Below are 142,153 nucleotides of genomic sequence, written 5' to 3'. Positions count from 1 at the left end.
TTACACAGCTGGTAAGAATTGAAACCAGGCTCTGACACCCCATCTTCTCTCTTTTTTTCTTACTGACTTGGTATGTTGGAAAGAAGAGCAGGTTTGAAGTCAAAAATAACACCCAATTTTCTGTGGCTTTGGGCAAGTATAAAGGGCCCCTGCAATTTCCATAATCCTGTTGAACTGAGCCTTCTCTCACTAGGCTTTTGGGAATTATAGTCTCTCTGTTTGTATAGGTGAGAGTCACTGGGAAAGGAGACAACGACACTCCTGAGGGATGGAGGGGGAGAGGCAGCAGTGGCTGATGCTTCAACTCAGGTTCCCTCAGCTCCTGGGTGAAAGAGGCAGAGAGAGGATGATGTGGGCACAGGCTATGTGGGACTGTTGATGGTCAGGGCTGCAGCAGTAATAGCAGCAGAGTCAAGCTGAAAAGAAATTGGACAGAGCAGAGCTTTGGAGAATACCTTCTTGGCACAGAGAAAGAGTCATTCATTCATTCACCCATTCAGTCAGTCGGCCAGCCAGGCAGCCTTTGCTGAGTCCACATTCTGTGCCAAGCACTTGGTGGAGAACTAACATTAGCAATAACAGGGTGGATCCCTGCCCTTCTGCAGTTTAACAGGGGATGAGGACACAGGCTTGGGCCTCCTGGCTCTGCCAGTTTCTTGAGCAAGCTCTTTAACCATTCTATCTTGGTTTCCCTATCTATCAAGTTGGAATACTAATAGTACCCATGTTAAAGGGACACTCAGAGCATTAAATGATATAATTTAAAAAAAAGCACTTAGAAGGATGCCTGACTATAAACAGAATTATATAAATGTTAGCTATTGTCATTGCTATTAAATGGTGATGAGGCAGATATGTGGCTCAGTGGCTCAGTGGTAAAGAATCCTCCTGCAAAGCTGGAGCTGCAGGAAACATGGGTTCAACCCCTGGGTTGGAAAGATCTCCTGAAGGAGGGCATGGCAACTCACTCCTGTATCCTCTCCTGGAGAATCCCATGGACAGAGGAGCCTGGCAGGCTACAGTTTATGGGATTGCAAAGAGTCAGATATGACTGAAGTGACTTAGCATGCACACATGCACAAGACATATATGTATAATTATCAGCTGTTCATGGAGTTCTGGTAGGTGATGGGGTTCACAGAAGGAAGATGGAGTGGTAAGGTGGGAAACAGAGGAGAAAAGAAGAAAAAGAAATGACTATGGCTGTTGTTGTTGTTGTTTTTTCTCTTTTAACTTCTGCCTGGGCAGAGGAACAAATATGCAGACAAGTCTCCATAAGAGGAGATCTCAGACACAACTACACTGCAATGAGTGCTTACCCACAACCCAGCAGGATACCTCATGATCTCCTGGTCTTAGAACAAGCCTACAAGTTAGGTATCACCAGCTGGGTTAACTTCCTGGGGCTGCCATGGAGAGGACCACACAGCGGATGGCTTACTTTCTCACAGTCTGGAGGTTGGAAGTCCAGATCAAGATGCTAGAAGGGGGAGTCTCTCCCAAGGCCTCTCTCTTTGACTTGGAGATGGTGGCCCTCTTTCTGGGTCCTCACGTGGTCCTCCTTCTGTGCATGTGTGAGTCTTTGGTGTCCTTTTATTATAAGGACATAATAAAAGGACACCAGTCCTACTGGATTGGGTTTCCTGGGGGCTCAGTGTGGTAAAGAATCCGCCTGCAGAGCAGGAGCTGCAGGAGATGTGGATTTGATCCCTGGGTCTGGAAGATCCCCTGGAGGAGGGTATGGCAGTCTACTCCAGTATTCTTGCCTGGAGAATCCTGTGGACAAAGGAGCCTGGTGGGCTACTGTCCATGGGGTCTCAAAGAGTCAGCAGACATGACTCAAGTGACTGAGCATGCAGGCCTACTGAATTAGGACCCCATTCTAACAGCCTCTTTTTAACTCAGCCACCTCTTTAAAAACCTAACTTCCAAATATGGTTATATTCTGAGTTCCTGGGGTTGAGACTTGAACACATGAATTTTGAGGGGATACAGTTCAGCCCATAACAGCAGGGTGTGCTCCCTGGGGAACCCTGGGAGAGAATCTACTCCTTGACTTTTTCAGATTCTAGTGGCTGCCCCCATCCCTTGACGTGTGGCTGCATCACTTGCATCTTTGCCTCCATGGTCACATTGCTCCCTCCTTTTGTGTCTGTGAAATTACCCTCTACATCCCTCTCCTAAGGACCCTTGTGATGGGATTTAGGACCCACCTGGAAGATCCAGGATAATTTCCTCATTTTCAGGTCCTTAATCACATCTGCAAAGACCTTTTTCCAAATGAAGTAATATTTGCAAGTTCCAGGGTGGATGTGGATGTGAATACCATTTGGGGGGTAATTTTTCAGCCTACAATTTCACTCCACTGTGCAGATGGGAAAACTGAGGCCCTGCAAGGTAAGGCAACTTGCCCAATATTCTAGAGAGAACAGGGGCAGAGGCAGGCTTCCAAACACAGGGGTCTGAACTCAGCCCATTGCTTTTTCCAGGCCAGTGAGCTGTGCCTCAGATGAAAGCAGGATGAGAGAAGAGCCCTGCCAAGGGGGACGCCCTCACCAGGAGGTCCCCCTTCATACAGACCTTGCAGAACAGATCAACCAGGCCTGTGTGGTAGGAGAACCCCACTATCGTCTGCTTGGGGTGAGACCAGAGATTCTCCTTAGGGTCAGGAAAATTCCTAGAAGCAAGGAATGCAACATGAGCTTCAGATCCAGAGAAACTGAATTTATCTTGGAAAATGCCTCAGATACAAAAGGCCAAGGCTGCTGGAAGAACTCTGGTGACTCCGCTCGGCAGGCCGAGGTTGGAGAGGTGTTTATTCTCTTCGGGAATGAAGCAGTGGACAAGGAAGGACTTGCTGGGCCTTGTTCAAAGAGACACTGGAAGGCAACCAGGCCCTGTGAGGGTGGCGGCCTGCACTGTGGTTTGAACCTGGGCATGGGAGGGGAGAATGGGGTTGCGGCTCTGGCAGGAGCTACAAGCACAAAGGAGAAGATAAGGTGACCGACTCAGCCCCGTTTGTCTGGGGCTCTCCTCATTTGAGAGTTCAACCTCTACAATATCCCTCATTCCTGGGCAAACAGAGACAGCTGGTCGCCCAAGTTCCAGCAGTCATTTGAGTAGAAGGAATGCATCTAAATGTATTTCAAATGGCTGTAGCCATTCACCCCAAGGCTACCCCAAGGACTAGGGCTCTGCAACTGCCCCCAAAGAGGCAATACAAAAAGAGGTGCATTTGCTGGACTTGACCTTAGCTACCCTAGCAGAAACTCTAAGCAGCAGTGGCTTCAACATAACAGACGCTTCTTCCATTTAACAGCCTGGGCTCACATAGTTCAGAGCCAGTGCGCTTCACGGAGCAGTGGACACAATGCTTTCTATTTGCTGCTCTACCATCGCTAGAATGTCACCCTTACTCACATGGGCTACACGGTCACATCCCTGCCTGGTTCCTCAGCTCTCTCTCAACCCCTGGGTAAACAATTCCTTATGTTAAATTCCCTCTAGCTAAGTGTTTAGAGAGGTTTCGGTTTTCTTGATTGGATACCATCTGTGACTTGATAATGATAACTACAGAGAGGGGGATGGGCAAGAGAATGCCACAAACATACTGCAGACACGTTTCTAGAAGGCAGACAGGACAGAGGGGTGTGGGCATTCAGTGCCTAGAGCTGAGATGGAGAAAATGTCTTGTGTGTATTGTCCATGAATAGTTCATTTGAGCTGGGTGAAGCAGTAGAGTTTCAGTCTGGGACGCTGTACCAGTGGGTTCCTGAGTGGAAAATCCAAAGATGGGTATGGATTCAAAGGGGATGAGCTAGGGTGAGGAGGACAGGTGGTCCTCAGTAGGCTGCCTGCAGAAAGCAGGAGTCAATGCCAAGAAGGCTCATCCTGGGTGCAGGCATAGCCAGTATTTTATAATAACTATAAATGGAACATAACTTTTAAAAATTGGGAATCACTTTATTGTACACCTGAAACTGACATAATATTGTACATCAGCAATACCTCAATTTTAAAAAAAAAAGAAGGTACAAGCTGTCAGGAAACCCAGGCTGGATGTCCAGGACGTTGGAAAGAGGCAGAGAGGGCAGCAGTCCATGAAGAGAGGGACTAGAGACTCTTGTATGGTATGGTAGATTGGTATGGGTCATTAGTTAAGGTAAGAATAACATATCAGGTATTCAGCCTGATATGGGCTGAACTATATCCTCCAAATTCATGTGTTGAAGTCAGAACCCCCAGTACCCAGAATGTGACTCCATTTGGAGAGAGTCTTGAAAGAGGTAGTTAAGGTCAAATGAGGGCTTCCTTGATGGTTCAGACAGTAGGGAATCTGCCTGCAATGCAGGCGTCCAGAGTTTGATCCCTGGGTCAGGAAAATCCCCTGGAGAAGGAAACAGCAACCCACTCCAGTATTCTTGCTTGAGAAATCCCATGGACAGAAGAGCCTGATGGACTACAATCCATGGAGTCGCAAAGAGTCAGACACGACTGAGCAACTAACATGCAAGGTAAAATGAGGTCATTAGAGTGAACCCTAATTCTAACTGCCTGGTATCATTAAAAGAAGAAGAGAACTCAGGCATGCATCGAGTGAAGGCCATATGGAGACACATGAGAAGGCAGTCATCTTCAAGCCATCTCTCAAGGAGAGAGACCTCAGAGGAAACCAAACCTGCCAGCACTTTGATTTTAGACCTCCAGCCTCGAGGACTGTGTGTGAGAAACCTAATTTCTGTTGTGTAAGTCACCTGGTATGTGGCTATTTTATTATGGCAGTCCCTTACTTAACAAAGAAGTTTCAATCCTTCCCAGCAACCTTATCTGGGAGCATTTTGCCCGATCAAATATTTTTTTTTTCCTCTCTGTTTTTCCTTTTAAATTTTAGAAGAATTTTAAAAATACATAATAGCCTGAAGATTACTAAATATGCATGCTCTCATTATGCAGAATTAGCAACCATAAAAGTATTTTCCTGTTTATTTCAAGGGTTTTTGATAAAATAATGAAAACATTACAAATACAGTTAAAGATCTTTTGACCACAACCTTTTCCTTTCCTCTCCCTCCTCAGAGGCAATCACTATTAATGTGATGTGAATTCTTTCAATCCATGTGTCCATAAAAAACATTTGGAATTGGTTTGTGTGGGTTTTTCATCTTTTGCAATCACGCTACATGTCTGGTGAACCTTGGCTCCACCTCTTTCTATCATGTGCAGGGCACCTAATACCACTGAATGGAACAGTGACAAAATTATGCCTTGTAGATAAGATCAAAGAGAAGTCGGTGGGTGGGGCTAAAGCTTTAACACTGGCTAATTTCCTTTTTTGAACAAAGAAAAAATATGGGCTCTAAGTTTTCAGCAGGCAAAATATCAGGTGAAATTCTCAAACCATCATCATTTTCCATAAATTTATTTTTATGATTGCCTTCTATTTAACGCGAGTGTTATCTGGTCTTTCACTTATGACACCAGAATAAAGTTAGCCCATAAAATAAAGTGTAAAGATGCAGACAGATTTAAATAAAATTGTTATGCCAAAACAGTACGGATGGCTTGTATATACTGAAAATTAGTGAAGACTGTTCATGAAGAGGGTTTGGGGAAAAGTCAGATAGGTCCACAGGCACACTGATATTTCCACTTTAGGTGCAATGGCCATGTCTGGCATGATGGAATGCATTTTCTACAGTAACTGTTGCAGTCCTACAACAAACCTGAAGAAGGGGTGATAAGCTCCCTTTGCAAATTAGGAAACTAAGACCCAGAGGGATGAAGTTGAACTGACACCAACACTCATGTTAAGCTCTGTCTACTACCTTAGAGTCTTGTCTTGGCTAAAATGGGGCTTAAAGACACTGAATCTGATGAATGCAAAGGGCTATTGAAAGGTTGGAATACAGGCAAGGACGTGAATGTGTTTTGGAACCTATGAAAGGCTGTCCAGGTGTTTCTTGGACTTGTGGCTGGTGCAGAAGGACCCACACTTGGTTTGAGACTTTGCTGCTGTCTTCTGGAGATTCCTAACACTTTTATCTTGGGAACGAAGGCCAGTGGGACAGCACAGCAGGCACAGGAGGCCTGGAGCCTCTGCTCACACGGGGTTAGCCTCCCCGCCTCCCTTGGGTGAGAGGGACTGTCTCCCTTTCTCCAAGTCCTGGCTCTGGGGCCCTTCTAGCCTCCCCACCCTACCCTCACCCCTGCGTGTGGGATGGCCAAGCTCCGCTGTTGATCCACGCTGGCCTGGGTACCGGCGCAGGGGCAGTCAGAGTCTGGCAAGCCTGTGCCCACGGGCTCTCACATGTGGGGAGGGGTGGTGGCCCTCCCTGGTTTGTGATGCCTCGATCTGTTCAGTGCACACCTGACCATGGGCTTCTTGCCCACCCTGCCTTCATAACCCAGGGTACCCTGATGCCAAGGTCAAAATCTCTGGGACAGCTGGCCCAAAGGAAGGGGAGATAGACATCCCCACTCCCTGCCAGGACCCATTCTTCATTTTCCTCTGGGTCCCACAAATTAAATAGCCAGCCTTGAGTACTGAATAAGGACAAGGGAGTACACACATGTGAGTGTGTGCCCATGCAGAAAAGTAAAACCCAAGAAGAAAATCTAGGAGGGAGAAATAGTGTTTGGGAAGCCTCAAGGGCAGGTGAGGAGGGCGTGGCAACCAGTATTCTTGCCTGGAGAATCCCCAGGGACAGAGGAGTCTGGCAGGCTGCAGTCCATGGGGTCGCAAAGAGTTGGACACGACTGAGTGGCAAATAGATGGTGAAACAGTGGAAACAGTGGCTGACTTTATTTTTTTGGGCTCCAAAATCACTGCAGATGGTGATTGTAGCCATGAAATTAAAAGACGCTTACTCCTTGGAAGGAAAGTTATGACCAACTTAGACAGCATATTAAAAAGCAGAGACATTACTTTGTCAACAAAGGTCCATCTAGTCAAGGCAATGGTTTTTCCAGTGATCATGTATGGATGTGAGAGTTGGACTATAAAGAAAGCTGAGCACCAAAGAACTGATGCTTTTGAACCGTGTTGTTGGAGAAGACTCTTGGGAGTCCCTTGGACTGCAAGGAGATCCAACCAGTCCATCCTAAAGGAGATCAGTCCTGGGTGTTCACTGGAAGGACTGATGTTGAAGCTGAAACTCCAATACTTTGGCTACCTGATGTGAAGAGCTGACTCATTGGAAAAGACCCTGATGCTGAGAAAGATTGAGGGCAGGAGGAGAAGGGGACGACAGAGGATGAGATGGTTGGATGGCATCACTGACTCAATGGACGTGGGTTTGGGTGGACTCCAGGAGTTGGTGATGGACAGGGAGGCCTGGCGTGCTGTGGTCCATGGGGTCGCAAAGAATAGGACACGACTGAACGACTGAACTGAACTGAGTGACTGAGCCTGGCGTGGCAAGGGGCAGGTGAGTCCACACAGATGCGGCAGAGCAGAGACAAGAGGGGCCCCAAACCCGACTCCTGTCTCATAGGCATTAACTCACGAGGGCCCTCTGTGTATGCGTCTGTAAAATGAGGAGGCTGGACTGGGAGCGGGGCCTGAGCCATCATCCCATCTCTGAGGATAGTGCGGAAATCTATGGACTCTCTCCCCAGAGAAGTGCCCAGACCCTGGACATTTTGCATGAAACTTCAGAGCATCACAGCTTCCTAAGGACCCTGTGGATGGCCCACAAGGACTCTGGGTTAGGAATTTCTGAACTGAATGTTCTCTGAGGCTTCCTCCAGCCTCCAAACTAGGCAGTAAGGAGCTCATCACCTAAGATCTTAAGGCTTCTCAGGTGGCGGCACAAGTGGTAAAGAACCCGCCTGCCAATGCAGCAGACATGAGACGCAGGTTCGATCCCTGGGTTGGGAGGATCCCCTGGAGGAGGGCATGGCAATCCACTCCAGTATTCTTGCCTGGAAAATCTGATGCACAGTGGAGCCTGATGGGCTACAGTCCATAGGATCGCACAGAGTCGGAAATGAATGAAGTGACTTAGCACGCACAAGGGTGTGGGCAGCTGGCTGAAATGTTAGAGTTCCAAATGAGACTGAGAAGGAAAACTTTAAAAAGGGGCAAGAGAGAGCTGTTAAAGGGCAGAGTGGAGAAGATGGCAGTGTGTGGAGGCCATAAACGCTTCGTGGGAAATCACGCAGTGAGTTCTTTAAATTAAAAAAAAAATAAAATAAAAGGAAAGAAAACAAAGAACGTTCATACTCTTGGAGTAGAAATTGATGGCTTAGCAGATAAAGACAGGGACCAGGCTCCGGGGAACCGGCAGGAAATGGGAGCATTCCGTGCAGCACAGCTGACTCATGAACTGTGTGCACTAACAGGTCTCTGGGGATCTTACCTAAATTCCATGGTGGGAGTGACAGCTGCTAGCCTGGTCTCTGATGGGCCACTGATTGATTTCTGGGGCCAGCTGGCCAAAGCTGTGGAAAGAAAGAGTGGGTAGGCACTGCCTCCAAAGAAAGCAAGTCCAGGGCCTTGGGGAAAAGTAAAGAGGGAGGAGGGGGGCAGACATTTGAAGTGAGACAGCAAAGGGCATCATGGCAAAATGCTTCAGTTTGAAAGGAAGACCAGCGTCAGGGGAGACATGCAGAGAAGTGACGCATACAGTGGGGAGGAGGGCAGCCACAGGAAGGGGAAAAATGAAAACAGGCATTTCTGATGTTCAGGAGAGATGTGATAAACGGATGGTTTTCTGTGTGGGAGAAGACGGGAGTGCCCGAGTTACACATTTCATCATTTAATTGAGTTACACATTTCATCATTTAATTGCACAATTTGTAACAAATTAACAACCCGCACAAAACAAGACCAAATGTTACCCAACAACACCTGGACTGCAAAAGAAGGCTCTCTGAGGAATCCACCAGGCTGAACACGTGGTGGAATGATTTTTCCAGAGCATAAGTCCCCTGGAAGCAAGGACCCCAGGTCAGAAGGAGCCTTGAGAGTCAGCTCTGGGTTTACATCTGTCCTCTGCCATCTCAGCTCTGTGATTGCAGTTATTGAAGGGGTTTAAATTGCAGTTTCGTCAAAGGAGAAAGTATTCTTTGTCATGCCTGTGCCCAAGGTGGTTAACAGGCTCTATGGAAAAAATGTGTGCGTAATAGCCTTGTACACTGTAAATCACTTCAAATGTAAGACAGCATTCTCTGCTCATTTATTTGTTTATTACCAATCCAAGTCCTCCCATTATCCCAGCTAAACAGAAAGCGTTTGCACAAAGTTAAAGTCAAAATACTATAACAATCCAGCCCACTTTGTCCCTCCTTTTACGACCATTATCAGTGAAGCGTGGGCAGGAATGTGGCTTCTTCAGTCATTCTTTGAGCTTATTCTTTTACTGACCCCATCATTCATTCTACTCACAGTGGGTGAGACCCTGCTGAGGGCCGGACATCTCGGAGATCCCCAGAGGATGGAACAGGATGCTTCTGTCTGGGGGCAGCTCACTGATTAGCAGGACTTTTATGTCCCCACAACAGAAAGAGAAGAAACTCTCCCCATCTGCTTTTACCTCCACTGAGGTGGAGCCCACTGCAGTTCAATTTTTGTCAAGCCAAAGCAGGTTCCAGAGATTAACTTGACTTCTGTCTGGGCCACAGCTGGCTTTCCTCATTTTTTTTTCTTTTTCATTTTCCTGAGACGCATCTCAGTTTTCAGCTTAGTGTGTAAATTAACCCCATCTTTGAAAAGCCCCCTGCTTTTTTCCCCAATTTGTCACGGCTGTAAAATATGACACTCTCTCCTCAAGCTGCAAAGTCCTTAAGGACAAAAGCTTCTTTCTCCTAACTTAACTTTCACCCTAAATCCCAAGGCTCAAAATACGTTGAAGCCCTGGCCAGAGGAGTTTATCGTGACTCTGGGGGAACACAGAACAGCAAACTCTCTCCTTAATTCCACCCCTTGCTCTGGGCGACTTCCAAAGCCAGAGCTGGGAACACGAGGAGCCAAGTTAGAACCCTGGTTGTGTCCTCTGGAGGTAGATCACAGGCAGATGGGGAGGGACGGGAAGTCCTGCAAGGTAGGACAGCATCGGTCCATGTGAGACAGGTGCTGTCCTGTGGGAGCTGCCACGGGCTTCTTCCAGCCTGGGGGCTATTTGCTTAAAAAGAAGCATCTCTTGGTAACATCCTCCATGCCAGCTCCTCCCCACGTCAACCTTATGCCTCTCAGCTCTTCACTGCTCCCTAACGTGGTCCTTCCACCTCTTGAACCCCTTCCATTATACCAGCTTGAGGTTTTGATTTTTCTTCTTTTCTAAGTAAAAACTCTCCTGTGTCGGGTACCCTTTCCCAAGCATGCCCAGGTTCATCTCCACTACAGCTAACCCCAAACAAACATCTCAGAGGCGCTTCTCCTAAAGACCAAACTTGCTCTCCTAAGAGGGAAGGACTGCTAGCTAGCTTATGGCTCCTCTGTGTTCTCAATTCTGTGTTATGATTCAGCTGCCACCAACGAAACGCCTTTTCTGAGTTGTTGTTTATTGTGGTAAAATACATATAACACAAAACTCACCATTTTGGGGGCTTCCCTGGTGGCCCAGTGGTTAAAAATCCACCTGCCAATTCAGGAGACATGGGTTCAATCCCTGGCCCAGGAAGATCCCACATGCCGCAGAGAAACGAAGTCCCCGTACCACAGCTACTTGAACCCATGCTCTAGAGCCTATGCTCTGCAACGAGAGGCCGCCGCAATGAGAAGCCTGCGCACTGCAACTAGAGAGTAGCTCTTGCTCGCCACAACTAGAGAAAAGCCCACACAGCAAAGACTAGCATAGTTGAAAATAAAAATAAAGATTTTTAAATAAAAAAGAATTAACCATTTTGCCGACTTCTTTCCTTTATTAATGGAGGAATAACTGACTTATAATATTACATTATTTTCAGCTGTATATCAATGATTCAATATTTTTATATATTAAGAAATGCTCACAACAGTAAGTCTGGTTAACATCTGTCACCATCATAGTTACAAAAATTGTTTTTTTTTTTCCTATGATGAAAGAGAGCTTCCAAGATCTCTGTCTATTTTTAATTGAGTTGTTTTTGTTGAGTTGCTGAGGTTCTTTAAAAAAAGTAGAGAACAATCCCTTACCAGATATGGTGATTTGCAAATATTTTCTCCCATTCTGTGGGTTGCCCTTTCACTCTCTGGATGCACAAAAGGTTTTAATTTTGATGAAATCCAATTTATCTAGTTATTCTTTTGTTTTCCGTGTTTTTAGTGTCATATCCAAGAAACCACCACCAAATCCAGTGTTATGTAGATTTCCCCCTATATTTTCTTCTAAGAGATTTACAGGTTTAGCTATTACTCTTAGATCTTTTATTCATTTTGAGTTAATTTTTGTATATGGTGTAAAGTCAGGATCCCACTTCATTCTTTTACATGTGGATGTCCAGTTTCCCCAGCAGCATTTGTTGAAAAGACTATTCTTTCCTCCTTGAATGATCTTAGAACACGTGTTGAAAACCAACTGCCCATATTAAATACCTCTTCTCTTGAAGCAGGTCTCATCCACCTTTCCCACCTTGGCACCCTCATCACATCCCAGCATCAATCCAGTGCATGCCCCCCACTTCTGTTAGAAGACTCTTCCTGTTTTGCAACTGTTCACTTCAGAGGCCATTGCTGATGCAGACCACTGCCAATCACCTCCAGTCGTGCCTTCCAATACGAAATGTGGCCCCTGAAGATCTCAGACAATAAGTTTCAGCAGCCTTTAAAGTTGGGTTAGCAGCTTGCTCACACACCTAAAATCACAGAGGCCTTAAGCAGGAGACCGACAGGGTGGGACTGGGACTGAGACTCTCCGCCCGCAGCCCACAGACCTAATGGAGGTACCCTTTCTAATCATGGCTGTCGTGTGATACCACGTGGGTAATTTCTCAGTTTGCCCCATCCTGAACCCTCCCCCAATCCCAAGCAAGGGACAAACATATTAGAGAGTAAGACTTGCATCTTCTTGTCATGTCTTTATTGCACAAGAAGTTGTAGAAAAGGCATGTGGGCTTCTGGGGTCCTGAGCAGGTCAGCTTTTAAGACTTATGGCTTTAGGCTTATTCTCAAAAGCAAAACCAAACAAATTGTTCATTCCTTAGGGCTAAATTGCCAAAAGCAAACATTTTCTCTACCCAACATCTCCATGACATCCATATCGATGATCCATCTATTATTTTGATCTATGACAGCACCCCAGGGGGCACAGTGGTAAAGAATCCGCCTGCCAATGACGGAGATGCAGGAGACATGGGTTTGATCCCTGGGTTGGGAAGATCCTCTGGAGTAGGAAACGGCAACTCATTCCAGTATTCTTGCCTGGAAAATTCCATGGATAGAAGAGCCTGGCGGGCTACAGTCCATGGGGTCGCAAAGATTTGGACACAACTGAGTGACTGAGCATACACACATACACACATGCATGACACATGCATGATAGAGTGGTTTGTTAGAAGCAGGCAGTGGGCTTCGGCTCATTCTCTGTAATCTTCACCAATACTTCCCCCAAATCTGAGAAAACATGGCTTTCTTTGGAAACACACCTACAGGATACATCCACAAAATCCATTTCCCATCAGACTGCCCCCACCCTCCTGTCCCAGCATTCTGGAGCCTGGGCTGCCTGGATGGCAAAGCCACTCCTCCTTCATCTCCTTAAACCCATAACTCTGCCCCACTGTCACTGACCAGGCAGCTGCTCCAGCTCTGGCCATGCTCTGCTTACACGCTCTTTACCTTCCTGCTTCCCTCCATCTGCTGATTCAACCGTTAATAATCCTTGGGATCTGTCCCAAAACAAAGCAGCCCCAGGCAGGGGTGGGGCTGTCATTCTGGCACTGAAATTCACCAGCTGGGCCAGGTCGTCCAAGTCACTTCCCCTCTCTGTTCCTCTCAGTTCCTCCATCAGTTGAATGAGGGCAGAGCCAACCAATCCTTTCCCATTTCCGGTTCTTCAGGCCCCTGGAGGCTTTTCCTCCTGCATCCCTGCATCATGTCTAGATGTTGCCACAATCAGCCCATCTCTGGAGCTCCAGCACTAGGTCGATTTTCATCCCCCTTGTTTTTTCCTGTGCCCTTTTCTGTCTGTGCTTGCCATAGTTCATCCTGACCATCTGCGTTCCCTGTTCTCATCTCTCAGATGGTGAAGTGTTTCTGGAATCTGATTGGGTCTCAAGTTGTCTTTCATAAGAGCATTAATGGAGTCACATCTTTTAATCTGAACTGACTCTTACTGTTGCTGAGAACTCCCTTTATGTATCTCCGAAGAACCGCTACCATGCGCCCCATCTGTTGTCTATCCCCAACATTTTTCCTTACCCCTAGTTCCCGTCTCTAGCAGATGTTCTTGGTTTCGCATCTTCTCAGCTGGCATCCTTTGCAGACGTTCTTCCAACTGCCTGCACCTGGCTGCCAGGGCCTGCAGTGCCCTCTCTGCCGGGATGTGAAACACTGTCCACTCGTGTGTCAGCCCAAAAGCAGTGACTGATGGGAGCTGGGAGACAAATTCCCTGGCTCCCTCACCTCTCTTGCAGGATAACTCTGTTCTCTGCTGATTTCCAGTCTTCTCCGCTGGATGAAGCGCCCACCGAGGTCACCACCCTGAGCATGCACACCCACTCCTGGTTACCTTCCCGTCTCTGTGTCACTTACCTGCTCCCTTTCTGCTGCTTCCTGGAAATCAACTACTAAATGGACTATTTCTCTCAAATCCCTGTCTCAGAGTTTGCTTCTGGGGATACCCAAACCAAAACACCATCTCTTGGGACTTCCTTGGTGGTCCAGTGGCTAGGAATCCACTTGCCAATGTGAGGGACATGGGTTCCATCCCTGGTCCAGGAGGATTCCACATGCCATGGGGCAACTGAGCCTGTGCATCACAACTCCTGACCTCATGTGCCACAATTCCTGACCTCATGTGCCATAAGTACTGAAGCTGCGCACCTGGAGCCCCTGCTTAGCAACAAGAGACGACACCACAGCGCGATGCCCTCACGCTGCAATGAAGAGTGGCCCCTGCTCGCCACAACTAGAGAAAGTCCAAGTGCAGCTATGAAGACCCAGCACAACCCCCACCTGCCAAAAAACCCCATCTCCCTTCATTTCTCTCCCTCACAGCTGATGACCTTATCTCCTATTGTGTGCAGAATGTTTGAGACCAGCTGAGTTTCTGAGGACTGATGCTGAAGCTGAAGCTCCAATACTTTGGCCACCCGATACGAAGAACTGACTCACTGGAAAAGACCCTGATGCTGGGAAAGATTGGAGGCGGGAGGAGAAGGGGACGGCAGAGGATGAGATGGTTGGATGGCATCATTGACTCCATGGACATGAGTTTGAGCAAGTTCTGGGAGTTGGTGATGGACAGGGAAGCCTGGTGTGCTGCAGCCCATGGGACTGCAAAGAGTCGGACATGACTGAGCGACTGAACTGAACTGAATTGAGTTTCTGTGAAGAGCTCTGTAACCTCATTTCCTCACCTCTGTATCCAAACCTTTAAACTGACAAATATATCCACATAGCTTAACTTGGGAGGGAAGGGTGAGGAAAAGTTGGCAACTCCTGTCTACTATTTTTATTTTTAATCTTTACTTGATTGCACCTGGTCTTAGTCGCAGCATGTGGCATCTGCTTCCCTGACCAGTGATCGAACCCAGGCTGTCTGCACTGGGAGTGTGGCGTCTTAGCCACTTGACCACCAGGGAAGTTCCCCGTCTACCTTTTCTTGGGAGTCCTTTCTACCTTGTAGTAGTCCTTCCATCACTCTGCCCCTTCTTCTAGCACCTTTCTTCCTTCTCTCTGTTAACCTCTTCCTTTCTGTCTTTAACCTGTTTGAAAAAAAACAAACAGAAAGACACAGCTTTCCTTGAATCTGTCCCATAACCTATCGACCTAGGCTTTACTCAGAAGATTCTCACTAGAACTGTAATACTCTTCATCTTCACTTAGCACTAGCTACCCCCTTCTCCCTCCTTTGTGACCTGGCTTCCAGCTAGGTACTCTGGGAGCACTATGGCAGGGTTATCCATGGTGCCTTGTTATCCAAATCCATTGATCTTTGCTTGTTCTTATCATATTTTTCTTGACTGCTCATCTTTTCTGGACTTTAATCTGTTTGCCATACTTGGCTCCAGGTAATATTCTCCTGCTAAAAATTCTTTAAAAGGATAAATGGGTAAAAACAGTTTTCTAATCCTTGCATTTCAAGTCCTCCACAACTAGCCTCCAGTTTTCCATCTAATCTTGCAGTTTATCCACTATAGGCAACTGGTGTAATTAGATTCAAAACGCGTCCATTTTTGTCCATTCTTGGCTTCTGGAATTCCCTCAGTCCAAGATGCATTGATTTCCTCTTCTTTTTCATGTTAGCCATTCCTCAAGTCCTCATCAGGGCCCTCTCATCTTCATTATAAAATCTTTCCTATTTTCTTTCAGCCCTGCTGCCTCCTCTAAACTCTTCTTTCCTTCCTTCTCTCCTTCCATCTTTCTCTCTCTCTCTCTCTTTCTTTCTTTCTCCTTGTTTCTCCAATGAGGCAAGGACTGTGCATAACCCTGGAGCCTGATGTACGGTATTCGTGTGTGTTTGTTGATGTTGACAGAGATGAACTAGAACATCTGTTAGTCCTGATGAAGTTGTGTGCTTGCCAGGCTGCACTTCCCTCTCTGACAGATGGCAGGATGGAGACCCCTTCCCTGCACAAGGATGGAGTTGTTTATCTTCAGAGTCTCTCCCGTCTTCACTCCTTGGGCATCACCCCAGGCTCCCATCCTAGGTCTACGCCAACAGAGTCTGGTCTAAGCTTATTTTCTGTTACATTCCTCTGGAGACTCCTAGGAAGTATGAACCTTACAGTATCTTTTGACAGATGAGGGCATGAAGGCTTCAAGAGGGAAGGCAATCTGTCCTGGGCCACGGTGCTGGTAATGGACAGAGTCAGGATGAGAAGTCACGTCCCCAACACACCCCTCCCCCAGCTCGCCACAGAGAGCTAAGTGTGCTCTTGCAGGCCTGGGTGGAAATTCAACTTCAATCCACATGGGAGGAGATGGGAGACTTCATAGTAACCAGGAAAAGACCACAGCTTCGGAGACACCTGGGTCTGCTGCTTACTAACTCTTTCACTTTGGGCAAAACATGTAATTTTTTGGAGCATCAGTTTCTTCCTGTATAAAAACAGGCATAATAGCTTCTCCCTCAAAGAGGTGCTTCGAGAATTAGATGAGATGATGTGTGCATGCTAAGTCACTTCAGTCGTATCCGACCCTCTGCAATCCTATAGACTGTAGCCCGCCCGGCTCCTCTGTCCATGAAGACTCTCCAGACAAGAATCCTGGAGTGGGTTGCCGTCTAGCGTATCATATTGGGAGGCGATACAGCAGTGTGGGGAGAGCACAGACTTGATTTCGAATCCCTACTCTGCCATTTCTTGGCAACATAACCTAGGGGAGTTTCTTGACCTCTGAGCTAAAGACCTTGACTTCCCCATGTGAAAATGAGGATGATCACCATACTCTTTTCATAGGATTAAATGAGAATAAACTTATGCGGATCTCAGCATGGGACAGGTACACGGTGAGCCTCCTGCTGTCACAGGCAATCCCACCACGTCCGGCACACCAGACATCCAAGGAACTTTCCTTTCCTTCTTCCCTTCACAAGCAAACACTATAAACATGATAATGGGAACCACATTTTAACTATTAGAGAGAGAGAGGCAAAAATGTTTTCTGGGGCTTCAAGACATTTTAGGCAACTACTGTTACTAATTATGAGTCGTGTCCTGTTATTCGTGTTTGTATCTCTCTCCTGCGCTAATCTGCGAGCAGCCCCAGGGTGGGGTCCTGTCTGTTCCTCCTTGTTTTCCCCGCACAGGGGACAGAATTCAGTACACAGCAGAGGATCAAAAATGTTTGCAGAATCATTGTCATAAATTCAGTCTTAAGGTAGAAAACACTTGAAGCAGTGCATGAAAAAGGTAATACCAAGTAAGATGAGTATTTACGTGGTGGATAAATATAAAATAATAAAATCCTAGAGTGTGTTTTTTATTTTACTTATTCACTTTTTTCTGCGCTGGGTCTTCATTGTTACAGACAGGCTTTCTCTAGTTGCAGAGAACGGGGACTACTCTCTAGCTGCAGTACACGGGCTTCTCATCGCGGTAATTTCTCTTGTTATGGAGCACAGGCTATAGGGGCTCAGGCTTCAGAAGTTGCAGTGCATGGCTCATGGGCTTAGCTGCTCCCCAGCATGTGGAATCTTGCCTGACCAGGGATTGAACCCATGTCCCCTGCATTGGCAGGTGGATCCTTAATCACTGGACCTCCAGGGAAGTCCTAGAGTATGTTCCTTGTGTCCAGTTCTAATTCTGAGTGCCTGATGAGGTGTTTGGTGTTTGCCACAGACCCCCATGAGATAAGTACTGTTATTATGCCCATTTTACAGAGGAAAAGACTGAGGTACAAAGAGGTTAAGAAACTTGCTGGAGGTTCTGTAACTGGAGCAAAAGAAGCCAAAGGAGAATCCAGGCAGCCTGACTATAGAGCCTGGTCTTCTAGCAGCTATATTATTCTTCCTGTCCCTCATGAAGTACATCACGGAGTGAGGAGGATGAAACACGAAACCCCACCTCACCCCACACAGCTGATGCCCAATTAGCTCCTAACAAAAATGTCCCACCTACTCGCATAGCTCAGGCCATCAGAGATCTGTACTTGGCAAGCTAGTAAGGCAAGAGAGATTACTTCTGTCTAAGTGTTTGCAATAAGAAAAGAATTTCCTTTAAGGAAGAAAAAAAAAAGGCATTTTTGCTGACTAATAAGCTGAACTCTCCTTGCACCTTATATTTCTATCTCTGTGCCCTGTGACCATGTGGAGCAGCGGCACCGTTCTTTGCATCCGTATCTGCCTCCCTGACTGGTCCGATGACCTACTTGGGAAAAGAGACCCGATCTTCCTTTAATAATCTTTCCATTTCCTGCCGTGCCTAGTACAGTGCTTGGCACAGAATAAGCGTTCCATAAATAGTTGTGAAATTTTTGAACTAAATTAAATCTTCACAGTGGAAAAAGAAGAATGAAATAGTCCATGAAAAAGCAGAAAGTAATCTTTAAACCAGAGTGCCAATGGTTTAGAAGATTGTATGCCTCCTTTTCTCTAGGCAAATAATACATGTTCATGGTGGAAAAATGAGACAGTGTAGATAGGCAAAGAGAAAAATGTTGAAATCACCTGTGATTCTGTTAACATAACTCATTTCCTTCCTACTTTGTCTCTGCCTCTGCTGATATTACATACAGACAATGTGCGTGGCAGTAAGTGCATGTGACCTATTTTCTGGCCTTTTTTTCTAACTCAATTTTATACGGATTTTATTTGCATTCTCCTGATTAGTAGAGCATCTTTGCTATTAACATTCATTGTAGAAAACTTGGAAAATCAAAAGCTGGAAACAAAAAAAAAGAGGAATAAAACAATGCCAGTACCAAGAATTAATGTCTGGGTTTTCTCTCTCATAAATACACACACACAAATACATATAATATGATTGAAATTACATACATAGTTTTATATCTATATTTTCAAGTGTTCTTCAAAAGTATCGATTGCCATGGTTGTTATTGCATTCAATGGATGTTACCGTGTATATTTTGTGGGCTCTTTAGTGACAGATAAACTGTTCAAGGTCAAAGGATGATTCCCTTGTGAGCTAAGATTTTTTCTTTTTTAAGCAACCTTATTGAAGTAGGATTTACATACCATTATGTTCACGCCCTAGTAAATTCCATGACTTTTAGTAAATCTATACAGTTAATGCAGCCTTCACCAAAATCCAGCTTTCAAATATTTCCCATCTTCATAATGGGAAATTTTGAGCGCTTAAGACAGGCTTAAGAGGAGACGAGTCCGAGGACTGGAGTTGCCTTTCTGCAGATCTGAGCCTCACACAGATACCTCTTGTCCCCGACAAGGTCAAGTACCAGGTACTGAGATCCGGAGTCAGGAGACCTGAGTTGCTGGTGCCCTTAGAAGGGGCCCTACCATCTTTCTGTCCCCACTGATGGGGACCCATGCCCTCATTTATCAGACAGCTTTTTTCCCCCTTTTGTCCACATTGTGTGACTTGTGGGATCTTAGTTCCTGACCCAGGATTGAACCTGGGCCACTGCAGTGAAAGCACCAAGTCCTAATCACTGGATCACTAGAGAACTCCACAACCAGATAGCGTTAATTTTGCATCTGGCAACCATTTCCTTCCCTCTGTTTCTCTCCCCTGCCCACCGAGGCTGAGACAGGCTGCAACAGCTCACAGCTCAGGCATCTCTGAGGAGCTTGTCATTTAGACATCAGCTCTGTGTTTTCCACTCTAGCCTCCCTGTGAGTAGGGGGATTCTGGCCCAAACCTAATCAGAGCTGATCACTTTCTGACTCAAAACCCTCCCACGGCTCCCCCATCTCACTTGGAATAAAAGGCAGATTCGCTGGTGTGGACTTGAGGATGCCTGCTTTGTTCTCCAGCCTCTTCTGTGCTCGCTCTTAGCCACACGGGTCTTCTTGCTGGTCCTAGGATGTGCCACACTTGTTTCTACCCCAGGACCTTTGTGCTTGCTGCCCTGTTTTCCTCTTCCTCCTTTCACTTGGCCTCTGTGCAAATGTCACCTCCTTGGAGAGACCTTCCCTGACTGCTGTGTCTCAAAATAGCCCTGCCCGCCTCCCCCCATCACTACCTTTGCTTTTACCTTGCTTGCTGTGTTTACTTCATATAGCTTGACTTGCAGTTATATTTTAAACACAAACATTCATTGAGTGAATGAGTGATTAACCAATACATAGTTTGCTTTGACTTACGGAGATCTACTCATGAAAGGTATGAGCTCGAACAGGGGTTCCCAACCCCAACGCCACGGAGCAGTACCAGTCCATGGCCTGTTAGGAACTGGGCATCACAGCTAGAGGGTTAGAGTGGTGGGCAAGTGAGCAAAGCTTCATTTGTATTTACAGCTGCTCTGGTTGCAGGAAAACAAGCTCAGGGCTCCCACTGATTCTGCATTATGGTGAGTTGTATAATTATTTCAGTATATATCATAATGTAATAATAATAGAAATCAAGCACACAGTAAATGTAATGTACTGGAATCATTCTGAAATTAACCCCCCAACATCCATGAAAAAAATTGTCTTCCACAAAACCAGTCCCTGGTTGGGGACCACTGATCTAGAGGACTTGACTATGTGATGGGGTGTGTAAGAAAAGTGTGAGTCTTTGTTGGGGGAAGGTGACCTCTGATGTCTCAGTCTGGCTTCAAATCCACTACATATTAGCTATTTTCACCTGTAATTAGGGACTGTTTATAATGCCAACCTCTGAGGCCTTTGAAGACTAACAGCCATAATGCATGTAAAATACTTGCTATTTGTAGCATGCATTTTAGGAAGTTAGCCACTATCTGATACATCCCTGTGATTATCACTGTCATCCTCCTCACTCTACTTGTCAAATCAGGGAATTCGAATATTGCCAGTGCCTCCTGAGAAGCTGCTTTGGCATCATGTAAAGAATTACATGGGCTAGTGGTCATCTTCCTATAGAGTAGGGCTCACTCAGTCATGTCTGACTCTTTGTGACCCCATGGACTGTTGCCCACCAGGCTCCTCTGTCCATGGGATTCTTCAGGCAAGAATTCTGCAGTGGGTTGCCATTCTCTTCTCCAGGGAATCTTCCCCACCCAGGGGTTGAACCCAGGTCTCCTGTGTTGTAGGCAGATTCTTTACCATCTGAACCACCAGGGAAGCCCATAGAGTAGAGCAGTGGTTCTCAGGGTATGTTCCCTGGATCAGGGTATGTTCCCCGCAGCAACATCACCCGGGAGCCTATTAGAAAGGCAGTTCCTCAGGCCCCAGTCCAGACTTAACAGCATTGGAAACTCTGGGGGTGGGGCCTGGTAACCCACGTTTTAACAAGCTCCTGGGGTAATTCTGATGCAGGCTTAAGTTTGAGAACCATTTGGATGTGGCAGATAACTGGTACCCACAGGCTGAGTCAGACTGGCAGATGATTAAGCTTGGCCTGTAATGATGGCTGAAAAATCTGGAATTAGGTGTCAGTGTTTAAAATTAAGTGTCAGTGTTTTAAATCTCAGATTTGGAAGAGCAGCTGCCCCTCGAGACAGTCAGGGGTTCTCCTATTTGACCCATCCCATTGCTCCCTGTTGTAGGGTGCCCAGCTTCAATCACTCCCCTTACCTGTCTCGACCCTGGGTAACACCTGTAACAGAAGTTTTTTTCTATAAAGAGTGTTAGAGGTCATTCGACAGGAGCCCCACCTCACACAGATGACGAAGCAGAGCCCCCAGAGGGGAGGTGGCATGGGTGGCCATCAGGACTAAGTTCAAAGTGAGTGCAAAGTGAGAGACCTCTCAAGTGTGCCCTCTTGAGGAAACCGAAGCGAGGGGATCAGCTGTCAGAACTAGCGCCTCCCAGAGCCCCTGGTCCTGCCTGTCCAGTCTGGGACCCCAACATTGATCCACTGGAATGCTTTCAAGGATGAGATTCTGGATGATCAAGGCCATTTCCCTTGGCCTTGACATTTGGGCAAGCTGGGAGAGTGGGTCTGTTAATTTTCTCTGCTCTCAACCTGACAGATACCCTCGGTGGAAAAGAGGGATGGGAGAGGGGGCTGTGCTAAAGAGACTCTTGGACATCTGCAGGGGCCCAGCCTGGACGGCAGGCTTTTTCATGCAAGCTGGGCATCCCACAGCACTAGCAGACCCAGAGCTGGAATGAACAAAGCCAATGGGCGGGGGGTGGGGGGGGTGCTAAAATCCTGACGGCTGCAGCTAAGTTGACTTAACCCTGAACAAGCTGGGTTATTTATTACTTCACTTGACAGAGGGGGGAGGGGAGAAGAAGAGGGAGGAGGGAGAGGAGGAGTGGAAAGCGGGGGGGGGGGGGGGGGGGGGGGAGGATTCCCCCCACCCCCGGCAAGGCCCGAGGTGGTCTCCAGGTCTCTCTGGAAACCCCTTCCTGCTGGTGGGCCTTGCACACTCGGCCTCTGCCCACCCCGAGACACAGCCTTCCTCTGCTGCACACAGGACTTCCCTTCTCCAGCTCCTCCTTGACTCCCGTTTCAGGGATTCCCCTTCCAGGTATTCTTTCCAGGACTTTCTTTCCTCTTCAGCCTCCCTTCAGGTTAAGCCCACTCCCCCCTCAGGAATGTCTTTCCCTCAGAAGTGACCCAGACCCAGACCTTTACTACCCTCCATCAACTGAACCCAAAGCCTGCTTCCCAGGGTGTCCTTCCCTAAGCCAAACCTCCTGACTGCCTTCGCCCCCTCCCAGGACCGCTGATATCTGGGGACAACACTGCGGCCTTCCACATGTCCATGTCTGGTACCCAGAGCACTTTTCTGGTGTCTGACAGCGGAGGAAGGAGACCACTTAGGGGGGACAGGGGTGGAGAGAAAGAGCAGGTCTCTGGGATCCCAAGGAGGAAGGGAAGGGAAAGGAAGGGATGAATATGTGTGTGAGGAAGAGGGTAAGTGGTATGTGCCTGGGGGTCAGAAGGAGCAAGAGTGTTGAAAAGTGGGAAAGGTAAAATTATGAGCAATAGTGATTTAACCTAAAACAGTGGTTTCAAATTTTCTTGACCATGACCCACAATGAGAGAAAAATTTTACATTGCAACATGGTATACACAGATGCACACACACAATTGAACCCCTAGTTCAACAGAATACTTACCCTTACTGCATGTGATACACTAGTATTTTATTTTATTAATAATAAAATAATAATAATAATAGATGATATTCTATTATCTGTCTCCTTTTTTGTTACATACCTGTGTTTTGGCATATAGCTATAATATTTATTTTAAATGCATAATTTAATACCTATTAAAGTGATTTCACTTAGATGGTAAAGAATCTGCTTGCAATGTGGGAGACCTGGGTTCTATTTCTGGGTTGGGAAGAAGGTGACAGCTACCCACTCCAGTATTCTGCCTGGAAAATTCCATGGACAGAGAAACCTGGCAGGCTACAGTCCATGGGGCTGCAAAGAGTTGGACATGACTGAGCAACATTCACTTTCAGTGGTTTATAACCCATACATTGCAAAGAAATGACCTGGAGAGTCCAGAGGTTAGGATTCCACACTTCCACTAACAAGGGCCTAGGTTTGATCAATGATTGAGAACTAGGATCCTGCAAGCCAAAGCAATGACCTGGAGGCAGGCAGTTGAAGGTGAAGTGAATGTATTATCCATTTCTAAATCTATGAAGGGTGATAAAAAATAATGATAGCTAACAAGCAGTGTTCTACACACTTTCACAGGCACTATCTTATTCAGCCTTACAAATGGATGGAGCACTATTATTATTCCTATTTACAGATGAGGAATCTGACACATTGAGTTTACATGACTTTGTTCACGCTGGTCATCTGCAGAGCCAGGATTCAACCCCAGCAGCCTGACACCAGAGCCCTGCTCCTATTTTCTGCTTCTCCTGCACAGGGTGGCCGTAAATATGCAAGTCATTTGTTCACAGCTTTGAGGTTGTTGCTCCAGGGTTACCAGTGATGCGACTCAGCTCCTGTCACTTCTCAGGGGGCTGCCAGAGGTAACCAGGGACTTGAAACAGAGAAGTAACCAATACAACAGGACAGGAGGAGGCAGAGATCAACAAGGCCAGAGTTTCCCTCCACCATGGGGAATAGAGGCCCTGGGATTCACAGAGCTGGAGGCAAAGCTTGGTGGGAACCCAAGACCTCTGAGCAACTAAATCTGCTTGCTTTGTTCAATGGCTTTCCACGAGGTTTTAAGGAGTCAGGACAAGGGGACAAATATCTGTTGCTGATTCTTGTAAACAACATCATGAGTTCCTGGAGAAGGGTCATGTGTCCATATCTGTTCTGCTGCCCCCAGTGCCTAGCACCAAGCTGGGCATACTGTATACCTACTCTAGATATCACCTAAGGCATCTATTTCCTATTCATTGTAAGCTTCTCTGTCATTTCTTGCATTTGTCATTTACATCTTATATGTTAGCAAATTTTCATGCATTTTATACTCCCTCAACCAACTAGAATTGTAAGCATCTTAAGAATGTGGAATGCATCTGTTTAATTTACTGACATGCACTGAATTACCAAGGACAATGCCTATCTCATAAGTAGACATTGAATAAAAGAGTTAATAGCCATTGGGGGTCCCAGCTTCAAGAAAGGAACCATATCCTCCTCTTTCTAAACAAAGCACTTCTCTTTGATTCTTAGTTTAAGGATGCTCACAAATGTGCTCATATCTGTTGTCTGAGCAGCAAGCAGTGACTACTTGCTCGAGGATTGATCATGAGAGTGAGCTAGGTCAAGGACTTCAGAGAATGACCTGATTGAGACTTGGGACTTCATTTCAGCCTGCAGATGTGAAAGGAAAATAAAAATGGAGTTGGTATTGCTAAGAGAGCTCTCTAAAAATGGAGCTGGGAAGTCATTAAGGAAGTGTGACTTTCACACATCTCAGCCTGGATGAAATCTGACCTTTTGATCTTATAAAATCATCCAGAACATCTGCCAGAAACTCATGACAGCCTGTCTACTTATCAGGCCTTTACTCTAAAACAACTGTGATTCTTTAAGGACAAATATTTTCTAATCCATGTTAGAGTCAGTCACAATTCTCACCAGGCAACTCTTTAACATTTTCAACAATTCTTGCCAGGCCAGGGAACTCATGGCTCCTCTCTCATTTTTGATTCATTCTGTTTCCCAAAACACTCTCTTGGGATTACCCGAATTTGTGTCTCTTGAATTGCAATGCTTAAAACTCCAAATAAACACTTTTCTTAATTGCAACCTCCTGCATTATTTTTTGGTTGACATTATATGGTGTCAGAAGTGGGATACAGAACAGCCTACCCACTCTCCAGCAATGCCTTGGATTTGTGTAAGGTAAGAGACAACTGAGGCTTCCCAGGTAAAGAACACACCCACCAATGTGGGTAGATGTAAGAGACACAGGTTCAATCCCTGGAACAGGAAGATTCTCTGGAAGATGGCACAGCAACATACTTCAGTGTCCTTGCCTGGAGAATACCATGGACAGAGGAGCCTGGTAGGCTGCAGTCCATAGGGTTGCAGAGTCAGACACGACTGAAGTGACTTAGCAGGCACGCATCCACACAAGAGACAACTGGACGCTATCATTTTCTCAGTGTTCCCAGACTGTGGTGGTGGAGGCTTCCTTCCACCTTGGTAGAGGTTCTAGCTTATTTGGCTGCCCTCTGGGACCAGCTTCTGTCCTTTTTGCTTCTCATTTTGCTTGTTTCGGTTTCCCTGGTTGCTCAGATGGTAAACAATCTGCCTGCAATGCAGGAGACCTGGGTTCGATCCCTGGGTTGGAAAGATCCCCTGGAGAAGGGAATGACTACCCACTCCAGTATTCTTGCCTGGAGAATTCCATGGACAGAGGAGCCTGGCAGGCTATATAGTCCATGGGGTTTCAAAGAGTCAGACACAGTTGAGTGACTAACACTTTAACTTTTTCACTTTTGTTTGTTTTACATATAGGGCCTCCAGGATTTTGCTTCCTGTTTTGTTTGAGTGACCTTTAGGATTTCACTCCCCATTTTGTGTTTGTTTGTTTTGTTTAAGTGAACTCTGGTATTTTACTCTTGTTTTGTTTAAGTGACCCTTGCGATTTCACTTCCTATTTTGTTTGTTTTGTTTGAATGGCCTTCAGGATTTTGCTTCCCATGTTGTTTGGGTTGCCAGCTTCTGTTCTCAGGATTTCATCCCCTGTTTTTGTTCTGCTGTGTAATTGCTCTTATAGTACGGGGAGTTCACTTTTTAAGGGCAAGACTTCAGAGCAGCCTCCTTCTGGAACTTCTGCTGTTTTTGTGTATAAGAATTATGGGCCCTAGTCCTACAAGTATTTGCCTTGCTGAACTATGATTACCCAGGATGTTTGCAATTAAATTGACCAACCTGGACTCCTTCGAAATTCTGAAATTAGTTTGTCTGTATGGTCAATTAGAAAAAGGAATGTAAGACAAGAATGGAAGCATATTTCAATTGGTATGTTGAGACCTCCAAAAACATAATAAGGTATACACTGTTGCTTCCCGTAGAGAAACTGACAATTATCTCAAAGGATTTCCAAATTGGAAAAATCCTCTGGGGCTTCTGAAAGCTCACTCTCTCTCCCTCTGGATCCCTCTGCTCCTTCATGTACCTCAGAATGTCTACCACCATGCTCTCCTCCTTGCTATCCATTTCTCTCTGAACTTCTGTTTTATGATGGTGAGCTTGAGCTCCTGCAGAAGGCAATTACGCATCCAATGGCCTAAGAAAAATGTCTATCATTATTATGGCAATTTGGAAAACACATTTTTTTTTTTTTAAAGTTTTGACCTTAAAGGAACAAAAGCCCTTCTTAGAGAAATTGCTTTTCTCTCCCTGTGCCTTTGAAATGTAAATATTCTACCTGGTAATCTCAGGGAACTATCTTGATCGTCTCTAATTTTTATGACTGAACAACAGAGAAAAAAAGAAGAAGAAAAGAGGCTTTTTAAAATTCAAACTGTAAAAAGGACTCTCTTGCCCAGTCTCCTTAACATTGCTTGTCAAGGGCAAATACAGATTTAAAAATTCTTCTCTGCAAAAAAAATGAAAGACTTAGGCCATTTGAGTGAGTAGACTTAATTTATTCTAGTTGTTATTTATAAACTACTTGATTCATGATTGAAGTTTTAAAATGAAAACTCCAAGACCTCTGTCTGTGTCTATCTGTATGTATGTGTGTCTATGTATATACATTACAGATATGGCATCTATCTATATCTATAGTGTCTATTTCTATAGATACAGTAGGTGGTATTGCCAAAATTAATTTGTAAAGGAGTTTTATTTAATTGGATTAAAGAAAACAAGCACTTATATAAATTTGCAGAAATATAATAGAAACTAATCCAAATGAATTGAAGTTTTACAGAATCTGGGAAATATTTGGTATTAAGCTAATATTCACTGTTAAAGCTAGTTTAAGATTTTGGTTTAATTAATACAGACATGTCTTTAGAGTCATCAGCATTAAGTAGAATATTTTCATTGTACCTAGGTTTACTAAAAGTCAAATAAGTTCATGTGTTATCTTTGTTACAGAATTTGTCATCAAGAAAAATAAACTGATATGATATTTTCCTAAGTATCAATCATGTAAATGGGATAAGAGTTTTTAGGTGAACTCTTTAAGAATAATTATGTTTTATGATATGTCTACTTAAAACAGTTTCCTTAAATCTTTTTGGTAACTTGAAACTTTAGACTTTTGCTAGGTTAAGTTAAATGATGGAAAGTTATTAAATACCTAGATCATTCCCCAATAAAATAAGATGCTGAAACATTAATGACTAAAGATATTTGGGACTATTAGTAAATGCATTTAGTGCCATACTGAGAAATTTTCTATAAAAAAAAGCACAGGCTTTTAGAGATTATAAAAGATATTTATAAGTTTGCCAATCTATAGAATGCTAATATAAAAGGCAGTTCATAATTGCTTCTATTCAAAAGAAATTAAGGTTTCTAAGGGTTCAAAATTCTAATTAATATATGTAATTAAAACTACTAAAATTAACAAGAAAAGCATCTTTGCTATAAAGAAATTTTTAAGAAAAGATGTAAGAAGTGAAAATGCATTTTGTTAAGGGAAGAGGGAGTGATTTTCTCCTAAAGCTGGTTGTTTCTAAATGGGAACCAAAGAAAAGGACAGACTAAAATGGATATAGAAAGTTGTAGAAGGTTTGTGGAGGTAAAAATAAAAAAGGAATCTTTGGAAAGGAATTTTATGTGTGGTCAGGACTGGCTAAGATTGAAATGAATTTAATTAAGTAAATGAGTTTTAATATTAAAAGTAAGCTGGTACAAAATCAAACTTTGGTTTTTCCCTCTGTTAAAACAACAAAGTTTTCTTGGATTATTGATCTAATCTTAATGAGAAGTGATCAAAGTTTTCTTTATCTTTAATGTAATCTGACTAGACAAGCAAAGATTTCATATTTTATAGCGAAGGCTTTTTATGGGCTTCCCTGGTAGCTCAGCTAGTAAAGAATCCACTTGCAATGAGGGAGACCTGGGTTCGATCCCTGGGTTGGGAAGATCCCCTGGAGGAGGGCATGGCAACCCACTCCAGTATTCTTGCCTGGAGAATCCCCATGGACAGAGGAGCCTGGTGGGCTACAATCCATGAGGTCACAAAGAGTCGGACAGGACTGAGCGACTAAGCACAGCACAAGGTTTTTTATAAGTACACAACTTTTTATATTTGCCCATGAAGCCTTTAATACATTAAAAAAAATAATTTTATGTTTCGATCTAATAATTTTTGGCAGGGCTGGATCTTCATTGCTGCTCAGGCTTTTCTCTAGTTGCAACGAGTTGGGTCTGCTCTGTCGTTGTGAGGCATGGGCTTCTCATTGCTCGGGCTTCTCCTCGTGGTGGAGCACCGGCTCCAGGGCGTGTGGGCTGCAGAGGTTGCGGCTCCCACGTTCTTGAGCACAGGTTCATAGTTGTTGTACATAGGCCTAGTTGCCCTGTGGCACGTGGGATTTTCCAGGATCAGGGATCGAACCTGTGTCTCCTGCATTGGCAGGAGGATTATTTACCTCTGAACCACCAGGGAAATCTGCCCATGAAGTCTTTAATAGTTATTTTGGTTAAATAGGTAATTAAGCATTGTTTCACAATGACCTATGATTCTATTTGACCAAATTTTTTTTTAAAACTTTTGATACTTTTGACAAATTTTTCCAAATCAAATTCTAAGTGAAGTTTTATTTTATTTTTTTAATTTAGAACTCATCTGAGGTATGACATGCTTCCGAGGGCCCCCAAACTATCTCAGGACTTCCCTGGTGGCTCAGATGGTAAAGCGTCTGCCTACAGTGTGAGAGACCTGGGTTCAATCCCTGGGTCAGGAAGAGCTCCTAGAGAAGCAAATGGCAACCCCCTCCAGTATTCTTGCCTGGAAAATCCAAAGATTTATTTTCTCTTTATAAAACGAGAGTTAAACTAATTAGGCTTAGATGTTAAATTACATGGGATGGATTGTTGAGTAAGTAACACGAAACCTTCTTTACATTGTGTCTGTATATGTAAGTGTTCCAGTAACTATGTGAAATTTCTGGATATCTGATATGTCCTAGAATAATGTTGGAGAAGGAAATGGCAACCCACTCCAGTGTTCTTGCCTGAAGAATCCCAGGGACGGCGGAGCCTGGGTGGGCTGCCGTCTATGGGGTCGCACAGAGTCGGACACGACTGAAGCGACTTAGCAGCAGTATAATGTTATCAGTCATAATTCTAGTTATTATCTTCAATTGTTTTGTGTCACAAAAATAACCAAGTTTTCCTTTTCAATTCCATTATAATGAACTCTCAGATCTTCAAAAGTGTGTGTTCTTAGGCTGTCTGTCATTTATAGACAGTTACTGTTTTACCGGGCTTCCTTGGTGGCTTAGTGTAAAGAATTGGCCTGACAGTGCAGAAGATGCAGGTTCCATCCCTGGGTCGGGATGAGCCCCTGGAGAAGGAAATGGCAACTCATTCTTGCCTGGGAAATCCCATGGACAGAGGAGCCTGGCAGGCTGCAGTCCAAGGGGTCACAAAAGAGATGGACACAACCGAGTGACTAACAACAACAATATTGTCTTACTCTTCATGCTTTTGCAAACATGTTTCATCTTCAGAGAGATTCATGGAAAGGACATCAACACTCTAGAGGAGAGGCTTCTGAAAGACTTTCAGATCTTACCACTGAACTGGGTAAGAATTTATATAACACTAACAAAGAAACCGATGGCTTCATATAATTGCTAATAAAAGATCAGATCAAGAATTAATTCCATGGGACTGAATGAAGGGATGGGGATAATTATAATTTGTGTGACATTTTGTTTTAAACATTGTTGATTCTTTTATGTTTTGCTTTTTCAGATTTAAGGAAACCTTTTCTCCCAAGCTATCTTTGACTTGCAGCAGTTTGATAAAGCATATCCTTGTCAACAAAGAAAAAACATTTATCATTTTTCTGATTCCTCTGTTTCTGTTCCCTCCAGAATTTGGAAACTCCTAGTGAGTATTCTTATGTTGATGGTAACATAGTTATTTGTATAAGTTCAATAAGAATCTGTTCTCCTTATAACAGAATACAATTGGGAACTTTGGTTATGTTATCAAGATTTTGACTAAAATGTTATATTTGAGAGAAACATGCATAGACTCAGATATTTAAGACCAGACAGCTTTAAAAGCTAAGACTGATTTTATGGAGCCAATAAAGACCCATGGAAAAACAGCCTGATACCTTACTTACAAAGTAACCAGCAGCCTTACCAGGGAGTAAGGAAGGGCCTTTCCTTTCCAGTGCAGGAACTTCAAGATATTTTGGGGACATCAAGAAAAGAAGAATTCACATAAATCTATAGGTATTGCTCTCCTAGCCCCAAGTGGCCTTTAAATGTTCAATCTTAGATTCTTATGAAAAGTTCCAGCAAAGAAATTTAAAAGAGCCTTTAAAAAAATAAAAAAATAAATAAAAATAAAAGAGCCTTTAATGAACTTCCCTGGTGGTCCAGTGGTTAAGACACCACACTTCCAAAGCACAGGGGAAGGAGATCTTACAAGCCCTGGCACAGTCAGATAAATATTTAATTAATTTAAAATAATAAAGAAAAGAGCCTATAAGATCAATTGCTATGGTTTTTTAAGACAAAAATACTTTTATTTATTTACTTTTGGCTTCACTGGGTCTTAGTGGCTACAGGTGGACTTTTCTCTAGTTGTTGCGAGCAGGGGCTACCCTCTAGTTGCAGTGTGTGGGCTTCTCATTGTCGTGGCTTCTTTTATTGCAGAGCTAAGGCTCTAGGTCACTCGGACTTCAGTAATTGCAGCTCTCGGACTTCAGGCTCAGGGCTCAGTGGTTATAGCACAGGGGATTTGTTGCTCTGCGGCATATGAGATCATCCTGGACCAGGGATCAAACCTGTGTCCCTGCATTGGCAGGCAGAATCTTTACCTCTTGACCACCAGCCAGGGAAGTCCAGATCAACAGTATTCTTGTTATATTTATGTAATCAGGCCACATTATTGACACCATACTTATTTTGCAAACAAATTAGTATCATTTTGACTATATTTGATGGGAATAATGGTGATTTTAGAGAGAAAAAGTACATTTCAATATCATACCTTCATGGATATTAGGTTCTAAGCGCTATTAATTTTCTTTGGGGTTTCGGTATTTATCTGTAAACTGGATTAGCTCCTGGGGCTTCCTAGCTGGTGCTAGTGATAAAGAACCCTTCTGCCAATGCAGGAGACTTGAGACTCGAGTTCCATCCCTGGCTTGGGAAAATCCCCTCGAGAAGGAAATGGCAACCCACTGCAGTATTCTTGCCTCGAGAATCCCATGGGCAGGGGAAACTGGCAGGCTACATTCCGTAGGGTCACACAGAGTTGGACATGACTGAGGTGACTTAGCACTAGATTAGATCCTGAATTCTCACTCCTCCAGTATCTATGGCTCTCCAAATATTTCCAGTTTTTCTCCAATCCTTGGAATCCTTGACAACTAAAACTGCCTTTACCTAAACAACTGATGATGTCATCAGAGACATCTCAAACTCCAAAAAATGCTTCAACCTTGACATCTAGAAGTCTTCTTCAGCTGACTCCCCTCTGGTCTTGGTAGCTTAGTGCAATCTGAACTGCAACCAGTTTTACTAATCATTGTTCTAATAGTTCTCTCCTTGTTGTTTTTAAACTGTTTGGATTTTGTGTTTCTCGACGCTGTGGTTGCTCAGTTGCTCATTCGAGTCTGATTCTTTGCAGCCCCATAGACTGCAGCACGCCAGGCTTCCCTGTCTTTCACTACTTCCCGGAATTTGCTCAAACTCATGTCCATTGAATCGGTGATACCATCCAACCATCTCATCCTCTGTCGTCCCCTTCTCTTCCTGCCCTCAATCTTTCCCAGCATCAGGGTCTTTTCTGATGAGTCAGCTCTTTGAATCAGGTGGCCAAATTATTGGAGCTTCAGCTTCAGCAACAGTCCTTCCAATGAATATTGAGGGTGGATTTTCTTTAGGATTGATGGGTTTGATTTCCTTGCTGTCCAAGGGACTCTCAAGAGTTTTCTCCAGCTTCACAGTTGGAAGGCATCAGTTCAGAAATAATGATAGATTGACATCTGGAGGTGATTGCTCACTCCTATAAGATTTCTCCTGATAAAGATCCATGCCCATTTGGAACACTGCCTCAGACTCTTACTGGACGGCCCCTTGTTGCTCAAATACGGTTATAAACTCTCTATAAACAGACCTCTCCCAGAAACCACCCAGCTCCCCTCTCTGTGGGACACAACTCTCCAGGAATGAGCCTTCCCAGTCCTGATGGAGTTCATACTGATGCCCAAAACCCAAGTGATTGATCACTGATGCTTTTTAAAGGAAGAAATCAATCAAAAGGGAGAAATGTGAAAAGAAAATCAAAGCGAACTTGGTATTGCTAAGAGAGCTCTCATTTTAGAGACATTAAGGAAGTGTGACTTATGCATGTCTCAGCCTGGATGGAATCTGACCTTTTGCCCTGATGTTAAGTCATCCCAAACATCTGCCAGATGTTAGCCTGTCTATAGTTATCGGACCCTTACCCTAAAACAACTCATGAATCCTTAAGGACAAATATTTTCTGACTTGAGTCAGAATCAATCACAGTTCTTGCCAGGCAACTCTTAAGGTGTGTACTTAGTCACTTAGTCATGTCCAACTCTTTGTGAGCTGTTAGACTGTAGTCCGCCAGGGTCCTCTGTCCATGGGATTTTTCAGGCAAGAATACTGGAGTGGGTTGCCATTTCCTTCTCCAGAGGATCTTCCTGACCCAGGGACCTCATGGCTTTTTGTCGTTATAAGCCCCTGACTCTTTCTCTTCTCTAGAACACCCTTTTGCAGTTACCCCTGATTTGTATTTTCCAGACTGCAATCTTAAAACCACAAATAAGTTCTTTTCTTATTTGTGGCTTCTTGCATCATCATCATGTCATTATTATTATTATTTTGGTTGATACAGATAAAATAAAATTGTGGTCACTGGGTGGCCTTCCTGGGTCATGTAAAGCAATTGCATCTTTATATCTTTATATCTTTCCCTGCACTTGCATTTCTGAGACTCCTCTGCCCTTGGGCTTCTAGGAACGTTGGTTGGTGGGAGGGATGAACTGGGGGTCACTGGAGAGGAGAAGCAGCACCATTTTCCCTCCTTTCCCTGGACTTCCTGTCTTTCTCCACCCCCTGCAGCAGCAGCTGGGTCTCTGTGGCTCCAGCTTCATGTGGGAAGCCCCCTGGCATCCTCTTAGCTCTTGCTGTGCGTAGCGTGGCCAGATTTAGCAAATAAGACACAGGGCACTGGTTAAATTTGAACTTCAGATAAACAAAAGAAAATGTTATATTCAATTTTTATGATGGTAAAATGTGCATAGCATAGAATTCACCATTTTAAATCATTTTTAAAAGTACAATTCTGTGGCGTTTGTGGCATTTAATACATTATATACTAAAATATTTTTAAACAAAAGTTCTTTTAGTAAGAATACTTTCTTTCTCTGAAATTTAACCAGTGTCTGGTGTTCTACGTGGGAACTCAGAGAATTCTTGCTCCTTCAACTCCTCTGTGCTCCCTCTAGCCCAAGGAAACTTTCTGTCACCTCTGTAACCAATTCCCTGCTTTAAAGACTGAATAAAAGACCTAGAGTGTCCCCCCCCCCCCACCATCCCCCGCTACTGATGCACTGTTAACCTCTCCCCAATCACTAAGGGATCAAAAATAAGGTCTCAGAGTTCGATGCGCAGTTCCTAGAGGGTCCCCCCACCCCACCCAGCCCTGCTCTGTCATCGGCCCCATTTTTCTCAGCAGCTCTTAATCCTCCTGTTTCCAGAAACTGCCAGGTGTTTTTCAATCCTCAGGTGCACCCCCACCCCGTGGCCCCGGGGAATTAGTTCCACGTGTCTCTCCGCCTTTGTCACCCGGCCCCTCCCCCTGCCCGGCGCCCGCTCCCCCACCCCCATCCGCCCACCTGCCTTCCTTCCTCTCAGGCCTCATCTCCGAGCCCTTCCTGTTGCACGTCTGGCACGTCCCCTGCGTCTGCAGGCTCTCCTGTTCCCTCCCTGCCCCTTTTCAGGACAGGACAAAGGAAAGAAAAGGGTGGCCCTGGCTGCATTCACTACTTTTATTAATGAATGCGGGAGCAAAAACAGCTGGCCCTTGCAAACATTTCTGCTGAGCTGGGGGGTTGCAAAAGGAGGCCGAATCCCAGCGTTTTGGTTTTGGAAGGGCCCTTTGGAGCTAACGCATCTCACCCCTGGACAATAACCGGGCACCCTGCCCTAAGTTGCCCGAACCGGGGACGCGGGGCGGGAGGCGCTGGCGCATCCTGAGTACTGGAGTGCGCCACTGGAGTGAGGTGAACAGTTCAGCCTTTGGAATATATACAAGTGTTTGTTTTCTTTTCCCCAGCGCCCAGCTCATGCCGTCCCATCCTCGGTAGCTGAGCGAGGATACAGTGGGTGGATTAGCGTTTCTCAGTCCCCGTGGCTCTGGGCTGCTCTGCACCCTGACATGATAGGTGGAGAAACTGAAGCATCCAGAAACATTCAGAGCAATTTGCCAGTTGCCCACGGCATCCAAGCGCATGAACCTTTTTCTGTTAATTCATCTATTACTGTATTTTGCAAGAGTCAGGTCCTTGAGGGATTGGGGGAAAACTGGTCTTCCATCAGAGGTAACTGGAGAAGCACTGTTTAAGAGCAGACGCTGAAGAGTCTGGGCTGGGAAAGAGGCTACAGATATTCGGGTGTGTGACTTAACCTCTCCACCGGGACTTGGGTTTCTCCTCTGCAAAGTGGGATAATAATGTTGGGAGCATTCAGATTCTCCACATTCAGCAGAGGAGCACCAGGACTGCTGGGCACAGGGTGAGGGGCATGTGTGCCACCCGAGGCTCCTTGATTTGAGTTGATTGAACCTCCAGGATCATTCTCCACTGACTCTCTGGAGCTCTCTGAGGACATAACTCTATTTCCACTCTTTGCTGTTTCAGTAAGTACTGATTCCGGTTCTCTCCCTAGACTCCCCACTTGCTGCCTTAAGTTACAAGACCACATGATGACACCTGCGTCATGGGGTCAGCCCAGAGCAGTGGGTTCACGACTAGGACAGTCAGGGAGGTCAGGGGTAGACCAGAAGAGGAGAGCCAGGGGCAGGCACTGGGGTCTGAAGAGAAGATGTCTAGAGGGAGGGATGGGGGTGAGGGTCACTGGACCTGAGTCACAGGATAGGAAGTGAAATAGGGACTCCACAAAGACAGTGGAGGATGGCCCCAGGAGACAAGGATGGGAGATGGTGGCAGAATTCCAACAGGCAGTCCAGCCCACTCGCAGCTGCCTTTCAGATGCTGAGCATGTACCTTGCTGCTTGAGCTTCTAGATCTTGAAGATATTCTTGGTGTCTGACAATCCCTGTTGACAGCGTGACAGATCTCACTCATCCTAGGAAGGAATGTCTCTGCAGATCCTGACGCTTGGGGGGGATGAGACATTACCACGCCTGATCTCTCCTTCTCCAAATGGCATTTGGTCAGGAAGCTGTCAGGTCTCCAGGACCCTGAGCCGCTCCTTTCATCCTGGTTGCACTTGTGTGCCCGGTCCAGAGTCTCCCTCTCCTTGAGGGACTCAGTTGTTGGATGGAGAGGACAGTAGAGCACTCACATTGCCAATCCTAGGCTGGTGTCCAACTTGGAGGCAGGTTGGGGCGCTTTGTACAATGTTCTTCTTTTCTTTTCCAAATTTTCAAGTAGTTACCAGCATTTTCAGGTCAGGAGAATTCAGGCATATGTCTGGAGAATGATTTTGCTTTGAACATCAGCCAGTTTGATTACCTTGAACCCTCTTTCTTGAAAGGCTGCTGTCACTAGGACTGAGCAGTAACTGACTCATCCGATGACACGTGGACTCTCCATTTGCCGCAGTCCCCACCACTCCTGACTGTCTGGCCTTTTGCCTGGTGAACTTGTGTTCACTTTCTGGCACACAGAAACATTTGACTTTGCAAACTTTTGTCCAAACTTACTTTCTCCCAAAGTCCCTAATGAAATTCTCTTCATTATTCATGGGGACCTGCTGTTTTTCATTTCTACTCTATACTCCATCACCTACTTCATTCCTCTCCCCTAATCTAACCTCAGTTGACATTAGCATCTGTAGAGTATTTTAAAGATATTTAGACCCTACGTAGAGGGTCCCAGAGCTTCCAGACCTTTCTCATCTTGGATCCCCCGCCTACTTGGATAAATATTAAAACTTATAATAATGTACATAAAGCTTTTCAGAGTGGCCAGCATGTAGAAAGAACTCAGAATTGAAAAGTGTGGGTTATTGCTTTTATTATACCCTAGTTGTTCTAAGTATAGATTTCTAAACCCTCCTTGAACCCCTCCCCCCATGCCTCTCCTATAACTCAATACTATGCTCTTGTCTCTTATCTGGGGACATGGCCACAGCTTTCTAACTGGCTTCTCTCCTCTCCTTGGTCCCCTTCAGTTCAGTTCAGTCGCTCAGTCGAGTCCGACTCTTTTCCACCCCATGGACTACAGCATGCCAGGCTTCCCTGTCTTTCACGATTTCCCAAAATTTGCTCAGACTCATGTCCACTGAGTCAGTGATGCCATCCAACCATCTCATCCTCATCTCATCCAACCATCTCAACCATGTCATCCTCTTCTCCTCCTGCCTTCAATCTTTCCCAGCATCAAGGTCTTTTCCAATGAGTCAGTTCTTTGCATCAGGTGGCCAAAGTATTAGAGCTTCAGTTTCAGCATCAGTCCTTCCAGTGAATATCCGGGACTGATTTCCTTTAGGATGGACTGGTTTGATCTCCTTACAGTCCAAGGGACTCTCAAGAGTCTTCTCTAACACCATAGTTCAAAAGCATCAATTCTTTGGCGCTCAACTTTCTTTATGGTCCAATTCTCACATCCATACATGACTATTGGAAAAACTATACCTTTGACTATGTGGACCTTTGTTGGCAAAGTTATGTGTCTGCTTTTTAATATACTGTCTAGGTTTGTCATAGCTTTTCTAACAAGAAGGAAGCGTCTTTTAATTTCATTGCTGCAATCACCATCTGCAGTGATTTTGGAGCCCCCCCCCAAATTAAGTCTGTCACTGTTTCCATTGTTTCCTCATCTATTTGCCATGATGTGATGGGACCAGATGCCATGGTCTTAGTTTTTTGAATTGTTGAGTTTTAAGCCAACTTTTTCACTCTCCTTTTTCACCTTCATCAAGAGGCTCTTTAGTACCTCTTTGCTTTCTGCCATGAGGGTGGTGTCATCTGCATATCTGAAGTTATTGCTGTTTCTCCCAGCAATCTTGATTCCAGCTTGTGCTTCATCCAACCCAACATTTCACATGATGTACTCTGCATATAAGTTAAATAAGCAGGGTGACAATATACAGCCTTGATGTACTCCTTTCCCAGTTTGGAACCAGTCCTTTGTTCAATGTCTGGTTCTAACTGTTGCTTCTTGACCTGCATACAAATTTCTCAGGAGGCAGGTAAGGTGGTCTGGTATTCCCATCTCTTGAAGAATTTTCCACAGTTTTTGTGATCCACATAGTCAAAGCCTTTGGCCTAGTCAATGAAGCAGATGTTTTTCTGGAATTCTGTTGCTTTTTCTATGATCCAGTGGATGTTGGCAATTTGATCTCTGGTTCCTCTGCCTTTTCTAAATCCAGCTTGAACATCTGTAAGTCCTCGGTTCAAGTACTGTTGAAGCCTCGCTTGGAGAATTTTGAGCATTACTTTGCTAGCGTGTGAGATAAGTGTAATTGTGTGTTAGTTTGAACATTCTTTGGCATGGCCTTTCTTGGTCCCCCTACAAATCTTTTATCCCCCTATTAGGAGCCACCTAAAATGCAGTTTTATCCGTGTTATTCTCCTGCTTAAAGTGCTCGATGCTCCTCCTTTGCTTGGACATGAACGTTTTCACAATTCTTCACGGGACTTAAAAGTTGCTCTAAGACCTGTCTCCTCCCTCCTGCTCCAGCTCCCTTCCTCCCATTCTCAGTCTTACCCTTAACTTCCCAGCAATACAAACCTCCAGCAGTTCCCACCACAGCCCAGGCTCTGCCTACCGCCGTACTTTGTGCCATTCCAATGGCTTGGCAAGCCCTTTGCAACCCAACCCAACCCCTTATCTGTCTCTAGACCCTTCCTGAGCCTTATCATCTCCAAGAGGCCCTTCCTGTGCTGAGGTAGCTGCCTGCCCCATTGCCTCCACCCCTTGTTCCACCCAGCCTGCCCGCTCTGTTCATTTGGCAGGACTCTGAGTTCATGGTCTTTTATTTTTATATCCCTAAAGCACAGGAGGGCTTCTTGGCTCAGTGCTAAAGATTCCACCTGCCAGTACAGGAGATGTGAGTTTGATCCTTGGGTCAGGAAGATCCCCTGGAGAAGGAAATGGCAACCCACTCCAGTATTCTTGCCTGGGAAATCCCATGAGTAGAGGAACCTGGCGGGCTTCAGTCCATGGGGTCTCAAAAGAGTCAGACATGACTCTGAGACCGAACAACAGCAAAAGCACAGTAGGGGCTTAATCAATGCATGTTAACTCAATGAATAAGCGAAGGGATGCCTCTTATTTCTCCAATTAAAAGGTAGCTTTTGCAGCCCAGGCCTGTGCTTTTCCAATGAAAGGGGAGTAGGTGCTAAGCAACAGAGCTCTTGGGTGTGCAACTCCAAGCTTCATGAGGCTGGAGGGTTTCTGCTCAGCATTTTTATAGAGATGGATTTGGCTAGTGACTCATTTCACCCTGTTATTTCTCCAGGATTTCGCATTGCAGTGGAATGTTTTCCATCACAGGTGCTGTGACCATATGACCTAGACTGTGGGTGGTCAGACATTCTGTCTTTGTCCTTAAATATGCACCTATACTCTGAGACCACAGATCCAGGTTGGAGGTTGAAGTGTCATGGGCACCCTGCCCTCAGCTCTTAACCCCCATGCCTGTTCACTTTTTAGGAAAGGGAGGTTTGCACCCCTCAGATGAGAAGGTCATTAGAGGTACGGGGTGCAGGGAATGGTCATTCATTCAGCAGACTGTGTTGGACCAGGTCCTGGCTAAGTTCTAGGCACACAGTGGTGAGTACAACGGTCAGTCCTGTGTGGAGCTTACCTTCACGTGGTCAGACCGTAAGGAACTTACAGTCCAGTGTGGGGGACAGTCATCAGCTACGTGCCTAACTCAGGGTGAAGCCATATGGCTGGGAAGTGCCACAGAGAGTTCTAGGGTGCCTGGGGAGTCTGTAAGGAGGGTTTGACCAATGGGAGGGAAGGCCTTCCAGAAGGTTTAGATGATGGAGGAGATGGTTGAAGAAGATGCTGGCTGGTAAAAAGGGAAGGGACTTGAAGCGCCAGTTAGAGAAGGGAGGTGCTCGGTGTGCAGAGAGGCTCGAGATGGATGGGGACCCCACGTAGGCCCTTGATGGCAGATCTGAGGCTTTGAGTCTTTATCCTAAGAGCAAAGGGAGACCACTTTTTGAGCAGGAATCTGAGTTGCTTGTAGTTGTGTTTGTAACAGAATCCTCTCTGGTTGCAGCGTGGAGAGCAGGTGGGAGCTGGGTCGAGCTTTCTTAAAAGGAAGCTCATGAGGAGAAACCCCCTTACCTGTCTGCCAGTCATGTCTGTTCTCCCCACCACCCCCGAGTCCCCTAACCTCCTCCCACATAAGCTCCCTCAGGAAAGGGAGCATTGTCCACTTTTGTTCACCCATTTATCCCAAACAAAGAAAACTACTCCTGGTACATAGCAGTTGCCCCAAATTCCTGAAGGTCTCCAAACTTTGCAAGTGCTTCAGGGAGGGTTATGGCAATCTCAGATCCAGGGGTGGCTAAGACAGGCATGGGTCATCTTGACTCATTTGAATAATTTGTCCTGGAGCCTAGCATGGGCTCAGGCCAAGGATTCAAAGGATCCCATTGTCTCAAAGGGAGAAAGAAGAATAATCAAGGAAATGACTAAGACAGGATAATAAGGGCCTGTCTTCAGTACAGAATGATGAGTTCTGCAAAAATGAATCTTTGGGAGTTTGCTTGATCTAGGTCAGCAAAATCTCATTTGGTGCCTGCTTTCTGCAAGCTGTATGCCTTGGATAGGTCACTTTAACTTCTCGGGGTCTCACTTTCCTTATCTGAAAAATGGGGATGATAAGAACTGCTTTATGGGGTTGTTCTGAGAATTAAGTAACTCAATGAGATTATTTTTCTAAGTCTTTTTGCTAAGAGACTGGTACAGAGCAGACCACTCAGCCATCCCACTGCTCTCTTCTCCCTCCCCCCCTCCCCCTTTCTTCCTCCTTCTTTCTCCTTTCCCTTCCTGTTCTTCCTTCTCTCCTGTTGCTGTTGCTATTACTATTATTCACTAGCTAGCTTCCCTGGTGTCTCTCCAGAAAGCCATGTGTGCATGTGTGCTGAGTTGCTTCAGTCCTGTCTGACTCTTTGCGACGCTATGGACTGTAGCCCACCAGGCTCCCCTGTCGATGGGATTCTCCAGGCAAGAATACTGGAGTGGGTTGCCAGGCCCTCCTTCAGAGGATCTTCCTGACCTGGCGATCGAACTGACATCTCTTATGTCTTCTGCATTGGCAGGCAAGTTCTTTACCACTAGTGCCACCTGGGAAGCCCCCCCAGAAAGCCATGAACCATGGTTAATTCATAATTCCTGCTTCTACTACCTTATAATTATATAGAGTTGCCCACCTGAGAAACAGCTCAGTTGCAACCTTGCATGTCCTCATGCCTATTACTCTGGGGCTTTACTTGAAACCACACTTGCTTTCTCTGCTCTCAACGGCTTAATATATGTAGTATGTCTTTCCTAAATCAGATGTCATTCCAGCCTCCCATGGCATCTCCTGTGTAGCTGCAGAAGAGAATGGCTGCCCACCCCACCCTCAGGGGAATGCCCTCCCCTGCAGGCCACTTCAAAGGGAATTTTGCTTAGCCCTCACAACCTATATTTTAAGTCAAATCCTTTGAAATAAGCTCTCTAGTCTGGGTGGAAAAGTCTCACCAGGCATTTTTATGTGAAGTGGAAACAGAAAATCTCATTTTTATAGAAAGGACCAGTCTGGGGCTTCATCATCTAGTGGAGAAGGTTGGGGTCGACCTGGGATGTGTTAACAGAAAAGGCCTAGATGCATAGGAGTCCAGACTGCCAGCTTCCTGGAGAGCTTCCCCGATGGCTCAGCGGGTAAAGAAGCCGCCTGCAACGCAGGAGACATGAGACTCGGGTTCAATTCCTGGAAGGTCACATTAAATTCCTGTCCAGCTTCTGTCAGGGCAGGCTGGGAGCACACGTCCAGGATCTGAAGACTGAACTCAGCCCTTCCTCCTCATTGGATGAGATAGTTTGGGTGAGGAATGGGACCCCCTGTGGGTGAAATGTGCCCTTACCTCCCACTGTGGCCCAGAAGGAACTGGAATCAAATGGGATGTGGACAGAATCATAAACAACTGCCCTGCTATGGGACACGGTGCTTATCTTCACAAATATTGACTTTGGAGGATCAAACAAGTGGCCAAAAAAACAATAATATTTTCTGCAGAGGGAAGGACCTGTTCCAGATGGCTCGGACCGGGCAGAGCGGACAGGCAGTGTCAGGTGGCATCTTACAGGGTGAAGGTCTCCAGGGGAAGTCGTGCCGGTGGGTGGAAGCTTCAGCATCGCTCCAGCCTGGAGGGAAGGTGGGATGAGGCTCAGGTGCCCACGGGTGGCCTTGAAGGATACCAGACACCCCATGTCCTGGGCCAAAGTTTTCACAGACAGGGGATTGACTGTTCTGAGAAGCCAGATCCTCACAGTAAGAGCCCCCTTGGGTTCAGCAGACAGTAGGTTGAACCTGCTCTTCGGAATAAACATCCTGCCAGAAGCTGTCATGGATGATTCCACTCAATCCTTACAGAAGCCCTGTGAGCTACGTGTTCTTACCCCTATTTGGCAGATGGTTAAACTGAGGCTCCAAGCTGTTTGGTGACTTATAAAGTCATCTTGGGCAGAATCGGCACTGGGACCCCACAGAGCCGCCTCTAAAGTATGTGGGCTTGTCCTGGGTGTTTCAAGCTATGAACTCCTTAGCGTTACAACTCAAATGCCCCTTCACACACTGAGGGTCCAGAGATCAGGATTCTGGACCAAAAGCAGAAACTGAGGTCATTTGGCTGAGCTTCTGGGTTGTAGCTATTTCGTAAAGACGCGGATGGAAATAACTATCGATTCTTCATTCTGACCGTGGGCAGGAGGCACAGTTTGGAAAGTATTGGCAAAACGCCCAATGCAGCGCTGTGTGTGTGTGTGTTGTGTGTAATGGTGTTAGGGGATTCAGTGTGACTCTGAACCTTCCCTTCTGCCCAGATCCCAGAGGACAATACCTTAGAGTCCCATAGCCACTGATAATCATTACAATAGAGCAGAGTCCCTGGGACTTTTCTCTATAGAAGGAAAGCACGGGGTATAGAAAGAGGCCTGGAGTTGGGGGTCAGCGTGGGATGAAAGGGATATGAAAAGGATATCATTAAAGAAGATAACTAGGATGGAGAAAGGAGGCTGAGAACACAGAGAAAAAGACCAAGATAAGCTACAGAGTAGCAGAGAGAGGCACCAGCAGAGGAGATAGAAATAGTTGCACCCTGACAGTTGCAAAGAAGAGAAACACTACAGAAAATGAGGAAGACAAGTTTCCCTGGAGGCAGCAATCAGAGAGATTTCCAGTGGGAAGAACGTGCACTCGGGAGGCTGTGGGTGAGGGGGTGCGTGGGGGGCTGTGGAGAAGCAGCAGAGGGTGCTGAGCGCCGGGTGACACCCCAGAAACGCAGCACTGCTGCCTTTAGCAGCCCCAATGTCCTGCCAACCACCACCAGCCTCCAGAAAAGTCGATTCCAACACGCACCCGCTGTCCGCGGCAGAAGCCCAAGGGGGTTGTGGAGCTGAGATGTGGGGAAGGGATAAAGGATGCCACCCTCACAACCAGAGCTCTGATTTCTGACACCACCTCCAGGAAGCCTTCCCAGGCCACTGTTTAGGCTGTGGGGCTCCCCCCGAGTAGCCCAATGCCTCATCATCCCCTTGCTTCACATTCGTGGCTCAAGAGATTCTAATCAGGGTCAGAAATCTCTATAGGTTCTTTTATTTGTGTTTTTCATGTGGGAGTGTATTGTTTCTTTTAATAGCCTGTACATTTCTCTCCTATTTCTGTTAGATCTCCTTCGCAGGATCTGTGCAGGGCTCCTGTTCTTTTGAGTACGTACAGCATTCTCTACTCCTTCCTCTTTTAGCAACTTATACTTTTCACAGTTCCCATGCTTATTAAATTTTGGGACATTCTCCTGGCTATGGTTTCTGTTAAAAATCCCCTTTCTACTTGATAACTCTGTATAGCGCCCGCTGTCCTTTGTGGGGTATTGACACTCTCAAGAAGGCGGAGTAAGGTACTTTTATTCCCATTTTATGGATGAGAGGACTGAATTTCAGAGACTTCCTTGAAATACTTCATCTGGCCCAAAGGTTAAAATATCTTCTATACTGTGTACTGGAGTGTGGTACACAAGGTGATTTTAGGTGTATTTTGAAGAACATCTTTTAAGTTATGTTTTTTTTTTTCATGTGTAAAGGAAACATAATATATGAAACCTGTTTTCAGAAATATTACTACTGCAGTATTTTATTTAAATAAAATATGTGAGTTGATTTAAAGGTAAATATTAAAGAAATAATTGAAGTCACTCAGGCTAGGTCCCCAAAGGACTGATGTTTGGGAAACACTTCTAGGCATCTGCTCTGTCAGCAACGGCCCAGTCAGTGCGGTTTATGGCCTGCCCACGGCCAAGATAAGGGGACAGGAGTGCCAAATGGAGTGACCATTGCTTCAGGAGTGAAACCGCAGATTGGCCCCCTGACCTTGAACCAGGAGGAGCTTGTTCTTCCTCAGGCCGCAGTTCTTCCATCTGTGCAAAGAGGACTCACTGAGCCTGCCCACGTGTTAGCACCTAGGCAGGGTGGGATAATCTCCATCTACTGTGGGCAAAGCCAGGCAGAAGAGGTGTGTACACTGCCAGTGCATGGGGAGATGGGTGGAAAACACAAAAACACAAAGTAACATAAACTCGGATCTTAGAATAGCTGCCACAGAGCTCCAGTCCTGAATGCCAGTGTTCAGGTGTTCGGCCCAATGGGCAGCATCACATGGGGCTGGCCTCGTCCCCGCCCAAGGTGCTCTACAAGGAGTGGAGCAAGAATGCTATTAGAAGAGAGTCTTCACAGCTCCCTGCCTGCCTCCCAGGAAACTTCCCTCATCTTCACACTGGCCTGTTTAGAGTCTCTAAATTGGGGGGGGGGTCCTCCTCTTCCCCGAGGAAATGACTGTTTGCTACCTCCGACCCCCTCAATGACTGAGCTTCCAGACTGGCTGGCTGATTTCATCATTTCCTTCTCTGCTCAAATCTCCCTCCCTTCCCCCTCAACCTCCGCTGAGCAGTGGCCCTCTCACCAGCGGGCTTCTGATCGGAGGGGAGAGGCTGGGCTGTAATTGCAGAGCAAAGGAGTGCGTGTGGGATCACTGTGTGTCCTCCACGCAGTCCTCCCCCAGGTGGGAAAGGGGGATGGGAGGGCAGAAGGACACGTTCAAACCCATGTGTCACCAGCAACTCTGTAAGAGCCCAGACGTGCCCACAGCGACCTCACGCCTTCCCTGACTCTCAGCGGAGGCAACAGATTTCCTGGAAAGGGGAGTCAGGGCGATGAAGTGTGTGCCACCGTGGGGGAAGCCAGAGACGACGGAGGTGGGGGGAAGGGTGTGTGTGTGCAGGGGTCTGTGTGCACAGCTGGACACACAGATCCCCCGGCCTGCATTGCAACAGGCTTTTGTGGTGGACTTGGGTTTCAGCTGTAGGAGGAGCTCAGGGTGTGTGTGTGTGTGTGTGTGTGTGTGTGTGTGTGTGTGTGTGTGTGTGTGCTTTTGTGGTGGACTTGGGTTTCAGCTGTAGGAGGAGCTCAGGGTGTGTGTGTGTGTGTGTGTGTGTGTGTGTGTGTGTGTGTGTGTGTGTGTGTGTGTGTGCTTTTGTGGTGGACTTGGGTTTCAGCTGTAGGAGGAGCTCAGGGTGTGTGTGTGTGTGTGTGTGTGTGTGTGTGTGTGTGTGTGAATGTGGACTGCTGGTGGCCTTTCAGCTGTAGGAGGAGCTCAGGGTGTGTGTGTGTGTGTGTGTGTGTGTGTGTGTGTGTGTGTGAATGTGGACTGCTGGTGGCCTTGCCGAGCAGAAGGCAAGCTGAACCGAGCCTGTGAGCCTGCAATTCCACACGGCCAGGGCCTTGGAAAAGCTGGCTGCTTCCCTCCTCCCATCCTTTATTTGTTTAGCTTTGCCGGCTTCTCAGTGGCCCCAAGGGGGTGAGGGTGGGGGTAATGGGAAGATGAGATAATTGTGGGGCCCTGAGCAAGTTTGCTTAGACAGTATTGTGTGACTGCGATTCACTGAACAAGCCAGCAAGGGCGAGAGACCCCCTGGGAAGAGTGGGGGAGGGAGCAAAAAAAAACCCCAAGTACGACAATACTAAAAGTAAACTGGAAGAAACACTCAAAGCCAAGAATCTGTTCCCATCGAGAGGGGCCAAAGGTGGTGAGGGTGAGCAGCCTTTCCCCCAGTGGAGGGCTGGGAGTGGGGGCGGTGGGGATTTGCCCGGAGGGGAGTTGGTGGGGCGGGGGCGTGCGGACAGATTTAGGATTAAGAAGTCTGGTGCGTTTCAGGAGCTCCCCCATCGGAATAAGATGGGCTGTTGTTTGCCAGGGCCTGAAAGGTTTATTTAACGATTCCAGATAGAGTATCGCCAAACAGATGTAGTCTTGTTCCTCGAAAGAAAAGCTGCAGCCTGGAGGAGGGGGGCAGGCCCATCTAATGGGAGCAGTGGCCCTGCTCAAATTTTTCACAGATGCTGCACCCCGCTCAAAACCTTTTCAGGGAAGCCAGTGCTGTCTCACTGGGTCCATGGCATCTGCCTTGCCTCCTGGTGCCGCCTGTCCTGCCTTCTTCCTTCATGAAGTCTCAGGGAGTATCCTATTGAACTCTGAGTCTTGTCTTATATGACTGGGGTTGGGTGGTGGGGGTAGGAGTGGGGGTCCCCCTGGGCCTGGCCAGATGCTGGATTGAGATTGTCTTCTGGTGACACTGGGGATCTAGACAGCTCACTGTGGGATTCTGGGAAGGAGAGAGGATCCCTGGAGAGGGGACAGAGCTGGTCTTTCCAACAGGCATCCTGTTGCTCCCTTGCGGTTGCATGTAGGTACGTTCTAATGGGCGGTCAGTTGGATGCAGGCTGGGGAATAGCACTCCAGGGTCTATATTATCTCCTGGGTTTGACCGTCTTTGAAAGCCTGCTCTCTAGCATCAAGGAGGCCCTAGTGTAGAGGTCAGCATCCTGTTGTCCCTGGGCAAATTCTGGCCATCATCTGTTCTCATAAATGAAACATAATTGGAACATGGCTACTCTCCTTTGTTTGACTATAATCCTTGGCTGCTTTGGGGCTGGGATGACAGAGATGAGCAGATGTGACAGAGACCATATGAGGCCCGCAATGCCTAAAATACTTACTGAAGGGTTTTTTGTTTGGTTGGTTTTTTAAAACTAAAAATGTCTTCTGGACCCTGATATGAAGGCTGGGGGATGCTCTGCTCAATGCCTCTCTTTCATAGGCAATGGGTACTCTGGTAGTTGGTGATGGACATGGAGGCCTGGTGTGCTGCAGTCTGTGGGGTCGCAACGAGTCAGACTTGACCGAGCGACTGAATTGAACCGAACCGAACCAAGGTCCCAAACCTGTCAGGAATTTCCACAACACGTTGACCTCAACAACCTCCCGAAAAAGGAGGGAAAATATGTGACTTGTTTAATGGGTAGCACCTCTTTTCTGCCGTGTGGAACTCCGCTCTGCTAGGTGTAAGACAGTGAGCCCTGGAGGCTGGGAGGGAGAAAACCCAGTGCAAGGAAAAGTACTGATTCATTTAATCACCTGGCTCAACTACTGGCCAGGACAGTGTTCTTGGATGCTTGGCTTGGTTAGGCTGACCCAGGTCCCAGACTCCATCTACTATAGCCACATGGAGGAACCCATGTGACGATGACCCAGCAGAGCCTGACCAATCCATAGAACCATGACTGATGATACACGTGTTTGTTTTAAGACTTAAGCTTTGGGATGATGGGTCCACAGTGAGAAATAACCAGACCAGGAAACAGGCAGTGGGGGCCATGAGGAGCAGGGGGGACGACTAGGGTCATACACCTTGAAGTCAGCAGCTAACTCTGAACTGAGTGCTGGTGTCTTGGCTTCTCTGGGATTGTAGAAAGGTAATACTATTTGGGTGACCACAGATAGGTCACTGAACCTCCCTGGGCCTCTGAGGATATTCATGAGAAATGAAGTAATTCTTGTGAAAGTATTTGCATGGAATTACTGCCCCTAGTTTTGTTCTTTTCTTCCTGTCATCACTGCATTTCATTGCCTGTTGCTTTGGCCGTGTAGGTCCGCTGGACCTTCTATTACAGGAGGGAGAAGGTTCTGAATCTGTGCTTTCTGCCAGGCCTCTGAGGCATCTATGCTCTGGTGTCTTTTTCTTCCTTGTCTCTCTTGCACTTGTACATGCAGTTATCCCCGCCCTACCTCTCTAGAGACTAGGGAGCCACTCCCCCTTCCCCGTCAAGCTCGGTGAATTCCTCCCCCTGCAGACATTTCACCAGCTGTGTTAGAGGAAGGGATGTGAGACTTTCCTGACCCCACACTGAGGAACTCTCAGTCTCCCGAGCATCAGGTAATAATAACATCACGGCTGTCTGTTGTTGAGGGCTGTGTGCCAGGTAGAGTGTGAAGGACTCACTTTGATCATTTCATTCACTCCTTGCAGCAACTCTCTCAAATGGGTACCATTATTATCACCTCCTTATGACAGATGAGGAAACTGAGGCTCAGAGAAGGGAAGTTAACTTGTCCCAAATGACAGAGCCAGGGCGGGGAGGAGCTGGACACGAATCCAGGCAGTCCGGCTGCAGAGCCTTCTCTGAACTCTTCCACCAGCCTCTGGTGCTCACGTTGTCATCCGATTCTTTCCCTTTGTGTCCTCTCCTTTTGGTCACGTTAGAGTCATCCAGCTCGATTCAGTAACTTCTAAGGGAAAGGGTTGCACAAAGGCCCAAGCCAGCATCTGGGGAGAGGTATCTGGTAAAGATGTTCTGAAGACAAAGATGACGATGGTGATCCGATCACGCTGTTGCCCTGGTACCCGATGCTCATTTGGGAAACCCCCACAGAGCACGCAGCCTTGGCCTCTGAGAGCACATTCTTCAGTTTTCATGTTGGTTGGTGGGGTTTCCAACCACTGGATCAGAAGGTCCTCTTGCCTGTCCATTTTGTTTCAGGACGCATCAAAGAGGAGGTGGATAGCTGGTTTGCAGCAAGGGCTTCCCTGGTGGCTCAGACGGTAAAGCATCTGCCTGCAATGCGGGAGACGTGGGTTCGATCCCTGGGCAGGGAAGATCCCCTGGAGAAGAAAATGGCAGCCTACTCCAGTACTCTTGCCTGGAAAATTCTGTGGATGGAGGAGCGTGGTAGGCAATCCCAGGGATTGCAAAGAGTCGGACATGACTGAGCAACTTCACTGGATGAATAGAGAGTAGAAGACACTTTCTCTGCCCAAGCAATAGTCTTAACCTTTTCTCTTTTCCCTTCCTCCTGAAACAACTACAATTAAAACCCCATAATAAAAAAGGTGGCAACTCCTACAGGCAAGATGATTTTAGGTGCTACTCAAGATGTATAATCATGATACATGGACATGACATTACATCACATTATATGACACAATTCCCTTTGAAAATTCCTCCTATTCTATCATTAGAAAGGTGCTCAGCTTCTTCAGTCATCAGGGAACTCCAAAATAAAACCATAATTAGATACAACTACGTATTACCAGAATGGATACATTGAGAAATGACGGAAAATGCCAAGTGTTGGTAAGGATGGGGAGAAAGTGGAACCCTTATAAAACTGTTGATAGGAGGATAGATTCATACATTTATTTGGCATGGATTTCTGGCTAGATCTCTGAGAGCTGAGCATCGGTACACGTCACGATCCAGAAATTTCACATCCAGGTAGGGAGGCCACGGAAATGTGTGCCTAAGAGGAGACGGGACGAACAACTACACGCAAGATTATGGACAGATCTCACGAGTGTAGGGCTGAGCAGGGGAAGTCAGAGACAAAAAGACTACATGTTGTACGGTTTCATTTATATGAAATGTAAAAATGGGCAAAACTCATCCACACTAGTAGAGGTCAGGATAATGGTTTCCCTTGGTGGGGACGTAACACCAGAAGGCAGCAGGCAGGGGTCTTCTGTTGCTGTTAATGATCTTTCTTCATCAGGTTATATGGGATTCCTCAAACAGTCCTCGAGTTTATGATACATGTACTTTTTTGCATGTATGTTACATTTCAATAAAATGTTTTAAAAAATATTCCTCTCCTTCTGATGACTTAATGGAGAAAAATTTCAGCTTGGGTCAGGCTTGCCTTTACTACTGCTCTTTAGACTTGGCTCATCTTTTGTTAACCAGAGGAGTATGCCAGCCTCAGAGGCTGCAGCAAGCAAGAGGTAAGCAACTTGAACTGAGTAACATTGTTTTGTTTTTGTTGTGTTTATTTTTATGGTTGCTATCTATATATGGCCATCCATCAATACTGCTCTTCCATTTATGGTAGTGATATAAAGTTGCATTAAAAAAAGCTTTAAGTAAAAAAGGAAAAAAAAAAAGGGGGATTGACTTTCATTAAGAAAATATTATGTAAATAATAGTACAGGTGGTACTTAGTTACGGTAAACCCTGTGAGGGTGGGGTTTGTGAAGCACTTTTCAAATGGAAAAAAGGCAGGGATTAGGGGGAGTAAACCAGTTGCAGCCTGTCTCCTTCTCTCAAGGAGTCCTCACTGCCTCATCCTCAGCACAGACAGGCTCTCAGGACAGGCCTAAGGACATCACAGAGGAACTCATGAGAAATGTAAAGACAGATATGCTCTAGCAGGCTAGGAGCTGAGTACCTGAGTTCACTCAGGATTTATCCAGTCTGTGTGTACCAGGCGCTGTTCTAGGCCCTGGGACTGCAGTGATGAACAAAATGGAGGAGTCCCAGGCCAGCTAGTAACCTGCACAGGGTCTTGGTCAAGCCCTTGCTCCTCTTCTTGAGACTTTAGTCCACTGAGGATGTTCTGTGATTGAAGCCTCAGCAGAAGGTGGACTTTCTGGAGTAGGACTGTAGACTTCAGGGTGGTTAGGAAAGGACTTAAAAAAGATGGGGCTGCTGGTAGCGACCGAATGTGCATACAGAGGGAGGAGGATTACTCTTAATCAGGGAACAAAGAGAATTGGTGGAGGATCTTCAGACTCATCAGAAAGAAAATTTTCATTGAGCACTTGGCATGTGTCAAATTAGTCTTACTTTGCCCGCTCATCTCCATGGTTCTTGGCTAAGAGATCAAGAACTTTAAAGGAGATGGAAGAAGAATGCGTCTGAAAAGATAAGTGAAGAGCTGAATGAATGAATGAATGCCTCAACTATCCTCTCAACAGCCTCATGATTGAGCCTTACCTTTCGTCTCTAGCTACTGGGCACTGCAATGGCAACTGATTATCAGGGCCCTGAGAGGAGTATTTCCAGAGACCATACTTTTCATTCATTCAGCACATTTATTGAGTGCCTACAAGGCTAGTTCAAATTGAAATGTGCTATAAGCAGAAAATTGGCACTTCCCAGGTGGCTTAGTGGTAACAAATCTGCCTGCAATGCAAGAGATGTGGATTCGATCCCTCGACCAAGAAGATCCCCCGGAGAAGGGAATGGCAATCCACTCCAGTGTTCTTGCCTGGGAAATCCCATGGACAGGGGCGCCTGGCAGGCTACAGTCCTTGTAGCTGTAGCCCAAGCCTACAGTCTTGGGTTGCCAAGAGTCGGACACAACTGAGCACACACAGACACATACGCATAAGATACACCTCAGAGTTTGAGGATTTAGTATGAAAAAAGGAGTGTTAAATCTCTAATAACTTTTAATATAGACTACACCTTGAAATGATATTTTGAAGAAACTAAATAAAGTATATACTAGAATGGGTTTCATTTATTTCTTTTTACTATATTTTAGCATGACTACTAGAAAATTGAAAATTGCACATGTGGTTCACGTTTGTGGTTTGCAATAGATTTTATTGGACAGCATCATGCCAGAGTGTGTCTACTCTGAAGATGTTCAGACTCTAGCGGATGAGACCAATAGAAACAAATGTTACAAGGTTGGCACAGGATGCTAGGGTCACCGAAGGGAAGGGTGACCAGCAGCTTCCCATGCCTGTCTCTTCTTAGTTCCATCAGGTCTGCACTAGATACAGCTCTGTGATTTCCAGAAGTCCAGTTCTATTTCACTCCTCTGCCCAAACACGGACGCTGCACCTCCCTGCCCATTATATGAAGCCAACCCTCCACCCAAGTCAACTGGATTTCCTGCCAGTCCTCCCCCTGCCTCCAAGCCTTTCTCCATCCTTGCTTTCCTATTTTCAGGTCTTTGCTTTAGCTGGTCCCTCTGCTCAGGACGCCCTTGCTATGTCTGTATGTCCCCTGGTAGAATTCCAAGCTTCAATTTAAATTCTGATCCACCCCTGCAATCCCCATCACCTTGCCATTTAAACATTTCTCCTCCTCAAAGCCTCTGACAACCAGTTATTTGTTCATCTCACTAAACTCACCCTCGTAACATTGTTGGTTCCTTAAGATCAGGCACTTGCCTTCCTGGGGCATGGCGCGGACTTTCAAGGCCAGGTGGCCACGTGGAAGGGTGGCATGGAAGTATTGAGAAATCAGACCCAGGCTGGAGGCAGTTCAATGATCCTATCCCTTCCAAGAGAATCTGAAAAGAATCTTTGTTAGGGTCACAAGAGATGCGTGATAATTCAAGACTGGACTGTGGGGTCCAGTCTGGAATTTCTGTGAGTTGGGGACAGCTTGGATGGATGAGTCAGTAAATCAAGCTGAACAATGAAGGGAGGCCATTCTTGTCCACCTGCATTTAATGGAGTGAGCTCTAAATGACCTTACTGCAGGGCATTCTCCCACACCTGGAACACGGCTCTGACCTAAGACCCCTGAAGCAGGGTGTTCTGTCCTGCTTGTCCAGGGTGATCTGCAGTGGGTGCGGTGGGGCAGGTCCCCAAGGGATTCTCTGCGGAGGGAGGGGGTGTGGAGCTGAGTAAGCCCGGAAGAGGGGAGATTTCTTAGTGTCCAGAAATTGTATTTCAGGTACTTACACGTTACCAGATGCCTGCAGGGTTGGGAAACTGCAATAGTCCCTAAGAGGGGCAGTTCGGGGGTAGGCTGATCTAGAGGACGTGAACAGCCTCCCGACTCCGAAGTCACTGTCCCAAACGGCACGTCAGCAGTGGGGGAAAACCCGAGGATGGAGGGAACTGCTGGGAGTAGACTGAAATCTACTTGAAGGTCATGCCTGACGTCCTCTGCATTCCCTCCAGCAGTGAGCCCAGCGCCGGCCACATGGGAAGCGCACAAACGAAGTCCTTCCGAATTGAACCGAAAACAGGAGACAAAAGCACCCACTCCTGCCCTCTCCCGCGCCGATCTTAACCCAAACCCCCAAGTTATTCTCATCTTCCTGGAGTCAGGGAGCCCGGGGTGGAAGTGCGTGAAGGGACGGAGGCCAGAGGGTGTAGGGGACCCACGCTGCAGGCGAGGAGGTGGGGGTGGGCGAGTGGGCGTGCGCGCACGCAGAGGCCCGCGCGCGGGAGTGTCGGGGGAAGGGGGTGGTCTCCAAAAGGGGGAGGGGAGAAGGCAAGGGGGCGGGGAGAAGCAGGGCCCTTTAGGACCCGGCTGCGGCGGCGGGGGTGGAGAAAGAAGCGGAGGAGGCGGCTCCCGCGCTCGCAGGGCCGTGCCACCTGCCCGCTCGCTCGCCGCCGTCGCGCTCACCGCCGCCGACATGCAGCCGAGACTGGGCGGCCCCGCGCTGCCGCTGCTGCTGCCGCCGCTGCTGCTGCTGCTGCTGCTGGGCGCGGGCGGCGGCGACTGCGGGGCGCGCGCCGAGGTGCTGTTCCGCTGCCCGCCCTGCACGCCCGAGAGCCTGGCCGCCTGCAAGCCCCCGCCCGGCGCCGCGGCCGAGCCGGCCGGCGACGCCCGCGTGCCCTGCGAGCTGGTCCGCGAGCCGGGCTGCGGCTGCTGCTCCGTGTGCGCCCGGCTGGAGGGCGAGCGGTGCGGCGTGTACACCCCGCGCTGCGGCCAGGGGCTGCGCTGCTATCCCAACCCGGGCTCCGAGCTGCCCCTGCGGGCGCTGGTCCACGGCGAGGGCACTTGCGAGAAGCACGGTGATGCCGAGTATAGCGCCAGCCCCGAGCAGGTTGCAGGTAACGCGGGGCTGGGACAACTAGTTGGGAGAAACTTAGAGGGCGGGGGTGGGGGGTGGGGAGCCCGGCTAGCGGCCCTTCTGGAGGGAAGGAGTGTAAGGCGGGACCTCAGAGACCGTTTTAACGGAGGAAGAGCAGGGTCCTGGGCCGGCTCTGGGTGGGGGTGGGGGCGTTGTTGGGAGGGGGGAAGACCCGAAAGTCAGGCCCGGGGAGAGGAACTGGAGCTGGAGAGGGCGGAAGATCCCCGGCTACTAATTTGGTGGGGAATAATACGGAGAGAGAAGGCATCCCTGTTACCATAGGCTTCCCTACTGGAAGGTACCCGACTTCTGTTTTGGAGGGGGGATTTGCTGGGGAGGAGGGTGCTGGTCAGATCGGTGGGAGTAGGAGCTTGAGGCTTATCTGGGGCACCATTTGAGCTGGTGGTCGCCGGCCAAAGGTTCCCGGAGAGGTCCTGGTGGAGGACGCTGCCCGGGGTGGGGGTGGGGGGTGCGGGGGCGGAGGCTGGCGGGTACCGGTGACACCAGGGACCTCTAGTGAGAAGGGGGCGCTAGGAGAAGGCAGCGGCTCATTGAGGTCCCTTCCTTCTGGGATTGTGAGGTGAGAAGAAAAGACTTGTGCATACTTTTTGTAGGGTGGGCTGCCTAGGAGGAGTAAAAAAAAAAAAAAAAGGAACGCTGCTATTTTACAGAGAGGACGAAGAAGGCGCTCGCTTTTGTGTTGGGTGGAATGATAAAAGAGGAGCATTTGGGAGGCGAGAAGGAGACCCCAACCGTTGAGTCACTGTAACTCAAGCCAGGTCGTCGGCTGCATGCAGTCTGGGGCGCGGGCAGCCTTGCCGCTCATTTTAGCATCTGGGCCCCCGGGCGTCCGGGCGGGAGGATGCCCCAGCCGGGACGCAACTACCCTTAACAGAGCGAGGTGTCGCCCCCCGCCGTCCTATGCTAATTGACGGAGCTCTTCCTGTCCCATAGAATGGGGGCTCCGAGATTCTTTGTAAGGAGCTCTAAGCCCCCGCCCCCTTCCCCCCAACAAGTTTTTTTTTTTTTGGACACAACCAGACTATAAATATCTCACGTGTTTTTTTTTTTTTTTTGGTTGTTGTTGTGTTTTTTTCTTTTTCTTTTTTTAATTACAAAAGCCTCCTGCTTCAGTGGTCTGGAGGAAGCTGTAATTATTTTCTTTCCTCTTGGAGACAGTGGTGAAATGTGTTCACTGCTTGCTGCCGTTGTTTAAAAAGCAAGCGAGTCTGACCAAGTTTCTCAAACTTAGAGACATTTACAAAAAGAAGGAAGGAAGAAAAGAAAAAGTGAAAAATTCTTGCTCCCGTCTTAGTGTTGACCCCCTTCCCCCTGCTCACCCCCCATCGCCCCCCCCCCCCCCCACCCCGTTCCTTCAGCCTGCTATTGTTTTTTGTCTGTTCTTGAGAAGACAAGAAGGGGTCAGAGTTGAAATTTTTTACGGTCGCATTTTGACCTTGAGTGCACAGCAAGTTAGGGCTTCCTCCAGCGGAACCCCTCAGTCCCTTTCTTCTGGCTGGGGCTTGCCTCCCTCCCCAGCCTGCCTGGAGGTTAACCCTTCCAGCTTCTCTTAGAAAGCGCTAATGCCAGGGAAAAGAATCTGCAAAGTCCTTTTACTGCGGGCGCCCATCCCCCCAGCCCTGCGTCCGCTCCCCCCGCCCCCCCACCGTGGTCCACCGGGGGGTACTGTGGTTTTCTGACAAACTAAACCCAGCAGGGTGAACTTTTGTTCAAAAGGCCTCCAAGTTCATAGAATCCTTTGGATTTTGACTGTTGTAACCAAGTGCGATAGTACACGTCCTTCCTAAACGTTTTAGTTTTTTTTTTTTTTTTTCCGTTCTTCGTTCTCACTTTCTGCCTGAAAAACCAGCTCCCCTGCCTCCCAACCCCCGAGGCAGGTCAGGGTTCTTCAGAAGGGACCAGATGTGGGGAATTCTCCCCGTGCACTCCTCCCTGGAGTCGTTAGGGGAACTCGGGGACAATGGGGTGAGTTCACGGGAAGAATGTCACAGGATTTTCTGCCTGGTTATGGGACTCCTTTCCGCCAGCTAGCCCCAGCTGCCTCCTCTGCCTGCTCCCAATGGCCAGACAGCCTCCTTCCGCATTTTTCTCTTGTGTTGCACGTTGGGAAGAGGGGACACCAGGGTGGGGGGGGGGGGAGCGGGGAATGTGGGGTGGAAGCTGAGTGGGTGCCCTGGAAAGAAGTGTCAAGAGCAGGGTGTCTGCAGTGTGAGGAGGGCTGGGGGGAAGGGGACACTGTTGGGAGAAGCCTGGGCTTGCAGGGGTGGGGAGGGGTGGGGGGGTGCAGGGAAGAGAGAGGGGCGAGTTTGGAGGTTCCTGTGTAGGAGAGGGTCCTGGGCTGGGGCAGGGATTGGGATGCTGAATGAAGAATGCGGAAGTCCGAGTTGGGTGGGGTGGCCCAGATGAGACCTTAGCACTGAACGCCACTGCCTCCACTCCATCACCCATCTCTTCTCCCCCACTCTGAAGAATAACACCCCCCTCCCCATCCCAGCCTGCCTTCCTCTGTGAGCAGGTTGCTTTTTGAGCATTTTAAACACACCCTTCTTATTTCGAGGCAGCAAACCCCAGCAGTTCCGGCTTTGCTGTTGGCTCTTTTGTCTTTGTTCCCAGGACTCAGGGGCTGTGCTGCTGGCTTCCTGGGGATGGCTGGGATGCTGGGGGTGGGGCTGGGCACACCAGCGGCTGCTGAGCCTGCATCCCATGGTGGTGATGGGCTGGGACCCACTGGTTTCAAAGAAACCCAGAAGTCACACGGAGGCGAGGCGGGGCGGCGCTGGGAGGGGGGTTGGAGTAGGTGGGCCTGGAAGAAAAATAGCAGGGGGACCCTGAGACCTGCTTGAAGTCTGGACCTAAGAAATGTGTGGGTGTGTTCGGTAGCGGAATGTGCAGAAGTACCTAGAAATGTTGGGGAAAGAAAAGGAAGCAGGCCTGGGCCGGTCCGGGCCCTTTCAGAATTCAGGGCTTCGGCCGGGCGGACTGGCTCCCTCCAGCATCTCCCCAGCCTCCTTCCCCGCCGCTTACAATGCCGGGGATTATGCCGAGGGGCGGAGCCGCCCAAGTGGCCGTCTGGCCCGCTGCACTTATAAAGGTGCTATAGAAATGTGCAGTCATTCAAAGTCCCAGGGCAGGCAGGCCGGCGGGCGGGCCAGGGGAGGCTTTGCCTCTGCAGTTGCTGGGGCAGCATAAAGGGGGGCAGAGGCGAGGGCTGATTTACAGTGGTTCAGTGCAGCTTCAAAGAAGGGGGAGAAAAGCAACGGGACTTCTGGCTCGGAGCACTGCTTTGCATCTTGTCTTGCATAAATTTGCATACTGAGTTCAAAGTCGTAAAATAGTCTCGGGGAATGAGTGGGACCCACTGTCAGTGATTGCTAGCATCACTACCTTCCGGCCCCCTCACCCCCACCCCCTTCTGGACGGAACACCCAGAACTAGCTCTGCTAAGCCGCTCTGCCTGAGTATGTTGGAAGGGGAGATGGGGGACTAGAGGGCTGCTGCTCCTGGGTTCTTCTGGGGAGGCCTGAGACTTATAGTTCCTGGACTACAGGATCAAGCTGGGTGTGGCTCCGGGCGGCGCTATGGCCTTGGAGGCAGGACTGGTCTGGAGGGCGTGACTCCCCAGGTTCCGAACCAGCCTGGCCAGAGGCAGGCAGTGTTGGAGTCTTTGCCTGCAGGCTCCCTGTTCACCTTCCACTCCTGCCTAGAGTTCACTGAGCTCGTTCCCTTTGTGTAGAAATAATGACCCATGGTTGGATGGCATCACTGACTCAGTGGACGTGAGTTTGAGCAAATTCTGGGAGATGGTGAAGGACAGGGAAGCCTGGTGTGCTGCGGTCCATGGGGTTGCAAAGAGTTGGATATGACTGAGTGACTAAATAACAATGACCCCATCTATTCCTTTAATGAGGTATTCAAGTGAGCTTTGAGGGAAAAAAAAGTCCCATATAACAGTGTCAGAGAACTTAGAGAAAAAAAACCAGAGGTAAGGAGCCTCTGAATTAGGATAGGTGGTGGAGTCTAGGGGGAAAGAAGAACTTGTCTGTGGTGGACATGTGTGTCTTTCTATGCAGTGGTTCTTGACCTGATTGGGTCATTGAGTTTCCCGGCAGGCAGAGGGAAAAGGGAGGCTTAGATTTTGTCACTGTTAGCTTACCTTAGCACTCAGCTTTAAAATAAGCTTTTCAGGTACACAGTTTCTTTGGGGGAAATTATTCCTATAGAAATGCCTACAGGGTTTCTGACAGTAACGGCTGTTACTCAGCTAGAGTCATCAGCTGTCAGACAGGATGACTTTGAGAGCATCTCTGTTCTCTAGCCCATTGATCAGGTTAGCTTCTAGTCGTTTCTCAGATTAGCTATTCTCTGCTATAGGAAATGGAGAAGGCAATGGTGATCCACTGCAGTACTCTTGCCTGGAAAATCCCACGGATGGAGGAGCCTGGTAGGCTGCAGTCCATGGGGTCGCAAAGAGTCGGATACGACTGAGCGACTTCACTTTCACTTTTCACTTTCATGCATTGGAGAAGGAAATGGCAATCCACTCCAGTGTTGCCTGAAGAATCCCAGGGATGGCGGAGCCTGGTGGGCTGCTGTCTATGGGGTCGCACAGAGTCGGACATGACTGAAGTGACTTAGCAGCAGCAGCCATAGAAAATGGGACACACAATTGCTAAGTTTTGATATGAGCAAGTTCCAAAAATTCTTGGTTTAATGAAATGCAGGATTGGGGGGGCGTTGGGCAGGAGGGGAGGGCAGGGCAGGAAGTGCTAAAGCGAATGAGAGAGAAGCAGAAAATGAACAGGCTTGGGCCCACGTTTGGTTTTGTTGTTGGTCCTCCTCACATACTACAAAACTACGGGAAAAAAAAATGTTTCGTCATCATTATTATTGTTTTTAAGGAGACTGCTTATCCAGGAACTGCATTTAGTTTTAGTCTTTCTTTTCTCTGTCCACCTCTGCCTTCTCCAGCCTGTGAACCATTCTCTTCTCCCATGCTTCTCCTCTTGTGACTCTAGAACACCTTGCTGGATGCTAAGCAGGTGGACATGGCTTGAAAAAAAATGATGTGGGAAATAGATTGGCTCAGCCATCCTCAGAGATTCAGAAGTAGATGGAGACCACATAGATAATTGGGGATTGGCATGTTTGAATGAAACCTGACTCTTAAATGAGAAGGGCGGTTAGCTGGCGTTGCAGGAGCTGGGCTTGGTGGGGCTTGGAGGGGGGAAGCCTTATCCTCCCAGGGGGTTCCTGCTCAGGCTGCTTCTGCCACAGCCAAGACACAGATCAGTGAGTTTATACTTCTAATGCCCCAGGACGCTGGTGGTCTGGTTGGCAGATGTTCAGAGCCCCTCTACTTCTCCTTGTGATCTCTGGCCAGTTTGCTGAGATGGCAGGCAGGCTCCCATCTGTCCTCGTCCTGGTCGCAACCAACTTCTTTGCCTGCTTCATCTCCTGTCTTAACAGCAACCCTTCGAGGAAGGCCTTTTACCTCCATTTCACAGGTGTGGACTCTGGGGCTCAGCGGAGGGGTCCCCTTAGCAGGTAAGTAGTGAGGTGAGAAGCTAACCTGGCTCCCTTTCTTCTGAATCCCTCTGCCTCCATGGCCAAGCAGGGGAATGGGGGCCTTTGGCAGCAAAAGCCTGTGACCCCATCAACCAGAAGGTTTGTTCCTGGACACCTGCCACTTGCAGGTGATGCTTGGCCCACTGTTCAGTAGTTTGCATGCCCTCAACTCTTTTGAGAGGCACAAGTCCTGGAGCTTGGGGATTTCAGAAATGGAAGTGGCCAGTGTGCAGCAGCCAGGAGGGACAGAAGGGCCCCAGCACAGGCCTCTGGAGAGGAGCTGGTGGGCAGGGAATGTTGGTGAAAGCAGCCTGGCCTTGGCTGGTGGAATGACCTGGGTTCCAATGCAAGCCTGTCTTTCAGAACCTGAGTGATGTGAGTCTTGTCTTATGTATTTCTCAAATGGGGTGTGTGTGAGATCAGCTATGATAATGCAGAATGCCTGGCACATAGTAGGTTCTCTTAGCTGCCTTAATCTTGGCAAGCGACTTCTCCTCTCTGATGCTTAGTCAGCCAGCCTTTAAAACAAAGGTCAAACTGGCTGTGTCAGGCAGGCCACTTGTCTCCGCAGGTTGTACCTGGCGTTGCGGGGCCTCATCCTGGTATGAAGTGGCTTTGGTTCAAACCCCAGTTTCCGCCACATACTTGCCACCCAAGGCAAGAGATATATTTTCTCTGAGCCTCCGTTTCCTTATCTGTAAAGGAAGAGTTGATAGCATCAACTGCATAGGGTCATGTCTGCACACGTGTATGCGAGTGTGTAAAGATGAAGAGTACATATAAAGCCTAAGCACTTGGGTGTAGTTTCTTTTTGGAATGATTCACTTGATTTCCACCTCTCTGTCTATACATTGGAAGCATCCACATCAGATCCACTTTCACAGACTGTAGTGGGGCTGTTGGGAGAAAAGGTAATGAAACTGTGCTTTCTTTGTGGCATAAACCCAGTTGACAGTAAACAGAAGACTGAGGTCCAAGACTTAGATGTTTTATGGATGAGTTAGTGAAAATCGCTCAGTCGTGCCCAGCTGTTTCCAACCCCATGGACTATACAGTCCATGGAATTTTTCCAGGCCAGAATGCTGGAGTGGGTAGCCTTTCTCTTCTCCAGGGGATCGTCCCAACCCAGGGATTGAACCCAGGTCTCCCGCATTGCAGGCAGATTCTTTCCCAACTGAGCTATCAGGGAAGCCCATGGATGAGTTAGGCGTGCTCTTTAGGGCTTGTGCACCACGGTCTGGGGCTGACCCTCCTTCCTCTGGCAGCTTCACTCTTGTTGTTGTTCAGTCTCTCAGTTGTGTCCAACTCTGTGACTCCATGGACTACAGCACGCCAGGCCTCCCTGTCCATCACCATCTCCCGGAGTTTGCTCAAACTCATGTCTGTTGAGTTGGTGATGCCATACAACCATCTCATCCTCTGTTGTTCCCTTCTCCTCCTGCCTTCATTCTTTCCCAGCATCAGGGTCTTTTCTAATGAGACTGTAGTGTCCAGGATGTGGGTGGAGTGGCTGTGGGGGCAGAGGGGGCCCCAGAGTTTGACCCTGGACACTTGTGCTGCTCAGAAACGGGATGGGTACAGTCAGACATTATTAGGAACTTACCCCAGTGCCCAGAAGCAGAGTCCTGCCTTCATCTGCCAACTGAACTCTAGGACCCAGCCCTCCAGTTGCTGGCGTTCAGAGGACTGGGGAGTCCTTGAGGCCACGTTTCGGGGCTGGGCAGCACTGTCCTCCACGGATGGCCTCCACAGGACACCTGCCAGGACCCAGCTTCAGCAGACGAGGATCAGAAGCAGCGTGTGCTAACACGCTTGGTTCATTGGGTGTATGCAGGATGAGCTGTTGTGTTGTCCACGCAGCCAGGGAAGACCCCATGGCGCCATTTCCCCGCTTCAGGAACATGGGTTTTCAGGTTCATCCTGTCTGAGCCTCGGGTGCCAGAATGTTGAACATGATCCTGGCAAAGAAACCAGATGTTCTGTCCAAAAAAGTGATGTTTCCTTACTCCGCTCTCTCCAGCATTGACCTCACTTCTGAGTGGAGTGGGGACTGAAGCGTCCTTAACAGATGTGGGGGCTTGTTTTCTGGGCGTTGGGGTTCTTCCTAATGTCCGATTCCACCCGAGGTCCCGGAAAACCCTCTGAATGGCGTGTGTGGCCAGTGACATGACAGCGACTCAGTGTCAAGCCTCTGATGGAGCTGAGACCCCAGGAAGCAGAGAAAGCTGGGTGCTTGAGTCTTCAGGGGGCAACAGATAACTTGTGAAACCCACGCCAGTAGGGACAAGGCACAGAATTTGCCCCGGGGAATCTGGGGTGGAGGGTCTTCTTAGACACCTTGGTGTTGGTGGTGGGGGAGAGGATACGCCCTCCGTACAGATGGGGTGGTGGGTCTAGGGAAGTGAAATGTGTTGGCTTTCAGATTCCAGAGTAACTGCCCCCTCCCTCACCCTCACCCCCACTGTGAATAGAGTGCATGGGCCATAGGACATTTTTTTTTTCCCCTATTGGAAAATGGACCATCTCTGTCTGCCCCTCCCCCATCTTGGCTCCTGAGCCCTCCCCTCCCCCCTCCTCCTGGGCCACTCCTGATCCTTAACAAAGCCAGGGAAGATCTGGGCTGGCTCTGCTCCTGGGTGTCAGTCAGGACGCAGAGGGAGACCTTGCTCAGAAAGCCGGCTCCCCCGGAAAGAAATACAGAGTCGACTGTAGTCAAGAATTGTTTCCTTTCCCCTTCCCCCCGCTTTTTTTTTTTTGCAGGGGGGAGGGGGGCATTTGGCAGCCCTTGGGGCCCCTTCTGGCTGCCAGCCCCTCGTCTCTTCCTGACTGTTGGGAGGCAGGGCAAGAGTGAAGGTTGGGGAGAAAGGGGGGCAGGGGCTGGCAGGCCTCCAGCTGCCGGGCTGGGGACTTGGCCCACAGGCTCTGCTTCAGTTGGCCCCGAGCGGAGCCTGGGGAGGTTTCTAATTAGTGAACGGTATAGGTGTGTCAGCCTGTGTTCATTCAAGGAACTGAGCTCTGGGAGCGAGGAAGCCCTGAGAGGAGGGGCCCTGAGCCCAGGAAGGCCTTGGTAAGTTGGGGAGAGGAGGGTGGGGAGCAGGGGAAGGCTCAGGGATTCCCTCCTGATAGGGGTTGGGGAGATCGGTGCTTTCCAGTGGCAGTGACCCCAAGTTGTAGGACTGCAGGGAGTGAAGGGTCTACCTCACGGGGTAAATGGCAAAAGAATCATATTAAATTGCTTTTGTTTCTAGACTTTGTTCACTGCTACTTAAATGCCAGTAAGGTTCCCCGCCCCCCCACCCCCCCCCACCCCAGCCACTAACTGTTTTAGCCTCAGGATTCTCCCCACTTGACAGGTGAAGAAATCAAGGCTGCATTCAGGTTCCAAAGCCAAGGCAAGTACAGACCAGGATGGAGTCTGGGGCTCCAGCTTCTCATTCCAGAGCTCCATCCCGTCAGACTCACACATGCAGAGAAGCAGTGAATTATATACTGCTGCTCGGAAAAGCTCCTTTTCCCTGGGAGGTAGTAATTAAGGCATAACTTCTCAAAAATGTTCTTTATGCAACTCCCCAGGGAGTTTCTTTTAGGTCTATTGTCTTGACTTCTGGATAGAGGTGCCAAGATGCCTGTAGATGGAGGACTTACTTTCTAAAGTGCCTGAGGCCATGATAAAATGAAAATGGCAATTTCCCTGGGCCCTGCCCTTGCATTTGCCTGATAACACTGGGTGGTTTCTATGGCAACAATGGCAAGAGGTGTGTCAGGCGAGATAAAGGAAGGTGGGGAGGGATGTATGTTAGTTGGTTCCCATTCCCTTCTCCAGGGGATCTTCTCCACCCAGGGATTGAACCCGGCTCTCCTGCATTGCAGGCAGATTACCACCTCAGCCAAGTGTTCTTTAGGAGGGATTGGCTTACTGGATCCTAAATGCTTTAGAGTTTGGGTAGGGGGCCACTTATGACTGATGGCTTCCTTCTCTGGGAAGACAAGAAAGGGTCCCGTGGAGGTGGGAAGGGACAAAGTGATGGGGAAGAAAGGAAGAAGAAAGCAAGCCTTGAGGTTACACGGTCTCTGTCAAGAGTCTTCCATGATGCCAGTGAGCAAGTGCCATTCTGGCTGGTTAAGAGCTGTGGAGGTAAACCCCTGGGCTTTGGTTTTGGCTCTGCTGTTGCTATGTGATTTTGTGCCATGGGCCCCACATCCTGTGGCTTCTTAGTCAAGTGTGAGAGGAGACAAATTATCAATCTCACATGATTGCTTGATGATAAAACGGAGTTCTATACACAAACTACTTAGCACAGGATTAGAAACTCAGAAGAAGCACTTGAGAATCTCAGGGAGGTGTTTCTGCTTCTGAAAGGAGGGAAGGGCACAAACTTTAAAAGAATGACATAACCCGAGGACATGACAGAAACTGATTATAACCAAATAAGCCCAAGATGGTGGATGAGTTGGCTTCCATTAGACCTTGAGCATCAGTATATCTTAATACATCAGCATGCTAAATGATACACCCACCCGTGCTATGATAGTTCTGAGGCCAATCATTAAAGGCCAGAAAGTGGGCAGTGGCCCAGTTCCTGGAAAATCCCCATCCCTTCCCCTTATAGTTGGAATAATCCTCCCACTCATTGGAAGAAAGTGAAAGTTGCTGTCTGACTTTTTGTGACCCCACAGACTGTAGCCTGCCAGGCTCCTCTGTCCATGGAATTCTCCAGGCAAGAATGCTGAAGTAGCCATTCCCTTCTCCAGGGGATCTTCCCAACCCAGGGATCGAACCCAGGTCTCCCCCATTGCAGGGGGATTCTTTACCGTCTGAGCCACCAAGGAAGCCCAGCCCCAGAAATTACCAGGCCATAAAACTAAGCATGCCATATTTCAAGGCCGCTTTTGCCTTCTGAGGTGGACCACACTGTGTCTGTGGAGTGTGTTTCTCTCTAAATAAATCCGCTTCTTACCCATCACTTTGTCTCTCACTGAATTCTTTCTGTGATGAGACGTCAAGAACCTGAGCTTCATTAAGTCCTGAGACCAGGTGTGTGATCTCAGTTAAAAGACCGTGGGTTCAGGTCTCAGTTTGAGCTGCACAGTTAACTTCCACAGGGTGTGGCTTACCTGGACCGCTGCCCTTTGCTTTGGAAAGTCCAGAATGGAGTCCGTGGTGGATGATGTTCCAGAGGGCAGTCTCAGTCTTTGGTGCCATTGTTCCACCTTGTGTTTCCACCAGGGCACCTTTGTTCCCCAGAAGGGAGGGTTTTTACCTGAGGCCCTGCTAGTTATCTCCAGTTCCTTTGTTGCCTCTAAACCAAGGAAGACCATTGATGTGCTGCAGGATTATATCAGACAAAATTAGTGAACTTTTAGTTGAAGGAAAAGAAAGCATGGTGACCTATTTAAAGATACTTATTTATATTCAAGACGCTTCTTGTGCTGGTTTGAGAGTGTGGCCGGCAATCCTGGACATCTCCGCAGGTTTTTACTTTCTTTTTGCATCCCCTGGGTTCAGTTTGTCAGGCCCCGGGGGTATCTGGGAGTGGCCCAGGGATGGAGAAGAGGTGGCAGAAGGGGAGGGTGGGAGGAGAGAAGTGGGTGGAAGCCAGTGTTTATGGCTCCCTGGGAGGTGGTCTGTGTGGTGGCATCGGAGCTGAGTGTAGGGACAGCTGTTTGAATGTGGGTCCCAGTTGAGGGAAGTGGCTTCTTCCTCCAGCTCATGCTTCAGTTTGCTCATGCCTTTCTTTTCTCCTAACCACTCTTGTTGCTCTGGGGCTTAGATGGTGAGGCAGAGGCCAGAAAGATGAGAAGAAGAAGTAATATAACAAACAGGATGCTCTAGGCCAGAGTGGTGGGATGTTTTTCAGACAGTACGTTTTCCTAATGTTTAAACACTGATTAAACACGTGTACAAGCTATGAGACTGACTCTGCAGATATAGTCATACCACCTATAACACATGCTTTCTGAAATTTTTTATTTTATGTTGGAGTATAGTTGATTAACAATGTCATGTTAGTTTCAGGTGGACTGCAAAATGATTCAGTTGTACATATGTGTGTGCATGCTCAGTTGCTTTAGTCTTGTTTGACTCTTTGCTACCCTACGGACTGGATCCCGCCAGGCTCCTGTGTCCATGGGATTCTCCAGGCAAGATTACTGGAGTGGGTTGCCATTCCCTCCTCCAGGGGATCTTCCCAACCCAGGGACTGAACCCATGTCTCCTTTGTCTCCTCCATTGCAGGCAGATTCTTTACCGCTGAGCCACTGGGGAAGCCCTGCTTATACATATATATGTATCTGTTCTTTTCCAAGTTTTTTTTTCCCATTTAGGTTACTGTAGAGTATTGAGAAGAGTTCCCTGTGCTATACGGTAGGTGCTTGTTGATTATCTGTTTTTAAATATAGCAGTGTGTACTTGTCAATCCCAAACTCCCAATCTATCCCTCCCCAATGACACATGCTTTTGGATCGTAGAGGGGAGCAACACAGGCATTAGAAAAAGTTGATTCTTATCCAAGAAGAAATCAAGTCAGTAGAGATGTATTTAAATCTCATGCAAGTGGCTCTTTTAGCCTTTTGACCAAGGCTCTTGGGAATATCTTGACGTGAAATAATGGGGCTCTTTTCTGGTGGATGAAGTCTCAGAAGGAAGGGTATCTCCAGTCTTAGGAAAGAAGGGACAACCTTTTTCTTCCAAAAAATGGAGCACACAATATGTCTTTCTTCCTGCCCTCTTTTCGTGATAAGTACCTTTTTTTTAAAAACAACAACAACAAAAAAAGCCCTGTGGAAGTTAGGTCCAAGTTTTTGTCTTCAAGAAGCTCCCTCCTTTGGGGGAGGAAGGAAAAGCATGGACCCAGGGCTTTGTGCCAGCACGCTCAGGCTCCAGGGCTGTGCAGGAAGCTGAGTCCAATTACAAGGGTGCTTGGCCCAGGAATGCGCGTCATCCACTCAGTCAAGTGGCTGTTGGACACTTGGAGGGCATTGTCCTTCCTCCTGAATGATGATGTGTAATTTCATTACAGAAGATGTGTAATTTTTTTCCGCCTGCAGTTTGTCCCTTGTTTTCGTTCTTCCTGTGAAACTCTTGGGTGGCTTCTAAGCTGGATCTCTCCCGTTTTAGGTTAAGGCTGCTACCTCTCTGCTTCTCAAGAAGCCAGAACAGTCATCTCTTCATTGGGCGTGAGTGGCCCTTGAGTGGCGATTCCTGCATCTTCCCCTCCTTGACCCTGTGGCCCTCTTCTGTTCTCTTCAAGCTTTTCTGGATTCATTTCCCAGTTTTTCATGCAGCAGAGACCTCGCCAGGAGCCTGTGGTCAGTCTCACCCCTGCTGGTTCCAGGTGTCTCTGGTGACACTGCCCTCTGAGAGTGGGGCTGAAGTTGGCCATGTCACTGGTGCAGCCCTCTTTCAGCCATTGGGGTTCACGGAGCACCTTGTAATTACTGATGCCCCTGCTTGACAAGGAGGGTGAGGAGTGGATGGAGTGAGTTTCTTTTACAAGAAAATTTTAAAAATGCAGTAAGTACTAAGAATGACATAATAATGCCAGTCTACCACCCATAGCTGGGAATGGTTGATATCTGTTGTCATATTTACTTCCATCTTTTTTTTTAAAGCTTCCCCTCTCCACCAACCACCCCCTGTTCCCTGCCCCTGCTCTCTAGACAACCACTTAGCATTATTCACTGCTTCTCTTCCTTAACTAAACAGATTTGCTAATTGGTCATTTCAGAGTTGTTCTCTGAGAATAAATGGGAAAATGTACATAAAAGGTTTCTTTCGGCAACTTTTCCCCCCATCCACTTTAGGTTTTTGAGATCTACCCATGTTGATAGACACAGGTCAGAGCTATTCTTTTTAACTGCTCTGATTATTTCATTGTATTGCTTTATTGGTTTATCTATCCATTCATCTGTTGAAAGGCTTTTGGATCCAGTTGCTAAATAGTTTTCACAAGTACAGTGATGCTGTAATGAAAGTTTTTGTGCACAAGTCAGAGAGAAGCAGAATTACTGGGTCAGGCACATTCTTCTCTTTTTTGTTAGCCTCTGGTCCAAGTTTGCACCAAAGCACATTCTCTGCTCACTTGGACCTTCAGCAGGTAGGTCCCCTTGCCAGGTTCTCAGATGACTTTCATTGAACCAGATGAGAAATGCTTGGGACCCCCAGGAAAGGGGGAAAGCTCGTAGGGCTGTTGACAATCTTGATATCAATTTCTCTGGTTCTTCAAGGACAGCCTGGCTTGCAGAGCCCCAGAGGACCGTGCTGAATTTCAGCATGTTTTTGTTTTCTCAAACTGTCTGCCTCAGCCCTGACCCTCCCCAGGCCTTGGCGATTCCAGGAATGACCCTGGTGTTTATGAAGCAGCCCTTTGGAGATCGCAGAGGCAGAGAGGCCCAGCGCTGTGTTTCTGCTCACTTAGGTTGGCAGGGAGGGGGTGAGATGAGAGCTGCTCTAGAAACCTCCACGGTGCCTGGCCAAGGACGGCCCCTCTGTGTTCATCCAAGCGTAGACTCATGTCTGTTTATGAACCTGCCTGTCAGCAGGTGCAAAGAGCTCATGAGGCTTCGTCTTTGCAAGGTGTACATGTGAAGCCAGATCTCTTGAGCAGAAGCCTTTTCTTCCACCACCAAGAAATTCTTCAGGAAACCGAGGCAGGAATGGGGCCCTGAACTAGAAGGGGGCAGTTAAAAGTATAGAGTCTCTGACCCCCACCCAGGTCTTGCTGTCTCCAAAGCTTTAGGGCTGGAGTATTGTTTAGTCGCTGTTTCTGACTCTTGTGACTCCATGGGCTGTAGCCCGCCAAGCTCCTCTGTCCATGGGATTTTCCAGACAATAATACTGGAGTGGGCTGCCATTTCTTTCCCTGGGGAATCTTCCTGACCCAGGGATTGGACCTGTGTCTCCTGTATCGGCAGGCAGGTTCTTTACCGCTGAGCCATCAGGGGACCCCTGGGGCTGGAGTATAGGATTCTGTTTTTCACAAGCTCTTCAGATGCTATCTGATGAATAGCTATGATTAGGAGACATTTGCCTGGTCTCACTCCCTGAATTTACAGCTGAGCACCGGGGGGCCTGCACATCTGAGACACCCAGCTGGCATCACCCAGAACTCCAGGCCTGGAGGTGATGTCAAGATCAGAACCTGGGGACTTTAGCTTCCCAGCCGGCACTGCCCTTCCCACCGCACTGGAACCGGTTGGCCAAGGCTTTGAGCCCAAGAGCCCTTGTTCCAAAGGACATCCTACAAGGGCTCAGAATGGCTTGGCAGGTGGTTGTCCTCTGCCCTCCTGTTGTCCACTGTCGCTGTCTCCAGTGGTGGTTCCTTCCCAGCATGAGGATGGGGCTGGGTGCCCACTGGCCATCCCCCTCCACAGACTTCACCCAGCTTTACAACTGGATGGTGGGCCCTGGTAGCTGTGGGGGTGCAGGGGCACGGTCCTCAGGTGAGGAGGGTCAGTACCTGCACCTGTATGATGTGACCACCTGGGTTGAATTCAGCATGGTTCTCTGGGGCCCTGCGAGCCAGGCTGTCCTTGAAGAGCCAGAGAAATGGATATCAAGATGGTCAACAGCCTTCCTAGCTTTCCCTCCTTCCTGTGAGTCTAGAACATCAGAAGAGGCTGCTCATTTGCAGCCATTTCCTTACGTAGAGCGTGGTCAGAAACCTCTTTTGTTTGAAACTTGCTTTGTTTGCAGACCATACAGAGGAGCGACTGGTCTGGTGGTATCTGAGAGATGTCAGATTTGCTTAGCGGTCGCCCTTGCAGGGAGCAGGGGCTCAGAGTGGGGGAAAGAGCGGGAAGGGAGTTTGGAATGAATCTGGGTATGAGCAGGGGGTAGATGGCCTGATAGGAGAGTTGTTAACTGAGCTGGAACGTCGCCACTGCTGACATCCATGCATGCACGCACTGCTCAAGATTCCCATGTGAGAGGTCACTGTTGCCAGCCGCCTGTGACCATCTAAAAAAAAGTAGAGGATGACATGTGATGTCTCTCACCCAGAGAGACTAGGGACCTCAGGTTTAACTTTAGCTGAAGAATAACAAATAGGCCCTCTTTGTACCCTGTGTGGGTGTGTTAGTTGCTCAATCATGTCTAACTCTTTTGTGACCCCATGAACTGTATAGCCTGCCAGGCTCCTCTGTCCATGGGATTCTCCAGGCAAGAATACTGGAGTGGGTTGCCATGCCCTTCTCCAGGGGATCTTCCCCACCCAGGGATCGAACCCAGGTCTTCTGCATTGAAGATAGATTCTTTACCATCTGAGCCACCAGGGAAGCCCTTTTCTACCCCACGCATTTCTAACTTCTGCCCCTATCTTCCCCACCTTCCCCATCTCCCAGCATAGCCTGAATTACCCACCCCAGCCTCTGGGTGGCTTGTTTTACTGAACACAGTGGCCACAGGCTGGGCGAGTCTGGTAAGCACAGTCAGCCATACAAAGGGAGGGATTGGCTTCAGATTCTCTCCAACAAAAGTGGAAAACTTGTTGGCAGGTTTACCTGGGAGCCCTGCCTCACCTGTGCGTGCACGGCGGCATGAGACTTATCTTTCCTCCCTCCCTTTCTCCCTTCTTTCTTCCCCTCATCCTCCCATCCTTCCTCCCCTTAGTTTCTGTAAGCAAAGTTAAAGTAATTTCGGCAAATCCACCCTTGCCCAAGGACTTCATCAGATGGCAAGAGCTTCGATGTTTGCAACATAATATGTATATAATCAACAGAATCGTTTCAGAAGAAATACCTGAGTAGATGGTTTTGCACAACTCTCTTTTCACTAGTCCCCACCCCACCCCCACCTCCACCCAACTCCATGCATTTGGCTATTCTGCAGGTCTGATATCACCCTCCATTCCCCTCTGCCTGACAAATGCACCTTTCATTTACTCATTCCAGAACTAGATGATCCGCATGTTTCTTCCAAGGCCTGGTTGCCCACATTGGGAGTCTACAAATGCTGTGGACTATTTAAGTAGCAGCCTTCACTTTTGTTGTTAAGTTGCTAAGTTATATCTGACTCTGTGACCCCATGGACTGCAGCACACCAGGCTCCTCTGTCCTCCACCATCTTCCAGAGTCTGCTCAAATTCACATCCATTAAGCCGGTGATGCCATCTAACCATCTCATACTCTGCCACCCTGTTCTTTGGCCTTCAGTCTTTCCCAGCATCAGAGTCTTTTCCAGTGAGTCGACTCTTCACATCAAATGGCCAAAGTATTGGAGCTTCAGCTTCAGCCTTCACTTAAGTACAATGATTATTCTTTTCTTTTTTTTTTTTTTTCAGCTTTGAGAAATTAGAGCTCAGAAAGGTTAAAGGGTTTGGCCAAAATCACAGGTGACCTGTCAGTGGCAAAGCCAGGATTGGGATTCAGGGCTCTTGATTCCTGCCCATTCGAGTTTGTGAATGAATTGTCCACGGCCATGGATATTAATGGAGAAGTTATCTGAGAGAGAGGAGAAAAATGGTAGTTAGTATTTATTTTTTTGCCCAACATATATGTCAAGCTTAAGTGCATTCTGGGGGAAATCAACAAAGACCCATGTGACTTCTGTACCCAGCTGGGATGGAACCAGGGAAGGAGCCAACATTCCCCTGGCCTGTTACTTGCAATGTATACTCGCAGGGCCTGGGGATGCTAGTACCTGTTGAAGGAAGTGAGTTCACTGAGAGAGTGATGGATGTAGGGTTGGGTTAGATCATCTCTATGGTGCCCTCAGCCCTTAAATTTCTGAATAATTGTGAGACAGAAGGTTGGAAAATGGCTAGGGTTTCTTTAGAATAAAAAAGGAGATGTGTTAATGTACGATGATGATGTGTGATGGTTTTTGGGAAAGGTCTTCTTTTCTCATCAGCCCTGCATAAGCAGGAAGGGGTAGGGGGTTTCTGTTAGAGTCTTAAGGCTTGTTTTCCTCAGAGTGTGCTAAGGTTTCTTATAAATCAGAAATTGTTGTTGTTCAGTCTCGAAGTCATGTCCGACTCTCTGCAATAGCATGGACTGCAGCACACTAGACTTGCCTGTCCTTCACTATTTCCTGCAGTTTGCTCAAACTCATGTCCGTTGAGTCGATGATAACATCCAACCATCTCATCTTCTATTGCCCCCTTCCCCTCCTGCTCTCAATCTTTCCCGGCATCAAGGTCTTTTCCAATGAGTTGGTTCTTCACATCAGGTGGCCAAAGTGTTGGAGCTTTAGCTTCAGCATCAGTCCTTCCAATGAATATTCAGGGTTGATTTCCTTTAAGATTGATTGATTTAATCTCCTCACTGTCCAAGGGACTCTCAGGAGTCTTTTCCAACACCACAGTTCAAAAGCATCAATTCTTCAGCACCCAGCCTTCTTTTTGGTCCGACTCTCACATCTATATACATGACTACTGGAAAAACCATAGCTTTGACTATACAAACATAGTGTCTCTGCTTTTTAATATGCTGTCTAGGTTTGTCATAGCTTTTCTTCAAGGAGCAAGCATCTCTTAATTTCATGGCTGCAGTCACTGTCCACAATGATTTTGGAGCCCAAGAAAATCAAATCTGCCAACTGTCAAATGGAGCAGAGGTCAGAGCATCGCAGGACGAGAAAGTAACATTTCATGAGAGGAAGGGTCTGTTGGACACAAAGGTCTTCGTTAAATAAGGTTGTCAGTGCTACAGTCAAACAGGAAGACACTGAGGGGGGAAGGGCTGTGCCCAAAATTAAGTTTTAGTATTTATGCATAGAAGTAGGCAGCTGGACTATCACCCTCCTTGGGTAGGTTAGGAAGGCTGGGTCACAGAGCAGGGTGGAGACCCCAGGCCAATTATGGAACACTTCTGACAATAGCAGAGAGGTTGTGTGTGCTCCTGGAGACCCAGGTACTGGTCCTTCTGGGCCTCTAGTTTGCTGTCTGTAAAATGGGACACCTCATCCATTTCCTCTCTTCCTTCTTCCTTTCTCACTCAACTTGCCTCCGGGTGTGTAAGAGGTGAAGTTGGGATAGTGTCCCTACTGCGTGACCAGCCTTCTCCCTGCCCTACAAGCCTCCCACAGGTGCGACTTGACTCTCCTGTCATCTTCCCCACTTGGAAAAGCTTGACCTTCTGTGTATCATTAGGAAACTGCCTGCTACAGCACTGACCCATTTCCTGGGTCGCTAGGCAGAGGAGAACAGCTACTGCTTGCTAGTCCTTAGGCAGTATCTCTTCAGGGGTCTTGGAGTTCCCTGTCCGTCATCTCCAAGCCTTCAAGCTCTTCCAGTTCAATGATTCGGGTTGCTCAGAACCGTTTCTTAGAGTGACCTTTGCACTGCAGCCCACGGAGCTGCATACATAAGTGGTTGCTTAATAAATATTATTCTGAACCAAACTCTCCTAGGCAGGAAAAAAAAAAATGCAACTTGGTATTTTTGTTCCTGAGGGCAAATTCCATCTCTAGCTGGAGTTCTTCCTGTGGAATGTTTTCCTGCGGACTGCCCTGCCACCTATCAGAGGACGGATGGGCAGAGCTTGGTAACATGTGATGATGTCCTTGTCCTGCAGAGGGTGGGGGTGCCCTGTGGGTTCGTCCCCGAGGGAGGGCCAGCCCTGTGTGCTTGGCACTGTGTATGCATGCAGCCCTTGGGATCCTGCCTGCCGCCCATGGCGGGTGGATCCTGTTTGTGCCCATTTTACAGATGAGCAGTGAAGGCACAGAGCATTTAGGTAACTTGTCCAGAGTGGCACGGCTCGGTGGTGAAGCTGGGATTCAGCCAAGCTGATGAGGCTTTGTAGGCTGAGTGCTTGAACCTCTTTGGCTGGTAATAGGAGCAGTCAAGGAATCAAGGCTCTTCTTAGCCTACAGGCCTTTCTCATCTCCATCCCGGGAAACAATTGCATTTTCCTGGCCCTGGGCTTCCACTTCAAGGTGGGGGGTGTCAGCACCTGCGTCAGCGAACCAGGCCCATGGATTTCCTCATCTTATTAGCGCTTCCATCGGCAATGATGAAATCAATAAAGGAGTGGGTTCCAGGAACATACCCGAACCCAGTCGGCCTCCGTGAGGGTAGACAAACTGACCTTCAGCTCAGAGCAGTCAGGGACATCTCGGGACAGGAAACCACCTCTGTACTCCTGGGATAAGACTGCTCACTGGAGCTCTGTCCTCTGGGACCCAGCATAGGGCTATTTTATGACTTGGGGCCCCTAGACATGTTTACCTCCATGGGCCCCTTCCCCACAAAAAATGTTTTAAAATCATATTTTTATAACTGGACACGTATCAGTGTTATATGAGGATGTTTGCTGTGACCTAAAAGTTTATTATTTTTTCTTCTGTTTTTAAAAAAAAATGAAAACATTTCCTGGGGCTCTGGGTACTGTGCCCACCGCGGTGCGTAATGAACAGGCCAGCCCTGCCAGGAGCCAGAGGCCCTGAATGAGCATTCTTCTCTGTGCCCTTCGCCTCCACCCAGTGTTTCCAGACCTTTCCGAGGGCCTGGTTCTGAGTGTCAACTGGGGGCTCACCTCTAGGCACAGTGATATGAGTGCCGGGAGAGTTGGGAAAGAGGGGTCAGCAGGCTGCCAGTTCTCTGCGGTCCCCACCACCATCGCCAAGAAGGTGGGCTCAGAGACCAGAGGCGTGCCTGGGGTTGGAGCCGTGGTGGAGGGGGTCTTAGCTGAGGTGGGGCAGGGGGTACAGTGTAGCTCGGAGCTGCTTTTTGAAGGGCCGGGGGTCTTGAGCACTGAGCCATGGAGAGCATCAGGCCTCTGGATAAAGCCTAACTCCTGAATGGTGGTTTTCACCTGGGGGCATTTTCGCCTCCCAGGAGCCACCTGGTAATGTTCAAAGGCATTTTCGATTATTGCAACTTGGGGAGGGCGCTGCTGGCTTTTGGAGAGTGGAAGTCCGGGATGGTGCTGGGCAGCTCCCAGCAAAGAATCTTCTGGTTCCAAGGCCAGCAGTGCTGAGGTCAGGAGACCCCAACCTCAAGAATGTTCCAGACATTGGTTCCTGCGAGTAGGCCCTTTCCAGAAGCTCCTCGAGAGGACGCAGGCTGACCTGCCCTCCTCCAACCTGAGGCGGTGTGATTACAGCCACAGTGGAGACGGGCTGTGTTCATCTAAGCCTTGGAGTGGCTTCCCGTGAAAAGAGAGGAGCCAGCTGAGCTTCTGAGAGTCACAGCTTCAGACGGCAGAGCAGATGGTTCCAGAAATGGTGGGAGATTCCCAGAGCCCTTGTCTAGTTCCCTGGTCTGCAGAATGCATGGTCTGGAATGCTGCAAGTGGTGTTGAGGTCTCCAGAAATTCTGCCACGGTGGGGCAGGAAGCTGGCTGGGCAGGGTATGGTAAGGTTGGGGTCGTGCCCAGGGTGAACTGGGGCTGGGTGAGGGCGATCCGCAGGTTCCTGTATTGTCTTTTCCACGGGGTCCTGCGTGGTTCCTGCGTGGAAGCAGGACTTTTGTAATCATCTTGCTCTTTTCCTCCTGTGTTCCCTGGGCCGTGCCAGCAGAGATGGGGACAGAGAGCCTGAAATTGTCCCATGGGTCCAGGGGTAAAGAAGCCTGTAGAAACGGAAATGGCAGAACTGGCGGTGAGGGTGGGGTTGAGTCCTTCTCTCCACTTGTGCCAACATCTGCCTCATCCGTCAAGGTTAACGTGAAGGAGATGGAGGGTTACCTGAATCAGACCATCTTGTTTATTTACCAGGTTTATCTCAGACTCTCTCAAGCCTTCCCTGCAGCCTGCTACCCTCTACCTCTGATACCTGAGCAGGGAGGGGGGTATCTTATCTTCTTTGTGGTTGGCCTCAGCTGCCTGAACACTCCCAGAGGAAAGCTGTAGCCAGCCCCCCATTCAGGTGAACATGGCCGGTACCTGAGCTGGGGGACCAGGAGCGCCTTCTCTTAGGGCCTCTGGGTTTCTGCTGTTTGGGCCTCAGAGACAAAAAGGGGAGGTGGGCAGGGTGAGGAGCGTCTGGGGCAGGTTGATGTAGAATGTGGTGGATCCGGACTCCCACCCAACCTGGTGTCAGATGCTTCAGACCCGCGTTCCCCTGCGGGTGGTGCTGGGGTTTCTGGAATAGGAAATCACCTGCACTTGGTTATTTATGATAAAATCTGGGCTACCCGGAGCCTCTGGGGAAATAGCCATTCTGGAGAAACATTTTCTGGGTTTCAGAAGGCTTACTCATTTAAATACTTCGATTTTTAGTTTCCTAAAGTTTAACAATTTTGGATAGAAATTTTTTTAAAAAAATACTGAATACTTGACATGTTTATCCTTTCCCTTTTTGCATGCCTCGAAGGCATGGCAACCTGCTCCAGTATTCTTGCCTGGAGAATTCCACGGACAGAGGAGTCTGGCAGGCTATACAGTCCATAGGGTCACAGAGAGTCAGACTCGACTGAGCAACTAACACACACACAAGGTCATATTATCAACATGAGTCTTATTTTGGGCCACACAACGTGGACGTTTTCAGGGGTCCGGTCATCAGTGGCTGTGGTGTTGTTTGTGGGGCACTGAACATCCCCAGAGTTCTTCTGTTTTTTTTAAACTGTCCTCTATCCTCTGCCATTTGATACTTCTTGCACCAACAACATGCCTTCCTTCTTATTCCTTTTAATTTTGTTGATTTTATTCTGTGGTGGCCTTGGAAACCAGACATGCAGAAACCAGGCTTATTGGAGCAGTACTGCTGTGAACCATCAGGGTTCTTCATGCATTGACTTTCTCTGTCTTGTGGGGAAAGCATCACTGCTTTACAACGCTCGGGCGTGGTGACCGCTGTCCTGATGCTCGTGAAACTTACCTTCCTCTGCTGCTTGTTTCTGGGTCAGGTTCCACATGGCCAGCGTAGCAGATCACTGAGGCAGGTATCATCAGCATCCCTTCATCACTATTACCATTTTCGTCATCATCAAAGTAATCACCACCAACAGGACATAGTTTCGGCGTCCACCCGTTTCTCAACAGCTTTCCCTTTAACATACACTCGACTGTTCTGTGAAGTAGGAACTATTATTATCCAACAATTTGCAGTTAAGGAAACAGAGGCACAGAGTGAGTATATGTGCAGGAGAAATACAGGCTGGTATAAAAGATGGTAGAGCTGGGATTTAGCCCGAGTCCGCCCTCCTAACCAGTGCTCACCAGTCTGGAAATAACGTATTGGGTTCTAAAGGGATCCTCTCCTCTGGCTAGTGAGAGCTGACATACAGGCAGCAGGGCCCGTGTGAAGGGAAAGGATGGGCGCCAGCCTTTGTTGAACTCCTGGGTTTGCGGGGACCCTGCTGGCCTGATCCCCTGGAGTCTGCTGGAAGGAGATGCTCTGAGAATGTAGGGACTGGCTCCCGGAGGCATGGAGGAGGGTCCCACCCCTTAGCTGATGAGGGAGTGAACACCAAAGCTCACAACAACCCAGAGAGGTTATCACGGCCCTCCTTTTACAGGTAAGGGTCAGCGTCTTTCCTCCACACAGCACTACCTGGGACAGCCCTCCACGCTGTGCCTAAATTCTGAAGGGACTGCCGAGTACTAAGCACCTTGCCTGAAATTCTTGTGTAGAAGTATTTGTTGTAAAACGTTTGGGTATGTTACCCAGACTGTAAGTTTTTGGAGGTGCACTCAAGGGGAAGAGAAAATGTGCACGGTTTGTCTGGAGATAGCCCTGAGTGTTCCCTGGGCCTGCAGGGGGCTGCAGTGCTGTCTCAGGCCCCGAGGCCCCTGCTGTGTCTGTTAGGGGCTCCTGGCCTACCTGGAGCTCTTCGGAAATGGTCTCCCAGGTCAGGATCCTTCCAGACCGTTCACTGTTCCCTGGCTGGACACACCTAAGCCTACGTGAGACGGTGGGGGTGTGGGGCATGCCACATGAACAGTAGGAGCTGTTCCCTGTGGCTGACTGGCTGGGGGTCTAAGAAAGTTCAAAAACTGAATGGGTGGACCTTGGCGAGTCATTTGGATATGAAGCTACACGCCCTGCAATAAGATGAAACCACAGCGTGGTCCTTGTTCTGTTCTGGGAGCTCTCAATGTCATGGGTTAAAGTGGTAGTCGCTCAGTTGTGTCTGACCCTTTGTGACCCCATGGTCACACTATAGCCTGCCAAGCTCCTCTGTCCATGGGATTCTCCAGGCAAGAATGCTGCCATTCCCTTCTCCAGGGGATCTTCCTGACCCAGGGATCGAACCCCGGGTCCCCTGCATTGCAGGCAGATTCTTTATCATCTGAGCCGCCAGGGAAGCCCTGTTATGGGGGGCGGGGCAGCATGCATAGGCAGACCAGGAGACAAGTCAGGGTCCCTGGGTCGCGCTGTAGGAGGGGAGTGTCCATGCCGGCAGCACAGGAAGGGGGCAGGCGGGCTGATGAAGAGTGACGGCGGAGGGGGTGTTGGGCCTTGCGTTCTGGTGGCGACCTGACTCTCCGCCTCACTAACCACCAGACACCAGTGCTCTCTGTGGCTTGAATTTCACAAACTCGTCCAATCCGTGCCTTTTCAGACCATAAATGATGAAGACTTTAAACAGGGGAGGTTAGTGGTGGGTGAATCTGAGAGGTCTTTCTAGGGAACAGTTGATGGCCTTAATCCCATTCCCTGGTGAGGGCCTTGCCCACTCGATCCCTCAACCCTGCCTGGCCTCCTGGGATATGGACAGAGCAGAGTAGGTAACCCAGGCTCTTTTCTGGAGTGAGAGTCTGCGTTCACATCCTGGACTGTGATCTTAGCCAAGAAGCTGACCTCCGTGAGCCTCAGCTTCTCTGTCTGTAGAAGTTGGGGGAAGTTGGTACTCCTAGTGGATGTGAAACTGAAATTGATCATCCATGTATCTTGCTTAGCGCTGTTACTTAGACATCCGTCATCCCCTTTCTTGTCATTGTCAGGGGTTCAGCCGGTCCCTGGAGGGCCCACATCTGGGGAAACTAGACCCGCAGCTCTCAGTCTCTTCCTCTCTCTCTGCAGACAATGGCGAGGAGCACTCCGAGGGAGGCCTGGTTGAGAACCACGTGGATGGGAACGTGAACTTGTTGGGAGGTGGAGGTGGTGCCGGTCGGAAGCCCCTCAAATCTGGCATGAAGGAGCTGGCCGTGTTCCGGGAGAAGGTCACGGAGCAGCACCGGCAGATGGGCAAGGGTGGCAAACATCACCTCGGCCTGGAGGAGCCCAAGAAGCTTCGGCCACCACCTGCCAGGGTCAGAGAGGGTCGGGTCTGGCTGGAGGGGTGGGAGGACAGTCAAAGGGAGTGTCCCGTGAGATCCATGTCCTCTGTGCCTGCAGGCAAAGTACTTTCTGATTCCGCTGCTAACATTCAATGTTTCTTCAGGCACATCAGTATTTCTTTGAGGTCCTCAGCATCTTTGGCTGTCAAATGGGCTGGACATATGGGTTCTTGAAGTCCCTCCCTTCTAAAGCCTCCACATTTCTGCTCAGCTTCATTGTTGTTGTTTAGTTGCTAAGATGTGTCTGACTCTTTTGTGATCCCATGGACCTTAGCCCGCCACGCTCTTCTGTCCATGGGATTCTCCAGGCAAGAATACTGGAGTGGGTTTCCGTTTCCTACTCCAGGGGGTCTTCCTGACCAGGAAGTGACCTGCATCTCCTGCATTGGCAGGCAGATTCTTTACTGCTGAGCTACTGGGGAAGCTCTGCTTGGCTTTGAGATACAGGCCAAAAAAAAAAAGCCAGAGATGAAGATGGATCCCTGGAGCTGGCGGGCTGTAGTCCCTGGGGTCGGAAGAGTCAGACACAACTTAGCAACTACATCATCACCACCACCACTTGAACTTGCCCACTCTTGTTGCAATACACTACCCTCACTCAGCTACCCCTCTTCCATTTTTCCAGCTCAGCTCTGCTGTCTTGGCCCTTGGATGGGTTTATGGAAGGGAATGATGGTTGGGCCACTGGATGGGGTAGAGATACTTGAATTCAGTGTTTGCAAGTAGATCCCATTTTGGCCCCTGAAAGGATGGAGGAGAAGAGGGAAGACTCACCTGCAGGCTGACTTTCTCTTGGAGTGGGGCGGGGCCTGGTGGTAAGGCAGTGAGCTTGCTGAGCTGGGTGTCCGAAGTTCCTGGTTTTCCACCAGCTCTCTGTGTGGCCTTCTGCACACGGGCTCCTTTCTGAAGCGTGCCGGGGCTGGCGTTGTGTGAGCCCGTTCTAAGTGTCCTGTCTGTGTGCCTGTGCCCGCAGACCCCCTGCCAGCAGGAATTGGACCAGGTCCTGGAGCGGATCTCCACCATGCGCCTTCCAGATGAGCGGGGCCCCCTGGAGCATCTCTACTCCCTACACATCCCCAACTGTGACAAGCATGGCCTGTACAACCTCAAACAGGTGAGTGAGGGTGTCCTCGGCCCGGGTGTGCCTTGTTTCTGCCCCCCCACGCCACCAGTAAGCCCCTGAGGTCTCAGCGCTGAGCCCAAGACCAGTCTTCTGCAAGGAGGGGTGGGGACGCCAGCTGCCAGGCCAGGGAGGGTGGGGACGGGGCTTGTTGGCTTCAGTCCCTTCCGAGGCTGACTTCGCTTCCCCGGGTACCTGCCAGCAGCGGTTAGCATGGGAGGGAGCCTCTTGGAGAAGAGATAGGGCCTTCTAACAGTGCCTCTTGACTTCTACTGAGCATTAGAATCACCTGCAGGTGATTCTGGGGACCCGGCCGCAGCAGATTGCCATTCAGAAGGTCGAGGGGGGTCCCAGAGTTTGCATGTCTAACCAGCTCTCAGAGATGGTGATGATCCCTGGGCCCCACTTCCAGAATCACTGACTTAATCCATTCAAAACCAGGTAGCCTCTCTGGTTTTCCAATATCTCAAGGAATGGAGAAACACCATTTGAAATATTACTAAAACAGGTAATAGAAGAGGGCTTCCATTGGTGGCTCAGCAGTGAAGAATCTGCCTGCCAGTGCAGGACACTCGGGTTTGATTCCTGGGTTGGGAAAATCCCCTGGAGAAGGAAATGGCAAGCCACTCTGGTATTCTTGCCTGGGAAATCTTACGGACAGAGGAGCCTAATGGTCTAGAGTCCTATGGGGTCAAAAGGGTCAGACATGACTTAACGACTAAACAGTGAACAACAACATGAGTACATTAGAGAAAATTAAGAAAGTTTAAGTTTTTAAAAGAAAAGAACCCTTTTTCCTTCCCCTTCCACTCTGCTCATATGCCTTTTAATGATCTATGTGTATATGTGTATTTACCTAACCACATAGAGTTTATAGTGGTGATTGTTATCAGTTGTTTAATCCTGGTGGGTTGTCCTTTAACCTAGCCCACTGCTCACTTTCTCAAGCTCATCCCTTGTGTAGGGAGAAAAGGTCCGTGTGCATTTCACGTAAGGCAGGATTGAGAGAGTGTGGGGTCCACCAGCCATTCTGTTTTCCAGTGGAGGATCTGAGCCCAAGTGCATACTGGGCTTCTCTTGGGAGCTTTAAACAATACGAATGCCTGGGCCCCAACCCCAGACATCCATATTTTGTGAGTCTGGGGTGCTTTCTGGGCACTGGCTTTCAAAGGCTCCCCTGGTGATCCTAGTGGGTATTGGAGCTGACTTAAAAGCTGGGTATGTGGGAACTTGCCTGGTGGTTCAGTGGCTAAGACTGCGCTCCCAATGCAGGGGGCCCAGGTTCAATCCCTGATCAGGGAACTGGATCCCACATGCTGCAGCTAAGACTTGGCACACCAAATAAAAAACTAAAAATGTGGGTGTGTGGAGCCAGAAGATGGGGTATGGGGCTCTGCTGACCCCCCAGGGGAATCTCACTTCCCCATCTTCTTAGCCCAGGCATCTTGTCCCTTGAAATATCAGTCTAGCATTAAAAGCTATTAGTTCACACACCTGTCCTACTAAATGTAAGCCAGCTACTTTGGAGTGCCAAAGAAGCAATAGCAACCTTTTCTTCTGAACCTTATGGATAAATGGGATTTTCGAGAGGAACTGGCTCATGGGTAAGAGCCGGCACCCTGGGAGGGAAATGCCTGGGTTGGTATACCAGCTGTGGCTCTCATTAGGGGAATGCCTGGGTTGGTGTACCAGCTGTGGCTCTCACTAGCTCTGTGACACTGGCCAAGTCTGTGCTTCCTTCTGACCATCTGTAAAGTGGTAAAACATTGGTACCTAATTCGCAAGGTGATTGTGGGGATTAAATGAATGTATGTTAGATAGGAACTGTAAGCAAGCAGCAGAGATTGCTTACACCACGCCCAGCATAGAGCAGGACCTTTTAACCATTACCGTGCATTCCCAGCCTCCCGTTAGAAGTGTACATCCACCCATCCCGTACACTGGGTCATCTGCTGGATGGGACCTCCCCACGTGTGGGGGCCAAGCCTTTCTGTTGAGGCCACCCCCAGCAGCCTTGGTAATAACCAGAGCACAGTTCCTGGGCCAGCATCACCAGCATCCCACTGGAGCTTAAATGCCCACGCGGAATTGGCAGACACACCCAGACCTCGGAACAGGAGTCTGCATTTCAGTGAGACCCCCCTTGTTTTTATCGGGGTGTCCTTTATGTTCTCCTCTCTCCTCAGTGCAAGATGTCTCTGAACGGGCAGCGTGGGGAGTGCTGGTGTGTGAACCCCAACACCGGGAAGCTGATCCAGGGAGCCCCCACCATCCGGGGGGACCCCGAGTGTCATCTCTTCTACAACGAGCAGCAGGGGGCTCGAGGGGTGCATACCCCGCGGATGCAGTGAACCACAGCCAGCCGGTGCCTGGCACCCCCACCCCCACCCCTCTTCGGAGCGGGCAGAGCATGGAGGGCGCATGCGTGATGGGTGGGGGCGGAGCTTCCAGGAGTTCTGACATGTGTATTTATATTTGGAAAGAGCCCGGCACCAGCTCGGCACACCCCACCCCGCCTTCCCCCTCCCCAGCTGGAGATGCCTGCACCCTCCCTGCTCGAGGCCCTGCTGGGCAGGAAGGGGATGGTTGCAGTGGCGGAGCTGGGGTAAATGTTTGGGAGAGGGAAAAAAAGAAATTTTTATTTTTGAACCCCTGTGTCTCTTTTGCTTAAGATTAAAGGAAGGAAAAATAAAGCGTGTGTGTCTTTTGCCTGAGTCTTTGCTCGCCCCCTCCCCTGAAAGAGGTTCTGAGGCTTGCCAGTCTCCTTCCTTCCAGCTTTACCCCAACTGCGTGGGGAAGCCGGGCAGGCCAGCCTCGGGTTCCCATTCATAACAGAAATGAGATGGATGGGGCGGGAGGAAGTCCGGAATCCAGGTGGAGACCCCCAGCACAGCGCTAGGAGTCTGACCAACCTCCCCTGCCCCTGGGTGGGCTCTGGGGGAGGAGGGGGTGGAGCCCAGTGTCTCTTCGTCCATCTCACATTGAGATGACACTGCAGAGGAAGAAAGAGATCCCAGAAACTGGAATTGGGGTCCTCTGGCCCCCCAAATCAAGGCGAGTTCTCTTACCCCGCAGGAGACATACAATCACCCCCAGGGGAAGTGAGTGGGGCTGTTCTGTTTCCGAGTCTCAGACCTGCTTGCTGAGGGGCCCAAGGAGCTATCTGGCTCCAGAACAGCACCTCTTGGCCAAGGCCGAGGGACCAGGGAAAGGGCACAGACACGGCCCTATCTCTGAAGCAGAATTCTGCCCGCTCTGTTCTGTTGGCATCTCCAGCCCCGGCCAATTCTGGGGGGCTCCCCACTTGGCTGACTTCCCTAGTGGCTCAGTGGTGAAGAATCTGCTTGCCAACGCAGGCGATGCAGGTTTGATCCCTGGGTTGGGGAGAATGCCTGGGAAAGGAAATGGCAACCCCACTCCAGTGCTCTTGCTTTGGAGAATCCCATGGACAGGGGAGCCTGGCGGGCTACAGTCCACAGGACCTCAAAGAGATGGGCACAACTTAGCGGCTAAACAACAACTCCGCTTTGCAGGAGGTCACAGGGGAAGTGGTGCCGGGTGCTTTCAGGCCCACTGTTCACACATGGCCTCACTTTCCACAGCGCCCCTTCTGTGACATCGTACCCCTTACTGCGTGGAGGAGGGGACCAGAGGCAGGCATGCCCGAGCCGCCACCCTCCTGATCAGCCACCTAGCAACTCAGGAAGGAGAGGCAGAAGGACGCCAGGGGCCAGGCCTGGAGAAGAAAAAAAAGCAGGTCCCCCAAAGCAGGCAGATCCCTAGCCAGAGGCTCTGGGCTGTACTGGCTAGTGGCTGGCTGCCCCGGAAGTACATTAAAGCTCAGTTAGTCCTCAGGAATCCACAAATAAGGTGCTATTGTTAGCCCCGCTTCACAGATAAGGAAAAAGGCCCCCAGAGATGCCGAACCTGCACTGCCTGGCGCCGGGGCCCCGACTCCTAGGCCGGCTTGCCGCTCAGCCCTGAGTTACACTGCCCTCTGCGGGCGGAAGCAGGGAGGTTCTCCCGGAGAGTCTAGAGGGCTTTGGGCGCTGGTTGGATCTGTGCCCTGTGGGTCACCGGTCCCTCCACGAGGGTGCTCCCCCTACCCTTCTCCGATCCCCTCAGTGGTCGTCGGCAGCCGGTGGCTGCTGCCCTAGCTGGGGCAGCAGTTTTCAACTTGATTAATATTTGAATCGACTGAGGCACTAAAAAATTTCTCATCCTGAGACTGTGTGCCCTGCCATCAAAAATTCTGATCTGACTGGTCTAGAGTGGACCCCAGGCAAGGTGTTTTAATTAATTAAATTAAATTAATTGAAGTTCTAGTGCTTTCCAGCCGAAATTGAGACACCTGGGTTTGAATTCTGTCCCACCACTTACCTATTCATTTGCCCAGAGCTACATTACTCACCTTCTCTGAGCCTCAGTTTTCCACACCTGTCGAATGGGGATGGATTCAGCCTCAACAGGGTTGATACCTAATGTCACCCAATTGATAACAGGGTGGTATCAATGTGAGACAACAGATGAGGTTGTGCTCGGAAAGCTATATGAGTGTACCCAATGACAGGGGTTAGGATGCGGCCATTGCTGGGGTCAGTGCTCGCGCCAGACCTTGGGGAACCCAAGGTGGCTAACTCGCTTGGGTCCTTTCTGTAATGTTTTTTGCAGAGTTCTCCTGAGGATGCCACAGTCCCTTTGTCCATTTTCATGTCACTTGCCCACAGCCCCCTTGTACTCTAGACCCTCTGAAGAGGTGGATTTTTACTGGTGCGTTAGCATGTGTGGCTCTCGCTACAGGAAACACACTGACTGATGTATAGTGTGACCTAGAAACCTTTTCAGAGGGAAAGCTGAATTGCACCCATGGGGGAAGATGGTTGGCTGGGCAGTAATCTCTGCTGATCAGAGATGTCAAGCTGATCGCTCACCTTCTGGGACTACCTACCTCTTCCAATTTTAGTTTTAAGATGGGAAGTTGATGAACACTGGGGTTATACTGCCACTGTGTGGCAATATAGGGAATTGCATCTGAGTTTATATAGTCTCAAAGAGTCATTTGCTTAAGGGTTGGTCCCAGGAGTCCACGTTGAGTCAGATGGGGGTGCTTGTTAAACTTGCGATCTATGGAATCTATTCTGGACTGCCTGTTCTTGTACCCTCTGAATTTGGAGAATCACCGCTGTAGTGACTACATCTATCTGTCAGATGTGTCTGGAATACTAGCTCCATGTGATGGGGTAGTTGGAGCATGAGCTTAGAGATAAGGCAGTCTTGGAATTGGGACTGTACTACTTATAGTGTATGTGATTTTTTTTTTTTTCTGTGCTATGTAACTTGTGTGATCTAGTTTCCTGAGCAGGGGTTGAACCCAGGCCTTTGGCAGTGAAAGTGCAGTCCTGACCACTGGAGTGCCAGGGAACTCCCTGACTTAGGTGACTTTGGACACATTTCTAACCTCTGAACCTCATTTGTTTCATCTTTAAATATTGAGATAATTTCTCTCAAAGAATTGCTTTGAGAATATAAAGTCATTTCTGTCATATTATAAGTGCTGCCTACTTGCAGTTGTAGGCTTCCCTGGTAGCTCAGATGGTAAAGAATCTTCCTACAATGTAGGAGACGCGGGTTCAATCCCTGGGTCAGGAGAAACCCCTAGAGGAGGGAATGGCAACCCACTCCAGTATTCTTACCTGGAGAATCCCATGGACAGACCATGGGGTTGCAAAGAGTTGGACACAACTGAACGACTAACACACTCACATGCAGTTGTATTGCATCCTGGGTTCCATGTTAGGGTTTTACAATATAAAGAAGAAAAAGATTATGATCCCTGTCCAGGAGGGGCTGACATTCTAGTGGAGGGAAACAGCCACCAACAGAAGTGTGCCTGGTGAAATTAAGACGGACATCTGTGTCTTGGGGGAGGCAAAGAGGCGTAAGGAGGAAGTAGGCATTTGGAGAAAGGAGTGGTGTGTGTATGTTAGTGTGTGCAAGTGTGTATGGTGGAGTTCACACAGAGGGACCAGCGTGAGCTACACAGTGACTGTGGAGGCCTGCCTGAGGTTGAGGCTGCCTGTGGAATGGGAGGTTTAAGGTGAGGGGGGCCCACCAGGAAGGACCTGGGAGTCTTGCTGAAGGGTTTTGGACTGAAAGCTCTCAAGAGTCAAGGAATTTGGGCAGAGGATAATGTGACTGGCTGTTGTTCAGTTGCTAAGTCATGTCCTACTCTGTGACCCCATGGATTGCAGCACACCAGGCTTCCCTGTCCTTCACTATCTCCCGGAATTTGCTCAAAGTCATGTCCATCGAGTCAGTGATGCCATCCAACCATCTCATCCTCTGTCATCCCCTTCTTCTCCTGCCCTCAATCTTCCCCAGCATTAGGGTCTTCTCCAGTGAGTCTGCTCTTTGCCTCAGGTGGCCAAAGTATTGAAGCTTCAGCTTCAGCATCAGTCTTTTTAGTGAACACTCAGGGTTGATTTCCTTTAGGATTGATTGGTTTGATCTCTTTGCAGTCCAAGGGACTCTCAAGGGTCTTCTCCAACACCACAATTCAGAAGCATCAGTTCTTTGGTGCTCAGCTTTCTTTATGGTCCAACTCTCACGTCCATACATGACTACTGGAAAAACCATAGCTTTGACTAGATGGATCTTTGTCGACAAAGGGATGTCTCTCCTTTTTAATATCCTGTGTAGGTTTGTCATGATCTCTGTGTTAGAAAGTGAACTCCGAGTGTGGTGTTCAGCATGCAGGACACGAGTGGGAAGGGAAGGTCCCAAGCAGGAAGAAACTGCAATGACCCAGGTGGGAAGAGAGCATGGTCTGAAGCGGGCAGGGGAGGTGATAAGAACAGTCAGACTGGAGAGCTGTCAACGAGGTGGCTTATTCCTGGGATCTGGGAACTTACCAGGTGTCAGCGGTTAAGGAGAGTCAGGCCGAGGCAGCTGGGTGGATGGTGATTCCATTCTCTAAGAGCAGAGATGGGGAGGAGGAGAAGAAAGGAGATGAAGAGCGAACAGTTCAGGAAGGGGGGATGACGAGTCCAAATTTTGTTCGTGGTTTTGAACTTTGTGCTTCTGAGGTATAAAATCAGACGGGCAATGTACATGAGCTTATGGTATGAGTTCAGTTTTGGACACTTTGAACTTGAGTTGTCTGGGGGACTTTGGGTGGAGAAAATATCCTTGACCCTCCCGTCATTCTCATCCTAATATCTGGTTCAGGAGCAACTCCCATCGGCCTGTCTGTCCCCTTCTCTGCCTCTCTGTCGCCAGTGCAGCAGGAGAGGGGATGGCTGGTGGAGGGGATGGGTAGAGAGAGAACAGGAAGGGGACTGTCACTTGGAAACAGGAGGAGTGATGTCAAGGGTGTGAGAGAATGTGAGAGTGGTTTAGTGGCTGACTCCATTGGGGGTGGGAAGGGGAGGTAGGACATACTCAAAGGTGGGTCTTGGTTTTCTCTGGCAGCAAGACGGCAGTGTGAGGCGGAGCATGGAGGTGTGTAGTAGATGAGGAGAGGGGGGACTCCCCAGGCAGGCTTTGGAGCTTGGTGACCCCTTGGTGGTGTCAGCCCACACGACGCTGGGACTTTCTCCAGCAGGGCCAGTGGGGCTGTGGAGGAGTGACAAGGGGAGGTCCCCCAGGGCCGAGGGGCCACAGGGCAGGGACACTAGATGAGCAGATGCTAACGGGGGAGCCCCGTGGGCTCCAGGCTCCTGGGGGAAGGAAGCCGAGCCAGGGGAGGGTTGCTGAATCGAGAAACAGAATGAGGGAGGCCAAAACCTCTCGTTCTCCATGGAGTAAAATGTTGACACTGCAGCCCTCTCACCTCATTTCTCTCACTGGGCTTGGAATGGGAAAGTAGCATCTTCAGATTTTCCGTGTGGAAGCCCTGAGAGAACCCAGGATCAGAGAGTGGCTGCAGAGGATGGAGGACCTTGGAGTTGAGAACATTTCTAATAGAGTGTGGAACAGAGTGTGGCTTCTCTCATGACAAAGAAACCACCTGCAATACAAGAGACCCAGGTTTGATCCTTGGGTTGGGAAGGTCCCCTGAAGAAGGGAATGACAACCCACTCTAGTAGTCTTGCCTGGAGAATTTCATGGACAGAGGAGCCTGGCAGGCTACAGTCCATGGGGTCTCAAAGAGTTGGACACGATGGAGGGACTACCACTTTCACTTTCGCTAACAGAGTGTGGTCTCCGATCAGCCCCCACACCTAAGGGTGAATGTGGGACGGAGCAGACCCCAAGCCCCTGCCGGGTCCAGATCACAAGGCCTCCAGATGAATGAATGGTCAGCAAGGCACTGTGGGTCTCAGTGATGAACTGTGCAAGGAGGAGCAGGCTGAAGGGCAGAGCAGCCTGGAGCCAGATCTCCTGATGACGTGGGGAGGTGAACAGGGTGTTGGTTGGTGAGGGTTGTAGGGGCAGGGGGCATGGTGGAGTGGGTCCGGGGTTGGGACAAGCCTTGAAGGAGGAACAACGGGGCCAAGAATCCTAGCTCACTGCCCCCCACCCCAAGGGAACATGTGGGTGAGCAGCTGCCAATGGAGGGGCCAGGAGACAGGCCCCGGGCTGGTGGTGCGCTGTGGCCGGACTTGGACCAGCATCGCCTTCCCGCACGCTGCTGGTTCTGCCCCCACCCCTGCTCATCAGCACCCCTGCAGAGGAAAGTGGGACCTCCAGCACCGCTGTCCCACTGTCCAACTCTCCCGTCACTGCTGGGTGCTGGCTGAACGGCTGTAGGTTTGCAAAGTTGTGCATGGGCTTGGGCAGTCTCAGGGGAGAGAGCTTCATCTGTGCTTCGGGAGCCCGTGTGCCCGGCGACAGGCCAGCCCCTCGCCAGGCAGGGACACCACCAATGACGCTGCTTGCCACGTGACTCGGACGGGGCAGGGTAGTGGAGATGCCTGCAGCTTCATTCCCCAACTGTGCCTACAGACGGAGACCCTTGTTGGGGGCAGTCAGGGGAGTACATGAAGGGCAGTGCCTACTCTGGCCTCACAGATGAAGGGGGGACATGGAGATGGGGAGAAGAGCCTGAGCGGAGAAGGGGCCAGAGGAGGGGAGGGCCAGAAGTCGGAACTGTGCACTTTATGTCGATGGAGGGTTAGCCATTTCATAACGTTCCTCTTCACCGGGTGGAAATGGCAGCGGGGAGCTGGGCAGAAGCCGGAGGTAGGATTCACCTCGACCAGAGGTTCCCAGGAGTTAAGATCTTGCGAGGAACATTCTAGCAATGACTTCCTTAAAGTCCTACCTGAGAGTCAATTAAGATCACTTTTCTTTAGGGACCTCCCTGGCAGTCCAGTGGTTAAAAATCTATCTTTCGATGCAGGGTTCTGGGGTTTGATCCCTGGTCTGGAAACTAAGATCCCATGTGGCAGAGGGCCACCATTAGAGAAACCTTGAGAAAGCCTTCGCGCTGTAACAAACACCCAGCGAAGCCAATAAATAAATAATAAGATGACTTTCTTTAGCAGCAGGAGCGAAGCTTAAATGGTAATGATGGTAATAGTCCTAGTGGTAATAGCAGCTGGCTCTGCAGGACCACTGGCCCTCTTAAGTGCTATGTATCCTCACCGAAAAGGTTTTGAAGAGCTAGAGAAGGGGGCACCAGAGTGCCGGGTGGGAGGGTGGGTCACGGGGGTCCCTCTGGAGGGCCCAGGCCCTAGTCCAGCCTCCACTGGTCCCTTCTTCCCCTTGTTCTGTCTCCCTTCGCCTACCTTCCCTGGGCCCGAGGAGGAAGCTGAGGCAGGCTAACTGAATGCATAACTTTATTAAATAAATGCTTTGTCACGATAAAAGACAAAGATCAAGGAGTAACATAAATTATAAGTTGAATAAATAGTATACAGCAATCTTCACTTCTTTTAATAAAACGTGAGATCCTCAGGGGTTTTTTGTTTTGTTTTATTTCCTTAGGTACAAAACACAAAACAGGAGGCGAGCTCTTCCACATTCAGGCGATTTTTTTCCCCCCGCTTTTTCGTTTTTTTTTTTTCCCACAAACAGGTTTTGTTTGCTGGTTAATTTTTTCATCCTTTTCACCAGTAAAGATTATGAGCATTTATTTAAAAACAGGAAAGTCAAAACAAAAAAAGAGGAGAGAATAACACTATGGTATGTATGTATGTCAAACTATAAAGAACTACAGTAATATGTGCTGTGATTATTGCTGTCTAAAAAAAAAAAAAAAAAACAAACCGGTAGGCAACTCGGAATCTGAAGGAATCTTGTCTGACAACTGTCTATCCTTGTGGGCTACTGTGTGATGATGGTGATGGTGGTGGTGGACGGTCCGGGACTCAGTCTGGTGGCCGGGGACCAGAGAGGTGGGGTGAATGGGTGCAGAGTGGCTGACCACCCCCCCCACCTCCCCTTTCCTCCATCCAAAAAAAGTTAGAGAGAGGAGGCCAGAGTCTGTGGAAATAGCTAAACTACATACTCCATTAGGGAACCAAGAAAGGATGCTTAAAAAAGACACCAAAAACCTATGAGAAAAAAAAAGTAGAGAAAAGTGCAAAATAAGTCTTGCACTTTAGTGGTTTTAAAAAACAAAGACAATACAACGCCCAGTACAACCACCTCTCAAAATACAGCCTCCTCAATCTTGGAAGCCAACTGTGTCTTCTCCAAGACCGGGGCGTTGCTTCTCCTTGGCCCGCTCCTCTCTGCAATTCTCATCTGAGCTGGAGCCCCTGTGGGGGCTGAGCGGATGCAGGTAGGGCACTGCCCCACATAGAGAGGGGGGCTTGGTGGCCGCATGATGGGAGAGCGGTGGTCCAGGCCCGCTTCCCTCCGGGAGGCTGGCCCCACTGGGTTACCATGGAGACCACAGAGGTGGTGATGGGAAAATGGGTGAGGGGACAGGAGGTGGGACCACGCAGGGCCTCCTGTCGTCCCCCGAGTTGGGGCTGAATGTCTCCAGGCCTGTCTCTCCAGGCCTGGCTGTCTGAGAAACTTCCAAGTCTCTTCTGTCCCAGACCGCCGGCTTTCCCCGGGTTGAGGTGGGGCAGGGGCTCAGTCCTGGCTTGGACCCCCTCAGTCACCTGGCAGTTGTGGTGGAGACAGGTCTCCTCTGCTAGAGTGAGGCCTGAGTCAAAGGGAGATGGGATGAGACCTCCTGTTGGTGCTGCGGGTCAATGTCTAGATTTGAGGCCACGGAAAACCTGGAGCCTGAGGCCTCTGGGTGAGCAGACAGTGGGCAACAGGCAGCCTGGGGTCAAGAAGGTCCCTGCTTGGAACTTCAGAGCTGGCAGCTTGCCATACCTGCCTGCTCACCACCCTGCCCAGAGAGGCCTCACTTTCCTCAATGATTCCCTCCCCCTGGACTCCCACCCTGGGCTCTGTCTGAAGGTCCAGCATCCTCTAGGGAGTGGCCAGCCGACCAGAGTCTCCCCGCCCCCTCTGCAAGCACTAGAGAGAGACTCACAGATTTGGGGTTGTCAGCGTGAGCCCTGGAGATCTGAAGACAGGGGTGGCGTTAAAGCAGGCCCTAACCCCCCACCTTGTGGCTGACTGCAAAGAGCCCATGGAAGGAGGCGAGGCCCCTTCAAAGTCCAGTAAACAGCGGGAGGAAAAGACGGCCCCCTTTCAGGAACCAGGAACCGGGTCCAGGCCTTGGGGGGAGGTGGTGGGGTGGGGTCTGCAAATTCCTGGCTCAGTCTTTTCTTAGGGGGAATGGCACCCCAGTATCCACGTGGCAATCCCAGTTCAGACGACTGCTCAAGATCCAGAGAAAGAATGGGCGGAGAGAAGGGTGAAGTGGGAAAGGCTGACGATACTGGCCTAAGACGCTGAAGTGTGGGTCGGGGGTTTGGGGACAGTGGCGCAGGGAGGGGCCACGTGGACACACAGCAGGTCAAGGAAGTCCTCACAGCTGCCATCCCCATCAGGCCCTTTGTCCAATGAAGATCGATGCCTCTCCCATCCCAGCCGACCGTCCACTCCGAGGGAGCCGGGGACACTCCCCTAGCGAATCCCAGAGCTGCAGGCTTGCCACCAGCTGAAGTGTGTCTGCTCCTTAGCTGCCCCTCTGCACTGTCCCCGAGTTCGATGCTGGAGTAGTCTCCACGGTGTCATGTCGTCGGGAAGAGTGGTGTGAGCTGCATTCACAGCGAGAGAGGCTCTCCTTTGCTGTGTCCAAGCCCGTCTCCTGGCCAGAGTTCTCCATCCTCAGAGCTGCCCGTTTGTTGCGGGGGTGGGGGGAGTCAGCGGAGGGTGGGAGTTTTCTTGGGTCAGAATCTTGGCTGCCCCAAAGCATCCATTCACTGCTTGTCCTGCGCCTTTCTGCCATCTCCCACCCCAGGAAGGAAGCTGGAATGGGCCAGGGTGGAGCAAGGGCTTGAAAGCCTCTCTAGCCTCCGTCCCTTACTGCAGGGTGAAGGCGGGCAGGTGAGCTCGTAGACTTTTTCCCTTCCAAACCACAGTCGGCCTCTGCTTATCCTTGTTCTTGTCCAGCTCCTACGATCTAGAACCCACCAAAAGTTCCTCACCTTCTCTGGCTCACAGGCCTGGGTTAAACTCATTTCTCTCTTACAACCTGTTTCCTTTTCTTCTTCTTAAACCTCTCTCCTTCTTCTTAAACCCCAGAGGGCTTATCAGATGGGGACCCTGGGAAGAGTCTCCTGGCTTTGTCCCCTCTCCTTTTTGCTTTGCTCCAAAGCTGGGATGGGGCCGTCAGCCCTCTGTCTCTCCAGCTCTCTGCCCTTCACTCCATCTACGCTGGCTTGAACAATCACTTTTATGGTTCCCCCGTATTTACACTTTTCACCTCCATCTCCCTCTTTTGCCATCTCTCGTGTCAGTCTCTCTCCTGCTCTGCCAGCATGAAGGCTGAGGGAGGCTTTCCAAATGCAGGCTTTGTCCAGATGAAATGAAAATGCTGGGCAGGACCAGGGGGTTGAACTTGGACCAATTGAGTTCTCTGGGTGTAGGGTCCAGAGACAGTAAATTCCCAAGGGTCTAAAGGTGAATGTGACGTCCTGGGGAGCTTGGTGGGTACACTATTGGCTGTGCTCACCGACCTGGCTTGGTGGTACATGAACGCACGTGCACATGGGAAATCATGAAAAAAAAATCCAACACCGTGTCCCACAGAGGGCTGAGTTTGCTGCTGCTCATGGGAGGCAGGCAAAACTGGTTTTATGGGTTATGTTAGAAGAATATGGGTTTTCTTGGTTTCCCCAGAATAAGGACTCTCTTCAATGCCCCCAGAGGAACTACTTGGAAAAGTTAATGCAAACCTTGACAGAAAGGAAGGAAGAAAGGGGTAAAAAAAAAAAAGAAAGAAAATAGACTTATATGCCTATATATGACTATATGGAGCCTTGTAGATAAATACAAGCCCACTTTTTTTTCAGCCTATCCTCCCCCACGAAGGCTGTGCTAGCTGTGAATTGGATGCAATGAAGGACTGAAACCACAGGCTTCACTCGGTGCTGAATTTTAGCCACCCAGGAAGCACATGTCTTCCCACTATCGGGGTGTGGACTGATTTCTCAGAGTCTGCATGGGGAGTGAAATATGCACACACACTTCATGTTCATGGATCCGCTTTAGGAACACCTACCATCGAGTATCACTCAGTTATGAATCTGCCTTATGTTGAGAAGGATGGAATGCATTTTCATCTTTGTAAATTGGAGGGAGAGAGAACACAGTGCCGGGGTGGGAGGAGAGGAAGGACAGGGTTTGAGCCGTGCGAGCTGCTGGCTGCAGGAGGAGATTGATCCAGGAGAGGCACTGACCCCTGTTGTCTTTTTCTTTCTCCCCCTGCGACCCATCCAAACTGGGCAAATTCCAAGTGTGGCATCAAAGGCCAAACCGAGGGCTGCCGCTGCTCCTGCCCCAATGGCTGCCCACTGCGGGCCAGGGCTGGACATAAAGATGGATGCTTCTGGCCCATGCTCTGCTTCTCCTCCTTGTGACTACTCATCCTCCTCTCTCTTACCCATGTCTGCTTTCCTCCCTTCTCTTTCTCTTGTTCTTCCTCTCTTGCCCTCCTTGTTCATTCAACTTGCCTCAAAAAGAAAACCTTTTTTTTAAAAGGGGGGGGTGGTCTCCTTAGCTTTTCACATCTCTGTTGTTGCCATTTTCAAAGTTGTGACCTTGCCAGAGATTCCGAGGTCCTCAGTTTCCTCAAATAGATAGATATATGTATTTTTTTTTTCCCTTACATGAGATGAAATGAGTGGCGTCCTGGGGTGGAGGGAGGCGCTGGCTGGAGTCGGGGCTGGGGGTGGGATGGGGTGAGGGAAAGACGGGGAGGGGACGCATCACTCAACATTGCTGCTGTCGAAAGTGTGGCACTGAAAGTCCCCGTCCACGTACTCCATGCCTGGCAGCTTCATCCCGTACTTGTCCACGCACCAGCAGATGCCACGCTTGCGGCCACGGGAAGGTTTGCACTGGGGTGGGGAGAGGGACAGGCAGTGAGCATGGCTGTCCCCTGAGGCTCCGCTCCTTCCTAACCCTTTGCCTTCCCTGCCCCAAGACAGACTCTCATCCCCAAAGAGTTGAGGGGACTGTACCACCAACTCAGTGGACATGACCTTGAGTTCACCCTTGAGATGGCATTGGGAGTTCACCATCTCCCAACAGACTCTGGGAGATGGTGAAGGACAGGGAGCCCAGCGTGCTGCAGTCCATGGGGTCCCAAAGAGTTGGACATGACTTAGCAACTGAACAACATCAACACCCAACCCTTGGGGTTCTGGTGTCCACATTGTATGGGACAACCCAGGGAAGGTGCTCATTTAGGCAGTCTGTGCTTGGCTAGCTCTTTCAGCTTTGTCTTATGTCACCCAAAACAAGTTGGTTTTTATCTCCAACTTGGTATTCTCCAGAGAGCGACATAACCTGATGATGATGATGATGACAAGGATGATAAATTAAATTATTAAATAATGTGGCGGTGGTTGAGTCACTAAGTTGTGTCCGACTCTTGCTCCTCTGTCTATGGGATTCTCCAGGCAAGAATACTGGAGTGGGATGCCATTTCCTTCTCCAGGGGATCTTCCTGACCTAGGAATCGAACCCAGATCTCCTGCATTACAGGCAGATTCTTTACCGACGTATCTGGTTTCCCTTGGAGTTCAGCTGGTAAAGAATCTGCCTGCAATGAGGGAGACCTGGGTTCGATCCCTGGGTTGGGAAGATCCCTTGGAGAAGGAAAAGACTACCCACTCCAGTATTCTGGCCTGGAGAATTCCATGGACTGTATAGTCCCTGGGGTTGCAAAGAGTCAGACATGACTGAGCGATTATCACTTTCACTTTCTTTACTGACTGAGTTATGAGGGAAGCCCATTAAATAATAGTAATACTAATAAAAGGCATCACTTGTATAGCTGTACCATATATAAGACACCACTTAACACTTAACTATACTGTAGATACTGTTCTAAGGGCTTTACAAAGATGAGTCTCACATAATCATGTGAGAACAATAGGTACAATTATTCTCCACTTTACACGAGAAACTATCGCCGGAGACATTAACCGACCGGGGTGAGAGGACACAGCTAGTAAGCAGGACCCCCAAGGACTCCCCCAAAGTTGCCCGGCTCTTGAGCCCTAACTTAGATGTTGTGGTTGTTTAGTCACTATGTCGTGTCCGACTCTTTGTGACCCCATGGACTGTAGCCCATAAGGCTGCACTGTCCGTGGGATTTTCCAGGCAAGAACACTGGAGTGGGCTGCCATTTCTTTCTTTAGGGGAACTTCCTGACCCAGGGATCGAACCCGTGTCTCCTGCAGTGGCAGCCGGATTCTGTACCCCATGCTACCATCTAAGGGAACTTAGATGAGGGGTGCCCTTATGGAGCATCTGAGTCACCTGGGAGGGAACTTGTTGGAAACGCAAGTTCTCAGAGTCCACCCCAGACCTACTGATCAGAATCTCTGGGGTGGGACCCAGCAATCCGTGTGATGCTGATGCCCTCACGTGTACTCCTTAACAAGCTTACATGACCGGTTAACAAAGGGTAGACTGGCTGTGAATGGGTCACGAAATGATTTCAGGAGGTACATGGTAAAAATACATTTGAGAGTCATGTGTATGTGCATGCTAGGTCGCTTCAGTCATGTCTGACTCTTTGTGACCCCATGGACTGTAGCCTGTCAGGCTCCTCTGTCCATGGGATTCTCCAGGCAAGAATACCGTAGTGGGTTGCCATACTCTCCTCCAGGGGATCTTCCTGACTTGGGGATCCAACCCACGTCTCTTGCGTCTCCGGCATTGGCAGGTGGGTTCTTTACTAGCACCACCTGGGAAGCCCCATATATTTATGCATGTGTACCAGAAAACAACACGGACAACATGTGATGTGACACAGTGATAGAAAGTTTCCTTTTAGATGAACTCATGTACCCATGGTGAATCATTAAAACATGAGTAGACAGAACTCATGTACCTATGGTGAATCATTAAAACATGAGTAGATAACAGTGTAGGCGGGAATGGGGTCAGTCGTGATTGTGGTTGGAGCAAGGATACTGGTGTTTTGGGACACAGTGTTGTTAATGACAGAAATCCAAGCATTTAGAGGTGGAGATTTGGTGGCGTTAGTGGTAAAGGAGTGGGATGCTATTTTTTTCTTTAGGGGATCTTCCTCACCCAGGGATCGAATCTGTGTTTCCTTCAGTGGCAGGTGGATTCTTTACCTCTACACAGCCAGGGAACTTAGATGAGAAGACCTAAGAGACTCAGGTTCCATCGTGGAGGAGGGCATGGCAACCCAGTCCAGTATTCTTGCCTGGAGAATCCCATGGACTGAGGACCCTGGCAGGCATGGGGTCCACAGGGTTGCATAGAGTGGGACACGGCTGAAGCGACTTAGCATGCATGCCCTGAACGTGGGATATGGGATGGGGCATGCCTGCTTTCCTTCTTTCTTTTTTTTAAGTTTTACTGGAGTGGAGTTGGTCTACAATGCTGTGTTAGTTTCAGGGGTACAGTCTCTTCAGTAAGTGGAGCTGGCGACACTGGATGTACCTGCTTTCTCTTGTAGAGAAAGGGCTTCACGTACCTGCTTTCTCTTGTAGAACCCTTTGCGGTCACAGTTTGGCAGGTACACGGCGCGGGGCACCATCCGCGGGCTGGCTTTGAGCTCCTGCAGGGAAGCCTCCATGTGCCTTCGGCAGGGACCCTGTGTGCGGATCGGAGGCGTGAGAGGCGTGGCCAGGCCCCAGGGAGTCACCTAGACGTGCGGAATGCAGTGGCCGAGGTGTGTGGGTCAAGGGTCTGCACGGAAACTCACCACCTTGGGTCGAGATTAGGTGCTACCCAAGGTCTTCCTCTGCCTCCCGTGCCATGACCCCTGGAGGTATCAAGTGCTACCACGCATGCTCATTTAGATAGCGGGGGTGTGGGGGGGGGGGCAGGTTAAAAGCTGCGGGTGGCAGAGACCGAGGGTACGGATATAGAGGGAGATGGAGAGAGGGTCCTTGAGCCTCACCTGCTCAGATTCCTGTCTCATCTCGGGCGCCGCGATGACCCGGGGATGGGCGGTGTTCTCAGCTCCCCCCACAAACTTGGACTGGGTCAGCTTCTTTCTGCGGTCCTTCTTCACAGCCTCGGCCTTCAGCTCGGAGATGCGGGTGTGCTTGGGCCGGAAGATCTTGGGCGAGTAGGTCTCCTCCGCCATCTCGGAGGTGGTGGGCTCCTCATGCTCACGGGAGTCTCTCTCTGCGGGGAAAAGCGGTGGAGGATTAGCTTCTGCCAGCTGAGAGCCAGCCATGCGTAGCCCAGAGCTCCAAGCTTTGGAGCGAGGAGACGGGCTCTCTGCACCCCCATGGGGCTGCCCAAACTGGGGAAAGGGGAATGAGCATCAGGACAGGAGCCAACAGGCCCGTGAGTGGTGGGAAGTCCAGAGGAGCAAACCTAGGGTGACTTCGTGGAGCAGGAGAGTGCTGGAAAAGTCAAGCTGATACAAGGAGGGAAGTGATGCAAGAGGAGGAGGATGGTCTGGGGGCAGGGAAGGGACTTGTTTGCTGGGAAGTGGAAATGGAAGTGGGAGTCGCTCAGTCCTGTCCGACTCTTTGTGACCCCAGGGATTGTAGCCTGCCAGGTTCCTCTGTTCATGGAATTCTCTAGACAAGACTACTGGAGTGTGTAGCCATTCCCTTCTCCAGGGGATCTTTCCAACCTAGGATTGAACCCAAGTGTCTTGCCTTGCGGATAGATTCTTTCCCATCTGAGCCACCAGGGAAGGCCCTGTCTGGTGGTGGTGGGGGGATCTGGCTAAATAGACGGGGAAGTGGCTAGAGGTGGGGCTGAGGTGTAAGAACACCATCTGGAGGTCAAGGCTGTCGGAGGAAAGGGATTGCCAGGGCCTGGACAAGAGGCCAAGTCCATCCTCTAGTGAGATCTTCCTGCTTTTGGAACCTCTGGAGTTGAGATACATCTGCATTTGGGGAACCGAGGGCAGGAGGGCCCTGGGGTGTCTGGACTAGCAGACCTGGGGGGAATCATAGGAGGAACAGGAGGAAGGGACCCGGGGAGAGCCAGAAATGTGGGATCCGGAGGGTATCAGTGCAGGCGGGTGGAGGTGGGGGGCATGGGAGCCTGAGGCTTTGCTCCCTGCTCAGAGCTGGCCCCGTGCTCTGTGCCCTGGGACATAACAGCTCCCGGCCAAGAGCGGCAGACAGCTGGCTGGGGCTGGAGTGGTTATATATAGCAGTGACTTGGTGACAGTCTATACTTAGCTGACTTATGACCTTTAAAGAACTAGGACTTTGTTCATGTATTTGTCTATCTTTTAATTCCAACCCCCACCCCCCAGCCTTTGGCCTTTTCTTGGTCCACAGATTTCCATGAAATTCTCCTCTCACAGACACCCTCCTCTGGGCCCCTCCTCTCAGCTCCCTGACCCCACCAGACCCGGACTGCTCTTCCCAGGTGGGCAGGGCATGGCCAGGATGCCCAGGGCCAGAGCAGGTGCAGGGCAGGATGGCCGGGGGCAGGGAGCCCTGTCTTCCCTGCTCTCTTTTCTTTTTCAGTTCTGGAAAAAGAAAATAGGGCTTTGGGGTGGCCCTGGAAAGTGCAAGTGTTAGTTATTCTTTGTGACCCCATGGACTGTAGCCCACCAGGCACCTCTGTCCATGGGATTCTCCAGGCAAGGATACTGGAGTGGGCAGCCATTCTGTTCTCCAGGGAATCTTCCCGACCCAGGGATGGAACCCCAGTCTCCTGCATTGTAGGCAGGTTCTTTACCATTTGAGCCACCAAGGATGAAGGGAAATCCTCCTCTCAGTGGGCTCCCCAGGAGGCGAGAAGAGGTGTGGAAAGGGAGCAGTTTGGTGAGAGGACAGTTGCATACCCCCAGGGCAGGAGTTCTCAGCCCAGGGGAAGTTCCAGGTGTGTGTTGAGGGAGGCATTTGGAGACCTGGCCTCACCTGGTCAGGATGGCAGGTGGCAGAAAGCACCCGAGCACCCGTTTGTCTCTTGGCTCAGGGTTTGTTGGATTTAATTGAATGAGTATCCAGAGTTTAAGCCCCTTTAGGGAAGCTCCCCGCCCTAAAGAAGCCTCCAGAGGTGTGCAGTGTTCTGGGTGGTTAGCTGATCTGGGTATTTATCCACAGGAGAGGAAGGGAAGTAGTTTCTGGAGAAGAAGGTGGGAGGAGGCACATGGCAAGAGAGTGGGCAGGCTCTCCCAGAAGAGAACCCAGCACCGGGGTCTCTGACCCCTTCTGGCCTTTCACTCCCTCCTCCCACCACGTCCTGCCCCAGGCTCTGCCTCTAGTTTATCAAAACCCGCTGGAATGATGAACCGACACGGCGATGCACTGAGTCCGTGGAGTGGAGCCTTCTGGGGATTAGCTGACCATAAACCAGCTTTGTGGCATAAACCAGCTTTTCTTGGTTGTGGGATGAGCCGCGATGGGGGTAGGAGGCAGGGCGGAACAAGCCGATTTGGGGGACTCTGTACAAAGTGAAAGATTAGGGCTCTGCTATCTAGTAACTCAGGCCCAAACCTGAGGCTCAGATCTGGAAGAAGTTGGTTGAGGAGAGGAAAAGCTGACCATGGCCTGGTCCCATCTTACTGAGTGACCTGACCTGTCACTCAGCCTCCCTGGACATCACCAAGCATTCTGAGTGTCACCTGAGTGGTGCGGCAGGGGAGATGGCAAGGGGTGGTTGCCGCTGAAAGGCTGGGAGCGTTGTGGGGGTGCACGGCCACCCCTTCCCCAGTCAAGCTTGTAACCAGATGAAGGGAGGGGAAGTAGGGCCAGACAGCCGGGTGCTGACCAGTGCGTGGAAGAAGGATGAGCTTTCATCTGGGGCCACAAGTACATGCGTCCATCCCAGCGGTGCTCGTTCTAGTTCTTAAAGACATCTGGGCTGAGGGTGCCACTCCCTGTCCTCTGGCCACCTATTGTGTCCTTTTGGTCAGAGGGCCTCATCCTCCAGATGCTCTTGCACCTTCTCTTACGGAGCTTCTGGCTCTGGCTTTGGTGGTCATGCAAGTTCATTGGCTCATGCCCCCCACTCCCCACCCTGCCATCAGCAGTTCTTCTCAAGACTCTTCATATTTTAGGATCTTCGAGAAGTGCTGTGGGCTGCCCTTAACCTGGAGTCACCGTTCCTGGGAGGAGCATGGGCTGTTCACAATTATTCAAGAACCTTTGGGACAATTTACTTAGACCTCTCTCGGTCTTTCCTGTGAAGGCATTAGCCTTGAGACTAAGCAAGGACAATGCTGGGGAACAAAATTCTTGTACCTTCTTTGGCAGATTCTTGTACCTTCTCTGTGTTAGTTGCTCAGTCATGTCTGACTCTTTTTGATCCCATGGACTGTGGCTCCCCAGGCTCCTCTGTCCATGGGGATTCTCCAGGCAAGGATACTGGAGTGGGTTGCCATTCTCCAAGGAACTCCAGACACTTTTGCAAACCCTCTGTCCTTCCCCTGGCTTCACTAAGGCAGGATTCCCTCCCCAGTTTGCAGTCTCTTTGGCTGCTTCTGAAGGGCAGGCTTAAAGTTTTGATGTCCCTCCCAGGTTGTGCCGCCACTTAACCCCATGGGACCTATTACTTAGGCAGCAGGAGAGTCAAGTATCAGATACTAATCAGGGTCTTGTGGTCACCTGTAGGTTCCAGAGAGACAGCGGAAAGTTGGATCGGAGCCAGGGCAGGAGCCTGGAATATCAAAGGGCTGGAAAGTAAGACTGGAGCTGGGATGCCAGAGCCAGCTAGTCCTACTCAGCTGCTCTGCGGCCGAGTCATAAATAGGCTTACAATTTCGGTAGGGTTTAAATTTTAGATAACTCAAGAAGGCACAGGTAGACTGGCAGCTCCTGAGCTGTTTCATCAAAAGAAAATGGGTCAGGGTTGCAAAAGGATTTAGGACTTCCTGGCGAAGTTGCGCTGCAAGTGAACAGCAATCTCTCAGGTACTTAACAATGCAGTAGGTTCTGGAACTGTCGCCTGGCAGGTCAGTACCTGCATATGGCCAGTAGGTGGCGGAGGAGACTGGTGGCTGCAGAACAGGCTTCCTTGTAGGAATTGTAAGCAGTTCTAAAATCTGGAACTTTTTGTGGTCTCCTCCTTTTACTTCTCTGACCACCACCCCAGTCTTCCCCTCTCAGCATGCATTTAGAGTCAGGAAGATGGACATGCATAGACTGGGAATGACCTACGTGAGGCCAGGGATGGCGGGGAGGGGACAAGGCCATCAGTGTGTAAACCCCGGCTGTTTCTTTAGTCAACAATGCAAGCATAATGATTAGGGAAAGAAGAGAAGCAGATCAAGGACCTCCCTTCCTATCTCTAGCTGTCCTTTTGAAAGGATTCTGCAGAGAGTGTTCACTGTTGTCCCCTTCTTTGGGAAGCTGTGGAAGCAGGACCCTTTAATTCAGTGTCAAGGAAGCAAGGGCTCTCACAGTGTCTTGATAGTTATCTTTAGGCTGAGTTCCGATTCTCTGCTCTGTTCTGCCCCTAGTCTTGCCAGCTGGCTCTCTGATGGTCCCAGCCCTGCCATGTTAGGGCAGCCAACTCAGTTTCTGCTTCATTCCTAAGATGCTGCCCACTCATACTAATACAACATCCACTGAGGCACCACCCTTGGCAACACGAAAAGCTGCTTGAAGACTGTGTCATCCTCATGTCAGTGAACTTCTTTTTTTTTTTCGCTGTGCGGCTTGTGGAATCTTGGTCCCCCAACCAGGGATTGAACCCAGGCCCTGGCAGTAAAAATGCTGAGTCCTAATCACTGGGTCACCAGAGAATTTCCCCAGTGAATGTTGAGGGTGTGTGGGTGCAGGCCCGGCCCCTGTGAACCCAGACGCATCCCCAGTTGGGGCGGGAGCACTTCTCACAGCACAAGTGCCAATGCATCTTCCTTCCCCAAGCTCACCACGGAGACCTGCTCCTATGATTGAAACTACAATCGAACATTCTACCCTGGGGTTCTTGGTCCTACCCTGACACCATCAACAGCCTGGGCCCAGACTGGTGGCGGTTTCCCATGCTATCTTGACTTAATAGTCAAAACTAGAGAAAAACAGGTGGATCAGATAATACGACTTTGCTTATGGAAATTGAAGAAGCTGAGGTGTACTTGGAACTTGCAGTGCAGGAAGGATGTAGGGCTTTGCCAGGCCACCTGGACCTGGGAGAGGAAGAGTCTCTTTTTCTTGCCAGTAGGCAAGAGGGATTCGCCCAGAATTTCTCTGCCAGGAATGAAAAGGGGAGCTGGGTTTCCACCGGCTCTCATTCTAGCTCCCTCTGTGGAATTCAGACAGTCAATGTCTTAAGGGCAGAACTTTGTCATTTATCTTGGTCTCTCCAGCACATGGTCTTCAATAAAGAACCTTGAAATGGAGAGATGTGTGAATCGGCTCAGGGGACAAAGTGTAGGTCTAGGGGTAGTTCTGCAAGGCTAGCTGCAGCATGTTGGAGCTAAGTGGATGCCCTGGGGGGTCATGTCACCCACAGACCTGCCTTTAAACACAGGGATTTGCTACAGAGAGAACAAGGGGCAGAGAGGTGGGCCTCAGGAGCGGGAAGAAGTAGGGTCCCCTACATTTACTGGGCTTCTTTGATCTAAGACTGTGCTGTTGAGTACGATAACCAGCAGCCACATGTGTCTATTGAAAAGAGTAAATATTAAATCAGATTACGAACTCAGCTTCTCAGTTGCTTGAGGCACATTTCAAGTGCTCGATAGCCACATGGGGCTGGTGGCTACTGTGTTGGACAGCGATGACTGAGAACACTTTCTTCACTGCAGAAAATTCCACTGGACAGCTTGTCAGAGGGCCCTGATCCGTGCCTGGGGATGGCTGGATTCTCCGTGCTTCCTCCCCACTTTACCCTGTTTCCTAGCCAACCTGCAGCCTCCTGCTGTTCACTACAACATGAGGCTTCTGGGAAAATGATGGATCAGCTGCTCACTGTTGAAAAAAATGTGAGACATGTCTCAGCCTCCTGAAGTCTGACCGTTTCCCAGCTGCAGATGCCAAGAGACTCAATTACATTGTGTGTGTCTCTGCATAAAAAAAAAGGGACAGGGACCGAGGGAGGGCTGTGAAGCCTCCTAGGGGAGCTGCACCATCCCCAGCCCTGCCATGACATCGCTGACCAGGGCCTCCCTTGCCCCAGTCTTTCCTGGAAAATTGTTTTCTTTTCCTTTCTGGTCAGTAACAGACATGCATGTTCTGGGCTCTTTCTTCACCTGAATTATGGGCTGAAAAGGGAAGGAGCACGGACTTTGCAAGAGGAAAAGAAATCCACACAACTGTCATCCAAAGGAACCAGCTGCAGGTAGGGAGGAGTTGCAAATGGACATGCGGAGGGAGTCTTGCTGACTTGGGGTGCATGGCAAAGGTGGGGAGCAGATTCAGAGAGTCAGTGACTGGACCTTGAGAGCAACAGGCTTAGTCCTCTTAGCTCCTTTACAGCCCCCTCCCCATTTCAGGCCAGGAAAACCAACAGCCACGTTGACCGACATAGGTATGTAATATCTCTATCCTGAGCAGGGAAATAAAGCCACCTTACAGCAAAGCAGATAAACAGAATCAGGAGTTGGACTACCAGCCCTTGACCGCCAGTCTCCCTCCTTGAGTGGAAGATGGGGCTGCTAACAGTGCTTCACTAAATCCTGATGCAGGATTTTGCCCTCTCTCAGTTGCTTCCTCCCATCTCCTTGCCTTAGTCTCATCTGACTTATGGGGAGGATGACAACAGCCCCCTCTTCACAGGGCTATGAGGATTCCACGAGTTGTTACGTGCTCGTGAACTCTCCGTACAGGTCTCTGCCTTCGTAAGGTCCCTGTTGCCTCCCACCTCCCCTGTTTGCATCATCAACTAAAAATCTGGTTGCTGTGATACGTGGCTGACAGGTGTCTGCTTGTAGATCACAAGGTCTCAGGCGCCTTGGACTGCAGAAAGGTCTGCTGGGAAGCGATGGCTCTACCCTCGTCCCCGGGGAGTCTAGGTTGCCAGCCCCAAGTGAGAGGAACTTTACCCAAGTGCTTCTGAGAAGCAGTTTCCACTTAAGAGAACACAAGGGAGTTTGTCCCTTGTGTCACCTCACTCCTTGAAGCTGCATTAAGGCACTAGGTCTCCTTCCCTGAAGTTGGAGAGAGAAAAGGTGACCTACCACCTTTCACAGGGTAGATGTGGCAAGTGTCAGGTTGGCGACCCTTTCCCAGAATGAAAGACTGGGGTCCCACTCACACATCCTCTAGGTAAAAGAAAGGATCCTCCTCACTTTTTCTCCCTGAGGATGAACTAGGATGCAGGGCCGTGACTCTGGTATACATTTCTTGATCCCTGGGCAGCAGCTGGTGATAAATTTACACATGAGAAATACATGCTTATGCACAACACCCAGCATGAGTTCTCCAGCCAGGTCTCTAGACTTGGGGAAGGTGGAGCATGCTCAGTAAAAACGTCTGTATCTGTTCCCTATTGGCTGCACCGCCCCCCACCCCCACCCGCCCCTCCTCCGCCCAGGGAAGCCTGGCGTGCTGCAGTCCATGGGGGCACAAAGAGTCGGAGAGGACTTAGCCACTGAGCAACAATAATGCACACCCCAAACCATAAGGTAATGGAGGAGTGAGGTGGGGAGCAGCCTTTCAATGGGGTAAGGGGAGATAATGAGAGGGAGGAAGTGAGGGGCCGTTTCTCTGACCTGGCCACACTCCCACTAGTGACTCATCACGGCCCATTCAGAACAGCACCATTTAGCCAAATTCCCTGGAAAGCCCTGAATGACCAGAAGGGGGCGGCAGGGAGCAGATTGTTTGGACTCTTTCGTCAACGACCTCCCCACCCCTACCCCGGCCAGGTCCTAAGAGAGACTTGCTAGGGGTCAAACAAGAGAGTATGTCCTTTTTGGCGATTAAAGCTCAGATTCTTTTCCTTTTTGACTTTTTTGGAGCAGGAGCAGAGAGTGGAGACAGGTTTCCTTCACAGGTGTTTTTAAAATGTGGCTGTTAGAAAGCTTGAAATGACATTTGCATGTGGCTTCTATTGTACTTCAGTCGGACAGTGCTGCTCTAAAGGGTCTGGAATGAGATGCCTCAGGCATCTCCCTGAGGCACAGGGAGACTGGGGAGCATGCTCAGTACAGCTTTACTGGTACAATCTACACAGTTCAGGATGACGAGGACCCACATAGAACATCACTGCAAGCAGAATAGGTCACATGGGGCTGGATTCTGAGTGCAAATTCAATTTGGATCTTGCTTCAGGATTTGGCAGGAGAAGGGCTGGTCTCTGATGGTTTAGGATGGGTATCAAAAATGAGACAACCTAGGGGCTTCCCTGGTGCCTCAGTGGTAAAGAGTCTGCCTGCCAATGCAGGAGACACAGGTTCGATCCCTGGTCCTGGAAGATCCCACCAAGAAGGAAAAAAAAAAAAGAGATTACCTATTTATTTTAAGGGGCTTCAGATGGGTCAGTGGTAAAAAAATCCACCTGCTGATGCAGGAGATTCAGGTTCGATCCCTGGGTCGGGAAGATCCCCTGGAGAAGGAAATGTGAAACCACTCTAGTATTCTTGCCTGGGAAATCCCACGGACAGAGTAGCCTGGTGGGCTACAGTCCACGGGGTCACAGAGTCCGATTCGACTGAGCAGGCACATTTATTTTAGAACCCCCTCCAGGACTTCCTTGGTGGTCTAACCCATTGGGAAGAGAGTTTTATCTTATCTGCCTCCTTCTTGGGAATCCCCCAAGGTAGCAGCTGCCACAGCCTCCAAGGTGTGTGAGGATAGCGCTCAACAACTCCTCAGGTCAACCGGCGGCTTCCAGCTATAATCTGGAGGCCTTCCGCTCCTCTCCTTCTAAAAGAGCTCTGACTGTGTAAAAAAACCTGGCTATCCTCTCTCTCTCTCTCTTCCTTACCAACTTTTGTGGCATGTGGTTTTCTCTCTTTGTTTCCGATGTGAAAATCCCCCGATCACTCCCTCATCCCACCTCACCCCACCCCAGCTTGGATCTCAACATCCTGCTGCCCCGCCCTGTGGAAGCTTATGCTGGAGGAGGCTGGTTACCACGGGAAGCCAGCCGCTTCTATGCTGAGGGCTCCTTAGAGACTGTGGCCTGCTGCTCAGCCAAGGGGCAGCGAGGGCCTGCCTGCCTGCCCACATCAGGACAGCTCCCTGTCATTCAGAAAATGAGGTTTGGCACATAGGCCTGAAGTCTGGGCTGAACACACCCCTTTCCACCCTCCTTGCCCCCCCCATCCCTCACCAAATCACTCGCTTAAGCCAGCTTTGCCTGCAAGACTGTGCAGAAAAAGGGATGGAACAGAACAAGATTGAAAATAAAGGGGTACTGCTTTCTCCACTTTGGGGCCACTTTGCTTCTCCTTAAACGGAGCACTCCAAGTTCTGAGCTCTTATTTCATCTTCACAGCATCCCCCCTCCACCCCTCCTGCTATGAGATGACAGCATTGGGTAATATTTGGCAAAGGCTTCATTGCAGGTTAGACCAGGCCCAGGCCAGAGCCCCAGGGACTTAAGTAAGAAAGGCAGGGAGGGCAGAACTAGGACGAGGAGGACTAGGCTCAACAAGATTCTAAGACTGAGTTCTAGCCTTGGCTCTGCCTCTAACCCTGCACCTAATTCTAAGCTTGTGACTTGTACTTTGGGCTTCAGCGTCCTTATCTGTAAAATGAAGGCCTGACTGCCAAGATGCTGCGATCATGGCAGCTTCCTTCCAGCTGTAGCATTCTTTGGCCAATACCCAGGCAATTCCTGGAGAGACACTTGAACCTAGCTAAGCTGAGTGGCCAGGCAAGAAAGGCTACTTCACCTCTGATACAGATTCCCAGTCACTTCTTTGAATTTATATTAAAGAAGAAGAAAAAGACATCGTAACAGAAATCATGGAAAGAATTGGAGTTGGAAACAAGAATGGGGAATTCTGTGGATAGAGAGCTTCCACTTCCAGGGGAGTGGAAGCTTAGAACTGTTTTTATTTGCTTATTTATTTTTGCAGATATGTAATAAATCTTACTGTTTTGGAAGACATATTTCCAGGTTACAATTGAAGGATGGTCTCTGGGGATGGTAACTTCTGGACCCACCATAGTAAAAATGCAAAACAGACATGCAAACAAAACCCCACCAGATAGCGTCCATGTCATGGCAGCCATTCTCTGCCCTTTTCACTTCTGCTTCCGGTGGGACCTCATAGGTACCTGATCTGTTTACGATGTTCTTCCAGTTTCTGGAGGCAGTGGGCCTGGAGTGCGGTGGTCCCTTCTCCAAAATTTCATTTTCCATACATTAAATAACCCAGAGTTTTAAATACATTGCTCAAGTACAAAGTAAAAGCTTTAGACAAAAATCACCTTCCTTTTCTGCTATCTCCTCCCCCCTCCCCCCGCCTTAAAGGGACTGAGGTTTCTGTGGGGATTTCTGCTCCCATGCTCTTTGTTGTAACCTTCTGGTGACCCCTGGCTCCTAGGTCAGCCTGGTCCTCCCTCTGCAGCTGCAAGCCCACCTGCCTGCTCAGATCCAACCCTGAGCCCCAGGACTACCACAGCTGCTCTGGTTGAAAAGCCAAGCCCTCTGGGGATGTCTTGGAGTTGGGGGATGGAGAAGGGGGTGGGGTGGGAGGGAGGGATAAGAAAGTAGGGGGGAGAAAAAGAGTAATGGAAAGAAAATGAAGCCTCACTGTGGCCAACTGTGCTTGCTCTTCCAGTCTGAGCTGACACAGCAGAAAGAGGAGGAAGGGAGGGGAGGGGGGAGGCAAGAAAAGTCGTTAAAAGCGCCCTCTTCTTGTCTTCCCAGTTCCCATTTTGGTTGGCTCTGGGCACAGCCAGCCTCTCAAAGACTTGTTTCAAAGGGAGGGGGTAAGGGTGGGAAAGGAATCTGGCTCCTTCAGTTTTCCATGATCTTGTTCAATCCAGACACAAATTTGGCCAATAAACCTAAACCTGGAACTTGACTTCAACAGGGCATTTGGATTAGGCTGGGAATGGAAGCCAGAGTGATGGATGGCCAAACCCCTCAAAGAAGCAAAGGCTGAATGCATTTTTATTTAGGTAATTTTTCTTTCTTTCCAAGAAGCATATTTTCTGCTCTTCCCCTCTCTCTTATTTCTCAATGACAGAACTGAAACCCAGCACCCACTTCTCCCTGTATCCCAAACTTAACGTCTCGCAGGCACAAGAGAGATCTTCCAGACCCGGGTAAAGTATGCGGTCCCGTAAAGCCACAAGGCCCCTTCTCCAAAGAATGCCAGAGCAAAGCTCGGTCCTTCCCCGGACTCGACCCAGCTCACCCATATTTATTGAGCTTGGTCCAATAAATAGCTCCAGCCGTCACACACACTGCCCTCTGTTGCTATATCTATCTCTGCCCCTGAACTGGCCAAAATAAAATTCAGGGCCCGGAGCGCTCCCAGGACCCGCTCGCAGGCGGACTCCCTCTCCCGTTGCCCAGCAACGCGCCTAGCAAAACACCAGTCCCCGCCGGCCCTGCTCTCTTCCTCCCACAAGCTTTGGCGGCCAGCCATCTCTCCTTAGCTCCCCATTTCTGATTCTAGAAATGCACTTTTTTTTGTTGTTCTAAAAAATCTATATCTATCTCTCTATACACATATTTTTGGTTAAATGTGTATATATACATACATCATCTATGTCTGTCTCTAAATCTACATTGGAAAGGGCAATTCCCAGTTCACACTGCTCGATATTGGTAGAGAGGCGTGGCGGTGGAATGTCGGGGTAGGGGGGAGCAGCAATTTTGGCTAAAGGAGCCGACACTCTCCTCCCTCTGTTCCTTTTCCTCTCTTTAAGTACTGTCGCTGCACCATCTCCAACTTTTGGGAGACCCACCCAAGCTGAAAAGCTCCAGCCAGGAGGGCCCACTCCCATCCCATCTGTCCGGGAGGAAGGCGTCAGTTCCAGCTACCGGTCAAGGGCAGCCATCCAGCAACCGGAGCGGGTCAGGCACCTGCTTTAGGAGAGGCGGAGTCTTTCAGAGGGGCTGGGATGCAGTGGGGGGAGGGGGAGGGGGGGCCGCTCCATGCTTCAAGGCACTTTGAAGGTGGGGGCTGAGGAAGGGGCTGCAGAGAAGTCTAAAGGGCATCTCATCTTGCTTGGGACAAAAGCCCTTGTGTGTGTGTTGGAGGGGGAGGGGTTGGGATGGAACTGGAAAGTTGGATGCGCCAGTTTGCTCTCCCAGCAATTGCGCGCGCTCACCCTCCACACCAACCACATCACACCAACCACAAGGCTGGGCAAATAAAAGTGGGGCCAGAATGCGGCCAAGCGATACCTTGCATACTTTCGCTGTGACCGGATTGTTACCCAGAGCGCTGGCTCCCAAGCCAGGAAATCGATTCATGCCTTCCCCCGCCTCGGTGCCGGTGCTAAGCTTTTCCACACCACATCTCACAAGACGTAGCGGGGGGCGGGGGCGGGACCGCCTTTGAAAATTGGCTCTTAATAAAAATAAGTTCACCAACCGTCCCCGGGGGCCTCCGGGGCCTGCACATTGCCCTCTCTCCCTTTCTTGCTGGCCGTAAACTGGAGAAACGCTACCTCTTGCAAAGCTGGACAGACAAAACCTGCAGGGTTTGCGGGAATCCAGGTCGAGCCCACGAAAGCTCTCGTGTCTCTCTTCTCAACCTCAGACGCACTCCTTTCCTACATGAGGGTGTCTATAGTTTGCAGTTAAGACAACTCATGTTGGGGTGCTCGTAATGGACGGAGATAGGAGGAAAAGGCATTGTCCCAGTAAGAAAATACCGCACAGAATAAACACAATTTAGCCAAGACTTAACCGCTTTGGGGGAGGACCAATGCTCAGAACCCAGACTTTTGTGTATGATTCATTAAACTTAAGAAAAAAAATTAAGATCAAGTAACTTTCCAAGAGGAAGCCGAACTGTTTCAATTGAGCAGGCAGCTCTGTCAACCTTTTAAACCCCAGCACTGAGAATTTGGGGGCGGGGCAACCCGGGGGCGAGGCTACTTGGAGGTGGAGGGGAGGAGCCTGGTGCGTGGCTTTTCCGTCTCCGCCCCCTTGATTTTGCATTCTGCGTTTCCAGGGCCCCTCACCCCTTTACACCACACCCACTTGTGATCTGGCGTGCGAGCTAGAGGGGCGACGCGACAGGGCGGGGCATTAGCACTGGCGGGGAAGCTGCGGTATCTGAATTGCACATCTCTTCTCGTTTCCCAGCCCTATAGCTACCTTTCTTCCTAGGTAAAATGTGAATAGGAGCAGGGGAAAGGAGTTCGATTCAGGAACACCCAGCCCTGGAACATCAAGCCCACCCTCCCTATTCCTTTCCTTCACTCCCCCCGCCCACGATTTGCTCCACCTCCCCGCCGCCTCTGAGCTTGCCCAAAGTCACCTTTCTTTTCCTGGGAGGAAAAAGAGGTATTTTGCAGTTCAGTATGTTTTACCGACGACCAGTCAATCATATCGAGTCAAGAGCAATGAGGGTGCACGTGGGAGGGGCATCAAAGCCCCCGCCCAAAAGGCAAGAGCTAACAAGGGTGCGTGCGTGCGTGTGTTGTGTGTGCACGTGAGTGTGCGTGTGCGCCCGTGTGTAGGGGGGGCGGGGTAGGAGAATGGAAACGTCAGGGAGGGACTGGTTGCGGGGTAGGGGGCTGGGAGGGACAAAGGTAGAATTAGCACCGAAAACCGGTAACGCCTCTCTCGCCAGGTCCCCAGTTGAAGCAATATTTTAACAAAAGGCTTTTTTTTTTCAAGTTCAGAAAAAAAAAAAAAAACCCAACCCCACAACATATTGGGTACATGGGGGTGGTGGAGAGGGAGTTGATCATATAAGATGCACACTTTCAGACTGCTGATTGAGTACCTGAGGATTTGCATCTAGAGAAGAAATAGGAGCTCAGAGTCACCGTTTAGTCGAGGGGGGAGGGGTGGGGCGAAGAAGGTGGGGGTAGGGACGAGGAGAAGGAGCGAAAACCCGGAGAGGCTCGGCTAGACCGACCCCTGGGGTAGCAGGATCGGCTGGGGCTCCGAGTCCGAAGTGCAGGGACCCTCCCCGCCCTCCTCCCGGCCAGCACCCCGGCTCTAAGCCACTTACTGGGCAGAGCGCGCGGGGCCAGGCTGTCCCGTGCCCCCACCCCGCCACCCCGCCCGTGGCACACGGGGCGCGCTCACCGATCTTGGCTTGCTCGCGGTAGCTCTTTTCGTTCAGGCACACCCCGCGGCCGTGCAGCAGGGCGTGCAGCGGCTTCTCCTCGTCCTGCCGGGGAAGGCAACGCAGCCCCTGGGCGCAGCGCTCAGTGTAGACGCCGCACGACTGCCCCTCGGCCAGGGCGCAGGTCATGCAGCAGCCGCAGCCCGGCTCCTTGACCAGCTCGCAGCCCAGGGGGCTGGGGGGGCACATGGAGAGGGCTTTCTCGTCGCAAGGCTCGCAGTGCACGAAGGAGCCCAGACCCTGGGCCGGTCCCGCACAGGCGGCCAGAAGCAGGAGGAGCGCGGTGAGCACCATCTTCTCCGAGTCTCCCCCTTTACCTGGGGCGGGGCAGGAGCGCGAGAGTGCAGGGAGAAAGGGGCCAGGAGGGTGCGCGGAGCAATGTTGTTCTTTTTGGAAAAAAATTTCTGGCAGGTAGAGCAGGTGCCCTCCCCCGGACAATTGCAAAATGTAGGGAGCGATGGAGGGCTGGAGTGCCTGCAAGCAAGTCTCAATTGCAAAGATTACAGACTTGCAACAGGTAGGGGGAAAGGGATCCGCGCCCGGTGCACGCAGAGGAATCGGAGGCTGGAGAAACAAATCCCCCTCCCCACGAGTCTGACCTGGTCAGAATTGCGGTGGGGGAGCCAAAAATGGTTCACCTCCAAACAACCACCGGAAAAAAGGACTCGGAGGTTGTGGAGGAGAGGCGGTTGGTGGGGGTGGGGGCGGGGGGGAGAAAAATAGATTTCGTCTTCAAAATTTTTGTTTAAAATCTCAAAGTACACCCTGCTCCTTTCTAACCCTCAGCTGCCAGCGGCGCGCGGCTGCTGCGGAACAGGTAAGAGGCGGCGGCTGCAGCCGCGAAGGTGGGGGAAAAATGTGGAAATCAAGAAATTTAAAAAAAAAAAAAAAAAAAAAGGAAAGAAAACACACCAAATCTCCTAACACCTCTTTTCTCCCAACCTGCTAGCACCTTTTCGAAATTCGCAGGTTCTGCGTGAAGCCCGAAGAAAGGTGCAAACAGAGGAGAGGGTAGTAAAGAGGAGGGGAAAAAAAAAAGGAAAAAACCCACACCGCTTTGCAGCTCTTTCCTAGCTCTTTTTCCCCCGGCAGAAGTTTCCAAAGAGACTACGGGCTCCGGTTGAGCCGGCGCTTTTAAATAGACGGCCCCTGGCTGCCAGCCAGTTTGTAGCTGCAATTTGAGCTCCCCAACACCCAACCCAGGCAAGGATGCCAAGGAGTACACTCACACGGGGTGGGGGTGGGGAGAGGCCTTCTAGACACACGGGGGCTCCCCTTCGCTGCCTGAACAGCGCCCTCCTCTCCCTAGAATGGAAGAAAGTGGTGAGGGGACGGGGGAGGGGGAGCGGGGAACAGAGCTGGAGCTGCCCAGAGAGGGAGAGGAGGTGGGGGTCGCGGGGGAGAAGAGAGTTCTTGCAGCGCGGGGGATACAATAAGGAGCAACTCCTCTCTGTCCCTCCCACCCTTTAGCTAGCCAAGGAAGGCTCAGGCTGGAGGGAGAAGAATTTTCTTATTAGCCAACTGGATATATAGAGTGCCCAAGAAATGCTACCTTAGCTGTGGGAAATGGCTGTCTGCTGGTGTCTGAGTGACCAAGTAAGGGTGTGTGTGTGTGTAGTGTGTGTGTGTGGGAATGGGTGTTAGTGTAAGATGGCCAGCGATGGGTGGTGAGGGGAAATAGAAAAGAAAAACTAAATTTTCCCCCTAAAAATCTGGGGAAGGGGATTTCATCTATTGTTTCTGTTGCTGGTGAAGTGACTGCCTTTGGTCACAGGGGGAAGGGGCCGTTTTTCTTTAGTTACACTGTTGGCCCAGAGAAGCTGTGTGTGGACTTGCACCAAGGGACGTTGATAGCAGCAGCATCATAGGCAGCACTGAGTTACAGACACTGGCACTTGGGAGGAAATGCTGGTTCTGAAAATTGTGCCTGGAGGCCCACAGTGTCCTGCCCTGCTGTGGGGTTGTCAGAGGCAAGGAAGGTGGAGTGGAGTGATCCTGTCCCTCCAGGTTCTTTGAAAGGAGTATTTCTATGGGGCCACAGCCCTGGAGGGCATAGGTAACAGACCAGAGGGACCCCAGGTTATGAGGGACCCTCTTGGGAGCAGGCATAGCCCAGGAATTGGAGCTGCTGGCAGACCACAAGACCAGCTGATCCCGACAGGAAACACCGTGATCCCTTTTGAAACCTCAGAGGATCTATGGGAACCCTAGGGACCCTTCTTGAAAGGAAGGAAAGTGAATGTCTTCAAAGAAGGAAGGTGGGGATTTTAGTTTTTCCTGCACTTGGTATGGGGGTGTGTGGCCTTCAGAGCCCCATCCGAGAGCTGAGCAGCTGTGGCTGTCCCGTTTGGGGGAACTTGGGTCAGTACTGTCACCCCTTTTACATTTCTCTTCGTCGCTCTGGAAGGGCTCTAACTTCCCTTTGGAGAAGGGGTTGCATTTCATGAAGTTTGCCACTAGACTGCACCCTCCTCTACGATAAGAATTCCTTCTGCTGGTAGAAAATATTTGTCTTCCCGGTTGGGTTCAGAAGCATCTCGCTCTATGCTGTTAACACCCCCAGATCCTGATCTCTCTTCCCACTTACCTACTTGCCAAAAGGCACATTTTAAAATCAAGGCAAAAATTTTCAGTTTTCTTTTGTTCGTATTGCCAGAGGGGCTTTAAGTGTTGGCTGGGAGAGGGAGGAGGAGCTGTGTGTAATGATTAAAAAAAAAAAAAAAGCAAGCGAGGCTCGTTAGTATTGCTTCTCCTCTGTGTCTGGGGGCTCGGTAAGGTAGGAGGAAAATTAATATTCCCAACTCTGGTTGGAATATTTGAGGAGTGAGGGAGATCACGTATTATTTTCCCTTTTGTGTCAGGTTCGGACAGGGTGTTGTGTGTGTCCCAGCCCCTGCTCCTATTTCTGCACCGACTCCGCGGCAAAGCCGGCTCTGGGCACACTGGTAGCATTTCAGATGAATGGGGAGATTGTGGTGCTGCTTCCAGAGAAACATGAGTTGCCTAGTTCCAGCCACCCTCTATTCTGAGAGAGACGGCCTCAGTGACACGTCTTTTTGTCTAGCCGACTTCCAGTGGCTGGAAAATAAAATGTGTGAAGACAGGTAAAAGGGAGAGGGGATGATTCACAGAGAAGACGAAAAGGGTAGAGAGAAAGAAGCCAGAGCTGGTCTGTGGGGTAGGGCGGCAGGGGGCCCGGGAGAGGGAGAGGGGTACTCTGCAAGCCTGTACACATTGCGACTGTCTGTCTCTCCATGGAGAAGTGGGCTTAGGTCATGAGAGGTTGACAGTTGGCTGATGGGACAGAAGCTGCCATCCAAGGGACCCTCAGCTAGGCAGGCTCCCTGGGAAGGCTTAAGAGAGAACTTTCTTGGTAGCCTGGGCTAGTCTATGGCAATTTGGCTCAAAGATGGGCTCTTGGCCGGATGGCTTTGCCTCTAAGAGCTGTTAATTAACGTATGACAATGGACTGGAAGATCTGTTCCAGGATGTTGGATTATGGGAGATGCCTTGGAGCCTTTCTTGATTCCATTTTCCCCTCCCCTGAGTTCTGAAGCCTTAGATCTGTCACCAGCACCTTTAGAGGATAGCTTGTGGGGAAAAAAAAAGTTTGCATCAATGAATTTAGTTTTGTGGTGGGGAAGGGGGCACATTTGTGCCTGCCAGATTCAAATGTCAGAAGCTGGGGTCCCTTTCCTCCTTCTCTGTCAGGAGCTTCACAATACTGCTTTCCAAGCAGTATTGATGCCTTTCAACTACATCTTTCTTGGAAAAGTAAGAAGTTAAATATCATTTGCTTGTGTTCAGTTCCTCAGAGATCACCCTTTCCCATTCCTTTGAACGATTAACCAAATATCTTAAGAAATGCAACTGAGTAAAAGATTTGTGCTTAGGACAACTTTTCCAAGGATACATAGCACTTGTGTTTTATAAAGTTTGAGTCCTTTCCCATGGTCATTTTTCATGAGTTTCTAAGTGATTTTTGAGCCCAGGGTGATGCCTGATGACTTGGGGATGCGAGGCTTTTAATGGGACGTAAAATATCATGGATTCCTCTGATTGGAGAAGAAAAATGTTAGCTAAGGATTTTGTCTTTATTCACTCCTAGTCATTGCTCTCCCCTCTGTCCTCGACGGATTTGCCTAAACTGTGAGTTATTATTCCTTTTTAAAGGTCCTATGGGATTGACTGGTCCTTTTCCCAAAGGAAAATGCCCTTTCACACTGAGTGTTTCAATGCTACCACTTCATCCTGGTCTGAATCTAAGGTACGGTGACCCTTAAGAAATAAAGTCCCCCCAGTCACCCAGGTCCTGTCCCCCCCCCCCCCCCCAAGATTAGGGAAATTCAGCAAGATTGAGATCTGTGCAGAAGAGCTAGTTAAGGCAGCTTTGTTGTAGTGATGGGGCTGAAGGCTAGGTGGCAGAATGGATACATCATTTAAAACACACCTCCTTAGGAGAAGGAGAAGAAGCTGACGCTGGTGGAAGTCTGACAACAGAAATGGGGGGCAGGGGAAGCAACAGCACGGATGAACGGGTCGTATCAACGCCCCCGGGGTACACTGTCCACCACCCCAGCCTCGGCACCGCCCTTTGCTGTGATAGCACCAATCCACCTGGAGCGAGGAGATCTTCTGAGTCTCCCCAGCAGCTGTATTCACAATCCCTTTCCCTCTGAGCTGAGGACGGGCCAGGTCAGAACTTGATTACTTGGGGTTCATCAAAGGATGCCCTAAAGCTTCTCTGGTGAATAATTAGAAAATAGTCTTCAGCCAAAGTGCAGAGAAATGTCCTTTTGTTTCACATTTTAAAATGTTAATTATGGTATATTTCCAGCATTCAAAAAGCAGGAGATAACACAGTAGAGTAGATATCCCCTACTCACTACACTCATTTACCACCTTAAGATTTTGCCGCCATCTTGTTAGAGGTTATTTATTTATTGTTTTATTTTTAAAGAAATTCAATGTTACAGAGAACAACTCACCCCTGGCTGCAGCCCCTTTTCCCTCTGCAGAGATAGCCCTCCTCCTGAAATAGTTCTGTATCCTTTCTGCACAGTGTTTTTCTAGGTTTTATGAAGTTTCTTAGAACGATTTTGGGGGTGAACCCACGGACTTCTTTTGAGCTCATTTTGTAGCCGGGCTTGCTATGGCGGCCATTGAACTAGAGGCTAAACAGAACTCAGGCTGTCTTTTGAAGAAGTTGGAGCCAACTGCAGCTCAGAATGATTTGAATTTCTATGCAAGCAATATATAAGTTATAGTTTTAAGAATTTATGTTGGGAATTCCCTGGTGGTCCAGTGGTTAGGGCTCTGCACTTCCACTGCAGGGGCCACGGGTTCAATCCCTAGGGAAGCTAAGATCCCACAAGCTGAGTGGGCAGCACCCCCCCTCCCCCACCGCCGCCAATAGTAATGCATATAGAACCAGAAAGATATGCAGAACAGGGAGGGCTTCATGTTTCTGGTTGGAGGGCTCTTGTTTTCTTGGGTCATGGGACCTGGTATGTCCTGACAACATGCAGGCCCAGGGCTGTGTGTGAGTTTTGGGAAAATGAGATTAACCAGGAAGAGTGTAGGAGTTAGAACATAAAGAAGGTTGCGCATGGAAGAGTTGATGCTTTCGAGCTGTGGTGCTGGAGAAGACTCTTAAGAGTCCCTTGGATAGCAAGGAGATCAAGCCAGTCAATCCTAAAGGAAATCAACCCTGAATATTCATTGGAAGGACTGATGCTGAAGCTGAAGCTCCAATACTTTGGCCACCTGATGCAAAGAACCAGCTCATTGGGAAAGATTCTGATGCTGGGAAAGATTGAAGGCAGGAGGAGAAGGGGACGACAGAGGATGAGATGATTGGATGGCAACATCAACTCAGTGGACATGAGCTTGAGCAAGCTCTGGGAGATGGTGAAGTACAGGGTAGCCTGGTGTACTGTAGTCCATGGGGTCTCGGACAGGACTTATCAACTCAACAACAACAGGAAAAGTGATCCATTGAGTCAGAAGACAGTGTGGATAGACCCACATCTAGGAGGGATACAGATGGACTGATTAGGGAAAATGGAATGACATGGGATAGGAGGAAAGTGAAAGTGTTGCCTGCTTGAAGCAGGTTTGATATAATGCATTTGCATCATGAAAAGGTCAAATAAAGTAACAGTGTGTGATTGGAATAGGTTTCATCACAGTGCAAGAAGGAGAATCAGTAAGAGCTAGTTTACCACCAGTAGCCCATAGGGCACATTTGTGTGAATTAGGAAAAGATGCCCTTCCCCAAGATGTTAGCACCTTACTTCTGTTTGTCAGAAAAGTGTTATAACATGCAGATTTTGTTAGGAAAAATCAACTCTCCTACCCTTTCCAGTAAAGTGTCATAATGAAAGTGTGTATCTATGCTGTCTGCTGTGTAATACATGCATCTTAGGTGGGGTTCTCATTGTGCGGTGCACAGCCTGTATAGCTGTATGTGGTGGTCCTGATGGGAAGAGTTGAGCCTGGTTTCCAAACCATCAGGAAGCACTGCTTTTCTACTAGTGTGGGAAGGTCCAGTGACATGACTTGGGTTGATCCCTTCCTAGGGTTGAGGGATGGGCGAGAACCCCTTCAAGGCAGCCTATTCAGCTGGGCCAGTCTACACCTTTGTGCCATTCCTCAGAGAAGCCATGCTTTTCTGTGCCCCCATGGCTTTGCACAACTGTCCCTTCTGACAAGAATGCCTTTCCGTCTCTGGGCTGATTGGTGAAACACTAGTCATCATGAAAGACTCAGATGAAACCATTTCTACTTTGGAAGGTTTCTCTGACTCCCATGTGTGATTTTCTAAGAGCACCTAGCTGAGTAGCGGTGTTTATCCCATGTGGTTCTCTGTGTCCTCATCAATAAAATGGGGGAATAATATTGCCTACCCCTAGGGTTGTTGTGAGCCTTGAATGAGGTCATCTATGTGAACCAGGTGGAGCTAGTGGTAAAGAACTTGCCTGCCATTGCACGAGACAAAAGAGACTCTAGTTTGATCCCTGAGTTGGGAAGATCCCCTGGAGGAGGGCACGGAAACCTACTGCAGTATTCTTGCCTGGAGAATCCCATGGACAGAGGAGCCTGGTGGACTATAATCCATAGGGTTGCAAAGGGTTGGATTCGACTGTCGTGACTTAGCATGCATATGAACCTCATTAGCACTTAGGATTACCTACTGTACCCTTATCTTCCCATTAGACTAAATGTCTTGAAGGACCCAAGGTCTTACTCATCTTGATATCATATTTCCACTTCTCCTTCTTTCCCTACCTCTTGGCTGTGAGTTCCTAGTACAGTTCCTAGAGCAGAGAGCACTTCATAAATTATTTTTGAATGAAAAACATTTACCACCCCCTAATTATCCCAACATCTTCCTAAATGAGGTTTATCTCTTCATCATTCTGGCTGTTTTAAAATTCACGTTGATGTGTTTCTACTTTGTAACTTTATATACTGATCTGGTCAATCCCTTGTGTTTCAAATGTGAGTAATTTATGAACTCTTTAAAAATTACAATAAATTCCAATATACTCCTATTGTTGGACTTAAAATATGTTAATTGTAGTGTAACCTGAACACGTACAAACATATTAAGGTATGGGCTCCATACACTTATCTCACTGTAAAAGCCAACAAATATGTAAATAAACTCAATCAAAACTACAAACTCAACAAAACCCAAAATGACAACATTAATTTAGTGTGTTGGTTGATGTTTGGTTGATGTTCTGCTGGAAATAAATCACTGTTCTTGTTGTGATTATGGTTTAACTGTTATGGTGCAGAGTTTTTGAGCTTGGCATGCACATGTTTGATGTCCTGTCTGATGAGTTAAGTCTCCCACTATTTTTTTTTTGTAAGCCATAGTGGAGTCATGGCTTAGATAGTGGTTAAAGTCAGCCTGACATACAAAAACTGAGTATAAGCAAAATTACCCAGGAAAACCCCTTAAAGCATTTGAAAAACAAAACAATACTGCAAAACCTTTACTTTTATAACAGTCTCAGCACACCTAGCCTTTGCTCAGTTCCTATGGGTTGTCTCAGGATCAAATCCATACCTACTCTTTGGCCCATTAGCACACGAAGATCATAATGAAGTTAAGTGACTTCTACCCCTTTGAAAATGAAAAATGTCTTCTATTGCAGGATACAAGGCTGAGGTGAGGAGCTTGCACGCAACTGGGTGATGAGCTTTGGAGAAAAACACAAATTAAACAAATAACGTGAATAGCCTGTACTATTTTGGCTGGTGTGTGTGTGTGTGTGTGTGTTTGGGGGGTATATTGGAGGTTGCGCACAGAGGTCATGAAGCCAGGGTGGTTGGCTACTTGTTTGTTGGTGAATGAGTGCTACATTCAGCATGCCATCATGACTCACTAGGCCATCCTACTTGTACAGACTTAGAACAGGTAGAGGCACCAATTTGACTACCAAATAGGAAGTAGGAGCATCTTAACCATAAACCAACAGAAAAGACTAGCCACAAACCAACAGAAGAGACAATATGAGTTTGGAGCTAAGATCCAAAGACTGAGTGGAGAGAGAGGTGGGGTTTATTGAATTAGAGTAGGCTGAGTGTGGAGGGCAGCGTTCCCTGAGCCCCAAGCTTTGAATACTTCTGTCCTTTTATGTTAAAGCAGCTCAACCTTGGACAAATGACTTAACCTTCCTCTGGTTCAATTTATTCTGTAAAATGGGTTATGGTCCTTGTCAGTGGTTGTTGTGAGGGTTACATGAGATAATTGTGTATCTTGTTTAGCACAGCACCTATTGCATTGTGAATTAATTTGCTAGGGCTGCTGTAACAAAGTACCACAAACTGAGAGGCTTAAACAACAGAAATTTTATGTCTCATGGTTGGAGAGTCCAGAAGTCTGAGATCAAGGTGCTGGCAAGGCCATAGTATCTTGGAAAGCTCTAGGGAAGGATCTGTTCCAGGCCTGTCTCTTAGCTTCTGGTAGCTCCCCGGTTCATGGCAGCCTAACTCCAGTCTTCACACGCTGTTTCCCTGAATGTGTATCTGTGTCCGAATTCCCCCTTTTAAAAGGACACGGGTCATAGTGGATTAGTGGCCCATCCCACTCCAGTGTGACTGCATCTTAACCAGTTATGTCTGCCAAGACCCTGTTTCCAAATGAGGGCACATTCTGGGAGTGAGGATTTCAACATGTGAATTTTGTGGGGACACAATTTGGTCTACAACACGGAGTTAACACCCCTGTGGTAGTTATCATTATTCACTTCTTCAGTCCCCTTTCCATCGGGTAGTTTTATAGCTGGAATTTTCAGATCTTCTTCATTCTCATTGTCTCTCCTGGCCTGTTTATGTCTAGAAAGTGCCCTGAGACCAGGCGATTGGACAGTTGTGTTCACCATCGCGTTGTTAGGTGCTTAGAACAGCGATGGGCACGCTGCAGACACTGAAGTTTTGTGAATAAGTGAACAAAGTCTGTTTCTTTCCCCTTACTTCCTTCCCATTCCCACCACCCCCCCACCTTTGGACTGATTTCTCAGTTAGCCAGACTCTTTCTCTAGTTATCTTTTCTCGACTGCCAAGTATTAAAGGGGAAAGAAATGAAATCAAACAAATTTTAATTTCCTCTGTTGATAGTTATTAAATCCTCCCCAATCACTTAGTCTCTGCAGCCAGTTAGAAACCTGGCCAGATGGCAGTGGGTAGTGGGGGTGTTGGTGGGGGGCGGAGGGGCCTGTGTTAGAGCCAGCTGGAGCCTACTTGGAGCACTTCCTGGGACTTGATTTTGGCCAGGACTAGGACTTGGGAATGAAGGGCACCCAACTCTACCCTGGGAGTCTGGAAAGAAACCCACGAGGTCAATATTGGCTCGAGAAGTTGAGAGTCAAAATCTACATCAGGAGCCACAGGCTGGAAATGTGTGTGTCTGTGTGGGTTAGTCACTCAGTCGTGTCCGACCCTTTTCAAGCCCGCAGATTGTAGCTCACCAGGCTCCTCTGTCCGTGGAATTCTCCAAAGAAGACTCAAAAGCCACATCAGGAGCCACAGGCTGGAAAGGTACAGGGGTTTTATTTAGTCTTCAGAAAGATGCATACCCACTTTGTCTGGTGCAATGACTCTCTGCTCCACAAACCACCAGCTCAGCTCAGGTCCCAAAGATCTGACCACCTTTGTCATATGGTGCCCTGGTCTGAAAACCAGGAATTCTATATAAATCTTGGACTCAGGCAGGAACTGGCGTGTCAGTTGTGGTAGTTTGAGGAGACAATGCTCTGTATTTTAGAGACCCAGAGGGGAGTTGTCATGGTCTAAAAACAAGTGACTGAAAGCTGAAAACACACTAATAATTTACTGATTGTCACCACCTATGCGTATATATAGCTATCCATCTACTTAGCTGTTTTCTCGCAGCTGTAGAACAGATGTCACAAATGCTCATAGCCCCTGGCAAATCACAGGATGCAGGCTGGTTGGGGGCTGGGGAGAAACCTGGGTTCGAGAGGTGTGTTACAATTCACTTTCAGACTATCATTACCCTTTGAGATTATGAAAGCAGCACTGCCCCACCCTACTCTGATTTTTTTTTTTTTTTTAATTTACTGGGTGGCAGGGTGGTTTGGGGGAGAATGGATACATGTATACATATGGCTGAGACCCTCAGCTGTCCCCCTGAACCCACCACAACATTGCTAATCAGCTCTACCCCAACGCAAAATGTTTTTGTGTTAAAAAAAAGATTTAATTGGATAGTTAATTTTATTACAAAATGCATCTTATTTTTATCATGGAGACTGTCAAGTATTCATAAAAGTAGAGAGAATAGTATAATAAATCCCCATGAGTCCATTCTTCAGCTGGAAGCAACCATTATTCCATAGCTCTACCACTCCATGTAGTTGCTCAGTTGTGTCCAACTCTTTGCGACCCTATAGTATGTAGCCTATATGGAGTGGGTTGCCATTTCCTTCTCTAGGGGATCTTCATGATCCAGGTGAACCTGCGTCTCCTGCTTTGCAGGTGGATATCGCTGAGCCACTAGGGGAAGCCCATTCCATGGCTGTCCTGACCCGTATACACAGCTCTCTTCACTTCTTCCATTCCCTTTGACTGAGCTTTTAAAGCAAAATGAAAACATAATGCTTCAGCTTCAGGTACATGGTTATATTTATGGAGCTTCTTTCTTCTTGCATGCTGAAAATTCACCCAAACATTACTACATAATAAATAGAGAGAGATGCTTTCCTTCTATATTATGGAAGAAGAAATCGGTGACCAATAAAAGAATATTTGAGGAAAGTGGGTTAGTGGAGGACAAGCGACTTTGAGGTTTCAGAGTTTGGACATCTGAGAGGATGGAGTGGGAGGCAGATAATCCAGATGGAGGAAGCACTGAAAAAAGATGGAGAGAAGGTGGCAGACAGGGTACATCCGCTGAAGTTGCCCTGAGCGCAGAGAAGACCTCAGGGATGGTGGGAGAGATCTAAGGACTGTCCACAGAATCGTGGCAGTATGAGCATGAGTGCCCAGAGGGAAAGCTCTATGCAGAGAAGAGCACCTTGTTCTGAGTTTAGGAGGAGAATCCAAGTTATTGCCTGGAAACTGGTTATTATTCAGTTTCCCAGGAAGGCAGAGAGGTGGTACTGGGAGGAAGAAGTGATGGAGGACACTTGTTTGATTTGAACTTGGTGAAAGAAGTCAAGAACTGGTCATCATGTCAAGGTAGGAAGAGATTGGGGCATGTGGAGAGAAAGTAACCTTTGAAACAGCTGGGATGGACTGGGCAGGAGAGAGGAGTCCCAGGAAACTCAGAGGTGGATGTGACTCCCCGCCTCCACAGATGGCAAACCTCTGTACCCACAACCAACAATTATCTGTTCCAGGAGAGAGAGAACGAGAAGAAAGGGAGGAGGAGAAGGATAACCTCTGCTAGTTTGAGTTTCTAACTTCAAGGAACATTTAGAGCCTCTTTTAATAGTTCACCTCATTAGGGTATATCTATAACCTCAGATATGCAGCTGACACTACCCTTGTGACAGAAAGTGAAGAGGAACTGAAGAGCTGCTTGATGAAAGTGAAAGAGGAGGGTGAAAAAGTTGGCTTAAAACTCAACATTCAAAAAAGATCATGGCATCCGGTCCCATCACCTCATGGCAAGTAGATGGGGAAACAATGGAAACAATGACAGACTTTATTTTCTTGGGTTCCAAAATCACTGCACATGGTGACTGCAGCCATGAAATTAAAAGACATCTACTCCTTTGAAGAAAAGCTATGACCAATCTAGACAGCATATTAAAAAGCAGAGACATTACTTTGCTGACAAAGGTCCATCTAGTCAAAGCTATGGTTTTCCCCGTAGTCATGTATGCATGTGAGAGTTGGACCATAAAGAAGGCTGGGTGCTGAAAAATTGATGCTTTTGAACTGTGGTGTTGAAGAAGACTCCTGAGAGTCCCTTGGACAGCCAGGAGATTAAATCAGTCAATCTTAAAGGAAATCAACCCTGAATATTCATTCTGCTGAAGCAGAAACTCCAATACCTGATGCAAAGAACTGACTCATTGGAAAAGACCCTGATCCTGGGAAAGATTGAAGGCAGGAGGAGAAGGGGACAACAGAGGATGAGATGGTTGGATGGCACCACCGATTTGATGGACATGAGTTTGAGTAAACTCTGGGAGTTGGTGATGGATGGGGAGGCCTGGTGAGCTGCAGTCCATGGGGTTGCAAAGAGTTGGACACAACTGAGTGACTGAACTGAACTGATTAGGGCAGGCCCACCCAGGATAATCTACCTTTTGATTCACTCAAAGTCAACTGCAAATTAATTGAATCTGCAAAGTCCCTTTACCTTTGCCATATAAGGTGACATAATCACAGGAGTTGGCATTCTATTGCCATATTCTAGTGGTTAGACGCAAGTTACATGTCCCACCAACACTCAAGGGGAGGAGATTAGAGAAGAGTATATGGGTCATTGGGGATCATTCTGGAACACTGCCTACCCCAGTGTTTGACAGGTCAATGCCATTTTGTCCTCAGATTCCCCACTGGTACAATAATAGGACTTTGAGTCCTATGCATGAGTACTAAATCTCATGCATAGATCTAACTGGCAAGAGAGAAAAGACTTAGGAGAGGAAGAAATATTAAATTATTTTCAAGCTTCTCAAGTTCTGTAGTGTTTCAAAAAAGTCAGAGGAAGATACCAGCAAATGAACTCAAGTTAGCAGATGTTGAATGAGAGCACTTTACCCCAGGCACTGTCTTTCACTTTGTGTTATCAGAGACACAAAGATGAGTGTGTTTGAGTGCATAGATCTTTACAGTTTTCTATAAGAAATTGGACATATATAGTTAGGACACAGTAGTCTAAAGGAAATACCTTAAGAGATGTAGGCAGCCTGGGGGCCTTAAGACCCACACTCGGGAGTATCCCAATAATACACACTTTAGTTGATGTCCTATGGCTTCTGGTCACTTGCATGCATGCAAGTCACTTCAGTCGTGTCTGACTCTTTGTGACCCCGTGGAGCTTGCGCATTAGGCTCCTCTGTCCGTGGCATTCTCTAGGCAAGAATACTAGAATGTGTTGCCACGCCCTCCTCTAGGGGATCTTCCTGACCCAGGGATCGAACCTGCATTTCTTACATCTCCTGCATTGGCAGCCAGCTTCTTTACCTCTAGGGCCACCTGGGAAACCCTCTGGTCACTTGAGCCCCTCCTTTTGTTTCTGATTGCCGCGGAGATCATAACCAACTCCAGGGATGAACATATAGACTCCATTGTTGCCAGGCTGTCTTTGGCATTGGCTGACATCTGGTCAACCCCACGACACTAAAGCCGCCCAGGCTGGCAGTGCAAAAGAGAATGACAATAAAGCCCTGGTGAAAAAAATCAGGTTTTCCAATTCTAACTTCCAGGGGTCATTCAAAGTATTAGGGATATGAGAGGAAGGGAAGACATTCAAGAAAATTGTCGAGAAGTGTTTGGTCTGGGAGGGGAATCTACTCCTTTCCTAGGAGGTTGGTCCAGCCCACTCCATCTCACCCCCAAGTCTTTGAAGTGTGTTACCTGGACAGTGAGCTAAGCCAGGCTTGGCAGGAGGGGTGGGGAGGCTGTGTGGTCTGGCAAAGAGCAGGGCAGGGGGCAGAGGGATGGACTTGGATCTGCGACTGACTCACACCACCTCTCATGCCAGGCATTGCACCATTCAGTCCAGTTGGAAAATGAGGAAAAAGCCCAAGTCAGGATCGCACTGAGAAATCCAGATGCCTTTCACAAGAATAAACAAGGCAGCTTTCCCTCCTCCCTGGTCTATGTTTCTCTCTGTGTATTTATGTCTATCTCTAGGTCTTTAGGGGTCTCTGTGTGTGTGTTTTAGCTGTGTTCATTTCTCTCTGTTTCCTTCCTCTTACTTTCTCTGTGGAGTAGCTTCGGGATTTGTTTTTGGTCTCCACTTCTGTCACTGTCTTTAGGTTATAATTGGGCCGAGCCCATGGTGCCCCCCATGGGAGACTGATGGGCTACAGTCCATGGGGTTGCAGAGACTCGGACACGACTGAGTGACTAATACTTCTTTCATGGTGCCCCTCACCCCTCATGCCTCTCTTTAGCTTCCTTGCTAATTCAAGTGAGGTCTGAACTTCTGTCACGTCTTCTGACTGGTGAGTCTCAGCAAACCTCTGCCCCTCATCTCGACAACGGAAATGTTGGGGGTGGGGGAAGTAGAGAAAGCTCTTGACCTGGCAAAGGGCTTGCAGAGTCCTGGCTCTGTTGCTGGAGCAATGGCAGGGTTTTTTGTTTTTTTTTTTAAATTTTTATTGGCACTTCTGGTACAGGAACAAAGGAAAACAAAAACAAACAAAAAAGATCACTTATTTAAAGTGAGTACTTTTCTATGGCCTTGGATTTCATTTTCTCTGCCCTTCCCAACCCTACCCAGGGTCCCCAATGGTCCAAACTTCCTCCATTTTTCTACCATTTCATCCTTTCTATTTCCTCAGGAAAAGCAAATCCATTTTCCCTCTATCTGGCCTTCCTCCCTTCTCTTTCATTTTATTTAGGGTGCTTTAGGGAGTAGATTGCCTTTTTTTGTGTGTGTTGGATTTGACTCCATTTGTAGAGAGAAAACCTTGTTTGGTGGCTGTGGCCAGAATGTAACCAGAATACATACTGGTTAGGAGTCATATAGACTTGAGTTGAACCATTTAGCTGAGTGATCCTGGTGAGTTACCTTTCTGAGTTTTAGTTTTCCTTACTTATAAAATGGAAATAAACCTACTGTAGAGGAAGGGAATACTTAACAGGATAATATATGTAAAATTCTTATCATTCAGTCCACTAAATGAATGGGCTTCAACTTTCATACTCATTATGGGTAGTGGACACAAAGTAGGGCCACATCTTTTAAAGATGTCTTCTCTTCTCATTGTCCTCCTTCCTCTCCTCTTGTCAGGCTTAATGATGATGGCCCTGCCCCTACTCATGCTTACCAAAGCTCAGTGCCCTAATCCTCTCTGCCAATCACAGTGATTGACTCCGGGTAGGATACCTGACCCCATCATGGCTCGCCAATGGGTGAGGCTGGGCTGATTAGATTTTCCCTTACATAAATGCGAATAAAAGACACTGAAGCAAGGACCGGTTGGTGGTGGTCACCAGAGCTAAGAAGTCTCTTAGGAGACTGGAGTAATGGGATGACAAGATGAACACGTACTCAGCAGCAAAAGGCCCTGACTCACATAGGCTCTTGGTTTTCTTGTTCCACAGTCCCATGATTTTCCTCACGATTCCATGGCATTTCTGCTACCCTCTCAACAACCATGACTAACTGGAGAAAGTTTCTGCTCTTGACAACCAAAGAGCTTTTACTAAAACATCTTCATGGATTTTCTGATTTGCAGTAGTGCTGGGCTCTCACGGAAGTCCTCTTCTCTCACCTTGAAGCATGTTGGGATTGTGTGTCATTATGGAATGTCAACTCTATAAGAGGTTGTGTGGTAAGAGTTCATCATCCTGTCAGTTTTCATGCATAGGGATCTTTTACTCTTAGGAAATTCCTGATGTGCTGAACACTGGCCCTCTTGCTAAAGTTTAGATCTCTCCTTTCATAATTCTTTTTATTCCCCCTGGAATCCTTGTAGTGCTCTCTTTTTTCCCTCCAAATTCTTTGGGTTCCAGGAGACTGGAGATCTTTTTTTCTGCATCCAAAAGAGCCGGAGTTTCTCAGCAGAGAGATCCTGGAGATATAAAACCCATTTTGAAACCTTAAACCATATCTTTCTCTCGAAAGATGTCTCTTGTCTCAGATCTTGAGGCTATGCCTCTGAAAATTCACCATATATTCACAGCCAGTCTTTCTTTGATTCTCCTGATAGTACCTGACTGGTTAAGTAAACTCATTCTGCCAACCTGGACATAGATGCTCAGAGGAAGATGGTTTGTAGTACAGGTCTCTGAGGTGTGTCAGCTTTGGAAACCTGGGTAGTATGCCTCCTTCTCCACTCTTCCAGGCCCATTGCCAAACTTCCAGCTACAATCCTGAGCTTTGGACGCTGAATTTGTTTTAGGAGAAGTCAAAAACATGAGGGATTCTGTTGATCTGTACCCAACAAGGGAAAGGTCTCTGACAGAGATGTTTCAAGGAATCCTACCAGGCACTTGGGAGATCTTTGCTTTTATCCACTAGGAGAGAGCACACCAACTTGGAGGATACACAGCTCTCTAGGTGATGAGCAGAGAAGGCACTTAGAGATGCCCTGAGACCCTGTTTCCATGGTGATGGTAGTCTCATGGAGCACAGGGTTGGGGGACACTCATAACAAGCTCAAAACGCACCTCTCATCCTTCAACACTAGATCTTCTAGGGTAACACCATTGCTGTCATGGACGTCTCTGGGATATTACCTTAGAAACCAGCTAAACCACTTCTTTGATTGTCTCTAGTTCCATGGGAATTAAACTTTTCATATAAGCTACACTTACAGCCTTTTCTTAGTCCAAACCAGAACTGTTGTGGAGGGAAAAATTAGAATAAGTGTGCTAATAATCTTTTGGGATACCACAGATCTTTGGCTCTTGGTGAGTTTGCACACTGCAACACCTCAAACTTTGAGCCACTGACAGTCTTTCTAAGTGAGATCAGGAGTAAGGCAAATGGGTGAAGGGCCTGAAAATAGCCTTCTTTTCCCTGTATCCTCAGCCCTGGTAGCTTTCAGAAGAAAATTGAGAAAATTCACAATAGATCAAGGTTCATGTTCAAGGTAGAGTGTGTATGTGGGGCTAGGAGAGAGTACTTTTGTGGGGGATCTAGAGGTAGATCCCTTAGGGTTAGGGGTGCCAAATAGGGTTTAGAATGGCCAGTTCAATTGGAATTTCAAATAAACAATGAACAAATTTAATATAAGTGTATTCCATGCTCTTCTAGAGCTTCAAAATCAGTGTGGTTAGTGACTGGAGCCCATGAAATTAAAAGATGATTGTTCCGTGCTCGCTTCGGCAGCACATATACTAAAATTGGAACGATACAGAGAAGATTAGCATGGCCCCTGTGCAAGGATGACACGCAAATTCGTGAAGCGTTCCATATTTTTAAAAAAAAAAAAAGATGATTGTTCCTTGGAAGAAAAACTAGACAAACCTAGACAGCACATTGAAAAGCAGAGACATCACTTTGCCAACAAAGGTCCATATCGTCAAAGCTATGGTTTTTCCAGTAGTCATGTAGAGATGTGAGAGTTAGACCATAAAGAAGGCTGAGTACTGAAGAACTGATGCTTTCAAATTGTAGTGCTTTAGAAGATTTTTGAGAGTCCTTTGGACAGCAAGGAGATTAAGCCAGTCAATCCTAAAGGAGATCAACCCTGAATATTCATTGGAAGTACTGATGCTGAAGCTGAAGTTCTAATACTTTGGCCACCTGATGTGAAGAGTCAATTCATTGGAAAAGGCCCTGATACTGGGAAAGATTAAGGGCAGGAGAAGAAGGGGGCGACAGAGGATGAGATGGTTGGATGGCATCACTGACTCAATGGACATGAGTTTGAGCAAACTCAGGGAGATAGTGATGGACAGGGAAGCCTGGCATAGTACAGTTCATGGGATTGCAAATAGTCAGACACGACTTAATGACTGAACAACAATGCAATATTTGAGACATATTTAAATTGTATCCGTTGTTTATCTGAAATTCAAATTTGACTGCTGTATTTATATATTTTTGTATTTTTCTGACAACTCTGCCTGGGGTGCGCACAGTCCCTGGTGACCCCAAAAGTTTGTGTGAAGGTGAAATATGCATAGATTTGCATGTGAGAGACATGGGTACTAAAGATTTTCTGTGTCAACGTGTGTCTGTATCCTAGGAGGAAACAATATCTGGGTCTGAAATAATATTTTGTGTGTATTTTAAGTGATTCCAAAATTTGCTAATTTTTCTTTCCAAACATTTCCCAAGAACTTGGAGCTCCTTGGGGAATTCCAAAGGCCTTCCTAAAATTTGAGCGATTGATTCAATAGCCCCATTAGGCCATTTGGAATGAGCTAGCTAAAATTCTAAGAGTAACATGTAGATCTTTCCCCTTTCTTTTTTGTTTTTTTTTAAATCATTACTGAGGATTGTTCTCATCACCGTCCTCCTTCTCTCTTTGATGAGCCACCGAGGAGATAAAATATGAAGACAGAAGCTATAGGAGCTTAGGCGTGGTGGAGGAAAAAGAAATCGGCTCTTAGAGGTTCCTGCGCAAGAGGGGCTTGCAGCAGGGCTTTGTGGGCGCGGTGAGAACAGGCTCTGGGCTGGGACTCAGGGAAATCTGGCAGCGGATGAATCAGTTCCAGGCAGGTTTAGGAATGGAGGACTCCACACAGCTGGCTCCGGGAGGCACAAAGGGAGTGGCAAGTGAGGGCTTTTAGCCTCAGGCTAAATCCTGGAGGAGCATGGGAGGGACAGGCAGCTTGACAGGTTACAACAGAAATCCAAAGCATTGCCTCGAGCTCTTTGGTTGCGGTGGAATGGAGGTGTAAGCTCAACTGCCAGTCTGGGGTGTCTGGATCTTTCTGTTCAAGGCAGATTTGTTACTGCCTGATGCTAGCTGTCAGAAGACTTGACCAGGATTAAGCGGTGTTAAGTGCAGGGCAGGGGTGGGAGGTGGGCTGGTCCTAGATTTTCCACTCTGGCAAGCTTACCCTGCTTGCGTGGGTAGGACACACACTCTTGAACCAAGTGTTCCTGTGACATTCAGGTGAGCATCTCTCCTTCTTGGTGACCTTCTCTGGGGATACATTGGCCCCAGCTCCGATACCTGGGAGCACACGCCCTGTCTCAGTGAGTGGCCACCAGCCAGTAGGAGGATGTTCAACCTCACTGGTGTCTCATTTTCCAAATCCAGACAATATGCCTGGCTGCAGATCCTGTAAAACTTGGGTTTGATCAAGTTGGAGGCTCAACCTATTTGTGCAAGTGGGAAGTCAGGGTTCCTGCTGGCTTCCCTGTTCCCTGGCCAATGCACCCACCAGCCCATTCTCTGCAGATGCTGCCAAAGCATTTCCCTTCTCTGCCACATTTTGATTCCCATGTAGCTGAGGGCCACAGACAAACTGATCTCTCCCCTTGGCTTCAGTTTTCTCATCTGTAAACTGGGTGGCACTTTATCCATCCCTCAGCCTCAAACTGAGATATCCTTGAAGCTTATGATGCTATAGATTAGATATGGAGTTACAGTTTCTCTCTCTTTTAAAACTATTGTTAGATCTTTATTTTAAATACATTTTTTCTCTTTCTGTTTTTAAAAAATTGCGGTATAGTTGATGCACAACACTACATGTTACAGGTGTGCAATCTAGTGATTCACAATTTTAAAGGTTATAATCCATTTACAGTTATAAAGTATTGGTTGTGTTGTTGTAGATTATATCCTTGTAGTTTATTTTATACATAATAGTTTGCAACTCTTAATTCCCTACTCCTCTCTTGCTCTTCCTCCATCCCTCTCCCTACTGGTAACCATTAGTTTGTTCTCTATATCTGTGAGTCTGCTCCTTTTCTGTTATATTCATTAGTTTGTTGTGTTTCTAGATTCCATATATAAGTGGTATTTGTTTTTCTCTTATTTCAATAAGCGGAATAGCCCCCAAGTCCATCCATGTTGTTGAAAGATTTCATTCTCTCTGTGACTGAGCATATGGCTATTCCACTATATATATAAAATAAATATATATTTACATGTGTAAATACATATAAAAAACATAATATTGGGACTTCCCTGATGGTTCAGTGGTGAAGAATCCATCTGCTAATGCAGGAGACGCAGGTTCAATCCCCGGGTCACGAAGATCCCCTGAAGAAGAGAATGGCAACCCACTCCAGTATTCTTGCCTGGGAAATCCCATGGACAGAGGAGCCTGGAAGGCTACAGTTCTTGGGGTCACAAATGGGTCTGACACGACTTAGCAACTAAACAACAGCATAAGATAATATTATTCAGCCATAAAAAATAAGATGGGGTATATACAGATAAAAGATGTGATATATATATGATGTATATATAAAATGTGATATATATGTTTATATATAATGGAATATGTCATATCGTCTTTATTTGTATGATACACTTAGGTTGCTACCATGGAGTTGGAATCTCTTTGTAAAGCTTCTTGAGGTTGATTGCCCCTAATATTTCCTTTTTCTTTAAGGCAAATCTTGTATTTATATATTATATTTACATTTGATTGGAAGATATATTCTTGATTTATTATCTCCGTATTCAAATTTCAAAGTAACAAAATAATAATTTTACACTATATAATCCAGGTATAATAATTTGGTCCAGGTGACCAAATTCATTGTTCACAGGGTGGGCAGAACCCTCTGCCTTCAAACAACTTTTTAAGCTAGTTTAACTTTCAGCTCTGAGTCCTGGTCGCAGTCTTGAGATCACAGAAGGTTAGGGGCTGGAATTACTCAGTCACAGGGATGAGCTTCAAGTCCAGAGGTGAGGAGAGGGTTCCTGGAAGTGACCAATGAAGCTTCATTGGTAGAGGAAGACAAGGGCAGAGGGCACAGGGGCTGAACCAGAGGGGCCTGGCGAGGGCCTCTGTGTTCACCCCTGCGTCTCCACTCCGTAGAACAGGGGTTGCCTTAGAGCAGCAGCAGCCAGTAAATCTGATGTAAGAACGTTCTTCTCGTAGCTTCCAGAATTTAAAGACAGGGCCCAGTAGGACCCTTAAATGGACCCAGGAGATCCCAGGACGCCAGGAGCTACAAGCCCTTGATTACTGAGGGGGCCCAGCCAGTAGTTCCAGCTCCTGGAAGGCACGGTCAGGTTGCTTTTACAAGAATGGCCTATACTAACACATATATATGGAATTTAGAAAGATGGTAACGATAACCCTATATGCAAAACAGAAAAAAAGACACAGAAATACAGAACAGACTTTTGAACTCTGTGGGAGAATGTGAGGGTGGGATATTTCAAAAGAACAGCATGTATACTATCTATGGTGAAACAGATCACCAGCCCAGGTGGGATGCATGAGACAAGTGCTCGGGCCTGGTGCACTGGGAAGACCCAGAGGAATCGGGTGGAGAGGGAGGTGGGAGGGGGGATCGGGATGGGGAATACGTGTAAATCTATGGCTGATTCATATCAATGTATGACAAAACCCACTGAAATGTTGTGAAGTAATTAGCCTCCAACTAAAAAAAAAAAAAAAAAAAAAAGAATGGCCTAGGGACGGCCCCACACAATGACACTGGATTGGGGCCTACAGACTCCATATTGCTCAGGCCATGAATCAAAGCCCTCAACACTGTGGTCAAACAATACAAAGTGGACGCCCTTCTTGATGTTAATCAATGTACACATGACCCAAAAGGAGAAACTCTCTGCCTGCCACTGGATGGGAAAATGTTTATGAAAGAAACACTGCAGGATGGCATAGTTGGCACCTAGAAGTCTGATGTCTGGCTGATACGTACAGTCACTGCCTTGTTGTTCTGTCCAGCAGCAAGAGATAGAAATCCAATCTTTCCACTCTCCAGAAGTTCCAGCCACAGACCCTTCTTCTCCAAGTCTAAAAGTTCTCCCTGGTACCCACACCCATAGGCTGGACAGTAGCTCGCCTCCCAGGAAGTCTCCGGCCTGACCTCCATGTTTTCCTCCTCTTCCTCCGAGTTATTGCTACCGCTCAGCATCATACAGTTCCAGATGTCTTCGCCCATGGGGTTCATGATAGACTTGCATCCTGTGGGTCTGTGCTTGCAGAAGTGGCCCAGGATGCAGGGCCTGGGGCCCTCAGCAGGGGGCAGGCAAGTGCGGGTGACGGGCCTCTGCTTGGCATGGTTATAGGGCAGGATGCTCTGCCACAGGTCCTGGCCGTCTGGCCAGCACGCCTGGTGTCAGGGCCTGAGAAGCATGCTTGGGGGCAAGTCGCTCAGCACCTCCCTGCATCTCAGCCAGTGCCCCTCACCAGTGGGCCTTCACTTTGCCACCTCCTTTTTCTTAAATTTGAAGATTCATGAAGATCTTGAAACACAGTTCTTGGGAGTGTCAAGAATCTACTGTACATCAAAATATTGATAGTGTGTTATCTCTGGTGGTTGGAAGAATGATCTTAAGTGTCTTCTTTGTAGCTTTTTCATGAATATGCATTACTTGTGGAGAAACTAACATTACCTTTAAATGCTGTCTTGAGGTTAGGCTTTTTGCTAACCTTTTTCTGGAGGATGCTGGATGGGTGAGCAGTGTGTAGAGGTGGGGATCCAATTCAAGTGGGCCCAGCCAGCTCCTACCTTCCTGCAACAGAGTGTTGCCGGGAATCAGATAATGGGGAAAGGAGATGGAGGAGGAGGCAGGAGAGTAAAAGAGAAAACTGCACTGTCACAAAAAGCTCAGAACTCCCCTTTCAACCTTTCCCTTGTAATTAGTTGGTACAGCTAGCGGGGAAGAGCTCTTGGTAAGTTAGAACTTGTCGGGCCCCCGTCCTCGGGATGTTTAAGACTTGCTCAAGTGTTTGGGGAAAGCTTAGTTCTCAGATAGCTCCTCCTCCTTCCCTGTCTTTTTATTTTAATTCCCTGCCTGGAGGGGATTTGCAAAGAGTTGGAAACTTTCTAAAGCCCTGACCAAAGAACCTTCTCTCCAGGGCTGGTCTGGGGATGCTGGGATGAATTTGATTGAAGCAGGTTTCTCTCTGCAGTGATTTGGGAGCTGACTCTGCAAAGTTCTTGAGGGGAGCAGTGGGGGAGAAAGAAGGGTGGCCAGGGTCCCAGAGGGTCAAGTGCATCTGCCTCTTATAAGGTCTCTGTGATTGCATCATTAGGTCCACTCAGATAGTCCAGAACAATCTCCCCATGTCAGTATTATTGGCTTCCAGCTATAAAATCCTTTTTGCCATAGTTGTGTCTGACTCTTTGCAACTCCGTGGACGGTATTCTGCCAGGCTCCTCTGTCTATGGAATTTTCCAGGCAAGAAAACTGGAGTGGGTTGCTGTTTCCTTCTCCAGGGGATCTTTCCGACCTAGGGATTGACCTATGTCTCTTACATCCCCTGCATTGACAGGCTTACTCTTTACCATTAGCACCACCTGAAGATGCCCCTTTTGTCATATCAGGTAGCCTATTCACAGAATAGAGATTAAGACATGGACATCCTTGGGGTGCATTATTCAGTCTACCACAGATGTTTTGCTGAAAGTTTTGATTTAGGTTTGAAGGACTTGTTAACAAAAGAAACTGCTGGCTACCCAAAAACAATTTCAATTTTTTATAAAAGAATTATTTAACTTAACTTCAATACACAGTTCTTGGAAGAAAAGAAAGAGAAACAGTAGAGAGGAGTAGCAGCATGTACATTACCCAGTTGGGCCGAAACCTACATCCAGACTTGAACAGTGCTGGGAAGTCCCGAATGACAGTAATCTGAAGTCCCACATGGGAAAGGGTCCCCAGTGGTGGGTCCACTCAATGGGTGAGACTTCAAATTGCAGTTTTGGGGGTTTGTCATCAGTTTGCATGCAAAAACGCAGCTCTGGTTTTTCTTTAACTTTTACAATGCCGTCTGTTTCACCTTGTGAGTCATAAGATTTTCCAGACCCCAGGTGACTAACCAGGTCCCCAGGGGATCCAGAAATTCCAAGACCCACACCCTCTCTTATCTAAAGTGCCTCTTGGTTTGTTGGTGACAACTGTGCTTCCTGGCAGGCATGTTGTCCAGGCAGAGTCAGAAGTCGGTCAGAGGCCTGCTCTCCTGTTTTTGAAGCCTGAGCAAGACTAATTCCATTTTAATTTCCCTAACAACAGAGATGGTTTTTGCTTCTAGAACAGTTGTTTCTACCTTCCTGTGTTGTAATCCCAGTAAACAAACTCCCATTTACCAAACACAGCCTCTGGCCTTGAGCTAGACCAAAAGTTCTATGAGGAACACCTAGTAACTTTCTGTACTCTTTCTGATGCTGGAGCTATTATTTTTATCCTCATTCTGTGCTGTGCTTAGTCGCTCAGTCGTGTCCAACTCTTTGCGAACCCATGGACTGTAGACTGCCAGGCTCCTCTGTCCGTGGAATTCTTCAGGCAAGAATACTGGAGTGCGTTGCCATGCCCTCCTCTAGGGGATCTTCCCAACCCAGGGATCAAACCCAGGTCTCCCACATTGCAAGTGGATTCTTTACCACCTGATCTACCAGGGAAGCCCCCTCATTCTACAGAGAAGAAATTAAAGCCTGAGATTTGAGTGACTTGCTAAGATCACACAGTCAAGGACCTGAGATTTGAACCCAGGTCTGTAATGGCAACCCACTCCAGTATTCTTGCCTGGAAAATCCCATGGATGAAGAAGCCTGGTGGGCTACAGTCCATGGGGTCGCAAAGAGTCGGACACGACTGAGTGACTTCACTTCACTTACTGTTTGGTTCCAAGATCATTCTCTTCCACGTCTCACTCTTATGACCATGGTAGCAATCCCCTTGAGAAAACTCCCATTGGTCCTTGCTCATTCCCTTATGTAGACCCCCCCCACATCATACTGGGATTAGTCAGGGTGACCAATAGAATACCATGAAAGTGAAGGTGGGTGTCTTCTGCAGTTAGGGCATCAAAGACATCGTAACCATGCTCTCTCTTGGACACTCACTCTGGGAAACTAGAGGCCGTCCCACAAGCCTCTCAAGCAACCCTGTGAAGAGGTCCACATGGTGAGTGACTGAGGTTCCTTGCCGCAGCCCTAGCTGGCATCTCGAAACACCTAGAGCCCAAACCTTCCAGCTGGGACACTCTCGGGAAACTGTAAGACAATAAACTTTTTTGTTTTGTGCTTTTTAGCCACTACTTCTTGAAGTAATTTGTTACACAGCTATTTATAACTAATATAAGGCCCAAGTTCTAGAAATGTGGGCAAGTTTGTTCTGAGTTCTAGCTATGCAAAAGAGGTGCTGGTCAGACCTTGATCCTCTGAAGCTTAAGTTCTGTTCCAACCACTTAGCACCTAAACTTGGAGTGAAGAACCCAACAGTTATAGAATGTTTCTCCTTCGTGAGCCACTTTCCCCAAAGAGCAGAAATACTGTTCATCTATTATCCTACAGCTCTACGACCATCCATGGATCCATAATGCCCATAAATGATTCTGTCAAGCCCAAACTCCTTTGGCTGGCATTTCCCCTTCCCATCTCTCTCATGTTACAGCCCTTCTGGTCTCATTTTTTCACTGATCCTCAGGCTGACCCTTCAGGCCTGGTTGGACCAAGGTGTTCACTGCTACACTCTCTTCTTGGTCATTGATTTGTACTGACCTTCCCCCATTAGTTGCAAAGGAACGCACAAATCCAAGAGGAGAATCTGCTAGGTACTAGAAGCCAATGAAGGATACTCTTTATGTGCAGTGTCTCTATTTGCACAATAAGCCATTTTTACAGAGAAGGGAATGGAGGTGAAATGACCTGCCCAAAGTCTTAGGGGAAGTAGGTGATGGAATCAGTACTGACAGTCAAGCCCACTCAGCCTTGTGGCTGTAAGCTCAGGATTTTTCCACTACACAGTCTTTCATCTGACTCACATTTCTGTGGAATTTTACAATTTTAAAGCCCCTGCCTATGATCATCTTTACTGAGCTTCACAACAACCCAGGGTGATAGAGCAGGGACTGCTCACCCTTTTTCACAGATGATAAACTCCACGGGGAAGAGTATTTGTCCCCATGGGGACAAATGTCAGAGCTGTGATTCCAAGTTAATCTCTGCCTCCAGACCCACTGCTCTTTCTTCTGTCTTCTCTTTGAACCTCTCCCCAAACTTACCAGAGAGTTCTGTGTATCACTTACTCAGTGCATATTTGTTGGCTGATTAAAATTTTAATGTATTCTTTAGTAAATGGAACTTCCCTGATAGCTCAGTTGGTAAAGAATCTGCCTGCAACGCGGGATACCTGGGTTCGAACCCTGGGTTGGAAAGATCCCCTGGAGAAGGGAAAGGCTACCCACTCCACTGTTCTTGCCTGGAGAATCCCATAGACTGTATAGTCCATGGGGTCGCAAGAGTCGGACATGACTGAGCGACTTTCACTTTCACTTTTACTGTAAATGGTACAGAGAGAGTCTGATGGCTGGAGAATTATCTGTGATGACTGAGACTGACTTAAAAAAAAAGCTATGAGGACAAACTCCAGGAGGAGCTTTATGATTGAAAGGCTGAGAATAGTAACACAGTGTTGAACAAAGGAAATATGGGACTAACTCTGCTGGGGAATCTCTAAGAACGACCCATCCTTACCTGGATTTACAAAAGTTCTTTTTGTTTTTAGGGGCAGGGGATGGACAAAATGAGCTATAGAGGGTCCAGCATCCATGACTCTGGTGTGGATGTCATTGTTATCTGAGTCACTGAGCCAGAACAAAGAAGAGAAAGAACGTTGTCACGATCTTTGTAGGGGATTACCCAGTGCTCAGGAATTCAGCTGATGAAATTCTACAGAGAGATTCTTGGGGACAAGTCATATAAGATCAGGTTCCTTGAGCCTGTGAAGCTTCACAGGTTGTCCCACCCATGCATAGTCCTTACATATCATGAGACACTCCAGAGGGTGCTCAATGAGTATCTGCTGAATGATTGATTGAAAGTCACATAAATGGATAAATGGACAGCTGTGGCTTTCTCCTATTTCTCTAGGGTTCTCATGGTGTTTCACCCTGTCCCAGACACCCATCCCAGTTACAACTGTTCTTTGTTATTATGGCTTCCTTTGGCTCTAACCACTTGCAAATCAAATCCATTGGACTCTTGTCCTGCCTTCTGTGGGCATAGTCCAGGACTGGTCACCCCCGGCCGGTGATCATCTTCCCTGTTTTTTTTTTTTTTTAAAGCGCCTTTCATTGGGATTCAGAACATACTTGGAGTAAGAGATGTGAAGAGACTCAGGCATAGCCAGAAAGCAACCTTGAGCACTGGGCTGTCTTCGGGGGCTAAGTTTTCCTTTCAGAATCCACTCTGGGGAGTTTGTGAGTGAGGGGGCCATTCCCCGGATTCCACTGGCCTCCATCTGGGGGCCAGGAGACATGGCTGACTCAGGATCGATCACACGTGAGTCTGCATGTATGATCTTGAACACGTTCTTCCTGACCTGCACCTGGGCCGCTTCACTGTGAATGGGGTGGTCAGATTCCTTCATTCTGCTGTCCACTCATCAGTTGTTTTCTGAGCATCTGTGGTGTGCCAGGCTTTGATGACATGTTGGTCAACACAATACAGGGACATTATGTACAAGGAGAGGAAGAGAAAAACCAATGAAAGCAATGAACAAGTGGGGAGAAGATGCAATGTCAGGTGAGTGTGGGGAAGGTAAGTGTAGCTGGGCAAGTAGGGGGTGACTGATGGGGGTCTACTTTAGGTAAGGTGGTCATGGCAGGTATTTCCCAAGAGGTGACATTTGAGCAGAGATGTGAAGAAAGGAGGGAACAGGCCAGGCATGTCTCTGAAAGAGTGGATCCTCAGAAAAGGGACAGCAAGTTCAGAGGGCTTTGAAAAGAACCTATTTAGTGTATTTAAGAAGCTGCAAGGGACTTCACCAATGGTTCACTGGGCTTCCCTGGTGACTCAGATGGTAAAGAATCTGCCTGCAATGCAGGAGACCTGGGTTCAATCCCTGGGTTGGGAAGATCCCTTGGAGAAGGGAATGGCAACCCATTCCAGTATTTTTGCCTGGAGAATTCCATGGACAGAGGAGCCTGGCAGGCTACAGTCCATGGGGTTGCAAAGAGTTAGACACAACTGAGTGACTGATAATTTCAATGATTAAGAATCCACCTGCCAATGCAGGGGACACAGGTTTGATCCCTGTTCTGGGAACTGAGACCCCACATGCCGCCGGGGACCTAAGCCTGTGGGCCACAACTAGAGAGCAGCCCTCACTCACCCCAACTAGAGAAGGCCTGTGCACTGTAACAAAGACCCAGCACAGCCATTAAAGTGTCCGACTCTCTGCGACCCCATGGACTGTGGCCCACCAGGCTCCTCTGTCCACGGGGTTCTCCAGGTAAGAATACTAGAGTGTATTGCCATTCCCTTTTCCGGGGGATCTTCCTGACCCAGGGATAGAACCCGGGGTTCCTGCATTGCAGGCAGATTCTTTACCATCTGAGCCACTAGGGAAGCCTTAACTAAATACTTAAAAAACAACAGCAGCAGCAAGGAAGCCAGGTAGGGACAAAGTGCAGAGAAGTCACCAGGGCCGGATCACATGGTGAGGACCTTGGATGACCTCTTGAGTGACTGGGGCAGTCATGGGTCTCTGAGAACAGGGGGCTGGCGAGGTCTGACAAGTGTGTTAAAAGGGGAACTTGATCCCGAGAGGTCCGACCTGGGCTGCTCCCAGTCCCAGGCTCAGGAGATCAGGCTTGGTATGGGAGGGGGCAGGGTGGCCCCAAAGCGAGGTCCTGCCCAAGAGGCAGACTTTGTGAGCTGTGCCAGGACAGACCGAGGGAACCTGCCTGCCCATGCCTCATCCTGTTCCTGCTCCAGGGCGGCAACCCAGACCTCAGTGAGCAGTAACACAGAGATGACTGACAGATGAACCCACACCCCCAAACCATAGGCTGTGGTGGCCTCAGGGTTGGGGCGTGGGATACTAACTTAGGGGTTAGATGTTTGGGGTCTTGGCCACTCCCAAAGGATATGTTCTTCCCTCTTTAGAAAAATCCTTCCTCTTCCCTCCCCTCTTTTCTCTAGTTTCCCTTAGCACCATCTTTATTCTTCCAGTTAATTCCCTTTTCTTCCTTATCTATATTCAGCCTCCAAGGACTGCATAGCAGCTCCTAAAAGTTGAGAGCTTATTAAATAAAATCTAGTAAGATCAGCTCCCTGGCCCATCGAAAAGCTGACAGTTGTCTTTGTTCCGGAAACTAGAAAGATGTAGTGTCTGATGTTAGGGATTGTGATTCTGGAGTCCTCTAAAACCTCCTAGTAGGTCCCAGGAATTACATATTGTGATAAGACTGAGGATGTAGGTCCACCCAAGGCATTCTGGGAAGACAGGGAAGGGAGCGCTGATCCAGCAGAGTAGGGCGGGGCTATCAGGGAAGTCTTCACAGAGAAGGGGCTGTTTGCAATAGGGTTTGAAAGGTGGGTCAGATTTTGCCAGAGAGAGAAAAGTTGTATGCGAGAGAATGTTAGGAAAGGCCAAGAGCAAGGAGACTGGTGTGTCTGGGGAGTGACCAGTCAGTTATCTAAATTAAACATCAAAAAGTCTTACCTTAGTGGAAAAATCAGATGTGCTAGTTGTTTGATCCTATCCGGTAGTTTTTGTTTTGTTTTGAAGTAACTATCACTAAATAAACAGCATAAACACAGATGATCTTCAGGTAATAAATGAGATTAAATATTTGTATTATGTTTGGGTCAAAGGATGAATATAATGAGGAGAGAAGGGAGGAGAAGGTTGGGGTCAGGGACAGGAGATTTCCTGTTTAGACAGAATGGTGTCTGGTCAGTTGGCGACATTTGATCCTGAAAGAAAAAAGAATGAAAGTTTGGGAAACCTGGTTGAAAGATTTCAAAACACTCCACTCAATTGGAAAACCACTTCTCAGATCTCCTACTCTCTTTTCCTAGAAATGGTTCATTTTGTTAAGAGTATTAAGAGAAGAAGGGATTTAAAGAGAAGACATTCTGATTCAGAATAAGAATACCTAGTGTTCCTACCACACCTTTCTCCCAAGGAGCTCGGGTTGCTGGAGAGAAATTATGTCATTAATTCCTCACCTCATTCCCACCTCCTTTTCCCTCAAATTATCCCCCTCACCCCAGCTTCCCTGATAGCTCAGACGGTAAAGAATCAGCCTGCAATGCAGGAAACCTAGATTCCATCGCTCGATCCCTGGTTCAGGAAGATCCCCTGAAGGAAATTGCAACACACTCCGAAGCACTGGTAGAGCGAGGAAGTGCTTCTTGATACCTAACTCAAATCTCTTTAGCTGTAGTGGAGCTGTAGTGGGGGCATTGGTTCCAACTGGCACAAAGAACGAGTGTCTTGCCCTTCTCGCATCAAGAAGCTTCAGAAACTTCCCTCAACTGGCCAATTTTTAAAGTAAATTTGTTAGATCCTCCATCTTGCAAATGAGAAAGCTAGATGTTTCCAAAACTGACGGGAGGGAGATCCTTGCCTCCTGCCTGCTTGTGGGGGTGGACCCCTGACTCAAGGATTCTTGGGTCAGTACTGAGCTCAGAGCCCTCTCCTGTGCATGACAGACGAGAGCAGCCAGTTCTGACGGTTCCCTGTCCTGAAGGAGCTTTCTGGAAAGGATGAAGTACGTATGTGTGTGTGCTGAGTCATTCAGTCGTGCCCCACTCTTTGTGACCCCAGGGACTGCAGCCCCCCAGGCTCCTCTTTCCATGTGGGTTCTCCAGGCAAGCATACTGGAGTGGGTTGCCATTCCCTTCTCCAGGAGATCTTCCCGACCCAGGGATCAAACCTGTGTCTCCTGCAATGCAGGTGGATTC

The 142,153-nt window shown here is 48.6% G+C and overlaps 2 protein-coding genes and 1 non-coding gene across 4 annotated transcripts; 2 read left to right on the top strand and 1 right to left on the bottom strand.

The window, feature by feature from the left end:
- Positions 1-53,098: 53,098 nt before the first annotated feature.
- On the top strand, positions 53,099-82,217 carry IGFBP2 (insulin like growth factor binding protein 2). The gene is made up of 4 exons (XM_043910105.1): positions 53,099-53,633; positions 78,150-78,379; positions 79,380-79,520; positions 81,713-82,217. Exons 1-4 carry the CDS (start codon positions 53,213-53,215, stop codon positions 81,875-81,877), a joined length of 957 nt encoding a protein of 318 aa, XP_043766040.1. The 5' UTR covers positions 53,099-53,212; the 3' UTR covers positions 81,878-82,217.
- A 7,074-nt stretch (positions 82,218-89,291) lies between these two features.
- On the bottom strand, positions 89,292-112,306 carry IGFBP5 (insulin like growth factor binding protein 5). Of its 2 annotated transcripts, none has more exons than XM_043910102.1 (4): positions 111,138-112,306; positions 96,994-97,223; positions 96,565-96,735; positions 89,292-93,943 (listed from the first exon to the last, which is right to left on the bottom strand). In XM_043910102.1, exons 1-4 carry the CDS (start codon positions 111,469-111,471, stop codon positions 93,812-93,814), a joined length of 867 nt encoding a protein of 288 aa, XP_043766037.1. In that variant the 5' UTR covers positions 111,472-112,306; the 3' UTR covers positions 89,292-93,811. The 2 variants fall into 2 exon arrangements, with proteins under 2 accessions (XP_043766037.1, XP_043766039.1); XM_043910104.1 differs by having other exon boundaries at positions 89,429-93,943; positions 96,565-96,684; positions 111,138-112,304.
- Positions 112,307-128,661: 16,355 nt separating this feature from the next.
- Positions 128,662-128,768, top strand: LOC122699037. Its single transcript, XR_006342524.1, has one exon. It is a non-coding gene; the product is annotated as a U6 spliceosomal RNA (small nuclear RNA).
- The last annotated feature ends 13,385 nt before the right edge of the window (positions 128,769-142,153 follow it).

The sequence above is a fragment of the Cervus elaphus genome, chromosome 8 (genome assembly GCF_910594005.1).
Source record: "Cervus elaphus chromosome 8, mCerEla1.1, whole genome shotgun sequence".
Lineage (NCBI taxonomy): Eukaryota > Metazoa > Chordata > Mammalia > Artiodactyla > Cervidae > Cervus > Cervus elaphus.
The sequence above is the reverse complement of the archived record's forward strand: the minus strand, read 5'-3'. Positions and strand labels throughout refer to the sequence as shown.

What these genes read in the sequence shown, in the direction of transcription:
- IGFBP2 (XM_043910105.1), top strand. Translation starts at nt 53,213, where the DNA reads ATGCAGCCGAGACTGGGCGGCCCCGCGCTGCCGCTGCTGCTGCCGCCG. An exon ending in CAGCCCCGAGCAGGTTGCAG is followed by an intron (nt 53,634 to 78,149) that starts GTAACGCGGGGC and finishes CTCTCTCTGCAG; the next exon opens with ACAATGGCGAGGAGCACTCC. An exon ending in TTCGGCCACCACCTGCCAGG is followed by an intron (nt 78,380 to 79,379) that starts GTCAGAGAGGGT and finishes CTGTGCCCGCAG; the next exon opens with ACCCCCTGCCAGCAGGAATT.
- IGFBP5 (XM_043910102.1), bottom strand. Translation starts at nt 111,471, where the DNA reads ATGGTGCTCACCGCGCTCCTCCTGCTTCTGGCCGCCTGTGCGGGACCG. An exon ending in TGAGACAGGAATCTGAGCAG is followed by an intron (nt 96,736 to 96,993) that starts GTGAGGCTCAAG and finishes CCGCACGTCTAG; the next exon opens with GTGACTCCCTGGGGCCTGGC. An exon ending in GGTTCTACAAGAGAAAGCAG is followed by an intron (nt 93,944 to 96,564) that starts GTACGTGAAGCC and finishes TCCCCACCCCAG; the next exon opens with TGCAAACCTTCCCGTGGCCG.